At 47.4% G+C, this 138,005-nt stretch overlaps 2 protein-coding genes and 2 long non-coding RNA genes across 5 annotated transcripts; 1 reads left to right on the plus strand and 3 right to left on the minus strand.

The window, feature by feature from the left end:
* Nucleotides 1–26,211: 26,211 nt before the first annotated feature.
* LOC138923366 (uncharacterized) lies at nucleotides 26,212–34,411 on the minus strand. Its single transcript, XR_011436872.1, has 3 exons — nucleotides 34,034–34,411; nucleotides 31,285–31,558; nucleotides 26,212–28,262 (listed from the first exon to the last, which is right to left on the minus strand). It is a non-coding gene; the product is annotated as an uncharacterized lncRNA (long non-coding RNA).
* On the plus strand, nucleotides 33,446–79,080 carry SLC6A2 (solute carrier family 6 member 2). Of its 2 annotated transcripts, XM_023637010.2 has the most exons (15): nucleotides 33,446–33,710; nucleotides 34,231–34,555; nucleotides 45,053–45,184; nucleotides 47,059–47,296; nucleotides 56,966–57,104; nucleotides 65,115–65,249; nucleotides 66,944–67,047; nucleotides 68,167–68,291; nucleotides 69,128–69,240; nucleotides 70,472–70,600; nucleotides 71,099–71,198; nucleotides 72,182–72,282; nucleotides 72,813–72,980; nucleotides 74,560–74,631; nucleotides 75,278–79,080. In XM_023637010.2, the coding sequence occupies exons 1-15, from the start codon at nucleotides 33,468–33,470 to the stop codon at nucleotides 75,299–75,301; spliced, it is 2,148 nt and encodes a 715-aa protein (XP_023492778.1). In that variant the 5' UTR covers nucleotides 33,446–33,467; the 3' UTR covers nucleotides 75,302–79,080. The 2 variants fall into 2 exon arrangements, with proteins under 2 accessions (XP_023492778.1, XP_070117930.1); XM_070261829.1 differs by lacking the exons at nucleotides 33,446–33,710; nucleotides 65,115–65,249 and having other exon boundaries at nucleotides 34,142–34,555.
* LOC138923367 (uncharacterized) lies at nucleotides 78,298–81,498 on the minus strand. The gene is made up of 2 exons (XR_011436873.1): nucleotides 81,362–81,498; nucleotides 78,298–80,605 (listed from the first exon to the last, which is right to left on the minus strand). It is a non-coding gene; the product is annotated as an uncharacterized lncRNA (long non-coding RNA).
* A 9,945-nt stretch (nucleotides 81,499–91,443) lies between these two features.
* LOC100050685 (liver carboxylesterase) lies at nucleotides 91,444–113,760 on the minus strand. Its single transcript, XM_014738464.3, has 13 exons — nucleotides 113,580–113,760; nucleotides 110,956–111,160; nucleotides 107,345–107,489; nucleotides 105,159–105,292; nucleotides 102,681–102,834; nucleotides 101,033–101,137; nucleotides 100,845–100,949; nucleotides 96,609–96,749; nucleotides 94,896–94,976; nucleotides 94,496–94,643; nucleotides 93,119–93,250; nucleotides 92,087–92,159; nucleotides 91,444–91,821 (listed from the first exon to the last, which is right to left on the minus strand). The coding sequence occupies exons 1-13, from the start codon at nucleotides 113,632–113,634 to the stop codon at nucleotides 91,647–91,649; spliced, it is 1,653 nt and encodes a 550-aa protein (XP_014593950.1). The 5' UTR covers nucleotides 113,635–113,760; the 3' UTR covers nucleotides 91,444–91,646.
* Nucleotides 113,761–138,005: the final 24,245 nt, after the last annotated feature.

A 138,005-nucleotide genomic window follows, 5' to 3' on the forward strand; every position in this document is an offset into this window, starting at 1 on the left:
GTTAATTCAATATAGAAGGCATTTTAACATTTATAGGCTTAAGTCACACATAAAAATGAAGAGTATTGTGATAAGATGAGCAATAAAAGATTTTTAAGCATAAACTTGTAAAATAGAAATACAAAGAGAAAAAGAATATTATAAAATTTCTGACTATTAAGAAAAGTTTGGTCGTGCATATTTATTGTCATTTTTACATTTATTTCAAGTAAAATACATGCTCAATGAAATGCACAAATGTAAGTGGACACATTCATATAAAGCACACCCCCACCCCAAAGCTCCCTTAAGTTCCTGTACATTCAATAATCCCGTCACAACAGAGATGACTACTGTTTCAGTTTCTGTCTCCACAGATTAGCTTTGTCTGTTCTAGAAATCTATAGAAATGAAATGATATTGCATAATATACATGAGGTTTTGCATAATGTATCTGAGATTCATCTATGTTGATGAATACTATTAAAGAGTAGGATTCTATTGTAAGAATATACCTCAAATATCAATATTGTAAGAGTATATCTCAATTTATTTTTTTTATTGTTTTATTGAAGTCACTTTGGCTTATAACATTGTGTAAATTTCAGGTGTACATCATTATATTTCAGCTTCTGTATAGACTGCATCACGTTCACCACCAAAAGTCTGGTTCCCATCTGTCACCATACATATGTGCCCCTGTACCCTTTTCATTTTCCTCCACCCCCTTCCCTTATGGTTGTCACCAATCTGTTCTCTTCATCTATGTGTTTGCTTACTTTCCACATGTGAGTGAAATCATATGGTATTTGTCTTCCTCTGTCTGATTCATTTTACTTAGCGTAATACCCTCAAGGTCTATCCATGTTGCTGCAAATGGCACATTCATCTATTTTATGGCTGAGTAGTATTCCATTACGTATATATACCACATCTTTTTTATCAGTTCGTGTGTTGATGGACACTTGGGTTGTTTCCCAGTCTTGGCTATTGTGAATAATGCTGCAATGAACACAAGGGTGCATATATCTTTCTGAATTAGTGTTTTCATGTTCTTTGGCTAAGTACCCAGAAGTGGAATAGCTGGATCATATATATACCTCAATTTCTTTATCCATTCTCCTGTTGATAGACATTTGAGTTGTTTTGAGTTTTAAAATTTTTTTTGAGGAAGACTGGCTCTGAGCTAACATCTGCTGCCAATCCTTCTCTTTTTGCTGAGGAAGACTGACCCTGAGCTAACATCTGAACCGGCAAAGCCCGGGCCGCCGAAGTAGAACACGCAAACTTAACTGCTACGTCAGCAGGCCGGCCCCTGTTTTGAGTTTTTACTATTATGAATAAAGATGCTTTAAATATTCATTTACAAAGCTTCTTGTGGACACGTTTCACTTCTCTTGAACAAATACCTAGGAGGAGAATTGCTAAATCACTCATTTGAGTAGCTGTCAGTTTAGCTTTACAAGAAACTGCAGAACATTTTTCCCAGAATAGCTTCTGGGAAATCTACATTCCTATCAGCAGCGGGTAAGAGTCCTGATTGCCCTACATTCTCACTAGCATTTGATGCTATCAATACTTTTAATTCTGTAAGTTGTGGTTTTTCAAGGAAATCGTTATTTTCATCAAAGCCACTGACCTTATCACAATAAAATTGTGCATAATATCCCTTTGTTATCCTTTTGATGTCTGTACAATCTTAATGATATCCTCTCTTTTACTCCTAACATTGGTAAATTGTGTTGCCTCCTTCGTGATCAGTATTCCTAGGTTTTTTCCAAGAAAAAATGTATTATGAGAGTCAAAGATATTAATTTATCTTTATTAATAGATAAAATTTATGGGCTTATTCACTTTATTGTTTCAAAGAATCAACTTCTGACTTTGTTGATTCTAACTGTTGCTTATTTTCTTGTTGGTTGAGTTTTGCTCTCTTTGTGAGTTTCTAGCCCTAGTTTGTTTTCATTTGCTCATATTTTTCCCAGCTACTTAACACGTATTCTTTATTTTTAAATTTTAATAATATATTTTATTTAACCCAATATATCAAAAATATTATCATTTCAGCATGTAATCACTGTAAAAATTATTAATGGGATATTTTACATTATTTTTTCACACTAAGTCTTCAAGATTCAGTTTGTATTTTATTTTATTTTATTTTATTTTTTTTGTATTTACCTCCATTTCATTAGAGTTGTTACAGTTTTTAAATATATATATATTTTTTTAATTTTTATTTTTTTCGGATGTACATCATATTTTGAATTCTGTGTACATTACATCATGTTCACCACCCGAACACTAATTATAGTGCATCCCCTCACATGTGAGCCTAATCACCCCTTTTGCCCTCCCCCCTTCCCCAATGGCAACCACCAGTCCAATCTCCAATGCTATGTGTGTTTTTTTTTGTCGTTTTTATCTTCTACTTATGAGTGAGATCATATGGTATTTGACTTTCTCCCTCTGAATTATTTCACTCAGCATTATACCCTCAAGGTCCATCCATGTTGTCACAAATGGCCGGATTTCGTCATTTCTTATGGCTGAGTAGTATTCCATCGTGTATAAATACCACAGCTTCTTTATCCATTCGTCCCTTGATGGGCACCTAGGTTGCTTCCATGTCTTAGCTATTGTGTATAATGCTGCAATGAACATAGGGATGCAAGCATCTTTATGCCTTTGTGTTTTCCAGCACGTATTCTTAAATCATTGATTTTAAGTCTTTCTTCCTTTCCCTAAATAGGCAATTAAATCTTTAATTTTCTCTCTTAACACTGCTTTAACTGCTTCCCACAAAGTTTGTATTTGTATTATAATGCATTTCTAATTTTTTGAAAAATTCTCTTACAATTTCCTCTTTGTCTCATGGGTTATTTACAAATCTATTATTTAATTTTAAAATATTTGGAACTTTTCTGTATTTTTCTTTTTTTTGATGAGGAGGATTGCCCCTGAGCTAAGATCTGTATCATCTTCCTCTATTTTGTGTGTGGGTCACCACCACAGCATAGCTGACGAGTGGTGTAGGTCTGCGCAAGGGATCTGAACCCACGAACCTGGGCTGCTGAAGCAGAGCGTGCGAACTTCACCTCAACGCCATGGGGCCGGCCCCTATAGTTCTTATTTTTAATGCTTTCTAATTTAATTCTATGTGATCACAGAACATGCCGTATAAGATAGCAATCTTTAGAAATGTATATATATTTTTATGGTCCAGCAAATGGTCTATGTTGGTGAATTTTCCCATTTATACTTGAAAATAACATACATTCTCCAGTTATTTGGTATAGTCTTCTCTAAATGTCATCTAAATCAAGGTGGTTGATGGTGTCCAAACCTTCTGCACCTTTACTGACTTTTTTGTCTCAGAAATTGCTGAGAGAGGGTTATTAAAATCTTCAACTATGATAATGGATTTATCTATTTCTCCTTTTAATTTTGTCAATCTGTGCTTCACATACTTTGAGGTTCTTTTATGAGGTGAATATACACATAATTGTTAGGCCTTTCTGATGAATTAATGCTTTTATCATCGTACAGCCTGCTTTTTTGTCTCTAGTAATACTTTTCTTGAAGTCTGTCTTTTCTGAGACTAATATAGCCACTTCAGGTTTCTGATGCTTACTGGTTGCATAGTATATATTTTTCCATCATTTACATTCAACCTACTTGTATCTCTGTATTTCAAGTATGTCTCTTACAGATATCATATAACTGGGTCTCCCTTTCTTTTCCAGTCTGACATTCTCTGCCTTTTAGCTTGAGTGTTTAGTCCATTTACATTTATTATAATTATTGCTATGGGTGGATTTAGGTCTACCATTTTGCCAACTTTTTCTTTGTTATGTATTCTTCTTTTCTGTCTTCTTTTCAATTAAGTGAATATTTTTTAGGATTCCATTTTAATTCATCTATTGATTTATCTATTGATTGCATTATTTTTTGGTGGTTGCTGTGGGGCTTATATTATATAACTTATCACAGTCTACTTAGTATTGCAATACTGCATGTAAAATATAGGAAGGTTCAGCATTATAGCTCCATTTACATCCCCATTCTTTGTGCTATTATTGCCACAAATATTATATCTATATTATTGTAAACCCAGTGACTCTTCTTATAATTTTTGCTTTAAAGGGTCCTGTGCCTTCTAAATAAATTTACAGAAAAATATAAATACAGAGTTTTATACTGACTTACATAATTACTATTTCCTCTGCTCTTTATTTGTTCCTGTACATCTGAGTTACTGTCTGGTGTCATTTCTCTTCAGCCTGAAAATTTCATTTCATATTTCTTGTAATGCAGTTCTGCTTGTGAAAAATTCTCTGTATTTGTTGACCTGAAAATGTTTTTATTTAACCATCAGTTTTGAAACAGTTTCACTGAACGTAAAACTATGGATTGGGAGGTTTTTGTGCACTACTTTAAATTCATCATTCCCATTATCTCCTGGCCTCCATCGTTTCTCATGAGAAGTTAGCTGTCATTTGTATTATTGTTTCCCCTGTATGTGGTCTGTCTTTATACTCAGACTGCATTCAGTCCTGGGAGGGTGACCAGTCTAGACTATATTTCCCCTGCTCTCCTATGTCCTGTTGGGTTCAGCCAAGGTGTAGACTTGGCAGGAGATAAGAGGGAGGGAAGAGCATGAAATCAGAGTATCTATCACCCTAACTTCCTCCCCTCAGTGTTCTCCTCAGGCTGGCTACATCCCTTTGCTGAAGATCACAGCTCCTCTCTACGTGACTCTCCTACCTGGACTCTGATAACTGTTTTCTCCCCTTACTGCCTAGGGGTGCTGACAGCCTTCAGTGTTCCTCATGCCATGGTACTGCATTATCCCATGTGGTTTCTCTATATCTTGCACACACCTTTGTGAACCAGACCTTTATGAGGCCCTCCTCAAATTAGCTTAATTTGTTCCATCTGTTTTCCTCAGGGATCCTGACTGACCCACAGGTCATTTAGAATTCAAAGTAAGCTCTCAGTGCTCCAGGAACACAGAGTGATTTTACTAAATCTGGCCTCATGAGAGAGGCCTGGAATGTTTTCCTAAAAGAAGCAAAATCCAAGCTGAGTCCAGAAGCTTCATTAGCTGGGTAAAACCAAAGGAGAGCTCCAAGGGGGCTTGGAGTTCCAAGTGCTGAATACAGTTCGTCTGACTTGGAGCATAGGAGTCCAGGAGTAAGCGAGAGTCAGACATGAGAGCACGCTCGTGAAAGGCCTGTGAGCTGCGTTAAGCAGTTTTACTGAAAGCTGAGGAGAGTGAAATTTAATACTTGGTATCTAAAATAGATTGCAATTATTAACATCTCCAGGAAGCTTGGGAACTTGTATGATTTACAGGCAGAGAAATCCTATACATTCTATCATCTCAGAAAATCCTAAGAATTAATAAATGACTCTTTCTAACAAGGCAGTAGTAAGATATCCTAAAGCAATTAATGCCCTGGGATAAAGCACTACCCCTTGCATATTTGTACCCTGTTGTCAGGCCAAGGCTTATCAGGCATGGAGCCGTACTGCCCTTCTTTTGTGTGCAATGCCTTTGTGTGTGTGTGTGGTCTCCTTCTCCAGCTCTTCTATATGACTGATTCCCTAGTGTTTGGGCTGCCAGACTCTCTGTACCACCATGAGAAGGTAAGAATCTAAATGAGCACTTCAATTACCTTCTCTCTTTTCCTTCCATTTACTATAAAACCAATGCCCACATCCACTTGTTCCAGCAGCTGGAACAATCTCAAAGGCAGCCTCATGCCTAGTCCCAAGTGGCTCCAAGTGAGAGTGAGAGAAAGTGGTACCTCCTGCCTACGCCCATCCCACCCAGCAGCGTGGCTCAGCACAGTAGGAAAATGTAGTACAAAGAATATCACTTAATTAATGTGATTATCAAGTGAGTAAGGAGGGGGCACTGGCTAAACCCTCCAGGGAGAGGCCATCCCTTCCTTTCCTGTAGAGCCAAGAGTGGGAATGGGAATCAAGGAGAAGCCTTTCAGTTAATTAAGAAGATTGGACTAGAAAACATCTGGGCTGCCTTTTGATGTGGATTAAGGCTGCCCCAGCTAGAGAAGCCCAAGGTGACCTGGCCTACGTGCCAAACTATACGACCCAGTGGACTTTTTTTATGGTATGAATTAGGACCGCCCCAGGGAGAGAAGCCCAGGGCATCCTCACCTACATGCCGATCTATATGGCCAGATTCGTATCTAAAGTTATATGACCGCACAATAACCAGACCCCATCTGCACTGAAATCATTTAATGACTTTTTACATCATCTTTTCTTTTCTCCAGTAAAAATAAGTCACGTACCCATGCCTTATAAAATTAGCCCTAACCCTCAACTAGGGGCAGCAGCAGGAGCTCTGACTGCCTGTGGGTCTTGTCCCCACGCACCAGCTCTGCCTGCCCATGGGTCCTGTCCCCATGCCAGCGGGGGCAGCAGCAGCTGCTCTGCCTGCCCATGGGCCCTGTCCCCATGCCAGTGGGGGCAGCAGAAGCGGCGGCCGCAGAAGCTCTGACTGCCCATGGGTCCTGTCCCCATGCTATTCCACACTATTCTCTAAATAAAAGAGCACTACTGCCAGATCTTGCGAGTCAAAGAAATCTTTCTTTCGACTCCTCGGCTCACCGACCCCGCATCACCTTTTATCCCAGAGATTCTGTGTTTCTCAGACTGGTTTTCCCAGTAGGTGGCTTCATAAGTTGTTGCATGTGTTTTGCCATGTAGCAAGGTAAATCTTACGTATCTGATGGAGAAGCTTCAAGTGGATGAATTGAGTGATAATTTGGGGAGCTGGCAGAAACTTCCAACGCAGTTGCTTGCATTAGCATTGCTGAATCGTAATTCACTTCTATATAGTAGAAAAGCCTGAAGTTTCCCCTAAATTTATTTTACACACACACACACACGTTTTCTTCGGTGAAAAACATGCATAATATAAACTTGCAAGTTTTCCCAGATTTCTTGGATTCAGTCATCTGCTTGTCAGCGACTGCTTATCAGTTTTAAGCTAAAAGGCACTCCAAATTAAATTGAGATAATTGATGCAAAATCTCTGGGCTCGGCATAATCGTTAGGAAAAAGCAATTTCCTCTTAAAGGTAAACACAGGCCTTGTGAAGGCATGGGGGGGGGGGCGCCTGCTGAAATCACTTCTCACTCTATTCAGGGTAACTTTCAGATGCATAGGCTGGAGGAGAACAAAGCGTTCGTCAAAGCTCAAATAAAATGCACAGGGAAAAGTTTAGGAGGCTAAAAGGGATTTCTGATGCAGCTAATGTATTTGAACACAGGCATTTTCTCAGAAAATTGGTACAACCTCAATAAAGTGCAACAGTCGTTCCACAATCCCCCAACCCTAGCACGTTGTGTCAGCTTTGTCCTTACACATTACATCTTTTCATCCAAATTCTGCCACGTCTGTAGGCTTCATATTACCTCCTCAAGTCTGCCATGATATTTCTGGACAAATCAGTAACTGAATACTCTCAACCTCGGAGTTTCTTGGTGAAAAAACAAAACATAGAAATCCTGAAAGAGAAGTGCTGTCACTTTCCCCAGTGACAATTTGGCTCTTTGTTTATATTGTATGTAAACAGAAACCCAACCTGCTGGTAAGCTGCCTTTAAATCTGCCCAAAATGCCTCTATCCCCATCATTGCCCCGCAACGCCTGCGTCATGGACATTTCTAACAAGTTTGGCAAATGGAGAACAGTTGTGGGAACATTTAAACAGAATCCATAAATGGCTCAGAAGAGAAAGAACCAGATAATTGGTCCTGTGGTATGTTCCACGGCTCTCTGCTCCTCAGAAGACATTTTTGGAGGGTGATTTTGTTTTCTAGCTTAAGCTCCCTCGTAATACCCACAAATAGACCTCAGCTTTGTCTTCATTCATACGTTGATTCAGTAGGTTATTCAAATAATGGGGGCAGAAAGTTGTTTGGTGGTTTTTTGGGTTTTTTTTAGTAATTCTCAAAGTACTGTCAAAAAGAAGCTACCATTTTGGACCCTGGCAGTGTCTCAGAAGAAGCAATAGCCCTCTTTCACAAATGACGAAGCTGAGACTCTGTGCAGTGAAGTCACTGCTGGGCCCAGCTCTGGGGCAGAGGTCCCACGGTTCTGGGGGCAGCAGTGGCCTAGGATCCCAATCTCCTAGCTCATAGGTCAGCTCTGAATCCCACCTGCCACCACTAAGCCACTTCAATCTCTCTGAGCCTCAGTTTCATGGCTTTGTCTACGGCGCATGGCCTTGGCAGGGAGCTGATGAGACAAGAGATAGGTACTGGCTCCGGACCCTCACGAAGATACACAGAAGGATAGAAGTGGTAACATGACCTTGAATGGAAGCCCCTTGCTCTTATCCCTCACATGGCGCCCTCGAGCCACATCAAAGGCCTGTACTTCCTCAGCCATTGTCTGTGCGTTTATGGATGAGTTCCTGCGGAGGTCACCCGGCCCCAGGGCATTAACAGTAATGACGCATGGCTCCCGGGGTGGGGTCGGCCGGAGAGGGGAGACTGAGTGTTCTGGGGGTGGGAGGAAGAGCCTTGTTTATTCCCAGAGAGCTTGATTGCCAGGCTTGGGGCCAGGGCTTCTGTGCACATTGGAAGCAAGGGGAGGGCTTCTGCACAGTGCAGGCGAGTCCGCAGAGAGTGGAAGCACAGAAGGAACCCAGGAGGCGCCTGACCTAGAACTCAAGACTTCCCTATCCCACCCTCCATGTTTGCCTCAGCTTGCCTTCCTCTAAGTGGGCCTGTGATGCAGAGAAAAGCATGCCAGGGCCAGGATACTTAAGTTCTAGTCCCTGTGTTCATCCACTGACTACTGTCACATCCCTTACCCTCCCTGGGACTCAGTTTCTTCATCTGTAAAATGGGGATGTTACTTCATCTACACACCATTGCTGAGATTTTGTGAGTCAGTTCAGAGCACACTCCTGTGTGTGTGTTTGTGTGTGTGAGTGTGAGTGTGCACGTGAGAGAGAGACAGAGACTGAGAAAAACCAAGACAGAGAGACTGAGAAAAAACCCTGCGAAGGGCAACATCCTATGCAAATGCAACGTATGTTCTTGAAAGCTGACATTACTGCCTGAGCTTTGGAAAACATGGAGACTTGGATGGATATAATCTGATATTTTTCTCCCAAAGATCTCAGGGCTCAGCAGAGGTCTTGCCTAGTTTGTCCTTCTGATACCCTGGGCCCCCCATTTTACAGATGTATGGAGAGAGGAAGTGGTAGGACCAGGGAGGTTGGGAGAGATGGGGTGCTCATCCTCCCAGCCACCTCCAAACGGCAGCTAAGGAGCAGCAGAATGAAGGGGCACTCTTTGACTGGTCCCAGGTATAGTCAAACGACAGCTCCTAATGCCGTGCATGGGGATGGGCGGCAGGGCGTGGGCGTGTATTAACTGCTTACTGTATGCTGGGTTCTCAGCGTCTATTGGCGACTTCTGATGAGTATAACTTGCCTCCCTCAGAACAAGTGTGCCTTCGGTCTTATCAAATGGGATACTTCAGAGAAGTGAACCAGAACTCCAAACTGGAAAAATAAACCAACTCATTTCCCAAAGCTTGAATCAAACTGGTTATTTTTCTCCCCCTGAGTTACAAAGGAAAGTGGACTTGTGGCTTCTTGCTTATCCCAACATCCGCTAATAAATCCATTCCAACAGGAATCAACTTTTTCTTTTTTTTCTATAGCTAGTGTACCAGAAAAAAATTCAAATGTCAATATATCATCTAAACTGAATGGATTTGGTCCGCGGCTGAGGTTTTGTTGCGTAAGAAAAGAAGAGCACTCCCAATTAAGATGCCACCAGAGGTCCAGGGTCCTTAATCTGAGGTCAATCAGGAGAAGCCACCAGAAAGCTTCCAGCCTACTTCTAGAATGGCTCACAATGTTCACTCTTCTTTAGGGAGAAAAAGTAAATAACAGCTCTCAAGGTCCTGAGCTTTGGAACCCAACCACATACTGCCCTGGTAGGCTGGTGCATTATGTGGCACCAGGCACGCTCCGACATCCCGGCCAGAGCAGCACCACACAGATTAAGTGGCATTAGCAAATGCCACAGACAGCATCCACATTTGTCCCTTAGTGGACCTCTGGTGGACCAGAGTAGGTGCGGGGCCCTGTTAGTCTTGGGTCATTCATAGCAGCATCTCAATTAATTTAGTCATTGATACCATCCTTCAGCCATCAGCTTGGAGATAGCAACGGGTAGAAGTGAAAGAGATTTTTAACTTCTTATGGATTGAATTATGTCCTCCAAAAAAGATACGTTGAAGTCCAAACTCCAAGTTCTCAGAGCAAACCTTATTTGGAAACGGTGTTTATAGATGCAATTAGTGGATTTAAGACGACGTCTTTAGGATAGGCCTTAATCCACTCTGACTAGCATCCTTATAAGAAGAGAGAAATTTGAACACAGACACACCCAGGGAGAAGGCAGAGATTGGAGCCGCTCAGCTCCAAGCCAAGGAACTCCAAGGACTGCCTTCGAATACCAGAAGCAGGAAGAAGCAAGGAGAGATTCTTTCTGAGAGGCTTCAGAGGGAGCAAGGCCCTGCGAACACCTTTGTTTGAGATTTCTAGCCTCCAGAACTGTGAGAGAATCAATTTCTGTTGTTGAACACCACTGGTCTGTGGCACTTTGTTATAGCGGCCCTAAGAAATTAACACATGCTTTTTCGTAAACGTATTGTTTCCAAAGATGGCACTGAACGCAATTCAGCAACAGCCCCCCAGATTCTCAGGCCTCCCCTGGAGAAGCCTGTCACCACACTTTCTGAGGGCAAACGGGCAATGCAGGTTAGACTGGCAGTCCACAGGGTCCTTCCCCACTCCCTCCTGCCTGTCCAACAGATCACTTTGTCAGGCCCAAATGTCAAATCAGGCAGTCAACAAACCAGGTTGGTGCCAGCACTGTGTTAGCGGCTGGGGATGTATCATGAACAAGACCTGGTCTTGCCCCTCAAGAAGCTTATACTCTGGCAGGGAACATGGATGTTAATTAATGGCATGTGGGATTAGCCTGTGACTAGAAGGACTGTGTGCGACAATAAGGACCAAGACATCTGACCTGGTCTGTGGGGTCAGACGAGTTGGAACAGAGACCTGAGGAAGTGGGATTTTCCAAGCAAAAAGGAGAAAGAGCTTCCAGGCAGAGGGACCAGCCTGTGAACGGTGGAGGAGCAAGGAGGACCAGTGTGGTAGGAGTGGAGGCTGTGAGGAGAGGGGAGGGTGAGAGAAGTGCCTGGAAACACAGGCAGGCCCCCAACCTGAAGGAGCCTTGTGGGCCCAGTTGGGGATTCTAGACTTTATCCTAGGTGTTGAGTGACTTTGAGAACTGACGGCTCACGACCTCTGACTTCCAGCCAAGGTCTTGACCAAGCAGAACAAGGTGTCAATTTCTGCCCCATCTTTTCTCCTTGACCAAGGTTTCATTCTTCAGGCTTTTCTCCTTGTCCTCAGCAAAGAGAAACCCTTTGCCAATTGCCCCCCTGCATCCCCCACTCTATGTGTCTCAGGGTGAGGCCAGGTTCAGCACTGTGGAAGCTTCTCCAAGGCAGCCCAGGCCTCAGGGTGATGGAGTCCCCCCAGGAAGACCTCAGCCTTGCTCCTGGCCACAGGCTAAGCAGGCAGCTAGATGGGCTGTCACTCCTGCCCAGCTGGATGGCTCAGCCCAGCCCTAAGGGTGGGAGGGCACAGTTCTCACCACCCCTTCCAAGACCTTCTTGCTGGCTGTGGTCGGGGCTGGGCTAGGGCAGGGAATGTCCGCTGGCTCGTCACAGGCTGCCTCTCACTATGCCCAACTGTGGAGACACCTTTGAAGCTCGGCTTCACGGCCGCTCGACCTACCTCTGATTTAAGCCTCAGCCGCAGTGGAGTCCTCACCTTTTGCAGGCAGCGCACAACCTCAAGGGGGCGCAGCGCACCTTTCTGCTCTCTGCTCAGGGCCTCCTGGGATGCTGGGAGCCCTCTCGGCCTGTGGACACTCTGAAAGCGTGGGGGAGCTGATGCCCTTAGCCATAGCCTCCAATCAACAGGGGCTGAGGCCTGCTGGACAAATGTCCTGCCCTCATCCTTCAGGGGACAATGCTGGGAGCAGTCTGTACACAGAGCTTCTCAGAGGAACTGGCAGAATTCAGCCCCGCTGCTCAGCACAACCCTGGTAGCACCTCCTCATGTTGGCTTTTCTTCCCTCCCTGGGTCCCTTGTCCTGTTCTGTCACTCCTGCTTCCTGAGGTCACCTCCCAAATAAAACTGCCTGTGCGCGAATCCACATCACAGGCTGGCGAAGCAAACGATGATATCAGTTTAAGATTTTACTTTCTGAAACTATTAAAAACCCATGTCTCTTATGAGGCTTGGAGACACAATCTTTCTGATGAATCCCAAGATGGGCTCCTACATCCAACAAATCTAACCTGCTGGCCACCTGTCACCTCACCCTCTGGGCCACTGCCCCAGCTTCTTCATTCCTCAGGCTGCTGCCCTGTCTCCAGGCCTCTTTGCCCAAGCATGGAGACTACCGTTCCCTGGTTCCTCAAAGCATCGTTCACACAAGAGGCAGTGCTTAAGAAATTGTTCCTGAGGCCCTGAGGCCCCTAGGATGGAATGAGTTTGCAGAAAGCCAACACTCAAAACTGGCCCCAACCTCGCCACTCATGAGATCCTTCTGCCCTGAGGGACCACCTTTCTGGGCACAAGTGCCGGCAGCCACCGCACGGCTGTAGGGCAGCTTCTCTCCCTCAGAGAGGAGGCCCCACAACTCTCCCCTCTCCTCAGGAGCCCAGGGAGGGAGGAGGGGCATACCCCGCCCAGCTGAAAGCCACTTCCATTCCTCTCCTGGGTGGTGCATTGGAGCACCCATCTTCTTCAGGGGTGCATCCCCCGTTATCCTTCAGGGCCCAGGCGAGACAATCCCACGAGTCCCTACAGTCCCCTGAACCTGGCTCTCCCACCGTAGATGAGGCTGGGGAGCGATGCAGCAAGGCAAGTTCAGTTCCTTCGACAGCCCCGTCTTCAGCAGAGGGAGAGAGAGGGCGGGGCCTGCAGGCCCTGCTGTGTGCACCTCGGGGAGGGGGCTGCTGGGTGGGAAAGCCTTCTGCTCCTGTCCTCTGTTGTGAGCAAATACCTAAAAGCAAAAGCACCACCGCTTCTCTTCTTGCACATTTAGGAGAAAAGCAGTCAGTCTACAAGGCAAGGTCTTGTCAAGAGACACCCATTTGTGGTAATGTCTCTCAGCCTTGAACATCTGCGTTTGGGTTTCTTCACTGGTTCACCCAAGAACAATGGGTGGGACTTGCTTTCCGTCAGTCCGGAAGGCTGAGAATGGCCCAATTGTTCCCTCTGAGAGCAAAGCGTGGGTCTGGCCCCAGGAGAAATGCCAACTCCAGCCTCAGCTTGTAACCACCAAAGGGGGTCTTCTACTGGCCGCAAGACAAGCCAACAGCCCAGAGGCAAGGTGGGGGAGAGAAAGGGTCTTTTTCTTACAGCTTGCCAAAGGGGGAAGATGGCAGAGTAGTGTCCTGAAGAACTGTCTTAAAACTACAGAATTTTGAAGAAGTTATAGGGGCAAATGGGCTGAAGGGGGAGAGTGTGTCTTGGAATGTTGACCATCTGGTGTTGGAGTCCTTGAGACTCCAGATCATCCCTTTTTTTTTCTGTCACCAGTGACAGATACCAGCAGAGGGCTTTTTCCCAAAGGTTGTTACGCCCCTGGAAAAGCTGAAAGGACACAGTATTGCCTTATCGGAATAGGGAGGTCTGTGTGTAAGTCAAGGCTGCGAAGATGGCAAAGCACGTGTGGTGCTCACAAGTAGGTGCGTACTTATCTAGGCAGCGTGCAGACTGAAGCATTGCTGACAGGGAAAGGGGGTGTCTTGTGGACCGAGGTCATTTACAGTCCTAACATGTTTTTCTTCTATAAGGTGGCTTCCCTTAGGCTGACCTGTGCCAACCATGGGCTGGATTTATCTTAGCTGTTCAGGGAGCACTAACAAGCTTGGAGAAATTGCTGCTGTGGGCCCCCCAAATGGTGGAGGCCACACTTCCATGACACACATTTCTCCTCTGGCGGCATAAAGATGCTGCTGGCAGGTTTGAATTTGTCCAGTTTCCCGGCCCATGGCTCACTTGTAAAAGCTGCCTATTGCCAAGTACTCCCAAACTGTGGTCTGGGTACCCTGGGGAGGCTGTGTTTCCCAGGTCACCTGGGCTCCGAAGTGTAGAGGCCCTGGATGCTGGGCTGGGTCCCTGAGAGAGCTCACTGTGCCTGCTGGGCCTCTCCAGCCATGCTCTTCAGGAAGCAGGGTGTGCTGAGCTGGGTCAGCCCTGGTCTGGCTGCACAACCTCCAAATACCAGGCCCACCTGTGACATGCACAATGTCCCTCCCTGAGGAGGGTCACACCAGGATCTTGTTCTGGTTCGTCTAGCCTGTCTCACATTTTGTCATTTGCTTCTCTAGTTTATATTTAGGTGATATTAGAGGATACGATGGATGAATGTGCATTAAAAATCTCAAGTCCTTTAAGGGGTAACAATAGTGGTGATTTTTTTGTTGTTGTTGAGATTGGCCCTGAGCTAACATCTGTTGCCAATCTTTTTTTCTCCTTTTTCTTCTCCCCAAAGCCCCCCAGTACATAGTTCTATATTCTAGTTGTTGGTCCTTCTGGTTGTGCTATGTGGGACATCGTCTCACCATGGCCTGATGAGCTGTGCCATGTCCGCGCCCAGGATTCGAACCGGCAAAACCCTGGGCCGCCTGCAGTGGAGCGCACGAACTTAACCACTCGGCCATGGGGCTGGCCCCCCAGTGGTGTTTTATCAGAGCATAGTTTCTTCTCTTGATGTGTAGACCTGTGATCACTAAGGAGAGGTTAAGTTCTGCTGAGGACAGGGGCTGTGCTTTCTTTGCTTTGTATGTGGGAAAAATGCAAAAGGGAACCCACCTCTTGGACAACGCTCAGGGAGGCCAGCGGAGGGAAGGCCCGCAGGGCACCTTGCTTTCAGAGAAAGGGCGTCAGTCGGAGCTGATTACGCAGCGTGGGTCTTTGTTTAGCAGACAGTGGGGTGGCGGGGGAATTACGCAGCGTGGGTCTTTGTTTAGCAGACAGTGGGGTGGCGGGGGAATTACGCAGCGTGGGTCTTTGTTTAGCAGACAGTGGGGTGGCGGGGGAATTACGCAGCGTGGGTCTTTGTTTAGCAGACAGTGGGGTGGCGGGGGAATTACGCAGCGTGGGTCTTTGTTTAGCAGACAGTGGGGTGGCGGGGGAATTACGCAGCGTGGATCTTTGTTTAGCAGACAATAGGGTGGCGGGGGACAGTGGGGAGGCTGCCTTAGGCAGACGGTGCAGGAGGTGCAAAGACCAGGAGGGCCAAAGGCGCTTACCTGGTCAGGAAACACCTGGCAATGCTCACATAGGTAGGTGTTCAGATGGAGGGCCAGAGAAGGCTAGGGAGGTGGGTGCAGGTGGAAAGCCCCAGGAGGCAAAGTGATCACTCTTTTGGGAAAGATCACTCTCTGGGGGCAACGCCGGTGTCAAAGAGGTCGAGTGCCGAGGGCAGGGCTTGCCAACTGTCCGACATCACAGAGTCGGCAGAAAGGCAAGTGAGTAAGGCCGTCAAGAAGTTCCAAGGAGTCTGCGGTCAGCTGGAGAGCTTGTGCCCTCTCCAAAACTCAGGGTGGCCAGGCAGACCTCCCGATGCTTTGTGAGAAGCCAGAGACTCAGATTTTTATGTGAAGTTTCCCGATTTGTAAAGCAGAGGATGGGTCAAAGGAAGCACTGAGGCCTCGAGCTGGCCCACAAAGCGCCGATTGGTGCCTCCCCATAACAGAGGTAACTCCTTCCACTATCCACCCTGACAGCTGGCTGTGCAGTGCCACCACTGCTTTAGGGACCCCTGGGCACCTTCCTGAGTGGTCACAAATGGTTACGGCCTGTCCCTGGTGCGAGAGAACAGGCAGGCCTCTCTGGGGCCATGAAATGGTGCAAATGTTTGCATTTCACTGAGATGCGATCGATACAAACCAGATCAAGGGAACCTGAGAAAGTCAATGGCTGTGGAGGGGAAGAAATGTGTCCCCGTGGCCTCTTAAGCAATTAGCTCTGATGTCCCTAGCAGCTGCTAAATTCCAAAGGCTGTTACAGGAGCCATGATTTGGAATCAGTCTCTTAGGACACACGGACAGTCTTGGGGGCCAGAGGCTTGGCCCAGAGAAGAGAAAACCCAAGGTGTGTGGGGGTGGTGATGGGGGTGGGAGAAGGAGTTGCTATTCCTGGCCTCAACATCTGCAGGGTCATTATGTAGAAGGAGGGAATCTACTTCCTTTGTGTGGTTACAAGGGCTGGCCCTAGGGCCAGCAGGTAGAAGCTATTGGGAGACAACTAAACCCAAAGGACTCCCTAACAATCAGAGAGGTCTGAAGGTGGAGCCGGTTGCCTTTGGAAGAAGTAAGCACTCCATTCTGGGAGGCAATCAAGTGCTTGTCAAATGGCCACTGTTTGGGGATAATATGGTGGAGAGAAGGGCTGCTTTAGATCAACTCCGGAGTCTCCTCTGTCCTAGAAATTTTGTGATTTATCTTACTTGCTGCAGCTTGTCATGTTCAACTGACCTGCTTTATCTGGAGTCTTTTTTCTTCTTAGAAAATATGCAGAAACTTCAAAATTCTCTTTCCACTGTAGAAATGGGACTTGGAGCTCACAGCACAGGAAATATGACAAGTGGGAGGTAACCCAGAGCCACAGTACTTGAGAGATGAAGGTAACAGGGAGTCATTGGCAGCGGCTTAATTCGTGGCTGCCCAGGAAGAGTTAAAGTGCAAGGCAAGCTTCTGAGAAAGAGGGAGGAGAATGGGCAGATCGGCACAGGAGCCTGGAATTAATAAGAAGTCAAATGGCTGAGTCACTGAGCTAATCTCAAAGTCTGAAAGTAACAGGAAGAAATAAAAGCAAGAAAAAAGAAAATCAGACAAGTGGAAAGTAATGAAGGCTTTGCAGAGACCCCAGGTGACCAAAACAACAGGAGAAGTTGGGAAAATGTAATTCTAAACCGACATGTGAGTCCTCTGTGGCAGCCAGAACATCCTGCCCCTGGGCCTCCCCTTGCATTTGATTCCTGCCTGGTCAATGGCAGCCCCTCATCCCAGAACAAAATTAGACGGGCATGGGGCTCACCATTTGCTCACAGTGGTCTCCTTCACCCCCCATTAGAGTGCCGAAAAGTCCACCATTCATCGCGCCCTCCCAGGAAGGACATAGAACATCAGAACTGAGGTGAACATTGGGAATCATTTCACCCATTATACAGAATGGAAAGCTGAGGCCCACAGAGAGGATCCCGTGCTAAGCGCAACGGGGAAGACTGAGGTGTGTTAAGAGTCAATTCATTTTCTTTCCTGAATTAACAGAAAAAGAAGTTGATACTGCTAAAGTTAGAGATAGTGCCTCTGCTTTAGAAAACAACCTCTCTGGGAATTCATACAGGACTCTCTCCAACTCAATAACTGGCTTTTGAGGAATGGAGATTTCTCCTGTCCCACATGCTAAAAGTCAACTTCTTGTTGACAGAGTGTGGTTTGGGGATATACTGAAGAACCATCAAAATCTGTGTTCTGCCCTGTTCACAGACTCATCCAGGGGGCAGGCCCATTCCTGGGTGGTTCAGGGGCTGGCGGCCTTTGAAGCCGATCCAGTTTGTCTGACTTTGAAAGACAGAGAGAGGCCCCAAGGTGGTCTCCCAGCAGGACCAGGCAAGTTAGGCAGTTTTCTGAGCCAGGGCAGTCATATCTGTAAAGAGCTAGAGGGAGCACGTCTGATGACTCTTTAAGTATTTAATATTTTTTCAGGATCAGAAAGTGTTCCCAGAATGTTCTTTTGGGGTATGCTTTAGACTGGTCTTTACAACCACCCTTTGCTTTCCTGCCTGGGAGGAAAGCCTCAACCTTTCCTCAGCTCCCTCCTCTCTCCAGGTGACTCCAGAATCTCCTGACCAGGTGCCTGCTCCACCCTGCCCACTGTTCAACACACAGCAGCCTAAAAGCCCTCAAGGCCTTTCTTACTGTGTTAGGAGTAAGCACCATCCTCCTCAGAGTGGCAGAAAGGCACCTTAAAATCAGGCCGCAGCCCACCTCTTTTCATCCTCTCCCACCAGTCCCTCCCTCTACCTGAGTCTGTGCTCCCTGCTCTCTGCAGGGCGGTGTCCTTCTCATCTTCCGGTCCCTCGGCTTGGGAGGTCTTGGAGAGAGCTTCTCTGAGCGTCCGACTAAGGACCCTTCCCAGCCTTTCTAAGCTGACCCGCCACTCTGGTATTTTCTTCAAGCGCTTGTCAATATCTACTGCTACCTTATTTGTTTATTTGTTTCTAGACTTCTTCCCCTGCTTGAGTTTAAGTTCTCAACTGTCTTGTTTACCACGATAGTCCTGGCTCATAGAACTGTTCCTGACACATAATAGTTGCTCAGGAAATACTTGTGGGAAGGAAGAAAGGAAGGAAGGAGGGGAGAGAGGAGAAAAAGAGAAAGGATGGAGGGAGGGAGGAAGTCTCTTGCATTTAAGTATTCGAGTTGGTTTTTAGCCTGAAGAGGTAACACTTAAAAGGATTAGAAGCAGCAATATTTGGGGGCCCCTAAGTCTCACCTTCCAGGCAGCCACCGATGTCACTAGGGGTAGGGACAGACACAGCTAAGGGAGCTGCCAGTGGGGCGTGATGGAATAGTTGGAGGAGGTGAGAAGTCTCCGCCCTCACAGGTTTGCAGGACCTGCCCTGCCTGGGGGACTCTTAAGGGCAACATCTGCCATTTTACGAACAGCTCCAGGGCCTGCCTTGCCCCCAAATAACCAAGAATCGATGAAAGGGTTGGTGGAATGCAAATATTTAGGCCAGAGAGCTCCTTGGAGACAACACTCGGGTCTGCTGCTGTTCTGCAAATGCAGCCTTTCCACTCAAGAATTGGCCTCGGGTTGGCGCTTCGCACACAATTGTGCAATGATAAACGATGGCAAGGGGAGGGGGTGGAAGCTCGTCCCAGGGAGCTGGGATTGCACTGGGCCCCGGTGTTCCAGACGGCAGGACTCGTGTGGGTGGACACAAGCTACACAAAAGCAGCTGCCGGCCACCCGCACAGAAATCTCTGCTGAGGGCAGACACTGGATGGCCTGCTGGGGGCGCATGAGCTCCCCACACTGAGGGGCTGAGGAGAGCAAGAAAGGCTCAAGTAGTCCGTAGGGATGGTAAGGATGGTAGTTGGGGGTCCCTGCCAGACCTCAAATTCTGTGACGCCCAGACCAGGTCCATTTCCTGCTGATGCCCATGTGGACTCTCAGAGCCATCGGGAGGTGCTCAGCTCATCAGGGAAAAGTCAGTTCCCTCGGGCTTTGACTTATAACTCTGTTTGCAGATAGCGAGCCTTTTCCGTCCGGCTCCTCATCTCCATCCTTTCTGCCCGTAACAATCACATTATTTAATTTAGACGAGTGAAGTTACCTTAGATCAATTATACTTATTTTTCCTGTGTAATTTCCAAAGCTTAATATCTCCATTCAGGCCCAGCCTGGGGGAAAGGTTGTCTAGCAGAGTCCTAAACGATGTCAGCCCCTAATTCAATTGTACTTTTACCACAGCCCGGGCAGTGAGCGTAATTCTTTTATCCCTAAGACGTCTCATTAGCAATAATCTAATAGCACATATTAAAATATAGGTGAGCGAGGTGGGCTGCCAAGTGGAAGACTTGTCATAACTTTGAAGGCTGGACAGCTGTCCTGTCCCCCCCACACCACACCGCCCCCATCCCAGGCTTAATTCCAAAACCATCAACTCAACAAAAACAGTTTACTTTCTGCACTTCAAGGTTAAGAACTAATCCTGGCTGGGAAATAGAGTTGATATCTGTTGCCGTGGGGTGGGGCGGACATTTCTTGCCAACATGACATAGTGGAAAACATCTCTGGCCTCAGGCATTTGGGGCTCATCCCAGTTGCGCGTTGACCTTGCAGAGCGACCTTGGGGTACCCCTCTTACTCTCTCTGGCCTCAGTTTCCCCACCTGTGAAAGGAGGAAGTAGTGGCCTTAGAACCCACGTTTCCTAAATTCTGGCAGCCCGTTTCCAACTTGTCTTAGAAGCATGTGATGTTTTCCTTTCAATCAACTCACTCTTCTTAATTAAATACATTTGTTTTAAAAAGGAAGTGCGAATATCAACATGGAAAAATCTCAAGGACATTTGCAGAAAGATTCTTGCAGAATGATACCATTTGTATAAACTTTAAACCTGCACAAAGTGATTCTTTCTATTGTTTCCACAGGCAAAACTAATCTATGCTGTTAGAGGTCAAGCTAGTGGTTACCTTGGAGAGGAAAGAGGAGATGCTGATCGGGAGGGGTCCAAGGGGGACTTCTGGGTGCCGGTCATTTTTTTTTATGGCTTGGGTGGTGATTATATGGGTATATTCACTATGTAAAAAGTAAATTTTTACTACGCACTATGGAAAAAAGTAAATCACTATGTAAAAAGTGCACTTGGGATTAGTGGCTTTTCCGTGTGTGTTAAGCCTCCTAGACACACGTATACATACATGTATACACACACAGATATATACACACACAGACATATACACACAGACATATACACACACAGACATATACACACACAGACATATACACACACAGATATATACACACACAGATATATACACACACAGACAGATATATACACACACAGACATATACACACAGACATATACACACACAGATATATACACACAGACATATACACACACAGATATATACACACACAGACATATACACACACAGACATATACACACACAGATATATACACACACAGACATATACACACACAGATATATACACACACAGATATATACATATATATTATAATTTTAGGAATACACACATATGGTTTTAGGAATGTATGTATGTATGTATGCACATACCCATATATATTTCTGTATATATCCATATGTATCCCTATATATAGCTATATCTCTGTATCTATCTATGTATCTGTCTATCTATCTAGTGAAAGCAGAGATGCACACTTGGGAACAATCAGCACTATGTCAGGATGGTGACTGGCCAGGGGAGGTGGGATGGAGGGGAATACAGTGGGGAGGGGTACACAGAGACTTCAATCGTATTTCTAATGTTTTTGATTCTTAATCAAGCTAGTTTTTTTGTTATATGATTGTCAATATTTTTATGAGTCTGAGATATTTCATAATTTTAAAATCGTAGAGTTAAAAGTAATAAATAATGAACAAAACTTTATATCACTATCGTAAATGGAAAACTGTATCACACGCCATAAGTAGATGGTGAGTGCACAAATAAACGCAATGAGAAGAAAGTGCTGTCACTGAGTTGTGCTCTGACACTAGAAAACTCTGACCCCAAGCCTGGCTTCCCTCTGCCGAAAGGGGGATTGGCAAATGAGAGAGCGGCGCTTCAGATGTGTTAGCCCGGGCTAAGACTGGCTCCTGCAGTAGTCAGGGTGGAAGGGCCATGGAAATGGGGTCGAACTTCCTTCCCACATGACTCAAAGTCACTTAAAGCAGGGTCTGCATGGCCCTGAGCCATCGGCCCTCTCACAGACCCGCTATGCCTCTCAGGAAGGGCGGCAAAGTCCCTCTGAGCTCTGGTCATGCTGGCTTCTAGGTGGTCTGGGGAGTAGGGGGAGGTCTTGTTAGGAGTGGGGTGGGGGATGGGGAGAAAAAAGAGGAGATACTGTTATTATTACCAAAATGATTAGCAATGACTAGGAGAATCTGGAAAACCTTGAGGAAGATCCCCCTTCCCTCCCACGGCCCCTTCCCCAGCCTCACGTCCTGGGAAACCGCCAGTCAAACAGTCCACACAGCGTGATGTCTTCTCACGCTGAGGCTCAGCCTGGAAGCCTCAGGGAGCGGGGCACTCACTCCTCGGAGGGCGCCTGTTCCATCCCTGACACAGCCCTGTAAGCTCCTCCCCATGTTCCACTGGCTGGGGTCTGACTCCATCAAGCGTACATTTATGGGCTCTGGTCCCGCTCTTGGGCCACACGGACTATATCTGCGTCTTCCCCGCTCTGACTGCAGGTCCCCGCTTAAGGCCAGCTGGTCTGCCCCTCATTCTTCTCCTGAGGCCACAAGTCCCTTCACTATCACCCCTTCTCGTGCTCCTGAGCACAGATGCACGCAGAGACGTGTGTTATATGGTGATGGGGGCTGAGCATCTGGACTGACTTCAACTCAGCAGCCCCCATCTATCCCTGGGCAGTGTTAACTGCCTCCCCAGCCTCCTCACGAGGAAAGTGGTACATTGGAAGGTTAGCGTGTGTATTTCTGTGTCCCTTGGGAAAGGCAGGGATGGCTGAATGATGACCTCTTTTCGACTCTGTCATCACCCAGAATCCCACCTGACCTGGACCCTCCTCCAGCAGGGTCTTCCCAGCCTCCTCATCTCAGCTTACCTGTCCTGTGTCTCATTCCTTCAGGCTGTGTCCACGGAGAGGACATGGCACATGGGAAAAGCCCTGGACCACATGTCAGGAGCCAGGGTATGAGTTTTCGTTCTGCCACTAACCTGTGTGACTTTGAGAGCTGGGAGGGAGGCACAGAGGCAGCGAGTGGAGGGTTCTTCCAGCTACCTGGGAGGAAGGGAAAGAAGCATGATACAGCACTAAGGAAGGGAGGATGTCATTGGCTGAAGAAGACGTGGACGGGTGGGTAGGACGGAGGGAAGGGGAGAAGAAAAATAGAAGAGAATCAGGGTGGTATTTGGGGCAGGTGCCAGAAGTGGTGGGCAGGGCAGGTATAAGGGCTTGGGGTGGGAGGATATGAGACTTGGAGAGAGAAGGACTCCAGCTCCAAGGAGAAAGGGCCAGAGAAGGTGATGGCTACAATGGACAATGCTGGGATTCAGAAATGCATCAGCCACAGCCTCCAGGTTCCCAGCCAAAAAGGCTGAGGGGCCCTGCTGACAGTGGGGAGCTGGAGTGGGGAGGAGGGAAGTGAGAGGGTGAGGAGGATGAAGTGGGTGGGGACCAAAGAGGGAGCCACTGAGCAACCAGGAGAGAACAGCGGTTAAGAGCATGTGCCCTGGAGCCAGCCTAAATCTGGGGTCAAATCCCATGGTCTGTCCCTTCCTACATGCAGCCCTGGGCAAGACATGTAATCACTTTCAGCATTAATTCTTTAATCTATACAAATGGGATAATAGTAGTAAGTGTTATATGAATTAATACTTAGCATGGTACCTGGAACCAGTAAATGTCTGATGAACGAAAGGACTGCCAAATATATAGCACATATCTACTGTGTATTTAGTATGTGCCAAACCCTGCTGAAGACTTCACAATTCGTGATGTGCACAAGTCTTAATGCACTTAAGTCTTACCATTACCCTAGGAGATGGATACTATGATGAGCCCCGTTTTAGAGAAGAGAAAACTGGGTACACCTTAGCCCAAAGTCACATAGCTGGTAAGTGACAGAGCCAGGATTTGAAGCCCCAAGCAGCTAGTGTAAAAGCTGAGTGCCACTCTGCCTGCTCGTTATATTAAGGAGGCCAAGAGGTCCAGGGCCTCCTAAGAAACCAGGAGGGGAAGGTGGAATGTGTTTACCATAAAGAGGGGCTGAGCAGAAAATCGCCACCTGAGCCTGGCTCTCTAGTTCCCTGTCCTTGCCCTAAGACCACTCAGCTTTCATCTTGGGGGTCAAGGTTACAGGAGGAGGGGGCACCAGGCTTTGCAAGGACATGCCTCAGCAGGCGTTCTCTGTGTGGTCCGCAGTGTGGACTACTGCCTGCACTGCCATCCCCAGTAAGCTCAATCTAATTGAGCTTCCTGGGCACGGGGCAGAGGAGGACCAGCCCAGACTGGGGGCAGCATCCCCCAGCCCTTTGGCTTCATTGTGGAAAACTCTGTGTTGAGGCCTCATGGCGACCCATCTGACGAGGGTGCAGTTCCACCTGCCTCCTCTCTCCCATCCCACACGCCTGCTCTGGGGTTCCCTGGCTGCTCCTGCTACTTCCAGGACTGTCCTCTAAACAATGAGCACGAAGCAGCTTTTCTCCCTTCCGTGCCCTAGAGGGCACCCGTTTACATCTCCCAGGGAAAAAGGTAGCTCAGCCGGGAAGTGGCTGTGTGTTTTTTGCTAAGTGTGGCCAGAGCGAAGGGAGGAAGCACCAGTGCCAGGGAAAGAACGTGCTCAGGTCGGGCAGAGCAGGGTAAATCGCTCCAGGTAAAAAACCTGGGACCATGGTTGTGAAAAATGTATCCCTGACATGTACTGGAATTATCGTACTTAAACAGGAATTAAATATGCCTCAAACACGCAGACTCCTGGTTGCCACTGCAGATCCACTGATTTCAAGTTTCTGGGTTGGCGCCCAGGAGTCTGCAGTTGGAACAGTGTGCTAGACTGATGTGAGCTGGGAAAGTGGCAAAGAGGCGAAAGGCCACAAAGTGACCTTCTTGAATGAGACTGCAACTGGCATCATGGAGCCTCAATAAATGGTCCCCTCCGCTAGTATTACCAAGGTCCTTCCCGTTGGTTATCTTAGTTACAGGTGTTGTTATCTCCGTTTTACCGGTGGGAAAACTAAGGCTCAGAAGCCAAAGATCACCCATTAGGTAAATGGTGAAATCAGGCTTTCAACCCAACCCAGCTTTTTTTAATTTGAATGCCACACTCATAATTGTTATACTAGCCCATATTTGCTATTTCATCCCACTCTTGGAATTTGAAGTCAGATAAACCTAATTCATAATTCTGGAGAAGATCTCTCCCTCCCACAGACAGAGAAATTAAACTTTTTGAAACAACAACAAGAAGAAGGAACATGTCTGCTGTGCCAGGCACTGTTCCAAGTGCTTTACGTGTATTTATTCCTTTAATCTTCTCAACAATTCTAGGAGCTAAGTACCATTAGCATCACCATCTTACCCATTTCACAGATGAGGAAACTGAGACACAGAGAAGCAGGAAAGCTTGGCCAAGATTCTACGGAGCCTGGATTAAAAATCAGGCAATGTAGTTCCTAAGTCCATGCTTTTGGTCACTACGCCTTTCTGCCTCTCCAGGCTGCAGAAAAAGTTAACTTGGTAAGTTTCCAGGAATAGCTATCAGAGGGCCAGTGAGACAAGCGGGAAGGTGGAGTAGGTAGCTCTAGGTGGACTTGGGTCCATATGGACTACTGGGGAAGCCTTTGGAAGCGTTTCCTGAGGAAAGAGAAAAGAAAGCACAGAGACTAGCGGGTAGTGATTTTAAGAGATTCTGAGATAGATTTCGTGCAGGAATCTGCAGATGCCCTAAAACTCTATTTAAAATGCTGTGTACATTAAAGAGGACAAATACACAGACATCCGTACTGTGTCCTTGGATAGGGAGATCGAATACTGTAAAAACGTCAGTTCTCCCTAAATTGATCTATATATTCAATGTTGAAATTCCAAAGGGATATTTCATGGAACTCAGCAAGATTGTTCTGAAATTTGTAGAGAAGAGCATCACCAAGACGTTTCCAAAGAAAAAGAATCAGAGAGTCTTGCCTCACCATATAGAAAAACTTAGAAAGCAATGTTGTTTGTTTGCTTGTTTTCCCGGCTTTATTGAGGTATAATTGACAAATAAAATTATATATATTTAAAGTGCACAACATGCTGATTTGGTTTATGTATACATTATAATATGATTACCATAGCTAAGTTAATTAACATATGCATCACTTCGTAGTTACCTTTTTCTGTGTGTGTGGTGAGAACACTCAAGATCTACTCTCTCAGCCAATTTCAGGTATACGGTGCAGTATCGTTAACTATGGTCACCATGTTGTCCTTGATCCCCAGAATGTATTCATCTCGTAGCTGAAGGTTTGTACCTAGAAAGCAGTGTTGTTTAAGACAATGTGGTGTTGCTCAGGCACAGACGAACAGACCAGTAGAGCAGAATGAAGAGCCCAGAAACAGACCCAAATGTACAAGCAAACTTGGTTTGCGACAGAGCATTCTCTGCCAGTCAGAGCAGAAAAGATGTAGCTAGTTAATGAATGGGCCAGGACGATCTGTTATTTGTTATTCACATGAAAAATAATGAAGTGGAGTCCCTACCTCACACCCTACGCAGAATCAACTCCATGTGGATTGAAGATGTGAATATGAAGGACAACTCCCAAATTTTAAAATACATTTGGGAAAATCTCAGGAAGGGAAGGATTTCTTTTTTTTCTTTTAAAGATTTTATTTATTTATTTTTTTCCTTTTTCTCCCCAAAGCCCCCCGGTACATAGTTGTATATTCTTCGTTGTGGGTCCTTCTAGTTGTGGCATGTGGGACGCTGCCTCAGCGTGGCTTGATGAGCAGTGCCATGTCCGCGCTCAGGATTCGAACCAACAAAACACTGGGCCGCCTGCAGCGGAGCACGCGAACTTAACCACTCAGCCATGGGGTCAGCCCTGGGAAGGATTTCTTAAACTAAACATAAACACATAAACCATAAGAAAAGATTGCTACATTAAATTACATTAAACTAATAAGCTCTATTTGCCAAAATCACCACATAGAGAAAGAAGACTTACAGTACAACCAAGAAAAGATATTTGCAACACAACTGACAAAAATTCATACCCAGAATATATTAAGAATTACTGTGAATCAATAAGAAAAAGATAAACAAGCCAATAGAAAACTGCACAAATGACATGTCACCATTTCACAGAAGAAATAGAAACACCAGTGGCTTATACGCTCGTGAAAAGATGCTCAACATCACCAGCAGTCAGAGAAATGCACATTAAAAGCACACCTAAACGATTGGCAAAAATTAAAAGCCTAGATACTACTAAGGGTTGGGGGGATGTGAAGACGTCAGAAGTAAAGAAATAACACTGCTAGACAGAGTTTCAGTTGGTACAACCACTTTAGAAAATAATTTGCCATGATTTGATAAAGATGAATAAATACGTAGCCTACAAACCAACAATTCACTCCCAGGTGTAGAGGCTGGAGAAATCCGAGCACGTGTGTATAGGAGATATCGACGCAAAAGTTCATAGGCAGCACTGCTCAAAATATTAAAAAACTGGAAACAATCCAAATGTCCTTAAACAGTTCAACGAATAAATGAACTGTGAACATTCACACAATAGAATAAATGCATACAACAATGAAAATGAGTGGACTCAGCTACCTCCATCATCATGGATGAATCTCAAAAATGTTATATTCAGCCAAAGAAGTCACAGAACAACATCTGCAGTGTGATTCTTTTTACATAAAGTACATGGGGCCAGCCCTGTGGCATAGTGATTAAGTTCACGTGCTCTGCTTCAGTGGCCCAAGGTTTGCAGGTTCATATCCTGGTCGTGGACCTAGCACCATTTGTCAATCCATGCTGTGGTGGCATCCCACATACAAAATAGTGGAAGATTGGTACAGATGTTAGCTCAGTAACAATCTTCCTCAAGCGAAAAGAGGAAGATTGGCACAGATGTTAGCTCAGGGCCAATCTTCCTTACCAAAAAAAAAAAAAAAAGTGTTCAAAGAAGGACAAAAGTTAGTTTTGCTAGGAATAGATTCATAAGTAGACATACTGTAAAGAAAAACAAAGAAATGATTATTTGCTAAATTCAGGATAGTGGTTACATTGCAGTGGGGGAGAAGAGTGAGGGGATATGCTTAGGGAGGGGCACACGGGCTTATAGGGGATTGGAAATGCTCTATTTCTCGGGGGAGGTGGTTCTTGTATGTTCATATCACTACTATTGTTTAAACTGTAGACTGTTGACGCATGTTTGTGTATTTTTTCTTATGTTTGATAAATTTCACGCTAAAATGAAAAATGCTGCGTGGATGTGCATATTTGTGGTGAGTTCACGTTTCATCAGATGCCTGACCTTCTAACAGAGTGCACGTGGGCATGAAGATGTCTCAGGTCCCGTGCTGCTCTGAAATTCCCTGAATGGACAGAGTCTGGTTATGGCTCATCCCTGTCAGCTGACCACAACCCTCCTCTGCCCCGGAGAGGGACACGAACCAGCTGTGAGTCCGCTGTCACCACAACTCACGTGACCACCTGAAGGCCAAAGGATGTCATTGGGAGCTCACGCAGAGGAGGGAGGTCCTTCTTTCCTCCCAGGAGACCGAGTCCCTCTGTCTTGAACGCCTCCTTTTCTTTCTCCCTCCTCAGCTCCTCTCCTGATATGGCTTCTGTTTGTCTTTCTGCTTCTTATGGTCCATCCCCATCTTGCTGAGGGACTTGGCCATTACTGCAAAGGCCAAAAGCAGCAGGACAGGAGTCAGGGCCCAGGGCGCTGACCCCCAGCCCCGTGCTCTTTCTGCCACTTCACCTGCCATTTCTGTTCTTTTTGCCCGCAGCACCTCGGTCCCCGCCTGATCCACTATCCCATGGGGGCCACAAGGCTTGGCCGGGCTTGTGTTGGCAAGTCCAAAAAAATATGCTTTTACTCATTCATCCATATCACCCGTGGAAGGACTTTGGACGTTATTCTGAATGAGATGGGAGCCATTGGAGAGAGCGAGGGATAGGATCTGAATTTGTTTCCGAAAGGTCTTTCTGGCGGCTATGTAGAGCTTAAATTTCAGAGAGCAAGGAGAGAGATGAGGGGGGCCATTCAGTAATCCTGGTGAGAGATGGTGTGGCCTGGACCAGGGCAGTCACTGTGGGGGTGGGGAGATGTGCTATGATTTGGAGCCAACAGAGTTTGCAGTAGGACTGGATGTGGGAGTACATGAAAGAGGAGTCAAGGCCGACTCCAAGGTCTTTGGCCTGAGGAACTAGAAGGAAGAAGACACCAGCACCTAGAATGTGGGAGACATGGAGGAGTGAGTCTGTGGGAGGTCAGGAAGGAGAGGTCAAGAATTCTGCTTTGGATATGGCAAGTTCCAGGCCCCATTTATTACCCAGGCAGAGACGTCCAGGCTGTAGTTGGATCCAGACAGAGGATGTAAGCGTGGACGTCACTGATGGATAGATGCTCCTTAATGACAGTGCTGGATGTGGTCAGTTGGAAGGAGCTCGGTAGAGAAGAGTCAAAGGACTGAGCCACATCTGGGTAGGTTGGGAGCCTCAAGGACCCCCAGAGGCCTTCAGTGGGAGGCACCGTGAAGGACACTGATTCCAGCTTGTGGGGGTCTTTTATTGAGGGGACTTACATGCTAGTTGTAAATGCAGGATAGCTTATACCAATGACCAATGACCCAGGGCAGGTCAGCTGCAAGGACACATCGGCCTAATGCTCCCTGATCCAAAACAAATGAACAAACAAGAGAAAAAAGAAAGAAAGGAAGGAAGGAAGCAAGGAATCAGGGAAAGAAGGAAGAGAAGGGAAGGAAATAAATACACAGGCAAACCACCCCTCCCCTTAGTCCCCATCAGTGCAACGGAGGCACTGGTTCTGAGAACACCCTCAGGACATGCCGGGACCCAGCCCCTTGGATTCCAAATGTCCTCCAGCCCAGCCTTTGTGTGTCAGGGCTCGGTGTCTGCAGGGAGATGGCTAGAGTGGGACTGACAGCACCAGCTGTCGCCTTGTGCCCATGGCCTGTGTCACCAAGTGCCGTGGTAAGTGGAAGTGACGCCTCCCCAGAGAGCATGCTAGCTCTGATAATCCTGCAGCCGCTGCCCACCCACTTGCCCTCAGGCCACCTGGAGGGGTAGGATGCAGGGCACAGAGAGCAGCCACATGGCCCCACAGCTCTTGGAGCTGTGGGCAGGAAGTCTGGGCCAGAGATGGGAGCGACGCCTTCCCCTTCAGCCCAGCCACAGCCTGGTGTCCTCACTGCTGTGCCCCAGGAGTCTCTGAAACCACAAGGTGGAATGCTCAGGGCTTGATGATCGGCCCTCCGACAGTGTGCACGTGTGTGTGGGTATGGGGGTTGGGGGTGCCCAGTAGCAAACACTTCCCGTGCCCTGCCCACCCCACCCCACTCACTGTGTCTGCCAGCACAGACCTGGCCCATCAGATTCCTACTGCCAGTACCTGGGACTCTGCTGGAAGCATTTTTCCGGCTACAGGAGCATGCTCAGCCCACACACCAGGCAGGCAGCAAATGCTGGGAAGTTAGCACCCTGGGGCAGCCTTAATGGGGAAAGACTCCTGCCTCCTTGCCTGGGAGTGAGACAACAGAGGCACCTTCTATGCGGTCTCCCAGAGGCTCCCAGCAGGACTGAACACCAGCTGCCCATAGCTGTAACTGCTTCCTTTTTTTTTAATTTAAATTTTAATATGGTCCTCTTGATAAGCTCCAGGCATTTAAAGGTATGCTTTGCTTTTTTTTTTCTTTTTGGTGAGGAAGATTGGCCCTGAGTTGACATCTGTTGCTAATCTTCCTCTTTTTTTTCTTCCCCAAAGCCCCATTAATAGTTGTATATCCTAGTTGTACGTCCTTCGAGTTCTTCTGTGTGGGATGCTGCCCCAGCATGGCTTGATGAGCAGTGTGTAGGTCTGCGGCCGGGAGCCAAACCTGTGAACCCTGGGCTGCTGGGGTGAACTTAACCACTCGGCCACGGGGGGCTGGCCCTGTAACTGCTTCTTAATGTCCCCTCTATTGGTTTCCTTCCCTTTTTGTGTCTCACCTCCCTGCTCCTCTACTAGTGCTTCCAGGAATTGCCTCCTAAATAAACTACTTGAATTCAAATCTTTGTTTCAGGTTCTGCTTCCGGAGGAATCTGATATAAACAACCCCAACCAAAGACATCAAATGCAACCAGCGACTGAGATCTTTCCTACTTCTGTTTTATACACATTTCCAGAGCACAAGCTATGTAACAGGATGCATCAGGCACTGACCTGGTCCTTGGTGGGGAAGTCACACAGATAACTGTACTAAACATGGAGGTGGTTATTAGGGATGGCTGTAGAGTGGAGACGACATCTGAGGTTTTGAAGGATGAATAGGAGTTCTCCAGGTGGACAAGAGGAAGATGGAAACAGCACATTTAAAAATCCAGAGGTGTAAAAAGGCACAAGGGGTCCAGGGAACCACTAGTAGTTGAGGATCTCCCATGTTGCCAGAGAATAAAGCATATTTTAGAGGTGGTAAAGGGTTTGTAGGGAGATTGAAGACAGAAGTAGAATAGCAAGAGATGTGTTTAAATAGACAGGCAGAATCTTGTCTGGACTGCTGAAGGTGTTTAGATGTTATCTTGGAAAGATTGGAGGATTTGAAGAAATCATGGGTTATCTTTTTCTGATTGCATAAGTATCAAATGCTCATTGTAGAAAAGTTGGCAGATAAAGAGAAGGATAAAGAAGGAAATACAATTACCTCCAATCCAGGGTTAATTAAATCACGTGGATGTGTTGTCTTTCAGAGGAGTTTTAGGCCGAAGAGTGAGGTGATCAGACTTGAGTTTTAGAAAGCGCTCTGGCAGCTGGTGAATATCATGCGGCTGGAAAGATACTGGACATGGGGTGATCAGCTAGGAGGCCGTGGCAGGGAAAGGTGACAGAGGTCCTCCGTGGGGATGCTGCAGCAGCGGGAACACGGGCGCTCCGCAGGGTCTTTAGAGATGGGAGTCTCAGGACCAGTTGGATGGAGCCTGGGAAAGAGGGGAGGAGGGAACATGATTGCTGGGGAGGCTCTGAGTGCCTCCATCCATAAATTGGGGGAGGGGGTAGAGACGGGCAGTCAGGAGACCTTGCTTCTCATTTCACCTCGATCACTTCCAAGCTGTCAGACCTTAGACACGTGCCTTGAATCCTCAGAGCCACAGGTTCCTGACTTGAAAAATGGAAAGAGGACTTCATTCTTGCTCTCCTCACGGGCTTGTCAAGATAGTCCATGGGTCAGAGGGGATTAACGTCCTTGATGGATGGGAACCTGTGGTTCCAGCCTCTCCTCCTGAAGTCTTTGCTCAATCCTTTCCCTGACCTTCTGCCTCCAATCAGCAGCCCCCAGAGACCAGGGCAGACCCATCACCCCACTAGTTTTCCCTTCCTCTCTTCTCTGCTTCCTTCACAGAGGACACTTGTCATGCTGGTCTTTCTGGTGAAAATGCTTTAAACAACCCCATGCACCATTATTCATTCGTTCTCTTTACATACTAATTGATGCCCCAGTATGTTCCTGCTGGGAACACAGTGTTGTATAGACCATTCAAGGTCCCCAGCCTCATGGAGCTCCTCTGTCACCCAAGAGGAGACATATAACAAACAAATAAGTAAATTTGGATAGTGATGTAATGAAGGGAAGAAAAGAGTGATGTGATAGAGACTGAGGTGTCTTTTAGATCTGAGTGGTCAGGAAAGGACCACTAAACGAGATCTGAACAACTCAGGCAGAGGAAGCAGCAAGTGGAAAGGTCCTGGGGTGGGTTTGAGCTTGGAATGTTTAAAGAACAGAAAGCTCAGCTTGCTTGGGCTTATGGAAAATCCTACTCATCCTGCTTAAGTGTTGTCACCTCCCTGAAGCCTTCTTGGATCACCACCCCACTCCTTACTAGTTGATTCAGCTCCACCCAATTCCCACACTCCTGTGGTCACATCCTGACCACCTTGGGTTGTGATTGAGTCTTTACACACTGACTGTTAGCTCCTTGATGGCAGGAACTATCTCCATAGCTCCACTAGCTGGCACTATTCAGGCAAATAGCAGATGATCAGCATCTGTTTGATGAATGAATAAATTAGCCAATAGATAAATGAGTGAATGAATAAAGGAACACCAGGTCCAAATGGCTCACTCCTTTACTAGTTTAAATGTCACCTTCTCACATACCAGATAAGGTGTTTATTCATTATGTTTCTTGTTTTCCCCTGTCTTCCCCTGACAGAATGTAAGCTTCATCATGTCAGGGATTTTTGAGTGAGCCATCCACTCATGTACCCGCAAGAGCCTAGAACAGCGCCTGGCACATAGCAGGCAGGTGTAGAAACAAATGAATGAAGGAGTGAATCAATGAGCGAATGAATGAATGAATAGCGGTTCTCAGCCTCATAGAATAGAGGTCACAACTTCAAATGCCTTGCTGGCCTGCCCATAACAGAAAGGTGGGAGAACGCGCTAGGTAGTGACCTTTCAACCCAGAGCCAGCCAAACAGAACCAGCCCAAGGGCCCACCAGCATCAATTTGCCGTCCTCGATACGGAGCAGAACATCCCCACTTAGTAGACGGAGAAACTCTGGCAGGGTAGTTTAAGTGGCCTGCCGCGGACGACAGAGCTGGGATGAACCGAGTCATTCGCTCCCCGCAGTCTTTTCCGGGCCCCCTCTCGGACGCGACTCAGACCCTAGTTCTGGGCGTCTCGCTCTCTTCCCGTGGTCGGAGGTCAGAGCCTGGTGCCCCCGGGAAAGGGAATGGGCGCCCAGGTCCCGCGCGTTGCCAGGAGCGGGGCTCCCGCCGCCCCCTGAGCCCGCGCCGCGCCCCCGCCCCTGCCCATCCCCGGCCGCGCTGTCAGTCTCCATTAGTGCTAACAGGCTCCAGACGGAGCGGGCCCGGCGCTGGGTTAATGCAATCGGCGCGTTACCTGGGGCGCAGGCTACATTACCAGCCCGGCCCCCGCCCCGGCGCGGCCAGAACCAGCCAGCCCGCGCCCCGCCGGCCGCCCAGCGCCTCCAACACTCCTCGGGCCGCGCCCGAGCGCCACGCGGCGGAGCCCAGTTCCAGCCCGCGCCCCACAGCCTGCGGAGGCGAGGAGGGGTCGGGGGCAGGCAGGACGCGCGGCACCCAGGGTCCCGTCGCTGCCGGACACGTGAGTGCGCCCTGCGCGCGGGACTGGCCTAGGTGTGCCGGGGAGGCCCAAGCTGAGACGCACAGAGCTAGAGGGCCGGCGAGTTTGAAGTGCAGAGGTGTAAGTGCCCGGGGAGGCTCCTGGGGCTGTTGGAGGTGGCGCAGACCCGAGCCGGGGGTGGGGACAGCAAGCTGCACCGGGCCAGCTCACCGCCCTCAAACCTCAGCCTCGGCAGCTCGGCATGTCCAAACCCCGCCGTTTGGGGGCGAGAGGGAGCGGGCGAATGAGGGAAGCACTGTGGGGTCCCAAGCCAGATCCATAGGGCGGGCAGAGGCGGTCCCCACCTCTGAGTTCCGTCTCAGTCCGGCGCGCCGCTACCACTGTCTCCAAATTTTTCTAACAGGCGCGCGCCCTTTTCTGGGATCCCTGCGTCTGCTCAGCGCGCGTTGGCCACTGTGTCCCTGGCGCTCTCGGGAGGTCTTGGGAGGCGCAAGCAGGGCGGAATGGCCCAGTGACCACATCTTTTCCCTTATCCAAGCAGAGCCTCGGCGTGCTCCCGGGACCGCTGAAGTCCGTCTTGCCAGCCGCACCCATGCTTCTGGCGCGGATGAACTCGCAGGTGCAGCCCGAGAACAGCGGCGCGGACCCGGGGCCCGCGCAGCCTCTGCGGGCGCGCAAAGCTGCGGAGCTGTTGGTGGTGAAAGAGCGCAACGGAGTCCAGTGCCTCCTGGCGTCCCGCAGCGGCGACGAGCAGCCCCGGGAGACCTGGGGCAAGAAAATCGACTTCCTGCTGTCGGTGGTAGGCTTCGCGGTAGACCTGGCCAACGTGTGGCGCTTCCCCTACCTCTGCTACAAGAACGGCGGCGGTGAGCCCCCTAATGGGCTGGGGGTGTGGACAAGGGAGGCCACCTGTTGCAGCCGAGGCTGGGGAGAAGGCTGGGACGCAGGAGGGAGGAGAGCAGGAAGCACACGGGCATGTCTGCGGTGCAGGAAGGGACTGGACAGGGCTCTTGGAAAAGGATTGGGGTCCCCGGCAGAGGGAAATCAAGGCACGACCTTAGACATGATTGATGCATGGGTGGAAGGACAGAATCTGGGCACCAAGTTGGCTGAGGAACCCTGACCTTTCATAGGCCACAGGAAGGAAGGTGGCGATTTGGAGAGCTCTTGAAGGGGCGCCAGAAGTGCACAGGATATGACAACCAGGTGTGGCGACCCTAAATCCAGCACTCTGAGCCTGATAGAGGACTTGGGTTCCCTGAAGGCGTTGGGGAGGCCCTGCCCTCTTGGGGACAGAGACTTTGGAACAGAGACACACAAAGAAAAGCTAGCGTCAGAGAGAAGTCCACCTTAGGTTCGTGGCTGATTTGCTGGAGGGGCCAGAGTGCACAGACTGGGTGGGTTGTGTCAGTAGGGACCAAGAGCTGGCCTGTCCTTGAAGCAGGAGGCCTGGGTGACTGGGATGAAGACTCCATCTCCTGGAATCCTGGCCACATTGTGGGATGGAGTGGGAGTGGGGGCTGGAGAAGACTCTGGTGGAGTGGCCAGGCTCTCTCCCCTTCCCCCTGCTGGGTGACAGATACCTGCCCACCTAGGCTGAGAGCCTAGAAGTCAACTACAGCCCAGTCAGGGGGCAGAGCCCTGGGGAAGCAGCCCAGGGGGAAGGACACCGGGTCCTAAGGCTCCAGCTCCTTCCTGAGGGCCTTCTCTACTGGAGTGTCCAGACCACCCTCATTCTGCCTCCTTTGCTGGGAGGAGCTCAGGGATGCCCTGCAGAGAGCTGGGAAAACGACCCGGAGAAAGAAGTTAGAAAAGGGTGATGCAGCTCTGGAAACCTCTCTCACTGGGCCGTTCTGCCCAGCAGTGGCTCAGGACTCTGGGGGTCAGAGGGAGTCAGGATGAGGGTTTGGAGCTGGGTAGAGGGAAAGCTTGTGACCTCGTCCCATAGGGGCTGGAACCCCGCTGTTTGCCTCAGTGTGTACGGTGGACCTTTGCTTTGGGTGAGAAATGGGAAACAGATGATCCAGAGGTGAAACTTTTCCACATTTGGCTCCTGCAGCTTCTCGAAAGTTTCTGCTCAGGTTTAAGCATTCTGGCCCCTTGGACCCGGGGAGGGAGGACATGCAGATTCTCGGTATTTTTAGCAGGCTGGGAGATGATGAATGACAGACAGACTGAGAGACCCTAGGACGCGTCATCCAGCATGTCCTCAGTGACTGTCTGAGACTGTGTGCCCATAGACAGAGGAAGGCTCCATCATCCATCAGCAATTATTTATCGGTTCCTCTCAGTGGGAGGCACAGTGCTAGGCTCTGCGGGAGTCGCCTAGATGTATTGACCACCACGTCTGCTTGCCAGGAGCTTTCGTCACCTAAGAGCTTCATTGTCACGCTGCTACACATCATTTCCGTTGTTATAAGTGTTCGTTGAAACTAAAAGCACCCCAGATGGCCAGTTGGACGCATCAGCTAGATGGATATTCCGTGGCTTTCACTGACACTGTATTCTCACTTGGCGCCTGCTGTTTGCAAGGTGACATACAAGGGGTCTAGGGTACAAAACGGAGCACATTTGTCACATGTTCCAATTTTTAGACAAAGCTGGCCGGAAGCTCCCTCTCCTAGGCTTGCTTGCCCCTCACATCACCCGTCCCGAGTTGTCTGGTCTTTTGCCTCTTTGCAGGTCTGTTTCCATACCGGCCTGGGCACATTGACAGCAGAGACTGTGTTTTTTTTTATCCCTATATTTCTAATGCCCGAGATAAGGCTTAGATTCTAGAAATGTGGTAGAAGGTGCCCAACAAACTTCTCTTGAGTGAATAAATTAAAGAAATGGTCCAAGCCCTCAAAGACCTAAGGCCTATCCAGAAACAGTAGGAGCCCCTGCAGTAACTGACCAAGTGAGGCAGCGTGCGCTGGCGGGGGGTGGGGGGAGTGGGGGCGGCTGGCAGCCTAGAGATTAGGAGCCTTGACTGTGGCATTCTGGGTTCCGACTTCTAGCTGTGTGACTTTGAGCAACTCTGCAAGCCTCAGTTTCTTCATCTGTCAAATGGAATTACAGGCGTGCGCTGCATAACGACTTTTTGGTAAATGATGGACTGCATATATGACGTTGGTCCTGTAAGATCTAGTACCACGTGGCCTAGGTGTGTAGTAGGCTATCCCATCTAGGTTTGAATAAGTGCACTCTGTGATGTTTGTACGAAAGTGCCTAATGACACATTTCTCAGAACATATCCTGTTGTTAAGCGATGCGTGATTGTGATGGTGTTCAGCTCTGAGGGATATTGCAAGGACTAAAAGTGCTAATGCCTGGGGAGACCCTGGCATGGAGTATGGCCTTAGTGCAGGTAGCTGCTGCTTCTTAGTAACATCGTTATGATGACATGTGAAATAGATGGGAGAGGTGACCAGTGCTCTGAAGGCCTGAGGACTGCTGCTGAGGAAAGACTCAGAAGAGGTGGGCTGTGGTTGGAGCTCAGCTCCTCGGGACAGGAGAGGCGTGGACAAGCTTCGTGAAAGGAGGAGGTAGTCTAGCTGTGCAAGAATGCACGTGGATCATCTCAGAAACGAGGAGTGCAGCTTGGCTGAAGGGCAAGCTGGGAGAGATAAGGGTGGCGAGGCAAGTTTGGGCCGGGCTGTGGAGACCTTGAATGCCAGGCTACTGGGTGGGGATGTTCTACCGGTGAATTTCCATTTCTGGCTAGGATGTCCGTGGTTGGCATGATGGAGCATGGCAGCCCCCATCTCACGGTCCGAGGCGGCTCCTTTTCTAACTTACTCCTCATCTCTCTGAGGGCTGCTCAGCTGGCCTCTTCTGGGCTTTGTCTCTGCGGAGACTTCCTGGCCGTTCCTTGCAGATCAATTCTCATCCAGTAACTCTAAAGTCAGCCCCAGAGATGGGCAAGCGGGCTGGCAGTTACAAGGTATTCCGTAATTGTGGAAGCAGCCGAAAGAGCCGAGTTCGAATTCCAGCTCTGTGAGCCTCGGCATGTCACAGCCCCTCTGTGACCGCACATTCCCCGCGACAGCTGGAGGTAAGCTTAGATGACCCCTGAGATCCATCTGTATGCAGTGACCTGGCTCAGTACTGCACCCAAGCCAGGACTCACCCACCCTACTCTTGAACAGCCTGTACGCCTTTCTGGGGCCAGTATGAACATGGGAACCTCCAAGTCCGGCTGTTCACACTGGCTCAGGCTGGAGGATGTTATGAAATGATAAAGGTGTCAATCATTTAGGCCCCTGGCTAATATTTTCCGAATGAATTACTAAGAAAGATCAGCCTGTCTGAACATCTTCCCAGAGGCCAGCTGCTGGGATGCAGGAGGGCAGGAGGATTCGGGTGGGAAAAGCTACTCTCAGAAGTTCCAGGCCTTTGTCCACAACCTTCTCAAACAGGGAGGCAGTGCCTGGCGGTGGAGCTGTTTCCAGGCTTCTCGATTCTCCCTCTGCACCTGTGGTCTTGGGCCTGGCTTGTGCTGGTCCCCGGGGGGTATTGGGCAGATCAGCTGGGTCCCCACATCTGCCTTCCTGCCAGGCAAGGGGCCACTGTGAATTATCCTTTGCAAATGGCTACTTCTATTCGAGACATGTCCTGCTGACAACTCAGCTGTTAGAACCGTGGCCTTTAGCTTCAGACAGACCTGGGTTTGAATCCAAGCCTGAATCCAGGAAGTGTGGCCTTGGACAAGTCATTGATCTTCTCTGGGCCTCAGTTTCCTTGTGCGGAAGAGGAGAATAATGGTACCTTCCTGTGGGGTGATAGGACGTTAGAGGTCAGATGCGCATGGTACCCCACACAGTGCCTGGCACGTAGCAGGAGCTCATAAATAGAGTTTTTACTATTACTGTTGTTGTTCAATGATTTTTGACTACGGGCTAGACCCAGGAGCAGGGCGGGCTCCTGAGTTTCGAGGGAGCAAGATTGCTTCTAAGAGGACATTGATGAAGGGAAGTGAGACTAGAAATTGATCGTGCTTTGCGCCTGGGGCAGCAAGAATCCAGAGCTGGGCTTTGCCCCGTATTCTGACAGCCCAACCTCCTCTCACTGTAGTCTCCTCACCTGGAAAATGGGGATTAACATTCCCACATGCGGTCCCAGGAGAGATGTGGTTCCGGGTCACCAATGGGGTTCCCCCCTTCCCCAAGTAAACTCGTAGTCTCAGGTACTCACAGCCCTTTGGGAACCCTCTTGGCCAAAATATCTGGGGTTCTTGAGGCCAGGTGTGAGGTGATGGCTGGAACAGAGGGCAGGAGTTTGCAAACTCAGTGCCCTCTCATCTGGCCTGGCTGTAGGGGGCTGTCTACACCCAAGCTGGCAGAGCCCGACACTGATTGTTCAGCGCAGCTGCACATGAGCCAGCCAGCTGGTGTGGCCCCCGGCTGACAAGTATGCAGGAATGAGGCACTCGCTGGGGGCTGGAGCTGAGACCTTGATCTGGGGTCACCAGCATGATTTGGCCCCTTACTCTGAGCTGGCCAAAAGGATCCAGAGGGGCTGCTTCCAAAAAGATGGGGTTTCATGGGGCTAAATGTTACATCCTGCCCTGCGGTCCAAGCCCAGCTGCCTAAGTAAGGATTAGGCCACAGCAGGAGTGGAGAAAGGCCCTGGGGCTTTCATTAGCGGCATCCGCAGTGTGAGTCACTGCTGGGATCCATTTATTTAACCAAAAAGCATTTACTAAATGCCCATCATATGCCAGGAATATAGAGTTGAGCAAAAGGCAGTCCTTGCCTGTAAGAGACTCATAGTCTATTGTAGTTATCCTAAAAGTTAATGTCATTTTGGATTCTGTTATTGGAGGTATTATGTCTGAGATGAGGGAGGTGAGCTCCGTCTCTGTTCTTTGTGGATCCTATTTCCCTCTATAATGTAGTTCTGAGCATCCAAAACGTCTAATTTGTTCCTCTTAAAGAGACCAGGATGGAGGAGATGGGAAACCAGAACTTTCAAGGAGCTATATGGAAAGTGCAGATTTATTAGTAAAAGTCAAGTCCAGATCCTGCAAAGTTGAGAGCAGAGGGAGGATTGTCATGTGGGGAGGGGTCGCCCCGACACTAATTTCCCTGAATTCCACCCACATTGCCCTCCTTAGAGGGGTGGGGTTTAATCTTTTGGGGAGGGCGTGTTTCCTTGCTTGTGCTGTTCCCTGGTTTCAGAGATAAGGCCCAGATGTCAGCTGGCAGGACCCAAAGTGAAGGTGAGGGAGTGACTCTGGAGGGGCCAAGACAGCTGGCTCTCATCACTTTGTGCAGAATCCGCCCTCTCGGAGCAGCGGCACTTGCACAGGGGCTTGTCTGGCTGCTCTTTGTGGTCTCAGGGAAGCGCAGGGGAAGGGGCGAAGAGGTACAAGATCCCACGTGGGCTGAGGTCACAGGGACCCTGAGGCCACTGGGAAGGGGCCCACAGTGGTCATTGAGGGCCCCAAGGAGAAGATCAGTCTTGGGGAGGAAGACACAGAAGTTGGCACCACATGGCTCAGCTACCCTACCCCGGGACAGAGTCTCTGGGTTGACAAACTTGAGTGATCTGGGTTTGGTCTACTATAGGAACCAGAGTGTCTCCCTACAGAAATGGCCACGGAGCCAGCTGTTGAACAGGCAAAGACTTGGAGGCAGACCCTACGTCTGACACCCGGAGCTCAAAGAATTGCTTTGAGAAGATGCATTTGTTTTGCTCCCCATGGCTCTGAAGGACAGAGCGAAGGCAGCAGGTGAAGGCCGCAGCGGGCAGGATTTCGGGAAAAGGGGAGGCAGCACTGCTGGCCAGATGGAGAGGTGGGGCTGCCAGGTTCAGCAAAGCCTCAGCTGACCACAGGGACCTCTGGATCTGGGATGGCATTCTAGACTTGTCCTGAGTTGAAGTGAAGGGGCCGAGACTGCATGCCCCAGTGTCGATCAGTCATTGGATGCCCGCTGCCCTGAGAAGGGGGTGTGGCCTTGGGGTGTGGCCACCTGGCTTTCTTCAGCTAAGGCAATTTCCAAAGGCTGATGGCTGAGGCCAGAGCAGTCCCAGCTGCGGGGGGAGCAAGTCCTTCATTCCTGGAGGGGATCCGGGCAACACTGCGGAAGTCCTTTTTTGGTCATGGGGTTGGCAGTGGCCTGGAGAAGTCCTTGGCCTTGGACTTGCTTGTGGCCAGCAGTCTTGTTTGGCCACAAGAGGGAGTAGCCAGCCTCACTTGGGACAGGGACATGAGTTGCCCAAGGGACTGCCTCAAAGTCCTCCATGCTGGCGAGCCTCCAGCAGGCGTTGACGGCTGTGCTCTGTGAAGGACCCAGCCACCTGCAACCACACTGTCCATCCTCGGCTTGTCTGTATGCCCTTGGGATGTTTGGGGGGGGGAGGGACAAATCTGGCTGCTCTAAGCATTGACCAGGGTTTTCTTGGGACTCTGGTGAAAGCTGCAGGCAGTGACAACCTGTAGCCAAGCTGTGGGCACCCAGGGAACAGTTCTGAGGGTTTTCACTTCTTAATATATCAGAGTGTGGCCAGAATTCAGTTTGAGGAATCCTGCCCTCAACAGACTGGGAACCCGGTCCAGCTCGGTCTCAGGGGACCCTCCTCTCCTTCCTGCAGCCCCTCCGTGATCACACTGCCTCTGTTTCCCTCCGATTCTCCACCAGGCCTGGACCATACCACCTCTTGCGGTGCCCCCTCCCATAGGCACCCCCTCCCCTTTCCTGGGGTCCTCCTTACCTGCCCAGGGTCCGCTCTGGCACACCCCACTTGGAACTTAGTGACCACTGGGCTTCCCTTCCTGAGGACTTGGCATCTGCACAGAAGATTCCAGAACCCCTCTGTGACCAATAGGGTTCCTCTCTAATACTGGGGTATCTGGCAGTGTGCCTTGGGCCAAAGGTGATGGGATAGGTGCTTTTCTTCCTAAATTCATCCAAAAGCCACTGGTCAAAATCCCTTTCACAGTTGACAGTTCTTTTCCTCGTGTGTTTGTGTGAGTGTGTCGATGTGCAGAAGTACGTGTCTACCTTTGCATGAGAGTGTACAGGTGTGCATTTGTATACATGCACATGTGTTGGAGACTCCCAGGAGCTGAGACCCTGGGGAGGTCTGCCCTGCCTGCGTTTTTCTAGGTCAGACCAGAACCTACATGGCCAGAACATTCCAGAGCCAGGATTCCGGGCTTGTGGCCTCTGAGGTTCTCAGCTCTCAGGCCTTGCGTGAGGCTGGTTGCAGCTGGCACCGCCACACATGGAGACGTAGCAGGGCTGTGGGAATGTGGCAATTATGGGCCTTGCAGGGCGGTAACTTCTAGGAAGTTTGCAATCCAGCCTCGGTTTCCCAGGAGCTGCTTCAGGGCTGTTTGTAAGAGAGGCATCCTCGGTTGGCCTCAGTCACCCCTGAAGCCCCGTTCTGACTCTTCAGCTCTGCCCTGGCTTCCTCCAGATCTTTTTGCAAGGAGATGTGGGCCAGTTTGCTGGTTGATGTCCTCTTTGAGAAGAAGGCACTGGTCACTCGGCAGCTCTCTGGTTTCACTCATACTCAGCCATTTCATCATTCTTGCGTGTTCTTGGTCTGTTTCCACCCGAAGCTTTGGCTGGCCCGCATCAAACGCTCTCACAGAGAAGAGCCTCAGGCTTGTGCAGACCCATCGTCTCCCCTCCTTCTCTCCCACTGCTGGGACTCCCAGCCAGCACAAGCGGAGATGAATCTCAGACTGGGCAACTTACCTATCTGCTGGCTGTGCCACCCCGCGGGTTGGAGTTAAGGAAACTGGCCAGAGTGAGACACCTGGTTAATTGGCTGGTGTTGCTCTTTCTCTTTGTTGTAGAAGATAACATCGAGTCACCAGTGGCAAACCACAGTGCCAAGATCTGAGCTGTGACTCCGGGCTTCTCCCTTCCCCATAGAGCCTTGGGCCACTGACTTTAGTCTGTCAGACCTATTAAACAGTTTCATACATCTGTTTCCCCTACTCTCTGGCTCCAGGCCGCCAAGGGGAGTAGCAGGTGGTTACAAGGCAGACTGGGGCTCAGACTGATCCAGATTTGAAGCCAAGTTGCATCCTTACTAGTTTGGACAAGCAACTTGATCCTTTTCAAAAAGGCCTCAGTTTCCTCATCTGTTAAATGGGATTAGTGGTAATTATCTTTCAGTGATGGTTTTAAATTAATAATTATGTAAAAGCTTAATGTGGTTTGGCATATAGGAGATGCTCTACAGATGGTGCTTATTACTTTCACCAACCCCACCATCACCACTGCCACCTACCTCTGTCACCAGCATCACTACCATCATCACCACCACCTACCTCCATCAGCATCACCAGCATCAGCACCACCACCACCATTACTATAGCAGGCGTGGGGTGCCGTGCCAGACCAGGGTGTCAGAGAGAGACAAGGGGAGAGATTGAAAGCAAGAAATGAAGAGAGGAAGGGAGAGGTTGGCATGTGGCTGTTTCAAAGAAGTCCAGTGTGGAGCAGCGGCTGGAGCATTGAGTCAGCCTGTGACCAACAGATCAGGTGGCTCAGCTGGCCCCAGATCCCCAGTTTCAGAACGCCCCCTCTCTAAGATTCTATTCAGACTCACGACCTTCATCTAGGCTGGAATGTTCTGGAGTCTGCAGAATATGTGGAGAGTAGCTCTGAAGCTTTGGAGCCAGGCAGACCTGGACCCAAATTCCAGAGCCACCACTTAACAGTGGAGTGAACTTGGTCAAGTAGCTTCATTTCTCCAAGCCACAGATTCCTCCTCTGAAAAGTGGGAATAGCAGTTGCTGCCTTGGATGGTTTCTGGGCGGGGTGAATGGGGTCACAGATGTCCAGTGCCCAGTGCTCTGCTGGATCCACAGGAGGTGCTCACTTCCTAGTAGTTTCTTCCCTACCGCACCCTGCTGGTCCACCTCCTGCTACAAAAGGGACTGGGTCTCAGAACATTGGGGCCCACCCTTCCTGGTTTGTCCCTAAGAGCCCAGGGCTGCCTGAGGAGAAGCCCTGCGAAGAAAGTGGAGACTGACAGTTGGAGTAGCTGGGTGAGTTTGACCCTGGGTGTCATGTGACTGCCACAGTTCTCTGCTGGCTTGGAGTCTCAGTTTCCACATCTGTAAAATAGAGGTAGTAGCCATCTTTGCATTTTAGGATTTGTTGTGAGGACCGAATGAGACATTGCATGGAAATTGCTGGTGCACAGTAGGGGCTGTTATATTCCTAACGTTGCCATTGCTATAATATTTCCCGGTTTCTGCACTTTCCTGGTGTGGGCGGGTCGGAGAGTGTTTGGTTTCCAGGGTGACGGCATCTCTGCCAAAGGCCAATGGCGGGAGGAGTGTGGATTTGGCCTGGCCACCTCCAGCTGCGTCAGGAAAAGGAGCTGGCATTTCGCTCCGGTCACGCTTGCAGCCTTGCAGCCTGGGCTGACGTGGCTTGTATCCCAGTGAGTCACCTCGCAGCGTCAGAGCCCCCCAAGCTCACCCCAGGCTGCCAGGCAGCCTGAGAAGTGTCTCTGCAACTCAGACGCGTCTCATTCCACCAGGAAGTCTCCCGGGGATTAGTTTCTGCCCATTGCCAAAGGGTCCCTGTAGTCTCTGTGACGCTCGCGGTGCCATCTTCCCGGTCAGAGACTCAAGCCTCTGGCCTGTTTGGTCCCTCCAGCCGCCTGTAAAGAGTGAGTCCAATGAACACGAATGGGAGTCCTGCTTCTGTCACTCACCAGCAGCACAAACGGGGCCAACTGGATTCCCTTCTCTGCCTACAGTTTCCCCCGGAGGGACATTATGACCCTGTCTGACTATGTCTGCGAGCTGCTGTGAGACTAAGAAGAATCCAGTGGGATTGTGTTTGGGAAAGCCCCACGTGACCTTAAAATGATGGAGATATGAGCAAAATTAGAAACCCAATCGTATGTAACTTTGGGCACTTTCTCCCTCTCTCGTCTCAATTTTATTACCTATAAAAGGAAGGGTTTGTGGCAATTGGCCTTCCCCAGAGTGATGACTCATGAAAGAAAAGATTCTGAGTTTAAATAAATTTGGTAAAGACTGCACCTGCCATTCTGCTCATGGCACTTCACAGTGTGTGCTTGTGTATCGAAGACTAGGAGAATCCTGTAGGAAACAAGCCTGTTTAGCTTTGATTAACCCAGATTTTACTAATTTGACTGCAGAACCTCATGAGTATGATTATGGTTATCACTACCACCACAACTATTAACGCGATGATTTGTATTAATTGCTCAATGTACCTTTATTTACCTAGCACGAAACACCCCTTGGGAAATGGCCAGGTGAACAGATGAATGAGGACCCTCATGGCTCTGGCAGACATTGATCTGAGCCCTCTGAGGGGCAAGCCCAAGGCCGGTCAGGGGTCTTGGTGGTCACGCTCTGCCTCTGTGTCCTCCAGGTGCCTTCCTGATCCCATACACTCTGTTCCTCATCATTGCTGGGATGCCCTTGTTCTACATGGAGCTGGCTCTGGGCCAGTACAACCGGGAAGGGGCAGCCACGGTGTGGAAGATTTGTCCATTCTTCAAAGGTAAAGAATGGGTCTGGGGGAGTCAGAGGTTGCCCAAAAAGACTTCTGTGAGCCACTGGAGAATCTACTCCAAAGGTGGGATCTGAGGTGGAACAACTCTCCTGTCATTCACAGGTATTGCCAAGGTCAAGTGCGTTGACCATTCAAAGTTACATGGAGAACATTGGGTGTGTCAGGAGCAGCTTTAGCCTAGAAAAGTCTAGAAACCTGGATTCCAGTCCAGGCTCTGTAGCTGAGTGACCAGAGGGAGTCGGTTCCTTTAGGAGAAATATTCACGGAAGTGTCAGAAGTACCCAGCACACACACCACTACTCTTCCCTCTCGTTTCCATGGCAGACATGATAAATTGATCACGGACCTTTTTTGGGCTCAGCCGGAAAGCTGCCTCATAATCCTTAATACAACAGCCACAACTAATTGATCACAGCTGGGATATAAGAGGAAGTCTGTTGGCATTCAGGACTTAGAGCACATCTGGATAAAATGGCCATAGCAACTGCTATTTCTTGGCCCCGATACCACTGTGAGGATGTGGGGTAAGAATTAGTGTCTCCCAAGCACTAGAGAGCTGGGCCCAGATGGCACTGAGGGCCAGTGTGACTGCTGTGAGCCTCTTCTCAGCTGGCCCGTCTCTTGAGTACCTCCAACATACTCAGTCCTATAATAGATACAGGCTGGGAAAAGAGGCTTATGTGACATGTGTATTAGTTAGGAGTTTTTTTGCTTAATTTCCAGAAATCCCCTCAAAGTGGCTTCAATATAAAAGAAAATTTATGGGCTTATGGTACAGTAAAGTCTAGGAGTTTTTTCTAGCTTCAGGTACAGCTTGATCCAAGTACTTAAATAATGTTATTTGGAATCTCTCGATCTCTCTCCATCTCAAGTCTGTTTTCTTCAGTATTAGCATAGTTCTCAGGCATATTCTCTTCAGGTGCTAGCAAAGCTGGGCATCAGCAACAACAAGATTAAATTCTACCAAGTTTAACAATAACAAAACAAAACAGAAACACCTTGTATCATCATAGCTTCATTAAAGGTCCCAGAGAAGACTCTCGTTGGTTTGACTTGAGTCATGTGCTCTTCTATCAACCAATCACTGTGGCGATGGGGAAGCAGAACTCTGATTGGCCAGGCCTGAGTCACGTGACTACAGCTAGCTCAAGGAAGCAGGGGATTAGCCTCATGCGAACCTCATGTGCTAGGAATGCCTGAGGTAATGCCGGGGAGGCAAAAGCACATCTGCTATAGGAAAAGCCATAGAATTAGCCCTAAAGGGGCTTCTGATACATTCAGGAAGATGAGATTGGTACATGAAGCAGGTGGTTGAAAACAGAACCCAGAGAACACACAGGACTGAAGGTCTAAGCAAGACGTGCTTCCTTGGGGTTCCCCAGAAGCAGGTCCTGAGACAAGGATTCCTGTGTAAGGGTTCCAGTTGTTCTGGGAGGTGATCCCGGGAAGTGCCAGCAGGTGATAGGGGAGGGGAGGCAGCCAATAAGCCAGTTCCACCATGGGCAGGGGGCTCAGTCCCACTGGAAGAGAGTGTTACACGCCTCGGTATCATCCTGCTCGTGGGGCGAGGAGCTGGGACATTTATGCTCCAGTGGCTGACCGGGCTGATCTTGGGGGCATTAAGGTCCTGGCACATCTCACCCACCCGATGAGTGAGCGGAAGGGGCTCCAGTGGCAAGAGAGAGCCCTCAGGCAAAGGGGTGGTGGTGTATGGGGACACAGGCAGGGCTCTGACAATCTGCTACAGAAAAAGAGAGGCATAGGGGTTGGGGAGTGCAGTGGTTGGAGCCACCTCCCTGGGAGAGGTGGCTCCCGGGTGGGCCCGGGAAGCCCCTGCCTGACCCCCGCTGCCCCCCACCCAGGAGTTGGCTATGCCGTGATCCTCATCGCCCTCTATGTCGGCTTCTACTACAACGTCATCATCGCCTGGTCACTGTACTACCTCTTCTCCTCCTTCACCTTCAACCTGCCCTGGACCGACTGTGGCCACACCTGGAACAGCCCCAACTGCACTGACCCCAAGCTCCTCAACGGCTCCGTGCTGGGCAACCACACCAAGTACTCCAAGTACAAGTTCACGCCGGCAGCGGAGTTTTACGAGTAAGTTATTGACCCCTCGTCCTGTTCACCTGGGCGCACCGAGACCTGTGCTGGCAGGACCTGAGCCAAACGCTAAGGAAAACCGCAGAGAGCAGGGGAACACACCAGTCATCGTTGGTAATGTGTACCAAGCAGCTACCCCAGGCCCGACCCTGGGCTAGCAGCGGAGGACACAGCTGTGGACCAGGCAGCTGCAGGAGCTTGTGTTCTGGCACAGGGCATGGGGATGGGGAGACAGTACACTAGTAAACAGCTCAGGGAGCAGGAACGTTTGAGACGGTAGACGTGACCTCCAGTAAAAAAACCCCCACATTTTAGAGACTATAAGTGACCTTAAGAAACTAAAACCAGGTATGTGGGAGAAGGTGATTGTGGGGGGAAAGGAATTTAGTGCAGGTGGTCAGGGAGGGCTTCTCTGAGGAGGTGTCAGAAGAACAGATGCAGTCAGCTAGGGGACCATCTAGGGGCTCAGCCAGCATGTGATGGAGCTCAGCTTGCACCCAAGTCGATCTGATCCTGAAGCTGTCGTCTGGCGGAGCCTGTGCCGCTGTCCCTCTGGGGCTTCCGCGGGGCAGAGCAGCCAGGGCTTGTGAATGACACTCAAGAAACGGGAGGCAGGCCGGCTCCATGCAGCTCAGGGAAATTAGTTAGACCACGTGTGTGTGAGAGGCACTGACTGGTGGTGGAAGACAGAATGTCTTAAAAAAAAGACAAGTTTTAGGTTGAAGTCATTTTACTCTGAGAAAAGTTGCACAAGTGGTCCACAGAGCTCCTGTGTACCCTTCACCAGCTTCCTCTAATGTTGATGCCTCTTCTGACCAAAGAGCGACGATGGAAATCAGAAAATTAACACGCATATGCTACCGACTAACCTACTAAAGACCTTTATTAGATTCGCTAGTTTTCCCACTAATGTCCTTTTCTGGTCCAGGATCCAGCCTAGAGTCCCATTGTGGCACTTAGTTGTCATGTCTCCTTGGTCACCTCCAATCTGTAAGAGTTCTTTGGTCTTTTCTTGAGTGTCATGATCTTGACACTTTTGAAGAGTGCTGGTCAGTTGACCTGTAAAATAGCCCTTAGTGTGGGTTGGTTCGTTCTCTCTTGATTAGACCGAGTTTAGGCATTTTGGCAAGAATATCACAGAGGTGATATTGTACCCTTCTCAGTGCATCGTGTCGGGGGTGCAGGTGCTGGTCTGTCTTATTATGGGGGATGTTAATCTTGATCACGTCTCAGGTGGTACCTGCCAGCTTCTTCCTGTTCAGAGGATGCCTTATTTCCTTTGTAACTAATAAGCGTCGCCTGGGAGCTACTTTGAGGTTATGTAAATACCTTGTTTCTCATCGTACTTTTACCCACAATTCTTAGCATCCTTCAATGATTCTTGCAGGCAAGGATTATTATGGTAGTGTTTGTCTAATTGTGATTTTCTAATCCCCTCATTCCCTCTGGATTAATTGATTGGAATTCTATAAGGAAGAATTGTCTCTTTTCCTCTATTCAGTCATTCATTCATTTACTCACTCGTTCATTCGTTTATATCAGTACGGGCCCATGGATATTTATTTTATTTGTGGTTTTAATCTGTAACCATCATTTATATTGTTGTTCCCTTGAACTCTGTCAATCTCTACTCCATTCTTTTATGTCCTTGAGGTGGGTGATGGTCAACTTGTTTTCGGTCTGCTAATTTAAAATGTCTGCGTGGTGGTCTCTTCAGAATGGAGCATCTGTTATCTTTACTCCTCAGATGAGTCCCATTTTAGCAATGCCAACACAAGTGTTAGCGGATCAACAGAAATTCCGTGTTATAAGCTGTGGGGTGGGACAGGTAAACCCCTCTCAAATCCCACCCCCCAGGTACACCTGGTCTAGAGTAGGGATTGGCAGACTTTTCTGTAAAAGACCAGATAGGAAATATTTTGGGCTCTGCAGGCCGTCCACATCCCTTGCATATTCTTCTTTGTCTTATTTTACCATTTAAAAAGATAAAAACCATTCTTAGCTCACAGGAGGTAACTAAACAGGCCACAGCCCGGATTTGGCCTGGGGGCCGTGGTTGGCTGAGTCCTGGTCTAGAGCGGTGCTGCCGGGTCAAACTTCCTGCGGTGATAGAAACGTTCTGTATCTGCACAGTCCAATACAGTGGCCACTCACCACATGTGGTCATTGAGCAGTTGAAATGTGTGGCCATTGTGACTGAGGAGCTGAATTTTTAATTTTATTTAATTTTCATTAACTTACCTTTAAAAGCTACATGTAGCCAGTGGCTACCATGCTGGATAGTGCAGGCCTAGAGCATAAGAAAAGACAAATTCATAAGCAACAAAACTTCAAGGTCAGTATTCTTCAGTCCTATACATTCCCTAAGCCAAGGACCTGGGACTGAGTCCTGATTATCCTGAGATTGGGGTCACTTAGGACCACTGCCATCCCTGCCATCTCAGTGCAGTGGGGCAAAGGAGATTCAGTTTGGCTAAAAGTGGCCTCTGGAATGTCTGCTGTCTCTTGGGGCTAAGAGTTCGCTAAGGTCCTGGACCTGTGTTCCCTAAGGATTCCAGCAGGCACGTGCATGCAAAGTTGTGTGTTTGTAAATTTGTTGGGAGAGGGTCCACAGTTGTCACCAAATTCTAAATACGTTTACAGCCCCCAAAGGCTGGGAAACATGGCTGTTACTTAAAGCCAGCACCTGTTTAAGGAACAGCATCCTCCGCATCTTCCTATCACATGAACGGCTCATCGCTTACTACGAGTGGCAGGCTTTCTGCTAGCTTCTTTGTGTATATTCTGTTGATTGAAGCCTCCCACCAGCCCAATGAGCTTTCTTTGAACCCAGGCAGGCTGGCTCCGAAGCCCAAGCTCTTCACCCAGTGATTCTAAATCTTCTTGCACGTCAGAATCACCTGAAAAGCTTTAAAACCCACTGATGCTTGGAGCCTAGGCCCTGAGATTCTGATTTCATTGGTCCAAGCCAGGGCGTGAGGGATTTTTATTGACAGCTCCCCCAGCGATTCTAACATCCAGTCAAGGTTGAAAGCCCCTGTCTTAGGCACTGCTCTCTCCTGTCTCAGACAGAACAAGATTCTCACTGCGGTCAGGCTGACACCTCCACAGTGTCATGTCATGGAAAATCTAGGACCTTCTCTGCTCTCCTGAGGGCCAGGGCCTCAGAAAAATCCCAGAACCTTTGGAGAGCTTGTGGGGAAGATTTTAGACCTTCCTAGTTTATGACTGTGGTTTGGACCTGCAGGCGGGCAAGGAAAGTGGGGCAGAGGGCGCTGCTGATAAGTGTAATTGGTTTCATGCTTTTCCTTTATCGTCTTCTGGTGAAGGAAAAAGCATGATTTTTTTTTTTTTTTTTTTTTTGCTCTTGGCAACCCTTGTCCTTATAAATTAAACTGGAAAATGATAGCCTTGTCTCTAGTCTAGTTATTATTTGATTCCTCCTCTGACGTCTTAATGGCAATAGATCTGCCCCAGCAGAGACATCCGGCAGGAGGGAGGTGGGTGGGGTTTGGAGACTCCGGGTACTTTAATTACAGCCCGAAACTTCCTCCTGCTCAGCTGTGGGCAGAATGTGGCGGAAGAAGATGACATTCCTATGTGCAGGGCTGCAGGGGATGGGGGAGGTTGTGGAGAGCAGAATCCAGGGCTATTTCGGCAGCTTCCTGCCCTATGGAGACCCCATCTCACCTTTTAAGACCCCCCCAAGCTTCATAGCTACCATGAGCCGGGCACTAACTGTCTCTTTGTATCTAAGTCCCCTTTAGTCTCCACAGTTGATGTTGGTGGAAATTATTCCCATTTTACAGATGAGAACGTGGAGCCTCAGGTTTTAGATAAGTGGCAGAGCCAGGATCGGAACCCAGGTTCTGACTTGAGGCTCTCACCCCGTACATGGGCCTCTCTCCCGTCTTTCTCCTCCATCCTGTCTGAGTCTCCAATGGGGTGTATTTGGGACGGGAGTACAGGAGTCCCTGAGGGTAGATAGGAGCCTGTCTCTTTCTCACCGTGAGCTGTTTTTGTGAGCTTCTAAGTCGCTAAGCCATGAGCTGCCTCTGGCTTTTTTTTAGTGGCACATCTAAATGTTTCTGCTTTAAAATCGTCACCCTATCTCAGTCTGGGCATCCAGCAAGTAGGACCACCAGTGCCTACGCTGAGGAGGGTAGGTAGTTTTCTCTCTCTCCTCAGAGCCTGCTGGCCAATGCTGTTGCCATCTTGTACTCATTTAAGCTGATGGATTGAACATATCATTCGAGGGAACAAATCCTCTATTCTCCCCAGGCTCCAGGCCTGAAGCCAAACAGCCGGCGGCTAAACGAAACTCTGATGCTCTGTAACTGTGTCTGAAAAAGGGCCCCTTGGTGAACACGTGCCAGCGATAGAACGCTTCTACCCCCTGCCTGTTCCTGGTGGGGAAGAGAACTCCCCCGCACCCCACCTCTGACTCTCTGTGCTTAAATGTCGAGACAAACGGAGCCCATTTGGCCCGTAGACTTCGGAAAGTCTGGACCGTACACTTCACGATGATTCATTTTCATTAAAATGCTGGAAAATGGCAACAAACCCAAGTTACTTGTGCTAAACCCCGAGGCTTGGGCCTGCTCGGGAGAGGAGGCTGGATTCACATTCCTTTTCTTGGGAATCAGTTCGCGAGTCCAGCCTTTTCTCTGAGGAAATGTCTAGACAGCCACTGCGACCCTGCAAGTGGTCTCCACAGGCATATGGGGTCACCTGGGCCCATTATGGGGCATTTCAGCCATCTGATTGGACACTAGAGGCATTTTAGCAAATTTCAAGGAAAGCGCAGTTGGTTCAGTGCCTTCTTTTCATAATTTTAATAGTCACTTTGGGCAAAGGGTTGTTGACACCATTCAACACAGGGCCCATAAAGCAACGGGAAGAAGAGGAACTAAGTGTAAGATGGGTTCACCACCTGATTCTGGGTCTCTCTCTTTTTAGATATGCCCACTCTCTCTTCTCTTCTCTTCCCTTCTCTCCTCTCCTCTCCCTTAGGGCATAGGAGAAGGGTCCAGGTCAGTGCATTATCTCTGAGTTGAGACTAGCAGGTGAGAAGAAGTTTGCCAGGCAGACAAGCTGGGCTGGGAAGTGTGCTTCAGGCTGAGGAACAGAAGGTTCCAAGGCCCAGAGCAATGAGAGCTCCGTATGATGGGGGAATGACAAGGGGCTGGCCATTGCTTGGAGCCAAAGGCAGGGCATGCACTTGGCACGGGACGATGGTGAAAGGCCTCGGATGCTGAAAGGCTTATGTTTTTGTCCTCTAGGCCAGCATTTCACAACTTGGACTCTTTTGACGTTTTGGGCTGGATGATTCTCTGTTGGGGGAGGGGCCGTCCTGTGCATTTTGGATGTTTAGCTGCGTCCCTGGCCTCTGCCCACTGGATACTAGCAGCACCCCCTCCTCTCCAGATGTGAAGGGACCACACAGGAGACAACCAAAAATGTCTCTAGATGTTGCCAAATGTCTCTGGGGAGGCGGGGCAAAATTCTTCCCATGAGAACCACTATTTTAGGTTATAAGGAGCGTTTTGGGGGCAGGAGAGTGACAAAGTTAGAAGGGCACTTCAGATGGCTAGTTCTACAGCAGCACAGACGGTGGATTTAGGGGTACTGGAGGCAGAGAGACCAGAGTCAGGGGAAGATGGGGACTTTATTTATAATAGTCCCGGAGGAAGAGAATGTAGGTCTGGCCTGGGACAGGGCCTAGAGGGTGGGGGTTGGGGGAGCAGACTAAGAGACTGGATTTGGAGGGACCAGGCAGAGGGACTGATTGCAAAGGGAAGCTGGTGCAGGGTGAGTAGTTTAAAGCCACAGCATCCTTCCTGGGGGCTGTGGGGATGGGGACCATCTGGGGAGGGGGATGTGGGCCTTTGTGGGCCTTGATCGCCCACACAGCGCTGCTCATTCATTCACGCATGCTCACTTGCAGAAGCCCTATGCCTTTCCACATCCCCCCTCCCCATCTCTCCCTCTACCACACCTGTGCACCTTCTCTCAACTCACCTGTTCTTCTCCAGGTCGGGCAAAGGCACCAGCTACCTGCTTGGCAGAACCTGCCTGGCTGACTCCCACTGCCGAGTTTTCTGGGCGCTCCCTAGCTCCTTTGCTGATGCCTGCTGCTCCTGGAAGCCTATCAGTGATGACAGTAGTTACAGTTACCATTTGTTGAGCGTTTCCTGGGTTCTGGGCATTTTTCTCACATTCTATAATTTAATCCTCATGAGAGCCATTTTCCTGAAAAGGAAAAAGTCTCAAGATGGGGAATGTTTGCACCAGCTCTTGTCCCCTTGCCTGGGAACTCCATGTGTCCGGACCCATCACCTGCTTGTCCACAGCCATGTCACGAGCTCTCAGCACACTGCCTGGCTCACAGCAGATGTGCAGAAAGAGTTTGTGGCAACGGTGAAAGGATTCAGGCCACACATTAGCTGGTGGCAGGGCCAGGATGGGAGTTCAGGTCTGTCTGACCCCAGAGCCTGGATAATTTCTGTGCCACATTCTTCTGTTTTCCTTCACATTCTTGCAAATATTAGACATCACTTTTAAATGAATGAACAGATGAGTAAATGAATGAATGAAACTATGCAGTGTCAGTGGTGGCCTCCAGACTTTCACCTGTCCAGGGACAAATATAAATTTCTTCCCAAGGATAAGCTAACTAAGTTTCCAGACTTGGGGTTCGTGTTTTCCTCACAAGTCTAGCATCTTCCCCTGTCTTTTGCACTGCTCCCAGTGAGGGCAGCCGTCGGCCTCTGATTCTGCGGGCTCATCTAACGACTCAGGCTTCCAAAATATTTCAAGCCCACTTGTTATGAGCCTCTCTGGGATTTTTTTTTTTCCCTTAGGCACAGGGAGCCAGTTTTATTTTGCCAGGAAAGTAAAGAGTTTCTGGAAGGCTCAAGTTTGTTCTAAAAGAAACCTGTCCTTTGAGCCGGCCTCTAGTTGGGTGGGTCTTGGCTCTCCAGCTGCCCAGTAGAATCAGCTGGGGAATTGAAAAGACACTGGTGCCCAGGCCCCATGCGTCAAGGGTTCTAACTTAATTCATTGAGGGTGGGGCCCAGATACCAGCAATTTTTAAAAAGATCTCCAGGTGATTCTAATGTGCATGTTGAGAAGTTTCTTCTTATTGATAGGGCTCAAAATTATGTTCTTCCTACCTCATATTTCTCTTTGGGAAGGTGGGTAAGGAGAGAGAGGAGGAAAGGGTGGAGGGAGAGTGGGGAGACAGACAGAGAGACAGACAGACAATTGACTGTCCTCTAGCTTATGCATTGCAGGTGTGTAAAATTTTGCCATCAACATGTCCTTCTTTCGGATTAAAGTACTACTTCAAGGAAGGACAATATATTAAGCTCTTTTTGTCTTTCATACTAGTGTGAATTTATTAATCAGCGACTTTCTGAATGGACTCCTGGCTGAGAGCAAACCCCTGTAGAAGGAGATACAAGGAGGTTAAGTGTCTCCGTGGGGAAATGGATGATTCCCCTGGGCAGTGTGAAAGAACTGGACAGAAGGGCTAGGAATTTACCATAAGTCAGAGGAGGAGTTGCTAAGAGAAGCAGTGAGAGTGTGTGGGTGACTGACCCTCTTTCCTTCCCAGTTCCCCTTGGGGTGGTCCTGGGTCTGTCTCATTTTTTCTAGAAGATGGATTGTTGGGTTTAGCCAGCAAGAAAGGTTGTGAACACTTGTTCCTGATCCAACCATCTGCTGTGAGCTAACAGGCCTAACTGCCAGGCTGGGCTTAGCCATGGACCCAGGGGTGGTGACTCCACCTCCTCATCCTGAGAGCCTTGTACCCAGTCAGCCTAATGTTGCAGGAGCAGGCTCTGCTTGAGAAATGAGCCAAGAGCCACAGGAACTGAAAGGGTTGAAAGATTCCTATCAAGAGTGATCACACAGGCCTCCCAGAAGAGGTGACATTGGAGCTGGGCCTTGAATGGTGTCAGGAAGTTTGCAGCTGACTGTACCCTCTGAGCATGAGGCTCAGAGGGGGACCAGGCAGAGACCAGTTCTGGGGGTCCTTGCAGTTCTCTTGGCCTTCCCCACACTTGTCACGCTTTGTGGTGATTGTGCATTTAATAGAATGTAAGTTTCCCCAAGGCAGGGCACTGTGGGTGGGGAGTTCCCCGCTGTGTGTCCGGGGCCCAGGATGGGCCTCTCCCAGCTGGCACTCAGTGAGCAGCGAATGATATGGGTGCAGAGGAAACACCACCCCAAGCTCTTCCCTCTGCCATCAGAACAGTTCTGCTTTCTTTATCCTGCAAGGATGTAGAATTGTGGGGGGAACCTCCCTCCACTGGGACCCGGTCTACCATTTTATCGGCTGATCTTATTTCACCTTTGGTTAGATCCTGACTGACTTTGATTAGATTCTAATTAGCAAATGGTCATTTTGTTTGCATGCTGCTTACCATTCCTTCATTGCAGATCGTACGAGGGACCTCGATATTCTCAGACCTCACAAATGTTTGTTCTATTTGTTTTTATTGAAGGATAAAATATTATAGACAAGTGACTATCATTAAGTGACAGCTCAGTGGGTGTCACACATTGGACACAGCCATGTAACCAGCACCCAGATTAAGAAACAGAACATGGCTGGTCCCTAATGTGTCCCCTCCCAGTCAGTAACTCCACCCCTCACTCCCTAGAGTACATCTTTCCTGATGTCTAACTCCTTAGGTTAGTTGTACTTTATATCAATAGAATCAGACAGAAAGAACTCTTTTACAGAATTATGTGTGAGAGATTCATCCATATAGAGCAGTTGCTGTATAATGTTCTATTTCATAAATATATCATAATTTATCCGTTCTACTGTTGATGAATATTTGAGTGCTTTGCAATTAGGGATTGTTCTGAATAATACTGCTATGAATGTTCTAGAACATGTCTTTTGATGAACATGTGTACACATTGCTGTTGGGTAAATACCCAGGAGTGGAATTGCTAAAGCACAGGATATGCATACTTTTAGCTTTAGTAGATATTCCAGAATAGGAGAGAAATATTTACTTTTGTCTCCATCTCTAGACCAGGGATTCATAACCTCAGCAATATGGAAATTTTGGACTGGATAATTCTTTGTTGTTAGAGGCCATCCTGTGTATTATAGGATGTTAAGGCTATTCTGTGCATTCTAGGATGTTGCCAGTCTCTATTCTCCAGATGTCCGTAGCACAGCCCCCTCCCCAAGTTGTGACAATCAAGGACACCTCCAGACATTGCCACATGTTCCAATGTCCCCTGGGAGACAAAATTGCCCACCAATCCTGTTGAGAACCACCGCTCTAGGCTGTGAGCTCTATGAGGGCAGGGACCCTCGCTCCGTTATTTACCACCACCTCCCCAGGACCTGGAAGGCAGGTGGCACTCAACAGGTTTTGTTACCTTGAAAATTTTTGTTCCTGTTTAAAAAACAACCTTGAGTGGGGAGTCTCCCGAGCCAATTTGCTGGCCCAGGGTAGGGAAATCCTAGACATAGGCCGTGACTGCACAGAGTAGGCCAGAATGATGCAAGGCAGCGGCTAGGGCAGCCCACAGCTCGTCCCCATTGGTGTGCACTGTTGGGCACTGGCCTGTGGTCAAGGCCGTGGTCATCCTCCCTGACACTGTCTTCCCTGGTCCCTTCCCTTCTCCTCCGGTCAGGCGTGGCGTCCTGCACCTTCACGAGAGCAGTGGGATCCATGACATCGGCCTGCCCCAGTGGCAGCTCCTGCTCTGTCTGATTGTCGTCGTCGTCGTCCTGTTTTTTAGCCTCTGGAAAGGAGTGAAGACATCAGGAAAGGTAATATCTTTGTTTCACTTTCAGTTTGGAGATTGGCCTCAAAAAAACCCCATATATATATTTTTTTCTGGCTATAACCAGGTAGTTGGTGAAAAGAATAAGAGGCCGCGAAAGTAGAAAGCCTGAGTTTGCTCCCCAGCTCTGCCACTGGCATGCTGGGAGGCCTGGACAAATCCCCTCTCGTCCCTAAGCCCAAGGCTCCCAGCAGGAGGGTGAGGGTGTGTGGGTGGATTGGGCCCCTCAGAGTTTTCCACCAAAGCTCCAGTAATAGCAGAGACCCAGGAATGGGTCACCCCAAGGGCCTCAGGAATAAGCTTGAAACAATCTATGAATGTGCATTTGATAAATCTTGAATTCTGGCCTAAAACTTTGTGCAAATGTTGCTCCCTTCTCTGGAATAGAACCATTTGCTTCATTATAAAACCAGTCTTTCCCTCCTCTGAATTTTTGAGTAAAAGAGAATGCTCCGGAAGCTATCTAGATGTATCCCGGGCCTTTGTGCTTCCTCTGACACAGTGCTGAGTGTCCCAAGGGTCTTGGTGTCCTGGAGAAAGGAGCACAGGGTTAGATGACCTAGGGGGGTCTGCCAGGGTTGGCATTCTGACCTGGGTGACACTGCTCCCTGCAGTCAGCCCCTCAGGAGTGGAGTATGCTCAGATCATGGCTCATGTTGGCTCTAAGGCTGAGGAACGTCATGGGAGCAGCAACCCCATTTGGATCCTATGGGGTCCATGCGGAGCTTGACTGTGTTCAAGAGGCTGTAGTGGGAAATGTTATTTGCAGGGTTTTGGTTAGGCATTGCTGTGTTACAAACCACCCCAAGATGTAGTGATGGAAAGTCACAACCATTTTATCATCTCTCATGATTCTCTGCACCGACTGGGATCAGCCAGGTGGTTCTTCTGCTCCATCTGATATTGCCTGGGCTACATATCTGGGGGTCTAAGATGGTGCATACTCATGGATGGCAGTTGCACTGGCTGGGGGCTCAACTGGAGCTGTCAATCAGAGCGCTTTGGGTTGTTTCCACATAGCCTCTCCATGTGGCTTGGGCTTCTCACAGCGTCGTGGCTGAGTTCCAAGAGCATGTTCCAAGCAGACAAACCCCAATGCGCAAGTAGCTCTTCCAGTCTCTGTTGGCATCATGCTTGCTATTGTCCCAGTGGCCAAGATAAGTCTTGTGGTAAAGCCTAGAGTCAGTGTGGGAAGGACTACACACAGATGTGGTTTACTCGAGATCACAAGGCATGAATCAGCTAGGCATGAATTTGTGAGAAGCTTCATTAGGCAACTGATTTTGGAAAGTAGGGTGCATCAGGGTTCTTTCTGGCACTCCTAGACACCATGGTCATACCGTTGAGAGCAAAGCTAATGGCAGGGGCCCAGCAGCCAGAGGGGATGAAATTTGTCAAGAAGAACTTGAAGTGAAACTTCCTATCAGCATGTTGGGGACACAGTGTCTGCCCCAAAGAAGAACCCAAATTAAATGCAGACCAGGGCTGGGAGGAATTCTAGAATAGAGCGAAACCAGTCTAGGACCACTACGGTATTAGCAGGTGGCACATAGATCTTCAGTGAATATTGATTGAAGGGTCAATGAGGAATGGATGGAAGGTAGGAAGAAAGGAAGAAGGATGAGTGGGTAATTTGGCGAACTTCAATGAGTGTTCTTTTCAATTCAGTTCAAATTATTAAACATTTATGGACTCCTACCATGTGCCAGGCTTGATGCTAATGCTAGTGATGCAAGAATAAATAAGACAGATTCCTCCTTCAATTGCTTATAGTCTTATGTGTATTACACACAGGTTGTGGGTCAACCAATGTCACTAGTTTCTTGAGTCTCCATCCAGACATGTATGTGTATCCCCATTTAAATAAATGCCAATGGTCACAAACTATATACCCTATTATTTATCCTTTTTTTTTTTTTTTGAGGATGATTAACCCTGGGCTAACTACTGCAAGTCCTCCTCTTTTTGCTGAGGAAGACTGGCCCTGAGCTAACATCCATGCCCATCTTCCTTTACTTTATACATGGGATGCCTACCACAGCATGGCTTTTGCCAAGCGGTGCCATGTCCACACCTGGGATCTGAACCTGCGAACCCCCGGCCGCTGAGAAGCAGAACGTGCGAACTTAACCGCTGCGCCACTGGGCCGGCCCCCAATCTTTTTTTAAACTTAACTTTACCTTGGAGATTTCACATCAGGTAGTCAGGTTGAGCTTTCATAGAAAGACAAACTGTGAGTTTTTAAACTGCTATTAAATCAATTTAGTGCGTTGCCACAATTTTTAAAAATCAAATAGGCTGGATACTAACAGAGTGCATTGCCCTTAGTGATGTAAGAGCTGTCTTGTGGAATTCATGCTTCAGTTATAGCCATCCATATGTTTGTGTATTTTGTCTCAATATATAAGGTTTTTCTTACCATGAGTTGTCATACTCAAAAAGTGTGAGAGGCTGCATTAGTGGAGGAAGCAAGCTCTTTCAACTGGCGGGTCTGCAAAGACTGTGGGGATGGTGGCGTCTGGGCTAGGTCTCGAAGGACAGGCACAGGTAGAGATGGGGCAGAGGGAAGGGATTTTCAGTGGAAGGAACTGCCTGAGCCAAGCCATAGAGGTGCAGAACCCCAGGCTGGCCTTGCCCAGACTTTCTGTACCTTTCCTGGGTATCAAGCAAGAGCAGGGCTCCCCTGGCCTCTGCAGAAGGCAGACCTGCAGAATATATATGAGATTTACTACTGCTACTTGCCTGGGTGTGGGGCCACCACATGCTTCTAATGTTGTACCCCGAGATTAAGGTCCTCACAGGCATCACCAGAGGAGTAGAGCCTGTCCCAACCAGTTTAGCACTTGGCCAGAGAGTAGCACGAGTTGTCTGCAGGAGGGTTGATGCTAAAGAGAGAGGGACGAGTGGAGCTGAGCATGCTCTGTTCCTCCGTGCAAAGACAGCTTTGGAGGCGTCCTCTCCTCCCCTGGGGAGTGTGATGAGGAATGTTGCTCCAGAGAAGCCCCCCAGGTAGAAACATGTCAACTGAAGCCACAGCCCACATTTCGTACAAGTGCCCCAGCGTTCTGGCAGCTGAGCAGGCAGGGGCCCCCTGGCAGTCTGTGGAGAGGGGCTTTCTAGAATGGGGAGCTTCCCTCAGGACATTCCTGTGCCCTGTCTCTGTTTTTATAAACTGGCTCATGAGAAAACCGAGAGCATGGCTTATTTCTTCCAGACTGCGTCTGGAACAGGATGGGGAGCTTTTCTTAACAGGCTTCCCCAGCCACGGAGCCAGCCTGAAATGAACTGCAAATGTTCGTGCTCCACATCCAGGCAAGTGAAGGCTCTGTCCTTGGGAAGGTGACTGACTCCACAGCTGGGATGGTGGTGGGTGGGGTAAACCAGGGAAAGGGGTTATCCGAGACCACACACTCTGTGACCTTGGCCCATTGACCAACTCAGGGTGGAGCATGAAAGTTTGAGTCAGAAATTATCCCCCAGGAGCTAGGCAAGTATGTGCATACCATTGCTTGCCATTCTGGAGTCCCCCTTGCCTCCCCCATCTCAGGAGTCCTTGGCTGAACCGGCACTTAGCAATTACAGGCCCAGGAACTGAGCCTCTAACTGTTGAGCTAGAGGGTACTTAAGGGCCATCTACTGCAACCTGCTTGCACACATGGGGAAACTGAGGCCCAGAGAGGGACAGGGTTTCACAGCAGTCTTCAACATAGCTAGGAGTTAAACCTGAGTCTTAAATATACAGTAGAACGAGTGCTTAGGCACATGGCTTTGTGGTCAGACCACCTGGGTTGGAGTCCAGGCACCATCATTTCCTATGGAGTGACCTCAGGATTAATGATACCCCCAAACTTCAGTCTCCTCACCTGTAAAGTGACAACAATTAATGATGGTGCCAGCCTCCAGGGCTATTGGGTGGGAGGAGCGAGAGATCCTCAGTGCAGGGCTGGTAGATGGAAATTGCTCAATAAATGATCCTCGTCTGTCTTTGTCCCCTTCATCAGCACCCCTGCCAGTGCTCTGTCCCCACCTCAGTGGTTTTCAAACTCTGCCAACTCCCTTTGAGTCTTGGAGGAGGGATGGCCCAGGCTCCCACCTGCTCTGGTTTACATGTTGGACTAAACTTTCAGAGACCTTGGACTCCCCTATGCCTGGAGATGAATCCAAAGAAAAGAACTGGCCAGGGTCAGCTACGGTGGTCTGCCCACTTCACGGCCAGGCTCTGAGCTGTTTGGGGGATGGGAAAAGATTGACCACCTCTTGAATTCTGGCAAAGGTGGTGGGGTTGTGGAGGGAGAAAGCCGGACCAATTCAAAGAAAACCTGAGTTCTAGAATATTTAAATAGAAAGGTCGTTTTGTGACTTTTGAGTTCAAGTCGTAATTCTAGGCAAGTCTTCCCACTAATGTGTTGATACAGGCTGGTTTTGGCTTGCTTTAGTGACTTGATTGGATCCAGTTATAACGAGCAGCATCATTTGCATATGAGTAACAAATGTGCTACAATATTTACAGCTCAGTGTTTTCTTACGTAACGTCAGTGCGTGCCCCTCACCCCATAAATCTTAGTATGTCTTCATTATTGGTGCAAATGTCCCTAAAGCCCAGTTCAGAGGATCACAAATTCTAAATCATTAGAGGTTAAATTAATGGGGTTTTGTAGTGAGAAAGCATGGGAGTTTAACACCTCCGTGTGTGAGTAGACCTCAGAGGTGACCCCGAGCTGTGATTCTCAACCTTAAATGCATGTAGGAGGGGCTGGCCCCGTGGCCGAGTGGTTAAGTTCGCGCGCTCCGCTGCAGGCGGCCCAGTGTTTCGTCGGTTCGAATCCTGGGCGCGGACATGGCACTGCTCATCAGACCACGCTGAGGCAGCGTCCCACATGCCACAACTAGAAGAACCCACAACGAAGAATATACAACTATGTACCGGGGGGCTTTGGGGAGAAAAAGGAAAAAATAAAATCTGTAAAAAAAAAAAAAAAAAAAAAAAGAATAGGAAATGTTTAAAAAAAAAAAATGCATGTAGGAATCACATGGAGGGCTTGTTAAAACTCAGATTCCTGGGTCCCTCCTTGAGAGTCTGATTCCGTGGGGGTCGGAGGAGAATTTGCATTTCTGACAATCTCCTAGGTGATACTGATGCTGCTGGTCCATGGGCCTCACCTTGATCTACGTAATCCTTTGCCTAATGCCTGGATCCCGAGCAATAGTCACATACCTTCAATGACAGTGACCTCTCCACCTCTCTGGGTAGCTCATTTCTTCTTTAGAGAGCTCTGTTCAATAGAAAGTTTTTCCTTTTATGGAGCCAAGATCTTCCTCATTGTAATTATCGCCATTGGTTTGAGTTTGGCACTCTAGAACCACACAAATTCTAACCCTTATCCATAGAAATGCAAGGTGGATAAGAAGTTGGATTTGAGGTGATAGAAAGCAGTGACCTCCCTTGGTGACTGAGGACACTTGCCAAAACCAATGGGCTGCTCATTGTTGTCTTCATCTTGTGCTCAAAGATGGACTGAGTCTGGCTTCTCATGGTGAGAGATGCATTGCAAGTTGAAATTTATAAAGCAGGTAATCCTGGGGTGGAGATGACAGAACCCAAGTGTCCCTTCTCTTTGCCTAGTGTGCATACAGGGCACATATGACTATGAGCAAGCTGTTGGCCAAGGAACCAGGATCCTCCCTTTTCAGACAAGATCTTAGGCAGCTGAACTCATATCTGCCATCAATTCTGAGAACTTTCAACAAGACTCAGATGATTTCACTTTGAACACATGTTCATGAACAAAATAAGCTCCCCTTTCTTGATGACTGACTGTAGTCAGTTAGCTCAGCCGTAACCTGATGCAAGCATTGGGGAGATTGAATCCAAATTTAACTTGTGGCCAACACAGGGCTGCCTGCAGACCCTGTGGGAGATTCCTGGGGGTCAGACCTGAGACATTGTTGTTTGATGGGTGGAGTGTGGTGTCACTTAGTCTGCTGGTCTGGGCCATGGGCCTGCAGCTGTTGACAAGAGCTGTAGGGGAACACAGCAGTTAGGACTCAACATAAGCATATGTGAGAGTTCTTCCTTGTGCCTGTCACCAAGGAGTTAGACCCACTTGTCTCAGTTTGGGAGAATAAATCCAGGATTAATGTGAGGCCACACAGCTGCAAGGGCTTTACTTTCTAAGGCATGTTTTTCTCCTCATTTGTTTTTGGCAATTTGTCCTCCTTGTTCCTGCCCCCCTGAAAGAAAACAGAAGCCTACGGCCCACATCCACAAAGACCCCACTCTTCCCAATAGAATAAGGAGTGATGGAAGAACAGCTGGATAACGTGAAACAGAGGAGCCTGGTTCATCTTCTGATTCCCTCAGAAGACATGCCAAATCATTGATGCATTTAATTACTCCTTGACTCATTTGCTCATTCATTCACTCATTCTTTGACTAACTTAGTCATCCACTAACCCTCTGATTTATCACTGACCCATTCATCCTTCTATCCATCCATCCACCTAACCATTCACCTTCCTAACCATCCATCTATCCATTTAACCATCTACTCAACTATATATCCACCCATCCAATTATTCATTCATCCATACATCCATCCATACATCTCTCCATCCATCTATCCATCCAGCCAATCATTCCTCTATGTAACTGTCCAATCATTCATCCACCCATCCAACAAACATTTTTTAAAGCACCCATGTGTGCCATGTGCTGGGGAAACAAGATTGAAAAATGTGGGCATCTCGCTTCTAAGAAGCTCATGGTCTAGTGGGAAGGACAGACAAGGAGGACAAATCCCAGTCCATCAACATAGATATGGGAAACATGTGACTTTATTTTCTGCATCTCAATTTTTGTGTTGAGCCCCTATCTTTCTAGGCTAGCAAAGAACTTTCCCTCAGACATGTTTCAGGTCTTCTGTTTTCTCCCCAGGGATGTGTGAAGGTTTTTGGGGCTGCCAGGGCTTTGGGAGGAGAGGGGCCATCTGGTCCTAAGTTGTGTGTCCTCTGGTGTCTCAGCTGAGTCTTCCTTGGGATTGGCCACCCCAGCCCTGAGTGGATTTTCTGCTGCGGGCACAATCTTCTTTCTCCAAGGCTGCCATTGCTTCATCTGCCTATAGTAGGGATTTTTAACCTTGTCTACGTTTACATCAACTAGGGAGGCTTTTAAAACATATTGAAGTTCATGCCCCACCCCAGACCAATTATAGCAGAAACTCCAAGAATGGGATCTGACCTTTGACATTGTTGTCTCTAACTTGCCCCAGAGTATTCTAATGTGTAGTCAAGGGTGAGAAGGAGTAGGGAGGAAGCCCACGCAATCCTCCCCTCTCCTCACCTTTCTTCTCTGTTCCTCCACCTTAGGTGGGGAGAAGGGGTCTCCTTTTACTCTGGGATCATCTCTTCCCTTATGGGTTTCTGGACAAGACAGTTTATCTTTGTCCCAAATCTGTCCCCACTAAGATGAAGAATGACCAGAGATTCTGCTTTCTGCCTGGCCACATCTCTCCTTGGGCAACTAGCTTAGAAGGATGCTTGAATGAAGGTAAAGCAGAGGGAGAGAGAGAGAGAAGGAGGAGAGGGGAAGGGAGAGAAGAAGGGAGAGAGGAGGACGGCATAAAGGTGGGTGTGCTCAGTTCTACCTGGGGCAACTTGAAGGGGTCAGGAGAGGCGGCTTGTAAAGGAGGAGGTGTCGGGCTCTATGAGAACCTAGCCTTTGTCCTCGCGCCCTTAGCTCTCATGGCTGTGCTGTGCCCAGGGTGGCTGACTCTCCCACTCAGTTCCGAGCTCTAGGGTGCGGCCTGTGTCTGTTCCCTCTGTCTTGGAGCCTGGCCCGGGGCCTGGCCTAGAGTTGGAGCTCATGGCATGTGTACTGTGTGAAGGAGGGTGGGGGGAAGGAGTGACTGGCTCTCTGGGAGAGGACCTGTGCCCCTCCCAGCCCCCCACCAGGCCGGGGGCAGAGTGAGTCTCTCACGGTGAGCTTGTCCACTGCCAGGTCGTGTGGATCACGGCCACACTGCCTTACTTCGTGCTGTTTGTGCTCCTGGTTCACGGTGTCACGCTGCCCGGCGCCTCCAACGGCATCAACGCCTATCTGCACATCGACTTCTACCGCCTGAAAGAGGCCACGGTCAGTGCCTTGTGACCACCCACTGCTGGGCCAGGGTTGGGGAGGGCTCTCGGTGCATGCACTGATAGAAAATTTGGTCCCAGCTCTGCCACAAACTTGTGGCATAGCCTGGCACAGATTCTTCCCTCTCTGGGGTGCAGCTTCTCCATCTGGCTGAGGTCGATTTGATTTGCACCTGATGGCCTCTAAGAGCCCGTCCAGCTCTGAGGGTCTGGGATTCTGTTGTTCCACATAGTGGCCTTTGCAGACCCCTCTTTTCAAGTAGAGCAATACCCTGTTCTGAGTCCTTACACCTGCCCTGTGTCATGGCCTCCTGGCCCACCCCAGTCACTCAGCCCGATTTCTACTCTCTAGTCCCCATACCTGGGCTCTGCCACCATCCTTTGATGTTGGCAAGAGGAGAAGCATGAGCCTCAGGAGAGCTGGACCCTGCTGCCTCTCACCTGCAGCCTCCTCCAGCTCACTGTCCTGTCCGGAGACACAGGTTACCTTGAAGGTGGGGCGAATCGGAGTGGAGTCCAGTCCAGAGCGGTGGGGCAAGATTGGGAGCAGAGACAGTCTTGGAGGTACCCAGTGCCTTGAGAATCTTCAAATCATGGCTGACATTATTTCCAGCCTCCTCCCTGGGGCCTACCCCAGTGACAACACCTCAGTACTTTCCCTCACAATTCCCAAAGGCCTCTTCACACTCTATTTGAAGCCACAATAATCCTCGCAGTGTGGGATTAGGAGGGACACATCTCAGTACACACCTACCATAGTTATAATGTTCCAACACACCACAGCCCAGTAACCAAGAGAAAAGCTCATTTCCTTAGTAACAGTCAGAAAGGTAACAGGGCATAAGAACGCGAATCAGCCTTGTGAATTGTGAAACAAATCAGAGTTCTGTTTGTTCTGCAGCTGTTTAAATCTCGTAAGTCTTTCCGATATGTAGAAACTGAGCCTGAGTGCTGTCTTAAGGAGCAGACCTTTCTTCCTCCAACAGATTGCTTCTCTCATTACACCCTTTGCTTTCAAAGTAGGGGAGGCCTAGGATAATGTGACTGGGACATGACAGAAATCTCACAAATCCGAATTGTGGCTCCTAGTCTGGGTGGGCTAGGCGTAAGTATCTCCACTATACAGAGGAGGAAACTGAGGTAGAGAGAGATGAAATCGACTGGAGCTAGACCAAGAGGCAGAAGTTGGAGAGGGGCTCAGATCTCCTGCCATGTGCTTTCATCACCCAAAAGATGGAATAAATAAACCCCATTGGCCCCCAAGGACTCACCACTGTCTGTGGGCTGGTAGAAGCTTCTAAGAATCATTACACCTTTCTGAAGATGTCATCTCCGTAACTCGTGAGATGGTCATAACCACTTATCCTCACTCCATCCACGTTCTAGCCTAGAGCTGTTAGTTTATTAACTTTCTTTGAAGATCAGGACATCAAATTGAGCCAGTGAGTTCCTCCAGGGTGAGCTCACTCATGACCACCCAAAGCTGGAAGATGCTGGAGAGACCCTGGCCTCTCCCCACAGCGATTTTGTACAGTCCTCTGGGGTGGAGGAGTTGCATGGCTGCCCTCCTTGGGTTCAGACCTATTTCCTCAGGTCGCAGAGCATCTCGAGGCTTCCCAGCCCTTCTAGAGCATTGAGGCGGTCCTCTTCTCTAGGAAACAGAGGGTGATGGCTTCTGTCTGCCCATTTCAGGTATGGATTGATGCCGCAACTCAGATATTTTTTTCCTTGGGGGCTGGATTTGGAGTCTTGATTGCATTTGCCAGTTACAACAAGTTCGACAACAACTGCTACAGGTAAGACCCTTTTCAGGGCTCTTGAAAGCTCTAAATCCTGGGGATCAACCCTTGCAAAGATGGGAGAGAGGGCTCTGGTCTGGGACAAGACAACTTTCTTCTCGAGTTTCTTCCTCTGTGAAATGAGGCACAGTGGACCATCCTGGGTGTTCTATGAACTGTGACATGGCCTATGGGGGCCCTGATGAACAAATTTCAATTCAGGACAGATGCAAGGTGAGGGCCTGGGAAAGTTGGGGTCACTAGTGCTGAGAGATCTTGGGGATGGGTAGCTGGCACAGAGGGCCACTGTGTGGCTTTCAGAGCAGACAGCACTGCTGGTCTGCCCCATCTGATGCCCAGGCAGGCAAGGATGGAATATCTAGGCTGGTAGTAGGAGAAGTGAGGGCCTGGCAGGTTCAGAGGTAAGATCTCAGAGCATGCTCCAGCCCAGTTCAGTAAGCATTGACTGCTGCCTCCTGGGGGCCCAGTGCTGTGAGGTCTTCAGACATGGGCACAAACTGGATCTGCCTCCATCACTCTCTATTAAAGGCTTGAGACAGAATCACAACCCTTCTGGTACAAGACAGAGGAGGATGAGTGCATACCAGCGGGGCAGGCTCTAGGGAGGCTAAGAAAATGGAATGATCAGCCCTCTGATGGGGGACCAGCAAAAGCATGGAAGTGAATCTGAGGTGAGCCTTGGAGGATGGTTAGGATTGTGACAGGCAGACACGGAGGGCAGCATGCATGGTGGGGAACAACATGAACAAATCCAGGGAGGTGGTGTGTTTGTTGGCCAGCAATTTGACTGGTTTGGTTCGTTCAAAGAGTACATGTTGGGAAGTCATGGAAAATAAACCTGGAAGGAAGGCTGGATCATCTTAGCAAAGCTCTTGAATGCCTGGGTGAGAAGTTGAGAGGTCCTAGGAAGCCATGGAAAGTTTGTTGAAGAAGAAGGCTGGTGACTCGATTCCCCAGCACGAGTTTGATACCAGGGCACTAGGGTCATTGTGGCAGCAGGGAAACTGAAGAGAGGGATGGCATTTGAAGCTGCGGATCCCATAGATGGTCCAGCGGTCAATGAGCAGGACTGGAGAGAGTCAGGAGACTTGAACCAACAGTGCCTCTCTCCCCCAGGGACGCCCTGCTCACCAGCACCATCAACTGTGTCACCAGCTTCATCTCTGGATTTGCCATCTTCTCCATCCTCGGCTACATGGCCCATGAACACAAGGTCAACATCGAGGATGTTGCCACTGAAGGTGGGTGGGCAGCCAGCCCACTGAGGAGGGGAGGGCTGAGATATGCACCTCTTTCTTGGTTGTGCAGCTCACCCTTGGCTGTGGGACTGAGAGGGCTTGATATCGAGTTTTCCAAACTGCCCATTGGATGGACTTTCTTTGAAGCTGTCATTGGGAATTCCAGGCAGTCCTGGGCCCTGAGAATATAACGGAACCTTCCTCTGAGTCATGCCAGCAGAACAGATTTTGGAGCATCTAGTCTGTACCAGCTCCTGTGCCGAGCGCTTGACATACCTTCATTTAGTTTCCATAGTGCTGTAAGGCAAGTGTTAATAGACCCACTGGCAAGATGAGAAAGCTGAGACCTAGGCTATATGAGTTGTCCAGGGTCGCCCAGCTAGTGAGCAATGGTGTCAGCCCTCAAGCCCTGATCAGTTCGACTCTGGATCCTGTGGCCTTCCCCACTGCTTCCCATATTCTTATGGTCACAAAGAAGCTGAGACCTGGGGAGGGGCTGCCTCTAATGGGATCTGATGACCACAGGCTTTTGAAAGTAAGAAGATCCCACACGGTGTGCAGGAGGTGGGGTTTGTGGCATGTAGCCTACAGCTGTCCAGGCGAGGCTCTGCTCTCTGGCCTGGCTGTTGGAGGTCACCCTCCTTGGTGCATGGGTGAACTGCAAGGTGGAGCTGGCTTCATCTGTCGTCTTCAGACCCTTGGTTTGCTCTGTCCACGCATGGCTGACCAAATATATTGGGGCTGTGCTGGGGCTGATCGGTTTTCAAAATGCTCCCCCACCATCTGCAGCTCAGATCAACATTCCCAGTCATTCATGAGGTCCTTGATGTTTCTTACAGGAGCTGGCCTGGTCTTCATCCTGTACCCAGAAGCCATTTCCACCCTGTCGGGATCCACATTCTGGGCCATCGTGTTCTTCATCATGCTCCTGGCTCTGGGAATTGACAGCTCCGTGAGTGACCCAGCTCAGAATACTCACCCCCTCGGGCACACACGCCATTGGGCCTGGCCTCCTCCACCACGACATAGACACACACTACTTAACCTAAAGTTCCCACTCCTGACTCAAACTCCTGATTAGTAGGTGTTTCCAGAAGGCCTCATTTAAATGCAAACAAGGAAGTGAATCTTCACTCAAAAAGGCAAGACTTAGACCAAAGCCAAGAACCAAGAGAAACCCCATTGACATCACGGAAATCTACCTCAGAAGGGACCTCAGATAAGCCAGCCTAAGGCTTATTCACATGGGGAAACTGGATTCAGAGAGAGCATGGATAGAATGCTTATTCTCTAACCAAGCACTCTTCCCATTATCTTTCATCATCAACAGCCAACAAAAGTGCTTAAAACCTCATTATTTTTTTAGAAACTAATTTTTTTAACCCATATGGTCCACCTTTAGTACATCATGCCTGGAAGTTTGCAAGAAGTCTTAGGGTAGGGCTGGCAAGTAGGTTTCCTCTCACTGCCTTTTCTGTTCAATTGTTAGATCTTCCAGGAGCAGTGTGTTGAGAAGGATTCTGAGGCTGCTTCCAGGCTCCTAGGAAGGGTAGAGGAGACATACATGAGGTGGAGAGCAGTGGCATGTGTGCTTCTTGTCTGCCATCCCAGGCTTGGGGTATCGCTTAAGTAAATGCATGATTCTTACTCATATGAGGCCATAGTACTGGCCTCATAAAGAACGCATTTGCCCATAACTGTGGGATATGAGAACCTTCCAGACTCTGAGGGTGCATTTTGAGGTGACCACTTGCTTGACAGTTAGAAAGGCCCCCAAAATCCTTGTCAGAAACTGCTTCCTGGAGTTCCCACCGCTAGAAGTTCTTCTTGGCAGTTGTTTCTAGAAGGCCCTCATTTACGTGCAGATATATTATGCAGGTGTTTTGGCGTCTTTGCCCCTTTCACTCTCCTGTTGGCTCCTCAGCACCTGCTCAGGCTGAGTGAGCGGGATGGGAGACAGGTGCTGATGATTAGGGAGAGACAGGCATTAGTCCTACACCCGCCCACATAGCTTCTGAGATCTGAGAGTGGTCGAGAACAGGGAAGAAGTGGGGTTAGGATGGAGAGGAAGGCAGGACGGGCTGCTTTCTCAAGAGACAGCCAGGGAGCATGAATCCTAGGCTGCGGGGGGTCTGAGGTGGTCTGGGCCCTCATCCCTGCACCCACCTGCCTGGTTCCCCCAGATGGGAGGCATGGAGGCGGTCATCACGGGCCTGGCTGACGACTTCCAGGTCCTGAAGCGACACCGGAAACTCTTCACATTTGGTGTCTCCTTTGGAACCTTCCTTCTGGCTCTGTTTTGCATAACCAAGGTGAGGAGGTCTGGGCTCCGGGTCACCTGGAATTTGTGGGGCTGCATTTCAATCCAGTCAGACATAGCCAGCCTCAGAGCCGGGTGGGTAGGGCTGAGGGTGGCTGAGGTCCGGGGAGCCATTGCAGGACCCTGCGTCCTCAGCCCTGTGGCCTGATCTGCTAGGGTTACACACGTTGTCTTCTCCCACCTCTGAGCCTGAGGATTTCCAGGCAAACCTTTTAACTGATTATTGGTTTGATAGGCAGCAAAGGTCTCTTTGAAACCCATTTCATTTTTGCACTGGCTGAAAACCCACGCATAGACCCAGTGACTCTCAAAGGCCTCTGGTAGAAGGCAGGTGTGTAACAGCAATGCAGTAGCACGACTTCCCTGTTACTCATGTTCTCAAACTGGGTTCTCAGTGAGTGGGACAGGGGACAGGTAAGTGTTGATGGATGTAACAGTCGGTGGCCATTTCTAGCCAAGATGGGCTCAACCTTCTCTGTCCTCGCCCCAGGGTGGAATATACGTGCTGACCCTGCTGGACACGTTTGCGGCGGGGACCTCCATTCTGTTTGCTGTTCTCATGGAAGCCATCGGAGTCTCCTGGTTTTATGGTAGGTGCTGGGATCTGTGTGTGTGGAAAAGCCTTGGTCTCCAAAGCTCCTGGAGCCTTTTCACCTGGAGATGCTGAGGGGCTTTCCATCTCCAGGGCAGCCACTGGCTGACTCCAGAATTGAGCAAGTTCCTTATCAGGGAACAGCTCTCGCAGCCCTCTTTCATCTTTGCATGAACTCCCTTTAATGGGAGGCCACAAAGGATCCCAAACGCATCCAGTGCCAGCTTTCAAAGGGGATCTCGTAGGAAGCTGCTGTTCCCTAAGCCATGTAATTCATTCTAGAGTAGGGTTGCCAGATACAGCAAATAGAATACAACATGCTCAATTAAACTCGAATTTCAGATAAACAATGAATAATTGTTTTAGGTCAAGTATTTTCCCCAATATTGCATGGGATGTACTGAAACTAAAATTTTTTTTGTTGTCTATCTGAAATTCACTTGTAGCTGGGTGTCCTGTATTTTATCTGGCAACCTTAGTCCAGAGCTGAACTGGGAGAACATGTGCAAAGTGTCAAATGTGATGTCCAGTAATTGTTCTTTTTTTTCCCCACGTGTCACATCAAAGTGTTAGTCCTGTTCTCACTCTTTTCTACTAATCAGAAAGAGACTTCAATGTGAGTCTGAGCTCTCCTAGCAGATTAGAGGCAGGGAAAGCACTGAATACAAAGTTGTTCTTGGTTTAAGAGAGAGTGAGCAAGAGGAAAAAGTAGAGCTTTGGAGTTTGGGGGACCTGGCTGTGTAACCTGGCGCAAGTCCCCTCCCCTCTCTGAACAATGAATTGGGGGGCACATAAAATGTGATACTCTCCCGAGTGTGTCCTCTCTTTTTGATTTGCACCAGCAAAGTGCCTATCCCCAGCTCTCCTAAGTGCCAGGGTGTCACCGTCTGGCCTCACTGCCCTGCTGTCTGCCGGGGGCCAGACCCTCCTGGGAGGGCAGCAGGGGGTAGCCTGTGACAAGCCTGCCTTGTATGCGCACAGGTGTCGACAGGTTCAGCAATGACATCCAGCAGATGATGGGGTTCAAGCCAGGCCTGTACTGGAGACTGTGCTGGAAGTTTGTCAGCCCTGCCTTCCTCTTGGTGTGTAGTGTGTGGTTGGGCATCCTGGGGGAGGGGGCGTGTCTGGGTGGGGGTGGGGTGGGCATATTTGCTTCTTATGGGGGGAGGTTCTGTAGGCAGAGCCCTGGTCATGCAGACAGGACGCGCGGGATGCTCAACCCTGTTGACACCATGGTGGGTTTTCACCTTAATGGGTTCTCCAGTCTGGGGCCAGGTCCCCCGGGGCTGTGTATGTCACCACTCAGCCCTGCCCCAAGGTCACCTTTCTATTCTTCTTTTCCTTTTCTTGCTTCCATTGTCTATCTCCTTTGTTATCTCTTGCTTCTTCTCCACCTCATCCCTCTTTCCTTTGTTCCCTGTTAATCCGTCTTGCTCACTGCGTCTTCCACTCAATGCTCCTCATTTCTCTCTGATCTTTCTCTGCTTCTCTCCCTTCCTCCCCCTCATTCCCTCTTTCCTGTCTTCCTGTCTCCTCCCTCTTCTTGTCTCTCTTCTCTCTGTTCCTTCCTATGCGTTCCCTCCACCCCTCTCCCGCTCTTCTCCCCTCCCAGTTTGTGGTGGTGGTGAGCATCATCAACTTCAAGCCGCTCACCTATGATGACTACGTCTTCCCCCTCTGGGCCAACTGGGTTGGGTGGGGCATCGCGCTCTCATCCATGGCCCTGGTACCTGCCTACATCATCTACAAGTTCATCAGGACGCGGGGCTCCCTTCAGGAGGTGAGCTCTGGCCAGCTGGGCTGTGGGAGAGCAGGGGCGGGAGGGGGCATCCTGAGTCATTCTTGTTGGGATGAGAGAGGGGAGACAGGAGAACATGGACATTAGAGCAAGACACCTATCACACTGGGCAAGTTATTTACCCCCTAAGCCTCAGTTTCCACATCTGTAACCTGGGGATAATAATATGGGCCTTGAAAGGGAAAAGGGACGGCTTAGCACAGTGCCTGGTACATATGAGATGTTCAACACGTGTTACCTCCTGTTATACGTCCTATGCAATAAATGCTCCTACTGCTATTCCTACTGTCATTTATGTGGGAAGGTGATGCTCAGTCCTCAAGTCCTCTAAGGATGAGCTAGACAGACTGTCTTCATTGGGCCCACTCCTGTGGTCATTCTAAGGTTTGTCATGACCCCAAATGTCCCAACTGTCCCCATCCAAGCTCACGGTCACCCGGTATCTTGGTTTTTACCTGCCTCTTTCCTAAACCTGGCACCTGATTAGCCTAAACCAGAGATTTCCAGAATATATTTTCTTCCTTTACCTGTATGTGTTGCAAGAACATATATAAATGGATAAGTATTTGGGAAACAGTGATCTTTACTCTGAAATTATTCTTTCCTATTCTTCAATTATTACAATGCCCTTTCTTTTATAAATAATAATGATAGTCTTTTCCTCTTGTCCTTACTTGGCAAGATAGAGATTTCATTCCTTCATTCCTTTATCCACTCACTTCACAGATATTTACCGAGAATCTATACGGGCCACACAGTCTTCTCAGCACTAGGCAACACTTCCTGGAGCTCATGTTCTGATGAAGGGGGAGATAGAAGAGTGAGGATGGGGAGGGAGCCAAACAAGAACTGAGGGAAGAGGGACCCAGGGAGGGCTGTGCCTACCTCCTCCCCTAGTGCCTTCTGATATATTTCCTGTTCATGAAATCTCAAAGTCTGATAGCCTCTTGGTCACTGGGATGATCCATGTTCTGTGAGCTCATCCTGGACGTGGGAAGCAGAACCTGCTTTGAGCATTTTATTGTCCACACTTCGGGAGCATGGAGGGCTTCCACCATCTAGTGATGACTCGTTGATTCCAATTATGTTCTCTGAGTCCTGCCCTGTGTCTCCACCCCAGGGAGGCCAGCCCGCTCCCCAGGCAGGGCCTGTCCCATCTCCTGTGCTCTCGCTGCACCCTGAGCCCGTTCTCTGCAGCATTTACTCCCATTGTGGATTGAAAATTGCCTGTGTGTTTATTCGTTCAATGGCAGTCCCTTCCATGAGCTGTAAGCTCCCCCAGAGGAGAGACCATGTGAGTCTCCTTCAAATCTCACTAGGGCCTGGCTCAGTGACCACAGTAGTTGGCTCAACAAACATTCACTGGATGAATGACTCAAAGTGAACTGGTCAGCTTTACCAACAAGGGTGAGGAGTCTCGTACAGACCTCATACTTTGTCCATGTGGAACTTCAGGGCCAAATAGCAGGTGACCCTTATCTAGGGGTGGCTGCTGGACCACTAGGGGGTGTCCTTGGATCTAGCTGAGGCCTCCTCTACTTCTCCATCCTCTCTTTCACAGAGACTGGCCTATGGCATCACGCCAGAGAATGAGCATCACCTGGTGGCCCAGAGGGATGTGAGGCAGTTCCAGGTAGGAGCAGCCTGGATCATTCTGGGTGGGGGCCAGGGGTGAACCCTCACTGCTGCCTGCTGTGCACTGGCTGCCCAGGGCAAGACCACACACCACACACCAGAAAAACCGGGCAGCTGTGGGCTGTAGCTCATGGGCATGTGGTCTCAGGATTGGAGGAGATGGGTCTGTCTTCTGCCTTCTACCCGCTTCCACCTGCTTCTCTGCTCCTTGGTCACGGGATGCCAAATGCCCAGACTGTCCTAAACTCTATTCTCCCTCTATGAGTTGTCACCATAGAGTCACTAGTCACCAAACAAGGCTGAGGATTTCTTATTTTGGAGGAAGACCAGCAGTTTCATCACTAACACATTCACCTGGGTCCTATTTTCTGCCCCATAAAACCATCAGGGTTGGGGGATGGGGGGATGTCCTGGTGAGCCCCCTGCCTCAGACTTGCTGTGTGACTTTGGGATGCTCCTCTGCCCTTTCTGGGCCTCAGTGAAAATTAGGAAATCAGCCTGCATCTTCTCCGGGTCTTTGAAGGGAGGGAGTATGTTTTCTGCCCGCTCTGTGCTTTTTGCTACCCTTCTCAGCTGGCCCTTCATCCCCTTCGTCCTTGCCCACCCCAGTCCTGGCATAACAGCCTCACCGTCTTTCTCTGCAGTTGCAACACTGGCTGGCCATCTGAACCTGGCCCCGAGGAGGAACCCCGCCACGCCAACGTCCAGGTCGAGGGCCCCGGATGCTCTTGGGATTCCTCTCCTGGAAGACGTTCTTTCCGACCCCTCTTCCTCCTTTCCCAGTTACAAATGATTCAGTAATCTGGTTTTCATTTACCTTCTGTTCATCTGGCCTAGGTGTGCGCTTGGACTGTTAGGCCTCAAGGGAGAAGAGGAGGGGAGGAAACAGGAAAAACGATTTCTGTTGAACCTCTTTTGTTTTGGGGAAGTCTCACCCAATCTGGGAGCTGTCAAAGCCGAACTTTATGGCTCCTGCAGAATTCCCCACCATGTTTGCTTATATTTTGGGCCAAAGAAGAAATCCTCTGCCTACCAAATCAGAAAGAGGATGTTAGTTTTGGTCAAAAACACAAAGAAAATTCCTGGCTGAGTTTGGGGGGCTACATAGATCTTCCCTTTTTTGTCCATTCCAGTAAGCGCTCCGCTGTCTGAACCTCAGTCCAGGAGCTTGGGTTTGTCTCTAAAATGAAGTCTGTGGATAAGTGGTTTGGGGGATCGTGAGCAGATAACTTCATAGTTTTCACTCTGGCTAACCTGAGTGTGATTTGTGTTCTGGAACCTTCTTCCAGTTTCTGGTGGTCAGATGGTCCAGAGCCATGGGTGTCACAGAGAAGAATATAGATGAGTCGCAGTGAGTGGGTTCTACAGAAGTACCAGACAAGCCTGTAGAGACCACATGTGGGTCACCCTTTCAGGCTCATGGAGCCCAGAAACCCATCTGTGGCTCCTGGAGCCTTCCTGGGAGACAGGGGGCAGGAACCCAGCAAGGCGAGATGTATGTCTTCACTGTGGGTGTCTCTGCTGTCTTCAGGGGGCCAGATGGTGCCCACGGGCAGTCTGAGAGGCTGTCATGTTTATTTATTGCTCACGGACACCTGCAAAGCCTTTCCCTGGAAACCCCACCCAGCGCGGACCAGGGGTCCTGAGTGATGGGGAGTTGGCCCTGAAAATGCCCTTTATCTTTCTTCATGGGCTCGACGTGGCATCTTGGAGGACAGGGTGGAACCAAGCACACAGCAACCCGGTCACTCATGTTAAGGGGGAAATATTCTTAGTTGGTGGAACAGGTTGGTGGTTGCAGACAATTTCCAGGTTGACCTCTGACACCAGCTCCTGAGTGGTGCCCTCTGGTGGTGTTAGTTAGTTTCAGCTTATTCAGAGAAACAATTCATAGTTTGGTAAACCGGCGGCATCTAATTGAGGATTCAGTTTATGGTTTGAGTCACTTACATCCTCCTTGGAAATCTAGACTCATGGGTTCCTATCCTGACTCTGGGAGCCCCTCTTGCAGAATCTTGGGACAACAAAAATAAGAGGCCACTCCACTTCACACTGGGAGTGTAAGGAGACACACGTCCAGAAGGTGCTTGTATAATACTAGAGTCACTGAGCCCAGTCGATCAACCATGCAGTCTGTGGAAGAGGGTTAGTCGGGGCCAGCTGAGGGCCAGGAGGTAGTTTTCTCTCTTAAGGCTCTGAGTGGGTCATGGTCCTGCTGAATCAGGGTCCTGGGGTCATTCTTTAGAGAAAAGAGGGAAAATCAGGAGACTTTTGATCTTTCCATATAAAAAGGCAAGCTCAAAGTCTGGACAGCCCAAGTGGCAGGTGGGGCCTGGGAGCATCCAAGAGAATGGTGGGGTCTGGGAGATGAGGGCAGGGCGACCGCCCCTGATGGAATCTGTCCCTCTAAGTGACTTCAAATCTCCCGTGAAGTTTCATTCCTCCCCAGGGGTTAGAATTGCTTTTAGAAGCACGTCCGCCCCCGTCTCCTCCCATCCGCCCAGCGGGGACTGCAGGGCTGGCTTCTGTTTCCCCATTTCCCAGTAAGAAAAGCAAGGCCCAGCATTTCGGTCACTGATGCTCAAGGTTTCTCGGCTTCTAAGGGGTCGAGTTGGACCCTCGAGTCAGATCCCCTGCCTCTCAGCCCAGAGCACTTGTAACTTCCCTACACGATATGGTTCACCTCACCCAAGGCTTTCATTAAAATAAACCTAAATCCAGTCAAATGCCAAGGAGTATTTCTTAGCAAAAGAACAACGTGTTGGAAGAAGGGGAGAGGCTGTCATTTATTCTCCCCTAGCTGCTTCCCAGAGAGGAAATTATTTAGCTGCTCTCTTTTGATGAAAAGAATCACTCTGAGGAACAGTGGGATGTGAAATGCGGGGTCTACTTGACTGAAATGGGAGCACGTGGCCAGGAAAGCCTGTGTGTATCGGGGAGGCGCCCTGTGCGGAGAGAGCCTGCACTTTCTCTTTGCCATCTGCACATGGCCCTGCTGCCCCCGGACTTTTGTCCCAAGGGTGAACCAGAGACGTGGTGCTAGCTGAACCAACACCAGACCAACGCAATGGTGCTGCCTTGCGGAAGTTGGCTCCTGAGCCTGGGGTGGGGGACTGGCTCCAAGCCCCGGGCCCCTGGGGGGAGGGGGACCCAGGAAGCTCTTGGAAGTTCTCGTGCTGGCTGACCTTCAGGTTTCACCTTCCACCCACACTTAATGCAGTGTGTGCTTTATCATAAAGGATGTTTGACTTCTTTTTTGTGGCTTTTCTTTGATCGTAGAGGTTACCTGGGAAAAGCGTGCTCCTGTGTACTATATATGACACTTTTACTATTTTACCAGATTTTTAAAGAGCTATTATTTTCCACGGAATGTAAAATACCTGTTTAAGACCACCATGTTAACATCTACTCAATGTCTGGTTACTTATCGTCCACCTGTTAGTTGTTTTTCATTCTAGATGCAAATGAGACAAAAGAGAAGGGAAACGGACAACTCTTGCCAACTGTCCTGCTGATCAGAAGTTCCCAAAGCTGCCTTCTTAGAGGGGCTTCCTGCCCACATGGGAGCCAGTCTCTTCCCGTGTGGTCGATTTGCAGCCCTGGTAACATGAGACTGAAGCATTCTTACCAAAGAAGTCATTTCTTAGTAAGGAAGCCCGCCAAGCTTATTCCATTTGTTTATTTCCTTTGAAAGCCATGGAAGGGAGAAGAACAGAGAGGGAGTGTGGTGCAGTGGAAACAGCACAGCATTTGGAGTTGCACAGACCTGGGTCTGCTGCTGACTAGCTGGGTATCCTGAGGAGAGTGGCTTCACCTCCATGGACTTCAGAATTCTTTGTAAAAGCAAGGGTTGGATCAACTAATCAAAGGTCCCCTCCAGTTAAAAAATCTCGTCTCCATTACAACGTTCTTGTGCTAAATTTACAGTGAAGGAAGCACATCTCTTACTGTAGGACTTTCCAGAATGACCTGGTGACCAATAACCTATTGAGCAGAGAAATGTCATATTTTTGGCTTCCAGAAATTTCATTTTTGTGGACTTTCCGTAATTACTCTTTCTCCAGTATTTCTTCAACTGATGCCAGAAACACTTGGGATTTAAAAAAAAAAATCCAACCTTCTGTTCCAAGATTTTGAGGGTAACACGTCACTCCCTGTAAGCCCCAGGTTGCTCAGCTCTGTGGACATCCAGCACAGCCATGGCTGCAGTCGCAGGCGTCTCTGAAACACTGGAGAATGGGAAGTTGCTTCCGGGGTGCGCGCCCTCATCCCTCGGTCTCTCCACCTCAGTGTAAATAAGTGCTGTTTCAGTGGTGCCCTCTCTGTGTCATGGACTGTTCCAATGTCATGCAGATTTCCATGTCTGGTATGGATTTATTTAAAAAGCTGTTCTCTTCATGGAAAAACAAGTGTACAGAATAATAAAGAACATTTCCTGTGCTGTGTATCTGGCAGCGGATTCTTTTTGCCATGAAGGTAAAATGCTACAAATTATGTGAGGCAAAAGTGTTTGTCTATGATCAGCCCCCAGCTAGTAAAGAAGAGCTTCTGGTCAAAGTGGCCCCCCTTTCACCCAAATAACTTTTTATAAGCTAACAGGTAACTGGAGGAGGGGAATGTGAAATCTGTAATCCTAGGTCTGCGATTGACGTATATTTTTATTTACACTGAAAGTGGATACCAAGTGAGACCACGCTAGTTATCCAGTTTTGCTTTTTCATTTCTAAGGCTTAATTTCAAGGGGATAGGAACCTCCAGTTGGATTGCATTCAATGCACAATTTAGTACATGTGGGCATTTTTCCAGGGAGGGAGATACATTAGCACTTAGATCTTAGTGCTAGGTACTGTTATTGTTTGGGGAAGGTGTGAACTTATATTATTAGTTTGAATGCAAGTCAGCAAGTAGACAGTGACAATAATATAAATGAGGTATTGACAAATAACATTTCACTCTGTGTCTTCAAACATTCAAAGGCAGTCATGGAGTGGGTGGTGGGCCCAAGGGCTGAATTAGGGCCAATGATAGGAAGTCCAGGAACAGCTTGCAAGAAGATAACACCAGAATAAAGAATGGGGTGTTGATGTAAGTAGTGAATTCCCCAGCAATGGGGATATGCAAGCAGACGTCAGGCAGAACCTCTTAGGGAGTTTGCAGAGGGGACTCAGTGTCAGGTAGTTGTGGGGAAGGGAAGTTGCGTAGCCTCTAAGGTCCCTTCCCTTTGGAGCTTCTGGGATTCTTTCTGGATAGCCATGGGCTGAGTCTCGTGCAGCAGCACTGGGGCACACAAATACGCTTACGCCAAAGATCCTGGGGTGGGAGTGGTTTGGCCTGTGGGACTGAGTTGGGCAGACATCCCACAGGGGTTGTTATTGTTCTGATCATTTGCTTTAACTCCAGAATTGGAGTTAGGGTTTATTTTAATGAATCAAACAAAAGGCCACCACCGTTTCCAGCCTTCCCTCAGGCCTGCTGACATTTAATGGGTAAGTGGCCCCGAGGAGATCGAGGAGGGAGGTTGGGCCAGACGGGGAAAGGGCAGCTCTCCTGGGAGCGAGGGGGGATCTGGCCGCTGCCCTGTCCTCTGGGCTGACACATGTGGTCGGAGAAGCCCCATGGGTGAGCCCCACTTTAGGCAACTGGTGGACATTTGAATTTCCTACCTTTGGAGAAACATAGCTTCATTTCTGTCTCCTTCCAAAAGGCACTGATGTGTGCAGTCTCTCTCTAGACCTCAATTTGTTCATCTGTACAATGGGTCAGGAGTTATTAAAACTAGTGTTCATGAAAAAAGTTTCAGAGTCTTCTGAAACTAAATGCAAATATTTTGGGGGATCAATTCATATCTACTTTTCTGGGAGAGAAAAGCCATACGATCATCAGATCTCAAATGTTTAAGACTCACAGGTACGTATTACCTTCAAAAGCCTCTCTCTTCTGATGACACATGGTGTCGGTCTCTGTTCTCCACCCTAAATAAATTAAGATGTTAACAGAGCTTATTTCTAAATCTCCATCACTTCATATTCCATTTTTCATTTGTTTACCTGAGAATGCTCCTCTGAGATAGGCAGCAATAAGAACAATGTGCCCTCCCGGCAGATGAGGACATTGAGGACTGCGCTCGAGAAGTGATCCACCCAAGGTCACACAGCCACTGAAGGACCAAGTCCATGCTCCCCTCGTTGTGTGTGGTGCCCTCGGGAAGTGAGGAGGGGGTGGGATCATACAAGTCCCAACAGGTGCCCAGAGCTGTGGGAAAGGACAGCAGAGCCACGAGGACTTCACTTCAAGTTGAGGCTGGTTGCAGAGGACTGGGAAGATCACTTTGTCACATGACCTTGAACAAGACAGTTGAGGTGGGTCCATACCATTAGGAGTCAAGGCCAGGGAAATGTTTTGGATTCCAAGAGTCCGCTTGAGACCAGCTACTCTGAGGTTATGACTGAGTCACACTGGAAAGTCATCACTAAACCTTGGTTTCCCCGTCAGAAAATGAGAGGGCCGGATTAGGTGATTCCTTAAAGTGGCTTCTGTTTTTGACTCTGTGAGAACTCTCAGGGAGCTGTCACAGAGCTGGTGGACTAGTTCATACTCAGATGAGAATGACTACCTTATAGGCAGACACTGAGAGGCAGAGGTGGGAGGTGCTGCCTTTCATTCATCCTGCAGGTTTAGTGCAGGGTCAGCAAACATACTCTGTAAAGGTCTCTGTCACAACTACTCACCTCTGCTGTTGCATCATGAAAGCAGCTGTATTTACAAACAGGTGTGGGCTGCATTTGGCCTGAAGTCTGTGGTTTGCTCTGGTTTAGTGGAAAAACAAAGGGCTTGGAGTCAGACCAGACCTGAGTTTGAATCCCAGCTCTTCCACCCACTGCTGCGGCATCTCAGACAAGTCAGGAAAAACCTCTGAGGCTTCCTGTTTCTGAAGGGTGGGAATAAGGCTGCTGAGGCTCATCAGGAGAATCAGGCAAGATGATGTGCACACAGAGCAACTCTCTGGAGCCGCAGTGCCTGGACCCTAACCCTGGTTCCATCACTCAGCAGTGTGAAAGCTTGGGCAAGGTACTGAGCCTCCCTTACCTCAGTGTGTCATCTGCACAAGGGAATGACAATAGTGACCACTGACGGGGTCACAGGGAGGAGTAACTGTTAACAGTCCATTCAGAACAGTGCAGGGTGTTATGACAGTTAGTACATATCAGCTACGTAATGAATGTTTCTTTCCTCTCCCTCTCTCCTACCTCGGCCCATTTCAAAGGCAGCTACTGCTCTGTTCTCATGTAGCCAAAACAATGTCTCTGTGCCCTTGTCCCCTCCTCAGGTTGGCATCCCTGAGGTTTGAATTTGTGTCTGGGCAAATCTGAGTCTCTCTGGGCCCGAGCACATGTGACCAACTGCACAGGAAATTCCAGCTTTGGGAAATAGCAGCCTCCATGGGGCTTGTCAGGCAGCAGCCAACTTCCTGCAGGCCCGGGCTGCCCCACAAGCCCTCTGCTGTCAACCCCTATCAGGCTGATGGCAAGAAAGATGCTCTTCTAGCTGGCTATGTCTCAGGCAGGCCCTGACCACAGCCGTGACCCAGAGGAGGAGGAGGTAGAAGTGTGGTGACCAGGGACTCTGGAAAGAGCTGGCAAGTAACTGGCTTCTGGTGTCCTGCTAGTCAGTTGCTGGCTCTGTTGTCCTAAGGCCTGGGCTGAGTTGGGACAGACTAGCAGGGCATGAAGGTAAGGGGTTGGGCTTCAGGAAATCAGGGAAGACCATCTCTGTTCCCAGAGAAGGCCCCAGCAAGGGCCATGGCCTGGACATATCCAGGAGCCAGAGATCCACTGTTTCTGAACAGAGAATGGCTATTATACAGGGCATGAGTCCCCACACATCCTGCAGCTTCAGGCACCAGTCTAGAGTCCCAACCTGGGACGGGATGATTCAGAGTCAGAAGAGGAGAGGAGGCATCTGAAGTGAGCCCAGCCTCTGGCCCCAGTGGGCCTGTTACAGACTTGAAGGCCATGTTCAGCCCAATAACAAGGCACCTGTCTGCTGCCCACCCTGAGCCCATTTCCAGGTCCTTGTGAAATTTCATTCCTACACTACAAGCCTGCAAATTCACCTGGTAGTTGCCATTGAACCCTGAGCCCAATCTCCAGTCACTTACTAGTAACAGTACTCCACCAATGGAGAGGAGTGAGAGAGCAGGACCAATATTTGAGATAAGAAAGGACTTTGCAACTCTGATGTTTAAAATGAGATGCAGAGTCAGATTAGGGAGCAGCAGAATCAAGATTAAAATTCGTAGCTAGACAATTAAATTTTTAGAGGCCCTCACCAGAGTTTTGGAACTGGAGGGGAAACATGGCACAAGGAGTACCTGGCTTTGTTAAAAGAGAGAATGGGGCCAGCACAGTCTCACAAGCCACGGATTCCTAGGATGACTGGGACCTTAGGAGCATCAGCACCTTGGACAAGGCCAATGCCCTGAGCTGACATTTAATAAGCAAAGAGGTTGGCTTATCCTGTGCCAGTTACTGTTCCTAGTGCTTTATAAACTGCAGCTCATTGAATCCTCCTAATGAGTCCATGAGGTAGTATTATTAATCCCATTTACAAGTGCGGAGAACTGAGACATAAAGAAATGAAATAAGTTACTAGATGGTGAGACTGGCTCCAGTCTGTGCTCTTAAACACTGTGATATGCCATCTCCCTGGTCCCCAGCCATACAGGCATAACGTGGTCCAGATGGTAGGGACATGGGTCCTCAACTAGTTCCAACACCCTCTTCATTACAAATGTGTAATACATATAAAAATGAATACATTAATTTATATATACATATATGTAATTGTACATATATCTATAGTTATATGTATATACATACTTAAGTATATATAATTTATATATAAATGTATATGTATATATGTAAGTGCCTATAGTGTACTAGGAAGAAATGACATGTCCTATGTCACGTAGTAAGAGAGAGTTAATCTTGAACAGAGTTTTCCTGTCTCCCAGGGGAAATACCTTTACTGGCTTCCTCCAAGCACACCCCAATCCCATGCTTTCTTGTTCCTTGTGCCAGAAATAGGGTCCATACGGGCTCACTATCAAGAACCAAAAAGATTACACACACAGCACATATGTGTACGGATGACAAGTGGCTGCATGTAACACATCTAACTATGGTCTCAACGAATGGGGTTTTCTCATTTTGTGTAACACGCAGGCAATGTATCAGGGAGAGAGGTGTTCTTCAGCAGGAAGAAGAGAGAGAGGTGCCCTTGGTTCTGGAGAAGGACTTTAGTGAGGGTCTCTGCCTGGACATGCACAGAAACCTGGGAACGCTCTGGAGATGCTTAAGAAAGTTGTGAAAAATTTGGAATCCTTCTAGCTTCTTGTTCCACCATCCATAGCATGTGGTTCTCATGCTCATGGAGAGAAAATGGCTAATCCACTTGCAGACATCTTGCCCACCTTTCAGGCAGGAGGAAGGGAAAAAAAGAGAGAGGGAAAAAGGCAGAAGCCAGGTGAGTCTGTGCCTCTTTACTCTGGAGAAGACTAGATTTTTCTAGAACACCCGCATGTTTGCCTACATCTCACTGGCCTGATCTTTGTAACATGGCAACTTCTAGCTGTAAGGGACTCTGGGGGGCGGGGTAAGAATTTGTAACTTGAGTACATTGCTTCTCTGACAGAATCAGGGTTCTCTTAGGAGGAGGACAAGAAGGATATGGGGAAGATGCTGGTCAATGCCTCCCTTCCCATAGCTTCCTCACCCTGGATTCCATCATCTGCTGAGAAAGGTGGGGAGGGATGTTGTGGAAACCATGGAATGAGACCCATAGAGAAGGGGTTCTCTGTCCCATGGGCTATCATTATTCTCTTGGGCTCAAGTTATGGGGATTTAGGACTCAGTTCCTGCAGAGTGAGGACATACAGACCCGGGGGTGGAATTCATAGAGCACCTCTAAGCTGGCTGAGCAGGTGGGTATGTCTGCTGAGCAGAGCATTTCTCCCCATTCCAGGTTCCCTCTCCCCTTCTCTGAGCTGACAGTGTATCTTAGCAACAAAGGAAGCTGATTACAATAGAATATGGGCACTGTGGCCGCCAGGTGGCACCAACACAGGGTCCTGCTGCCAAGCAGAGGCTGAGGGAAGCCAGGAGGACTGGAGGTCTTCGTCTCTGGACGAGTCTCAGAGACTGTTTGAACTTTCCACTGGGGAGTGAAAAGTGGTTCCTGTCTGGATAAAAAGATTCATTTGGTTTCATATTGTTATAATTTGAGAGGATTCATTCATTCATTCATTCATTCACTCATTCATTAATTGATCGGAGTCATACCCAGTCCTACTATGTACCTGAAGGAACTAGAGAACACAAAGGTCAAATAACCCTGTCCTCAAGAACTCTCGGTCTGATGGAGGAGACAGCTGGTGTGCTGATCAGGAAACACATATTGAGCACCTCCTGCATGCTTGTTTGAAGTCCTCTAGCGGCTTCCCGTTGCCTTCACGTAAATCCAAGTTCCTCAGCCTCTCCCTCCTCATCTCACCCCGCCTCTCTGCCCCAATCGCCCTAGACTAATGCAGGTGTGTCACCCAGCACGCTGTGGGCCCTGGGCCTCATCCCTGGGCCTTTCTCCATCTCTCTGAAACTGGCTAAGTCCTATGTGTCCCTCAAGATTTCACCCCTAGAAGAGCCTTCCCTGACCTACGCCTGTCAGTGCACTTACCACAGTTTGTTGACATGAACTTTCAGGGGCCGGCAACTTTTCAGACAGGAGGCACAACCACTTACTTCTCTGTATGTCTCCAGAGTCTAGATGAGTGTCTGGCACATGGTCGGCCCTCAGGGGATGGTTGGGTTAAAGAGACAAGTGAGACAAGGCCACCTCACAGCCTGGCAGAGAAATCATGCACAGAACCCCACCCAGGGACATCAAAGAGGGCTCCCCATAACAGGTGGCACTTGAGCTCAGTTTTGAGGGTAATTCTAGGTCATGAGACAGCAAAAGTTACAGCACAGAGGCGTGAAGCAGTACAGGCAGTACATAGGTGTGCAGAAATTTGCAAGGTCTGTGTGGACAGGCTGCAGAGGAAAGTAAACCAGATGAGGGCCCTCCTGTGCTGGGATGAGGAGATGGAACTTTTTCAAGGGGCCCTGGGGAGCCAGTTGGAAGTTTTAGATTGGTGCAATGATATGATCACACTTGGGTGTTATATAGTGTATCAGAGAGAATGCTGGGTAACAAACCATCCCATATCTTAAAACAACAACAATATATGTAGCTCATGAGTCTATGGACCACCTGCCTTCCACAGTTCTGCTCATCTGGACCAGGCTCAGCTGATCTTGATTGGGTTCATCCACGCATCTGCAGCTGTGGGTCAGCTGGAGGCTGGCTGTTCTGAGACAGCCTCTCCCGAGATGGCTCCCCTCCATGTGGTGTCTCATTCTCCAGAAGGCTAGCCTGGCTTGTTCACTTGGCAGTCATGTGGACTCAAGAGAGCAAGTAGACACACGCAAAGCCTCTTGAGTCCCGAGCTGACAACTGGCACACCATCACTTCCCCCACATTTTACTGTCAAAGCAAGTCAAAGAGGCCAGCCCAGACTGAATGAGTGGACCTGCAGAATCGCATCACAAAGGGTGCGTGTACAGAGAGGTGATGACAGTTGTGGCCGTTCAGATGCATCACTCTGGCCCTGTAGGGTGGAGAACAGAGGCAGGAGACTTGATAGGAGTCTTAGACCCGCCCAGGTGAGAGGCAGAGGACAGACGCTTTGCAGAGAAATGCTATGTGAGTGGAGCTTCCTGAGCACTTCCCAGGTGCGGGAACTGGATTAGTTCTGTCTTAGAGGCTGGGAGACCACTTGGGCCTGAAGGAGTTTAGTCTCAGTTTGAAGGAGGAATAAGATTTGGGAAGCTCCCACCCAAGCAGCCCCTGCATGGCTAGGACTCCAGAGGCTGCAAGAGCCGAGAGATTACTCTGAATGCCGTCCCTGGATGTGTCAGCTCAGGCATGGTCACACTGTTTGGGGACGTGGTGGGGAGTCTCGGCCTGGGGTGCAGACCTGGCCCCATCCCCGAAGCAGGTGTGGCTGCATGGACTCTGCCCACAAGAGGGCAGCAGAGAATCATCAAATCGGTGCCTTTGGCCAGAATCAAGGGATGAAGATACAGATGAGGAGGGGCCCAGAGGTGGATAGTAAACTGTGTCCTGCGCAGGAAGGAAGGGTTGCTTTGCACTTAAGGACTCAGGCTCTGGAGCCAGACTGCGAGGTTCATATCCCAGCTCTGTCACCAGGGCCGGCTTCATGGACGTGAGACCTGTGCAGTCACACAGACCCGGCTCTCTGAAGGCCTCCGGAGGCCTTAAATGCTTCTCTGTAACCAACATGAAATTCTTAATAACTTTTAAAATGAGGATTATTTGTACTGTGCACAACTAAAATCTGCAAATTACATATTTGTCTTTGCATAGTCAATTAGGTAATTGGTCCTGTCTGTCACTTACCAGTTGAATTTTCGTATGCCTTGTGTTAACCTCAGAGAGTTGTTGTGAAGATTATTTGAAATAACATGAAATGTACTTTATTATGAAGGCATATAATAAATATTCAATAACTTTTAGTTACTATTATTTGTTGAGAGTTCAAGGTCATAATCAACAGGTCACTGAAGGCTTATGACCACTTCCACCTTATAAAAATCCAACTGGCTGGCCATCTATCCATTTGTGCATCTAGTCCCATTCCCAAGCGCTTGCTAGGGGACTATGAAAATGAATCTGACCTTGGTCCTGACCCAGAGGAGCCCCAAGTCTAACAGGAACCACTCTGGTCATCAGCCTCCTTGCCTTCACATTTATTCCTGGTGCCAGTGCACAGAGGAACACCAATGAGCTGATGGCACAGGGACTGATGGACAGGATACATTTGCTGATCCTGGGCTCACTGTCCATCCCTCATCCAGGCGCTCACCTCCTGGACTGACCAGGGAAGCTCCGGGCAGGGCCTGCAGTTACGAAGGACCAGCGTCAGAAAGCTGCCACTCCCCAGTGCCCTTGTGAGGTTGAGATGTGGGCTGCTCTGCTCCCCATCGTGTGGGCACAGCTGCACAGTCCAGAGAAGGCACCCAGGCAAGAAGGACTAGTGGGCACAAAGCCACACCCTGGATAGGATGGTCTCTATGGGAGGGTGACTGAGACAATCAATCAGACTTTCTCAGGAAGATTGAAGTGAAGTGTGCAGAGAAAGCTGGAGCTCAGGCACAGAGTGCAACACGAGGTCACATGAGCAGAAACCTGCATCATCATACCCAGAGACATCAGCAGGAGCCATAGAAGCAGAGGCTCAGAGGGGCTGAGTGACCATGAAAGAGGACCTCCAGGTTTGGGGAGGTGGTGCTACTGCAGGGGAATTGACACAATGACCCTGTTGTCATGGCTTCCTCGGGTTCATCTCCCAGATGACATTCCTGTCCCCACAAGGCCTCGTCAATGAACCGCTTTCCTTCTTCTTCCTGCATTCTGACCACAAGCCCCGGTCACTGAAGAAATCCTGGGTGGGCTCACATGTTTGCAATCCCCAGGCACCTGGCAAACAACTCCTTTGCCTGCCTGCTCCTGCGTTCAGCCGTGCATGCCTGCCTGCACTCAACACACGCTCTGTGCAGGGCCCTGGAGATGCAGAGACCTATAGAAAGTGTTCCCCACAGTAACAAACTGAGCAGGTGAGGAGTTTTCAACCCTGGCTGAACACCATCTTCCCAAGAGGAGCTTTTAAAAACTCCTGATGCCCAGGCATCTCCTCAGAGGAAAGGAATCAGAGTCAGGATGGGGCCCGGGCAATGACGTGTTCTAGAAGCTGCTCAGCTGAATTCAATGGCAGCCAGGATGGCGAACGTATCATTTAGTGGATTTCTTTCAGCCTCTGCAGGTTTTTGCTTCTTTAATCCTGTATTTTCTTATCTCCATCTTTCTTTTTCAGGTTTTTTCTCCTTTCTTTTTCTGCTTGCTCTTCCTCTATTTTATGTCATGACTTGTTGTAGATCAGGCACCAGCTTATGCCACCATTTTCCCCAAAGATTAGTTAGTCATAATTATTTAAGGGAAATGTCCAAAGCTGTAAATTTCACAGCCTTCGCCTCTCACAGCTGCCTGGAATGTGGAGGCAAAGAGTGTTTGATAGGGTCGGTTTCACACCCTGGAGCTGGTCAGGGAGGGGGAGCAGCTGTAGGCAGATGCAGAGGGGAGAGGAGTGGAGTGTGGTCAAGAGGGAAAGAGGGTGAAGGGGGTACATGTGGGGGTGGCCAGGCAATGCAGTAGAGAGACCCCAGCTTAGGGGCAAGGAGGCCTCAGTTTGGCTCCAGTAGTTTCACCCATGTCTTCTGGGTGATTTGAGCCAGTTCCTTCCCCTCTCTGGGCCTCCTTTGTCCACATATATGGGTGGTCAAGTGCCGTCCCTGGTGCCCTTCTACGTCATGTCGTGTCCTTTTCCTCTGGTTGCCTTCGATGTTGTCTCATTGTGTGTCTAGATGTGTGTGTTGTCCTGTAATCCTGCTCGGAGCTGACTGATCTTCCTGGATCTAGGCTTTGGTGTCTTTCATCATTTTTGAAAAAATTCTCAGCCATTAGCTTTTTAAATATATTTTTTTGCCTGTTCCTTCCATCTTGTACTTCTGGGAATCCAGTTACACATACGTTGGACCATTCCATATTGTCCCACCTCTTAGATCCTCTGTACTGTTTTGTTCCCACACCTTTTCTAATGTAAGTTCAGTAGTTTATATGGACCTCTCTTCAACTTCACTCATTCTTTCCTCAGCTGTGTCAAATGTACTGATTAACTCATTGAAGGTATTGTTCATCTCTGTTAGTATTTTTAAAAAATTTCCAACATTTCCATTTTCTTCTACCTTCTAGTTTTTCTCTCTGCTGAAATTACCCATCTGTTCAGAGAAGTTTTCCATATAGTTGTTTTAGATCCCTAGTCTGTTAGTACTAACACCTGGGCTGTGTCTGAATCTGGTTCTCTTGACTGCTTTGTCTCCTGTTAGTGGGAATGATTTTCTTGTTTTTTGTGTTTGTAATTTTGGATGAGAGATGTAGAGTCTCCCTCAGCAGCATGAGTAAGAGAGCAGAAATTAAGTAAATAGTATTTATGACTGGAAATGGCCATGCCTCTCCTTCTGTTAGACTGATACTCTGTGTGTGCGTGCGTGCATGTGCATGTTTGTGCGTTTAGAGAATTGAGTGCATTTATCAGGAGTGGAGCAGGGCTTGAGTTTCGTTGTTGCTGTGGTTTTCTTCAGTCACCACCCGATTCACATTCTTGTAGTGCTACCTTGTGCTTAGGGTGAGAGCTGCTCAAAAGTTTTCCCCAATATTCCTGTTCCATGCTCAGCTGTAGCCCTGCCCTGTGCACCTGCCCCTCAGAGAGGGTCTCTCTCCACACTGTCTCCCCCCTCCAGTGGTACATTTCTGCTGCTCAGTCCCTGGTGTGTGCTAACTCAGTGCTGGCATCCAGGAGTGGTCTCTCTTGTCCTGGTCAGACCTCAGCCTTAGGGAGACCCTCTGTCCCTTGGTCGTGGAGAGTGGGCTTTCTCATTGGTTCTGCCCCTCCCCAGCAGTAAAGGACCTTTAATGAAAAAGACCCAGGATGGTCTCCTGAACCACGCCCAGGGGCAGATAATTTTTAAATTTTCCTTTTCCACGGCCTGAATAGCTCTCCCGCAGGGCCCTGAGGGAGGTGGGTTTGCTGCCCTTGCCCCTGTGGTTTAGGGAGTTTGTTCCTTAAGAGAGAAGTGTCTAAGCAGGCCTCACGCCTGCATCCCTGAGGCAGGCTTTCTCTGGTCTTACTACCTGCTCCCCATCTTTCTCAGGAGCCTCTGATGGAGGTCCATGGAGAAGAGTCTGTGTAAACTGCCCTGTGGGTCTGTGGCTCCCGAGGACTTTATACACTCGTACCAGCTCTCATGGAGCCTTTGTACTTGATTAGAAGTTTTAGAGTAATTCTGCTCACACCCACGGTGACCCCATCTTCCACCTGTAGGGGACGGTGAGTCAGCATCCATACCCCATCTGTGCTCCAAAGTGCCTGTCTTCCTGAGACCTCAGGGTAACTATTCACCTGCAATCTCAGCTCTTTGAATGGCTCAGGAAAAGTCATGATTTTGAGGATACTCCAGTGTTTTCTTGCTGTTATGGTGGGAGTGTCACTCCCTAGAGTTTTCTACATCACAGTAGAAGCCAGAAGTCACACAAGGGATTCTGCAAGAGGCAGTTTTAGGGTGACACTTGAGGGATCACTCCAAGGTGGTCACTGCTTGGCCCTGAAGTGGTCCAGGCTGCAGAGGGGGCTCAGACGAGTTGTTGGAAGTTATGGCCTTAGGGAGGGGCCTGAGAGGATACTGTGCATGTTGAAGAAAGACTTGTAGGCCTGTGGAAGGGTCAGTAAGGGGCACGCAACCTGCCACAGGGTCACTAAGGCACCACCCTCCCCCATTGACTCCAGGTACATCCTCAATCTGTGCCACCTCCGCCTCTACAGGTACTTCCACAGGGAGGACAGGGACACTGCACTCTGCACTCCACATGCTATTGTTGGAAGTTGCTGTGGGCCCATAGACGTGGTATAGATGTGGATTCCCCCTCAACAATGGCCTGGGCCCCGTCTGCTGGACTCTGCTTGTGCAGAAGCCAAGCCAGACCCACCAGAGTCACCTTCCTGCCAATGATGCCCTCTCTCTCCATCCTTCTCTCTCTAAGGAGGATGGTTTTATATCCAGCCCAAGACACAGATACTAACTTGGTCTCCAAAAAAACACATTTATTCCCCAAATTGAGGCCACAGATACAGAAATTCTCCCTCCTCACCCTCTCTCTACTCCCACCAGCAATTTCCAAGCATCCACAATAATATGTCTCTTTGGCCCATAAACACCCTCTGTAGAATACCTCTGTGTGGGTTCTCCCCGGACTCCAAATCCAGCCGGGCTTCCTGTTCACAGCTCAGTGTTCTGTCTGGGGTGGCTCTTCCACTGCCTTCTGGGCCAGGAGCTCGGTCCAGAAAGCCACTTCCTTGTCTTTCAGCTTCTGGGCTGCCTGGGTGGGGATGCCAATCTTCAGGTACCCTTCATTCTGGTCGAATGCTGGCCAGTGGGGCAGCCCCTCACCACTGGGGTCCCTGGGAACAGAATCAAACAGAAACCCCCCAAAGCTGTTGTGTGGTACCAACAACCATCTGAGATTTCAGGGACCCCCTAACTTCATCTCAGAAGAAGATCAGAGGCCTCCAGAGATAGGGAGCTCACCATCTTCTGGGCAGCTTGTCCATTTTTAGAGAGCTCTCATATCAGAACTCACAGGGCCAGAAGTTTGATCATCAAATATTAGAAGCTACCCCTTCCCAATATCTATCTATCTAAATCCATCTTTTCCACGAGGCTCACCCAGTCCGAGCAAAGTTGCCCGCGAAGCCCATCGTTATCTTGCTGAGATTGATCTCCTCTTCTGAGGCACCCTCTGTGGGGAAGGAGATGACAAGATTGTGCTACTCAAAGTGTGGTTCATGGTCCTTCAGCAGCAGCATCACCTGAGAGCTTGTTAGAAATTCAGAATCTGAGCCCTTTCTCCGGACCTACTGAGTGAAAAGTGGCACTTCAATAAGATTCTGGGACATCTGTGTGCATTTTAAGCTTGAGAGTTACTGATCTAAGGCACAGAGAGGGGCTGCAGTCAATACTTGAGTGGTCTGCCTTTGTCTTCTGTGCCCACCAGCCCTCGACCCTCTCCCTTCAGGGTGGCAATGCCACACCCCAGGGTTTCCACTAAAGCAAGCCCACCTCCCAGGATTGCTCTCTTTTGAGTCTTTCCACAACCTTCTTCACCCACCCACATATGCACAGAATCTGAAAAAAATAACAGAGCTGCAATGGCCCTAAGGCGTCGCCCCACCGGGGAATGCCTTGAGGTGGGTCACACACAAGTTATCTGTTATTGCATACAGTTAAGGCATTGAAGACATTTGTGATTCTTTTTAAATTATCATATTCATAAATTTAATAAGATATGAGTTTTAGATAGATAGGTGATCTATAGACAGACACACATTAGTCCTGATTCAAAGACAATACATATTCTAACCTTACCCTCACTCATATTCTCATGTGCTCTTGCCAGTGGGAAGTGAGTGGTGGCATTCTAGCCCTTCAGCAGGGCCCTGCAGGTGACCCACCACCTGTCATATTGATGCCCAGGTCTGGATTCTTAGAGTGATCATGAATGAGGGCACATGGGTACACCTTCTCCATCATATATGTTAAAATAAGAGAAATGTTGGGAACCTTCACAGTTCAACCGTATTATGGAGAATTCCAGAGATTAAGGCCTAGAAAGAAGAAGGAACTTGTCCAAAGCCACCAAACTGAGACCTGTACCCAGATCTTCTAATCCTAAGTTTGTAGTCACCAAACTGCCATCACCTTTTAAAAATGGGGCCCCGAAGAGTGAGAAGAGCTCATCCCCGTGGTCCCACATCACCGTCTTGGGTCTCATAACTGATGAGAAGCTTGGGCGGTGCTGAAACTCATACACGTAGGTGGAGGCTCCGGCATCTGAGAAGACATAGATTCATGCACAGTTCATTTTACCTGATGCACACCTGGATGGTATCAAGGTCTCTGGGGGCCCCGAGCACTCGGGGAATTGGTGGCACACCTGGAACCTGAGTACACAACAACGACAATATTAACAACAGCTGCCATTGTGAGTGTGTGTGTGTGCTGGACACATGTGGCGCTGCAGGAAACCCCTGTTTATCAGCATAACATACTGTTTCAGAAAAGTTCTGTGACTTGCTTAAGGGCAGATAGCTGGAACTGGATTTGAGCCAGGTGTTTGTTGAATGAATGAATGTTGTTGAAACCTTGGGTAAGTCTTTTCATAATAACTACCATTTTGGGGACACCAGATCAATTCACATGAACCCGTTTGCCTACTGATGCATCCACACTCAAGAACATCTACATACATACAGTTTACACTACTGGATTTCATTGATAACAGGCTAGTCTTCATTCCTTTTGTCTCTCTTGCTCCCTGATAACCCATCTGATCCTATGCTCGGCTTCACTGTACCCCTAGCTCCACTAGGTAACAAATCAGTTTGAAGCTAGCTCTGACCTTGGAAACCTTCCAAGACACATCTTCTAATATGTGCTCTTTGGCCCCACGGACCACAAAAACTTCAGGTGAGGAGTCCTTGTAGCAGATGGTGTTGGTGCCTCACCACATCCCCTACTTCTGGAAATGCCAGACTGACTTCCACCTCTGGCATCTGTCGCTCTTTGCCTGAGGTCTTTGGCCACCAGAGACCCATGTGTGCAGCAAGTCAAAGCACCAGAGAATTAACAACCCCTTGGGAATAGGCTTCAACCAGTGAGTCCTGGCAGTTGGAGGATAAATACCTGAGCTCCCATGCTGTTCACCCCGGATAACCCTGAGAATGTCTTCTGCGGGTTTCCCAGAGCTCCCCAGCTCGAGTGTCTACATGGATACTTGCTTGACAGGGCAGCATGGGTTGACTTCCTTCTCCTTCCCATGTCACTTCTCCACCCTTCTAAAGGTGTTTTCTGGGATCATCTCCCAAATAAACTACTTGTATTCAGATCTTTTTCCCAGAGTTGGCTTCTGGCAGAAACTAAAATAAGACGGTGCCCCAGCCCAGGCCATGTGGAATCAGCCTTGTAGGCCTGACTCTCAGCAATTTCCACATATCTGTGCATGCTGAGGAGTGGGCAAGGCAGACAGCAAAGCTAGTGGGGTCAGTGGCCCTTTGCTGTCCGACTTCAGGGACTTACCTCTGTGGAGCCGGGCCAAAGTTATAATTGGGACACCAAACATCAAATCCCCCATCAAGTCCAGGAACAGGTCTTTCTTTTTGACAGGGTTGTCTGTCCCTCCTAAATACTTCTCAACGGCCACTGGAGTCAGTTCCTCAGGGATGTGCTGAAATGGATCAAGAGTGAAAGTGACCCCACTCCCTCGTGAGTGACACAGCTTCTCTTCTTGCATTAATGGTGAACCTCTTGATTCCTGTGAAACCACTCCTTAAGCCTTGTGAGAGGAATAAAGCAGAAAAAAGGTGGTAGAACCCTCTGGCCCCAGTCTTCATTCTGTCATTTAACTGGTCTGTGATTTGGGGCAAGCACCTCCCTTCTTCGGGTCTTGGCCAGTTCGTGTGATTCCCTAGACTCTTACCAGGATGGGGTTGGCTTTCTGCAAGAGTGACGTGGCCGTCTTCTGGTCCAGCTTGCCTTCAGAGAGTGGGAAGCCCATCACCTGTTAAAACAATGGCTAATCAGTTGTGAATCATTGGGAATCAGCAGGAAGAATCAAACTGACCAGCCAACCAAACCAATGGAGTGTGAAGGTCACCTTACCACGTCTTTATGTGCAAGGGTCTCTGATAAGCTGGGCAAAATCAGTGAATCAAATGGACTTGCTTTATCCAGAAATTCAATGAAAAGAGGTTAAAGCGAATGTTAAGAAGAGCTGTCCCAGCTCTTTGCAGTATGTATGTGTATATATGTGTCAGACTAGAGTCCCCACAATGGCCATCAAGGCAGAGAGGGAAGGTTCAAGCCAAGTTAGTGTGGAATTGGAGGGCTCTGGGCAGAGGACACAGAGCTCATAAATACCCTCCCTGTCTCAGCTGACTGAGGAAGCCCCAAATCCTGCCATTCTGGCTTTGGTCCTTCAGTACAACCTCTTAAAATGTTCCAAAGTAAGAATTGAAGAACTCTGCACATAAGAACTCTAAGTAAATCTCTATAGTAACAGACTTGTCAAAACTCTATGCAGACTTCTAGCAGTTAAGGCCCTGTCTTTAGGATGACCCCAGCTTCCCTTAAAATGCCTGCCTGAGAAAGCTCCCTGCTGCCAGGGGAATTTACTGTTTGTTCCAGCCCAAACCTGCCGATCAGTTGACAGTTCCCTGAACACTCTCTTAAAGCAGCTACTTTAGAAATCTTTCAATTATAAATCCTTTCTCTGTCTTTGAGACGTAAGTCTACCATCCAACCTGTTTCCTCAAGGACCCGAGAGCCACCTCTTTGAAATGCAGACTTCAGGGGATGACCCTTGCTCTCTCTCAGTCTCTGTGGGAGGAGAAAGACTAAACCTCTTTGGGCACCTTGCTCCAACCTATTCCACTGCCTCCTGTCATAAAGACTAGAGGGTTTGTTGCTCCTCTGGGTAGGTGCCAATTAACTAATCCTGGTGGCCTAGACACATGAACAAACCTCCACTCCCACCCCACAGCCTTTCTTGAGTGCATCGAGCCTTTAAATAGACTCCAGCCTTTAGTTTCAGGGACTTAACCTCAGTTCACGCTGGACTCTTTTCCCCACTGCAGTGGTATAAATAATAAAACCTGTCCGCACCACTTACACTCCTGTTGGCTTTATCTTTGGCAGAAGGGACAGCCCTTCCTAGCTTGCAGCAGTCATTTTAACTCAAGAGGAAGTGAGCTCCTCTGAATCTTTGCAGTTGGATGACTAGGAGCATGTGTGAGGTTTATGGAGAAATCATGAAGGCACCAAGCCCAAGGGGAGAGGCTGCCAGGCCCCAGCCTCACACTCCTTCACCCCTGAGCTCCTTCCCTTTCCAGGCCTCGGTTTTCTCATCTGCCCTGTGATTGTCTCTACAGGCCCCCAGCATTGACATTTCAGGATTCTCGGATTGGGGAACAATCAGAGAGGGTTTGGGGACAGGTGTCCCCAGGGCCACACACCCACGTGACAGCTGGGAAATCTCAGAGAAGGTTTCCATGGATATGTCAACTTGTGTGAAGGGGATGGCTGCCCTGGACCCTTAGGGGGGTCTGGAGGAGGAGGAGCTCCTGTGGCCTGAGACGGGAGAGGTGATGTGAAGGGCAGGGGAGGGGAGTCTGAGAGACCAGCACATTCTCACCGTTGGAAGAATCCAGCCAAACTCGTGCTTGTTGAGTCCGACGACGTAGGGAACAGTGTTGAACGTCTTTTCAGCCAGAATCTCCTTAGGCATCTTTGGCAGCAGCACTCCATCAACCACAGTGGCCAGGAAGGGATAGCTCTGGGGAAGAGGCAGCATAGTGTTGTGCTTTCCCCACCTCAAGGAAACACCCACCTCCCCCCTCCGCCTATCTGAGTGTGAGGCCAACACCACAGATCTGCGTGGATTTCATCTGTTTAGCCTGTTTCGCTCCTATATCCCCAGCTCCTGAGTCAGGTCCTGACACTCATTAAGCGCTAATTAAATCTTTGCTGAATGACGGAATGAATCTCATTTAATCCGTACAACGCCTTTTAAAGTAGTGCTACTATTTCCTGGGAGAGAGCAAAGAGAACAGGATTGTATGGTATTGCACAGGTAATGTCATCGGAACCTGGCAACACCTTAGAAGGTAGGAGGGGAGGATGAAGGAAATGGGGAGGATGCTGTTGGAGTTTCCTGCGTGTCTGGGCGTTCTGGTGGAGTCCTCAGGACTGAGACGCTTGGCTTCCTTCCTGATGGCCCTGCAGACAGTGCAGCTTGCACAGCCAGTCAACCCTGCAGCCTCCCATGAGAATATCTGGGCTCCTCAGTGAAGGCTGCTGAAGAAACCCCTTATCTAGTTATCTCCATCTCCCCAAGGGGGAAGCTGTTAGTCCAGCCTTCTCCTTTGGGGGCAATTTTAGGAGCAAGAAACGTAATGAAGAAAGGGGGTAGTCTGGGCCCAGGGGACACAGAGTTGATGACTGAGAGCCCTGGACTGGGAGTCAGGGGAACAGGTTTCAGTCCTACGTCTGGTCCTCCTGGCTGTGTTATCCAGGCAAGTCACTACCCCTCTCTGGGCCTCAGCAATATGAACACAAGGAATTTCTATGACTCTACAGGGAGGATTCTTTCATTCATATTCAATTTTAGCTTAAACATATCAAGACTTAAAACTGTAATCAAGAAACCAAAGGTCATTGCCTCTCTGGAATCCCCAGTAAAATCAAGCATGAGAAATTTCTGTGAAGACAAAGGCAGACGATGTGGGTGAGAAGCTTCCTGGAGAAAAGCCGGACCCTGGCTGCCCTGGGCATGAGCACAGGGTGTAGGTGTAGGACAGGGGAGGGGGCTCTGGAGAGGACGTCTGTGGTGGTGCCTGCCCCGCCCTCCATCCATTTCCCTTTCTTGTTCCCTCAGGCAACAACACCCCCTTTTTCCTTTGAGGGGCCTCCTTCTTCCCCACTCTCAGTCCATGAATCCAGGCCTCTATGTGTGACCTGGGGTGCCCCATCTCCCTGACCACAGAGATTAGGTCAGGGATGGGCACAAGCCATGTAAGTCCAATAGAATTTACCCCAAAACTTTAGCTGGATTATTGGGAAAGAGGGTTTCCAAGCAGATAGAATATACTTCTAGAGTGCTCTTCTTGTCTTTAACCTCTCCAGGGGACACACCTGCCTGAGAGTGAAGCCAACACTGAGAGATAAAAAGCTGAGAGACAGAGACATTTAGATTCTTAATAATATCATATGTGCATCTGGATTCAGCCATGCCTGAAGCCATCTACTCCTGAACTGTAGTTTAGTTTTCAGTTAGTTACCTGAAGAGTCTCTTACAACACATTGCTTTTTCTTCTCTATGCACTTTGAGATGAGTTTTCTCATCCTCCATTAGAAAGTCCTGATTCATGTAAGCTCACAGAAATTCACCCCACCCTACACTTCTGTTTGTTGTGTGTTCACCAAGATTCCATTGATTGTAATGTTATGCTATAGCTAACAGTTCTGATCAGTATACAGCAAGCGACCAGTAGAGTCCCTCTATTATGTTTTGCAGCTCTACCAGCCAGGGGTGTGTGCGTGTGTTGTGTATTGAGGAGAGTGGGTAATCAGGGAAACATTTCCACATGATCTCAGAAAATCTCAGAAGGATAACATGGGCTCTTAGATTCTTTGAGTTTTCTCAAAGTCACCACTCTCCCCTTATAAGATGAGTCCTCTTGAGCCATACGGAGAATTGCTGAAGTAAATTTGCTTTGTTCCAGGCATCAGAAAACAGTTATGTTTTTATTCTTTGAACACTTTGGTCACCTCATTTGAGCCAGAAAAACCTGGATCCATGCCCTAGGGCCATGGTGGAGTTAACCCATGGAAACAGAGCAGAGGCCAGTTTCTGGGGGCCCAGGAGTATCCTCAGGATCCCATTGTCCACATGGAGAGTGCAGGGGCTCAGGCTACTCCTGAGTTCACATCCACACCCTCCCCAAACCCTACAAAGGTAATAATTTCTGGTGGTCCTAATGCTGTATTCTCCGGGTGTCTGGTCCTGTGATGACCCACTGCCATAGCCATCCATCAACGCTCAATTTCACCTTCTCTGTGAAGCATCCCTGCTGACTATGTGGAATGTTTCCTGTCTCTATACTACTATCACACTTAACCCCCAAAGTATATAACCCACAAAGTATGGTATGTTTCTCCTGAATAATTTCTTGTGAGCAGGGACTATATTCAATTCAAGTTTGCATCATCATCCCTTTTACCACCCCCTCCCCATATACCTAGCATGGATGGATGAATGAATGGATGGATGGAGTTGGTCAATACATGGAGTATGTGTGAATTGGATAGATAAGTGGCTAGGTGGATGATAACTACAGATAGGTGATGGATGGATCATTGATTTTAGAAGGAAGAATGATGGAGTGAAGATAATATGGTGGCTGATGATGCATGGATGATTGATAACAGATGAATGAAAGTCACAGATGGATTGATGCTAGATTGATAAAAGGATATCGATGAATTGGATAGAGTTTTGGATGGATAGATGGATAATAAGATAATGAGTGGATAGATGGATGGATGAATTGATGGATGGTTAGTTGGATAGATTAATGAGTGGATGTATGGATATTTGAGAATCACAATCAAGGAAGAGTCTCTGAAAATCTAGAAAATTGGGCAACTATTGGGTTAATTTAGGATTCTAAATTAACTGACATAAATTGTGATGACCTTTCTGAAAATCTTTGTTCTTAATGTCCCCGCCCCCCAACATTCACGATGGTAGGTACCTCCGGGAATATGTAGTGTTAAACTTCTTAAAAATACATTTGATGTTCAACATCACTAATTATTACGGAAGTGAAAATCAAAACCACAATGAGATATCACCTTATGCCTGTCAGAATGGCTATTATTAAAAAGATAAGAAATACCAAGTGTTGGAGAGATTGTGGAGAAAAGGGAACCCTCGTACAGTGCTGGTAGGAATGTAAATTGGTGCAGCCTCTGTGGAAAACAGTATAGAGACTCCTCAAAAAATTAAAAATTGAACTACCATATGATCCAGCTACTCCACTTCTGGGTATTTAGCCAAAGAATGTGAAAATATGAATTTGAAAAGATATATTCCACCCCTATGTTCATTGCAGTATTATTTATAACAGCCAATACTTGGAAACAACCTAAGTGCCCACCAACAGATGAATGGATTAAGAAGATGTGCTATATATATATATATATACATATACACACAATGGAATACTACTCAGCCATAATAAAGATGAAACCTTGCAATTTACAACATCATGGATTGACCTTGAGAGTATTATGCTAAGTGAAATAAGTCAAATGGAGAAAGATAAATATCATATGATTTTGTTCACATGTGGAAGATTTTAAAAAATACCAAACACATAGATACAGAGAACAGATTGATGGTTACAACATAGGAAGGGGTGTGTGGGGAGGGGAAAAGGGGTAAAAGGGGATAAGTGTACAGTAACAGACGGAAACTAGACTTTTGGAGGTAAACACGATATAGTCTATACAGAAGTTAAAATATGATGATGTACACCTGAAAGTTATGTAATGTTGCAAACCAACGCTACCTCAATTAAAGTGTATATACACATCTGAAAACAAGAATAGTTTTAATACAGCTGGGGGATTATCACACATTTGTCCACTGTGTTATTTTTTGACTTTGCTAATGTTTGAGATACTTCATAACAAAAAAGAAAAAAAGAAAATTGTTATTTCAGATCCAGAGGCTGACACTGCTCCTGAGAGAGGAGACAATGTTCCAGGTAGTTTTTCCAGGGCAAAGGGACAACTGAAATGTTGAAGCCTGAGGCCAAGTTTACAGGGTGGGGGCTTGTGTGGCCACAAGAATGGATGCACCTACCATCTTCAGTGATGCCTCCAGGAGCTCCTTCTCTGACTTCTGGCGCAGGCAGTCAACAATGACAGCTGAGGTGGTGGTGTTACACCCAGAAAAGTTGGCAAATTGCTGCAGAGATCACAGGCGACAGCAGGATTCAGGAGCCACGTCCCTTCCATCGATCAATAAAGAGGCGTTCCATCCCACCCTACCTGAACTGCAGCCCTCATGTAGTCATCAGCCACAACAGCAGTGAGGGCCACGCCACTCTCCGAGATGGCCCGATGGAAGAGGTCCTTGGCCAGTGGAGATAACACCTGGGAGGGGAGTGGGAAGGAAGAGAGTTTATGCTCACAGGAGGGGTCTGCAAGAGCTACTCCCATCCCAGCTCTGCCCTGGCCCCTCCCCTGGAGACCCTGGGGCTCAGTGGACATGACTGGTCCTCGCCTGGCCTGGCCTGCACCCCAGGCTGATCCTGGGACTCAGATTATCCAAGGAAACCTCCCTCAGCTGGAGGCAGCCAGGAACACAGAGTGAAGGATAGAACAGGAAGTGTGTGGCATGCATGCTGATTATAGCAATCAAGAGTATCTGAAAGAATCTTAGAAAGTCCTAGCAACACTTTAAAGACACGGTTCTGATTCTGCATTTCCATTACTCAGAATATATCCTTAGAAAAATGACTATGGAGGCGTACAACGATTTCTAAGAATGCTCATTCTGTTCAAATAGTTAAAATTGTAAATAACTCAAGGTTCCAATATTATGAGATTGGCTGAATAAGCTATTTTTCATTTTTACCATGGGGTACTATGTGACCTTAAAAAATAATATTATGGAAGAGCACTTAATGGCTAGGGAAATATTTTATTATAATGCTAAGGAAGGATTTTCTTTGAAAAAAATCATAGGTAGATGATAGATAGATGGATAGAGTGGGTCATGGAAAAAAGTCTAGAAAAATATGTCTCAAGATGTCCATGGTAAGTATCTCTGGAATGAGATTGTGGATGACAATTTTCTTCTCTGGGGTTATCTGTACTTTTCCTTTTTCTCAACTGTATAAAATATAGAAACATTTCCCTTTGAGTATCAACTATGAAACCAATACATGTTTTAAAAGTATGGTAATAGGGCCGACCCTCTGCTCAACTGTGAGGCAGCTGGAGGGGTCTTCACAGCTTCCAGCACCTTCTAATCTGGTTTTCTATCTTTGCTTCTCTCAGTGTCTCCCTCAGCCCCATCCCCCTCACCAGGTTCCCAGGTCATGTCTGTGTCCCATATCCCCTGTCCCATCCCTCCCCATCCCACCTTCTAACCCCTCCTTCCTCTTACCTGCTTCCCTCAGCCCAGCTCGATCACTCAGTCCAGAGACTGCTGCCCTCCCTCTTGGGCATGGACTAGACATCAGACCACCTGAGAGGAGGCCCCTGAGCTGTTCTTAGTGCTCGTGTCCCCTTGACACATAGATCTGGCTTCAAGCAAAACCACGACACTCTGCCCAACTCTCATGGTTGCCTCCTCTCATTCAGAATTTATACCTATACCTAATTCCCAAGAGAAGGAGGTGAGTCCTAATGTCAAAATGATTAGAAAGGAGAGAGAAGCTCAACCAAGTGAGAAGAGAGGAATGCCTTTGTAGCAGCAGCTGCTGGAGATTCTTATGGACCCAGGATGCTAAGCTGAGCTCTGAGCTTCCTGGGGGCCAAGGAGAGTTTTGCCATTAGCTCTGCACCATCTGAGGCTGTGCAAGGTGGGGTCAGCCTTAAATCCAGGTCTTGTAAGTACAGGTGCCCCAGGCTAGATTGGCTGATCTGTAAAGATCCCATCAGGAGCCACATCAGAACCAGGAACACTTACAAGAACAGAGACACTTGCACCTCCCGCTGACTGTCCGAAGATGGTCACGGAGCCGGGGTCCCCTCCAAAGTTGGCGATGTTCTCCTGGACCCAGCGCAATGCAGCCAGCTGGTCCAAGTGACCCCAGTTTCCCCGGCTGTGTTCATCCCCTGTGCTGTGAGTAAGAGAACAGGGTGGGTGGAAGCAGAGATGTTGCGGCAGGGCTCTCAGGACCACAGATGGGGCTGGGGGATCTAGGTGAGCCTTCTGGAATAAGACGGGGCCTTCACAGCCCTGACACAGGGCTCTCCACCTGCCTTCCTCTCCTGTAGCATTGTTCTGTTGTTGGTTCTACATTCCTTCATCCAGCATCTATTCATCGAGCATCTACCATGTGCCAACGCTGTTCTAGTAGCCAGGAGCTCTTCTGAGAACAAAACAGGTAAATCTCTGACTGCACAGAGCTCACACTATGGATCATAAACAAATAAAGAGAAAAGTATAGAGTATATATCAGGTAGTGAAAATGCTTTCAGGAGAAATAAAACCTGGTAAAGGAACAGGCAGAGGTGGGGCAGTGGGATCCTATTTGAGATCACATGACCAAGGAAGGCCTCTTTGAGGCTGTGGCATTTGAGTAGAGACCTGAATAAATGAGAGTATGAGCCTCGCAACTATCCAAAGAAGGGAATTCCAGGAAGAATAAACAGCAAGTGCCAAGGGCCCGTGGTCCAGTGAACAAAGTGTGAGTGTAGGACATGTAGCTAGAGAGGGCCCTGTGGCCCTTGGTAAGGACTGGATGTCATTGTAAGTAATGTGGCAAGTCACTGCAGAAGGACATGATTCTCTTTATGTCTTAAATGATCACTGTGCAGATCACACAGAGTATAAAATTAGCAAGATTATAAAAGTAGCCGTTATTACAATAATCCAGGTGAGAGACACAGAGGGCTTAGCTTAGGGTGTGTGCAAGGGAGGAGGTGAGAACTGACTGAATTCTAAATGAATGTTAAACGTGGAAGCAGAGGATTTGCTGACCAACCGGATGTGGGGTATGAGAAAAAGGGAAGAGTCAAGGCTGACCACAGGACCTTTATTCTGAGCAAGCAGAAGGATGGAGCTGCAGGAGCTGAGCAGGAGGCGCTGTGGGAAAGTGGGAGTGTTTTGGGGGAGGGGCAGTGGGAGTCAAGAGTTGAGTCTGTTCATGTAAAGTGTGAGGTGCCCTGTAACGTCCAGTGGAGACAGCAGGATGTAGAACGAGATAGTTCATATGCGCATCTGGGTTTCAAAAGGGAAGTTGGAGCTCAAAATAGAGACAGCGAATGTGCCCTCTGAGGTTGCTCAGGGCAGTAGTGGGGATGGTGAGGGACACGAACACAGAGGCCCGAGGTCAGGGAGGACCAGGATGCAGTGAACGAGCAGTCCATGAGGTAGGAGGTGGCCAGGAGCTGAGAGAGGAAGCATTTCAAAATGGTGTGAGTGATCATGTGTGGATGCTGCCAAGACTGTGTGTGGTTGTTTGCCAAGGTTGGGCCAAGATCTGGCGGGTCATTGGTGACCTTGGCCAGAACTGTCTGGTGGTGTAGTTGGGGTGAATACCTAACTGGCATAGGTAGAGGGGAGGCTGGGAGGAGAGGACGTGGGGAGAGCCAATGTAACAGTTTTACTGTAAAAGGGAGCAGAGAAAAGGGCCATGGGTGAAAGGGATTAGTAGTCTTAATGAAGCTGATACATCTCTGGACTCACCTGGGATAACTTTCTCCAGCTCCATAGGTCTTTCCAGAGAGTAGTCCCCGCCCGCCCCCCAGCCCACCCATCAGCCATCTCAGGGTCAGAGATGCTGGGGCCAGTGCACTCAGAAAAGGCTCATGGTAACTGTGTCCTGCAGGAAACCTGGTTCTGTTTCCATGGAGACTTGACGGAGAAGACTCTAGGCTTGACTCATGTGTGTGCCAAATGCAGAAGGAAATAGGATGAGAGGATCTGATATTCCCTGGGAGGGCTGTGCATTGAGATCATATGCTCTGACAACCTCTCAGATCTAGCCAACCATTCCTCACCCACAAGCATTCCCTGAGCTCCCATCATGAGTCTGCTCCTGCCTTCCTTTCCCATGAGGTAAGATGTGTAAGCCTCTAACTGCTGTGCTGCATGCTAACTGTCACTTTAGAGGTTGCAACGTGCTGGGGCAGCACAGGTGAAAAGGAGATGAGTATTTCTGAGGAGGTAACATTTGAGTAGGACCTTTCAGAATGCATAAGAGTTTGTCAGGTAGAAAAGGCATTCTAGGCAGAGGAAAAATCACATGCAAAACCTCAGAAGCAGGGGACCAGTGTGCCTGGGGAATGAGGAGGTGGGTGGAGCGCAATTATGAAAGGACTTGCAGGCCTTACTAGGGAATTTAGCAAAGATCCCCTTGAGCACTGACATGACAAGAGCCGAGTCCTAGCACCCTCACTTTGGGGGCCAATGTGGAGTGGGCGGAGTCCCATATCTTACCTGAGGAATCCCCAGATGCCCAGGCGGTACTGAATGGTCACCACCACCACGTTTTCATGGGCAGAGAGGACCCGCCCATCATAGGTTGATGCTCCACCTAGAACCAGCCCACCTCCGTGGATCCACACCATCACCTGGACAGGGAGGAAGCAAGAACACTGGTTATAAGCAGCAGAGTTGAGAAGGACCTCAACAGGCCGTCTGCTTTGGTCGCCTACCTCTTAGCAATGACTCAAGGAGCCCTGAAGTCCAGCAGTCCCCAGCCACGTTGGAGCAGGCAGTTGCTCTCCTCCCCCACTCTCCCAGCTGGGGCCCAGGCCACCACCCCACTCAATGCATCCTCGTTGCCCCTGCCTGTCTCCCCAGCCTCAGTGCCTCCTTCTTCCAGGGCTCTTCCTGCTGAGAACACCATCATGGGAACAGCCAAGGCTCAGAGGGACATCTTCTCCCCAGCACTCCCATCATCCTCATGCCTGGACCCCTCACCCAGCTCAATATACTCTGCGTGTGGCAGCCCTTGTACTTCAGCTTCATCTTAGTTATCTCCTTTGCAGTGAGTTAAACTTCTCTCATGTGTGAATGATTATCTCAAGAGACACACATGCCCGCAGTGGTGTATCTTCCAGATAGGATTTCCCTCTGCCTCCTCCCGATTCCTCTGCATCCCCAAATCCCACCGATACTCCAAAGCCCAGCCTAAAAGCCACCTCCTCCAAGAAGTCCTCAATCATTTGACTAACATGATCTGAGAACCTACTATGTGCCAGGGATGTGATGAGGATTGAGAGTGGTCACAATAATATGTAACATGTGGCTCTTGCGTTTAAAAAGCTCACATAGCAGTAAACTGAGAATGGCTAACATAATAGCATTGCAATAATTTTGTTAATAAAAACAGTCAGAACACGAGGTATGTGCCAAGTATTGTTTGAGCATTTGAAATTAAACCACCCATGAAGTAGGGACTGCTATTGCCCCATTTAACAGACAGGGAAACTGAGGCACTTAACCTGCCCTAGGTCGCACAGCTAATAAGAGGTGGAAGCGGGACTTGAACCCAGGCGGTCTGGCTCCAGATCCACATGATGGGCCACCCAGCGCACTGCAGCCAATGTCCAGGGTGCAGTAGGTCGGCTGTTAGGGAAGGAGGAAGATCTTCCCTTCAGCTCTAAGTGACGTGTCAGGAGCACTGTCCTGGCTTCCAGGCACTGAGAGAAAGCCTGATCATCGTCATTGAATCCTCATATGTGATTATTCTCCTTTTGAGGACAGAGAGCCAGGTGTCTCAGCTAGTAAAAGGCAGAACCAGGATTTAAACCCAGGTCCTGAAGTTCCAGCAACTGTGTCCATAGCTAGAGGTCTCCTGCCTGCAGGTTCCAGAGCCCCTGTTCCTCCCACACGTCTGATCTCCACCTGCCTCCAGGTGGAGCGGCTGAGTCTCAGTCATCTCTGAGTGAAGGCTGAGCCGAGGTCGGGGCAGCAGAGATTTGCTGAAGTTAGTGTTCGTCTGTGCAGCCCAGATGGCAAGACCCTCAAAGGCAGGGGCTGCTTGGTAATGCTTTGATATTCCTCCTTTCTCCTAACCCCCAAGTCTAGCTCTGTGTATTGGGCACTGAGTACAAAACAGAAGAATGAATGAATGAATGGATGAATCTTTGTTCCGACCTCTTTGGGCCAAGCATGTGCAGTGACGCTTCTAGCCGTGAGTTCACGGACACCCCCTCCACTCCTGGGCGTCATGCCGGCTGTGTCCCAGGAGGTGGCTGGGTGCTCGGAAGGGTAGAGCTGTTGGCTTGTCTCTAACATTCCTTCCAATTCCAAGTTTATTGGAAATTCTAATCTAACCGCTCTGGGTATCAGATTCCTAATCCAGCAACTAAGGGCAATCATTCTTGTCCCTCGATTAGTTTGAGAGAACTGGAAAAACTAAAATGTACACTACAGATTACAGCAAACTCCCCAGAGGTCCTATGTCTGTCATCAGCGGAAATTGAGGTGGGAAATCTTGTTTTTTCCTGTGGTCACGTGGTCTGGCTGTGGTGGGAAAAGGAAGCCCTGTGGCTCCTGAAACAGTCATGTTGCCTAATGCCCCCACCCCAAGCTACCTTCATCCTCTTCCAGTCTATACCAGAAGATCCTGGAGGGCTGGAACTCACCAGCCTTGACCAGTGGTATCCACTGCTTACCGGCAGCCTGCTCTCCTTCGTCAAGTCAGCGGGAGTGTAAATGTTTAGGTAAAGACAGTCTTCGGAAAACTGGACAGAAATGTTCTCCTTTCTGTTGGTAAAGAGGTCTGAGAGCATCTGCCCCACCACTGTGTCCTGGGAGCACCTGGGAGGGGAGGGGAGAAGGAAGAACTCCTGAGGTTCAGTCAGAGCTGAGCAAGATGTCTCCTGCGGTCAGGCCTGGCCTTGGACTGGGTGGGTTAGACCTGTAACAGAGTTGCTCTTACCACATTCAAGACACTTGAATGGGCAGGAAGTTATCTCGGGATCTGGGAGGGGGGCCACGGGACTCACTAAAGTATTCCAGGACTGTGTACAGTGAGTCCTGGCACCTGTCCCCTTCCCAGAGCCTTTGGGCTGCCCTGGGTCAAGGAGAGGAGGCTGCCCCTACACCTGGGAGAGGACCATTTCCTGCATGCCTCGGACACAGCCTGGCTCTCCACCGGGCTCTGTGTGGTGGACTGCAGGGTGACCATGTTCCTCCACCAGGTAAACCAGGTGTTCTAGTCCACGAGGGACTTCTATAAACCACAAGAAGTCACTCAAATGGCAGACATTTAGTGTATACAACAGATCAGGGATGAAATATTTGTGAGGCAACATCAGGAGAACTGCATTCTAGTCCTGCCTCAGCCACCAATTTGCTGGGTGACCTTGGGTGAGTACCTTGCCTGGCTGGCCTGAATCTGGGAGGTCTAAGCGAGGGGAGTGATTTCCGTAAGGGTCTTTCAGCCCTGACATGCTAAGATTCTATCATCAGCGCATCCCAGGCAAGGGCTCTTGGTTGCCCTAATAACAGATCTTAAACATCCCCCATAGATTATAACCGGTGGCATTCACTGAGTTGTCCCAGCATGCCAAACTTGTTTTAAGTTCTCCTGTGTACTAACTCATTTAATCCTCAGATCAGCCCCGTAACATAGGTTCTGTTGTTATCCTCATTGTATACTTGAGAAAACTGAGGGACAGGGAGATTAGAGAAACTGCTCAAGGTCACTAAGCCTGGTCACACAGACCTCTACTCTGGAGTGCTTATATTTCCAAGGACATTATAAGCAACGGTTCCTGATCTCAGTGCACCCAGAAGGCAGGCATCACTGCCCTGGTGTGTAGATGAGGTGGCTGAGGCGCTAAGGTGCTTGGACGTCCCAGCTGTCAAGTGGCAGAGTCAGAGGCTGCAAAGATGACTTCCTGATCTCCATCCTGGGCAAATTTCACTGGATCACTGAGAGCAAGGGGCGTAATATTCATAAAAGAAGAAATTCCAATGTCAAAAAGGGAGAAAAGAGCTCAATACAATTAGTATTCAAATAAATAGCAAAATTATACATATAATTATGATGACAATAATAATTATTATTTTGCCTGTCCATTAACCAAAAACATTTTTTAATGGCCCCAGCATTGCCAAAGTTCTGATGAATGGAAGTTTTCATAAATTAATGGAAGAAGTGTAGTTGCAGCATTAGTGGAGGGAAATTTAAGAAAAGGTGCATGCTCTTTGACTCAGAAATTATATTTCTTGCAACTTCTCCAAAAATATTCATAAAAATGTATGAACATTTAGCTACAGGATGTTCATTAGAGTGCTATTTGTGTTACCAAAACATTAAGAACAACTTAATGACCTCAAATAAGAGATCGGGTAAATCGATTATAATTCAATTCTCAATGTAAGGCAGCTATTAAATGTCAGGCTGTGATATTTGATGGCACAGAATGATGGTCATTATATACTTATAACCGAGCAAAGCAGGCATCCAAACTATATGTATAGTGTGATGGGATATTGTGATTTATGATAAGAAGTATATATTTGGTTTTCATCCAGTTTCTGGCACAGAGCTTCTAAAATCCTTGGCATTTCCTAAGTGATGAGAACAATAAAGGTGTCTTTTGTTATATTAATGAGGTGACTTCTGGACTACACCTGAGGATGGATACTGGTTGCCAGGAGAACCAACCAGTGATTAGAGGTTTGGGCTTTTCGGTCCACCCACTGACCTCTTGGGAAAGGAGAGGGGCTGGAGGTTAAACCAATGATCAATGGCCGATGATTTAATTGATCATTCATATGTAAGGAAGCATCCATAGGAAACCAAAGGACAGGGGTTCAGAGAGCTTCCAGGTGGGTGAACCAGAACAGGTCCATGTGCCAGTGTGCCAGGCCCAAAACTCTGCAGGAATGGAGGCTGCTTTGTTCAGGACCTCACTCTATGTAACTCTTCATGTGGCTGTTGATTCCTATCCTTTAATATACTCTGTAATAAATTGGTCATCTAGAGAGTAAACTAATTTCCCGAGTTCTGTGAGCTGCTCTAACAAATGAGTGGAACCCAAGGAGGGTCTCGTGGCACCCTCTGGTTTATAGCCGGTCAGCCAGAAGCACAGGTAACAACCTCGACTTGTATTGGCATCTGAAGCAGAGGACAGTCTTGTAGGATTGAGCCTTTAAACTGTGGCATCTGATGCTACCTCCTGGTAAACAGTGTCTGAATTTAATTGAATTGTAGGACACTCAGCTGGTATCTGAGAATTGCTTGTCGGCGTGGGAAAAAAAAACACACACACTGGAACTGGGTGCACAATCTTCTACGATTCTGTTTCTAAGGAAGAAAATATGCAACAGATAAAAGACTGCAAAAATAGAATAAAAAATATGAGCAGCAGTTCTCTCCAGGGGATGAAATTGTATATGAATTTCATTTTCTTACCTTTACTTATCCGTACTTCCTCACTTTTCTGTAATCAGCATGTATTACACTTGTAACCAGAACTACAAATAGTGAATATTATTTTAAAAAGGAAGAAAGGATGGAGAGAAGGAAGGAAGAGGATAAGAGTAGAGAAGAGAAAAAAAGAAAAGAGAAAAGAAAAGCAGGCAGCAAGAGGTAGACCCTGGAAATTCCCAGAAATGCCTTACTGAGATGAGTAAGGTCTGAATGGATGCAGGTAGGCATCCCGGTGTCTTGGGGTGTGGTTGAGGGGCTTCTTTGCCAAAATTGACCAGAGTGAATGGGACACACCAAGCATTGCTCTGCTCCTGACTAGGTGGCTAGACACACCTGGGAGTTGAGAACTTGCCTGGTCACCACCCCAAAGCACTCTCTACTCACACACTGCCTGGCTTGCCCTACCTGCCAACTATGGCAAAATTCAAAAGAGAAGAAGTAATAGAATCATTACCTCTGATCCTCCTCACTGCTCAACGCTTTATTTTCATCAAAGCACTTACCATATTCTAACATATTACTAATTCATTTGTTAATTTTCATGTTGTTCATTACCTATATCTCCTCCTAGAATGCAAGTTCCATGAAGACAGGATCTTTGTTCTGTTCACTGATGGATCCCAGGACCTAGAACATGCCTGGCACACAGTAGGTGCTCTATAACTATGTGTTGAATAGAGGGCTCCAGAATGCTGTGAGAGTTCTGGAATGTCTCTAAGGATCTACAGTGTCTTGAGGATTCTAGAACAAAGTATGAGCCACTCGGAGGATGGCCTTGGCTCCTTCCTGCGTCACTTTGAGGCACACACCCACTGAAAGATGCCAAAGCCCCCGGCTTACATGGGAGGGTAGGAGGTGGCGTTCTTCACGAAGGGCCATGGATCTGCAGGCTGCGGCGGAGCAAACCTCAGGGATCCCAGGGGGGGCTTGGCAAAAGGGATGCCCAGGAAAACGGCCACGGGCTGTGCAAATCCTTCCAGGCTGACGTGCTTCCCCAGGACCTTGCCCTGCGCGGTGTCCACCACAGGCGGCGAGGATGGGTGCCCTGCGGGACAGCGAGAGGAAATGAGGACACATCAGCAGTGAAAGGCTTGACCTGGATTCTGGGAGTCTTGCTGCTTTCAGCATGTGACCTTGAATGAGCCACCTCAACTCTCTAGGCCTCAGTTTCTTCTTATGTAAAAGGGAGAGGAGGTCAACTGTCCTTCCTAACTCCCAGGGCTGTCTTAAGGAGCAAAGTGGACATGGAGGTAAAACGGCATCAAGTGAGAAGGAAATGCAAGGAGGCGAGCTGCTGGGAGTGAAGCAGACATTGGGTTGCGCTCTCAGGAGCCCTGGAGACAGTTATCCACGAGGATCCTGGCGCTGAGCTGCGTGCTGGATGGGAGGATGGACAAGAGGCGGCCCCTCTTCTCAGAAGCTCTGAGCCTTGTGGGGAGAATGAGCCACATACATGCTCGACCCTACTGCTGGGGAGACAGTGGTCAGTGTCCTGAGAGAGGGACCAGTGGGGTCCTCCAGGAGTTAGAAGAGGGAGCGAGGGCTTCTGATTGTTGGCATCATGGAGGCGGTGACCTTGGAGCTGGGACTTGCAGTAGGTGAGACTGAGCAGGGGGAGATGGGCGAGGGGGTATAAAGGTATAGAGCAGAGAAGAGAATGTGCCGAGGTGAGGCTCTGAGACAGCAAAAGGCAAGGCCTGCCCGAGGAAGAGTGATGGCCCATGTGAGGCAGAGGGAGTCTATGGGGGAGTGGAAAATAATCTTGGGGTGAGAGAGGTTCACGTCTGGGAGGGCCTCGAATGCCAGGCTAAGGATTTGAGCTTTATTGTGGGTAAATGAGCATCAGTGAACAGCTCTGGAGTATGGAAGCGTAAGACCATCAGCTTGAGGAGGATTCTTCTGGCGGCTCTGAGCAGGGTCGTCCAGAGGGGCTGAGACTGAGGTCAGATCCCCGTCTGTTCCGTTCTTGTGGAGCAGACAGCTCTTCCTCACTGAGCTGAAGTTCCTCCCCTGCAGCTTCCACATCAGCCCTGCTTCTACCTGCTGTGGCCCGTCCTGAGCTCCCATGTGGCAGCGGCCTTGCAGACCCCTGAGCCTGCCCATCCCTCAGGCCTCCTCTTGTCCGTCCTCAGATGGTTCCAGCGTTCCTCGTAGGAAATGATGTGTAGCCTCTCGTCCTCCCAACTGCTGTACTTTAGATGTAGACAAAAGGGCAGCATCTCCCTCAAAGTGTGTGGCCAGAGCAGAAAGAATAACCCAGATTTGTTCTTAAAGAAGAAAACCCAATGCTAACCTTCAGGAGAGATGAAGTGGACAGGAGCCAGATGCCAAGGGTGACAAAGTGGGCGATGGGGTGAGAGGCATCAGCCATAGTGGTAAGAGCAACAGTTACCACGTGTGTTACAGGTAATGTTTGTATACTGAGTACTTCCTATGTACTGGATGTGTATTCCAGGACCATTAAATTAATCTTCACAAAAGCCTTCCTAGGTAGGTGTTCATATGCCTGTTTTATGGATGAGGAAGCTGAGGAAATGCAGGCAACCAGTATGGACTTTCTGAAGATGGAAAAGGGACGGCCTTGCCAGGAGGTGAGCAGTGGTCATAACTTCAAACAGCCCTGAGGCCCCTGAGCCCACTGAAGTTCTTTAGTTTTCTCATCTGAAACCTGCTTATCCTGCCTCGCCCCTTCCTTCCCACAGCAACCAGGATGAAGACTCTTGCCCCCAATTCCTCCTCTTTCCTCTGCCTCCTGACCCCCCGGCTGCCTCACCTCATGGCCCAGCATAGTGGTGGCATGCCCCTCCCCTTTGGAACTGAGAGTAGCAAACTATCTTTTAAGTGGCAGTCGGCTCCTGCTCTAATGGCCATACCAGGCTTCAAATTTCTATTAATACTGTATAGTGAAACAATCCTTTTATTTATGAATCCTTTTGTTGCACTCTCTTCATATCAGCAAATATGCTTTTTAGAAACAACAACGCATTTCCTCCTCACGACAGCCCAACGAGGTACGAACTGTCCTCATCTCCATTTTAAAAAAGGGGCACTGAGGCACAGAAAAGTGAAGTAACATCCCTAAGGACACACAGCTAGTAAGTGCTGAGCTGGGACTTGAACCCACAAACTCAGCTCCCAAAGTCGATATTTATATTCTGCTAAGCCATTCTCCATGATTTGTCCATATCCAGATTAATAATCAAGGGGAAAATAAACTGAGCTGTCAAAGTTCGCATCTGCGAGACACGAGGATAGCTGTCTTTTCTCCTGTGCTTGGGGAAGGAAGCTGGGGTTGGGTGTCTATCTTCCCACGGCTGAGGCTGGTGGCTGGGCGCTCCATGTCTGGAGGGCAGCTGCTGCAATTCAGGACCTGTCATGCCTTGGTCCTGTAAGTATCTTCTTTGGCTATTCCCCAGAGAAGGATTTCCAATGTGCCCCACCATTTGTATTTCGGGAGGACTCACCCCAAACTGTGGAAATGGCCAGGGAGAACAGGACCAGAGCGAAGAGCCACATCATGGAAGGATCTCAGCTCCTCTCTCGGCCTGCAGGTTTTTGCGCCAGGTAGAGGGGCTGTGCAGTCAGCCCCACAGCCCTGCCCCTCAGCTCCCGCCCACCTCCAGCTCCCGCCCACCTCCAGCTCCCGCCCCATCTCTCACCCAATAGTCTAATCAGAAAACAGCAAAAAGACTCTCTCCGGGGGCTGGCCCCGTGGCCGAGTGGTTAAGTTCGCGCGCTCCGCTGCAGGCGGCCCAGTGTTTCGTTAGTTCGAATCCTGGGCGCGGACATGGCACTGCTCACCAGACCACGCTGAGGCAGCGTCCCACATGCCACAACTAGAAGAACCCACAATGAAGAATACACAACTATGTACCGGGGGGGCTTTGGGGAGAAAAAGGAAAAAAATAAAATCTTTAAAAAAAAAAAAAAAAAAAAGACTCTCTCCGTTCCAAAGATCACTCTGGGTGTCTGTTGGGACCTCTATGCGACACCTGCAAAAAGTTTACCCTCTTTTGTCTAAACAGCCTGAAATAAACTCTCCGATTACTGATAGCTACAGACTGGAGAAACAACTTGTTACGTAAGGGTTGCTCCCTTCCTGGACTCTAACCTCAGTGCACTGCAAACTTCTCAAAGGCAGGCACAAACAGACAGATGCCTTTAGAGAAGGGGACACTTGGGTCTGGGGTCCTCGGAATAAGCTTGAAAACTTTTAGAGCAGCTCCTAGCCCTACCGCTGCTCAGCTGGGGAACTGAGGACAAATCTCTTCTTTCCCTGGGCTTCTATTTCATAGGGTTCTATGCTGTCAGGTTTGGAAGCACCTTAAATTGCATCCAGTCTCCTTTCTGATGCCTAAAAAAACCTTTACAATATTCCTGCCAAGTGACTCAGCCTCCTTTCACACACCTCCAGGGTGAGGGAACCCATTACCTCTAGAGGCAAGGATCTTTGAGCAGAATTTTCTTACATAAACAGACTCCATCCCTCCATAGTCCTTGGCTCTCATTATCCACCCATCCTTCCATTTGTTCAAAACTCCATTTATTCATTCATTCTTCAAACATTTGCCAAATGTTGGGCAGTATGCTAAGTGTTATAAATACAAAGATGAATTCAAAACATGTGCCGTCTCCTCAAGGAGCTCACTGTGTAGTAGATGAGACAGATGGGCTGTGTGTGGGGGTGTGTGAATTGCAATGCATTGTGAAAGCATCAAAATAGAGGGATACGAAGTGCCTGAAAAAGACAACTAAGAAAGTCTCATTTACCTGCTGGAGACACAAGGAAGATACTCAAAGCCTATTTCATAGATTCACTAAATTTCCAACAATGAGGAATTCATTAAATACACTCTGGTACAGTTGGCTAAGGACATATGATGCATTTGCTCAAACTAGTGATGAACATTTATATTTATTGACAAGGAAAGGCAGTCATGGTTTATTGTGAAGGGAAGAGAACAGATTACAAAATAGTTAGGACTGCTCTTTGGGATACAATTCGGCAGTTCCTCAAAAATTAAACATGCAGTTACCATATTTCCCAGAAATTCCACTCCTACAATGTACCCGAGATAACTGAAGGCATATCCATACAAAAACTTGTATACAAATAACATTATTCGTAATAGTCAAAAGTAGAAACAACACAAATGTCCATCAACTGATGAATGGGCAAATAAAATGTGATCTATCCACACAATGGAATATTATTCACTATAAAAAGAATGAAGTATAGGGGCTGGCCCCGTGGCGGAGTGGTTAAGTTCGCGCGCTCCGCTGCAGGCGGCCCAGTGTTTCGTTGGTTCGAATCCTGGGCGCGGACATGGCACTGCTCGTCAGACCACGCTGAGGCAGCGTCCCACATGCCACAACTAGAAGGACCCACAACGAAGAATACACAACTATGTACCGGGGGGCTTTGGGGAGAAAAAGGAAAAAATAAAATCTGTAAAAAAAAAAAAAAAAAAAAGAATGAAGTATGAATACTTGTCACAGCATGGATGACTACTGAAAACTATGCTAATGAATGAATCCATACACAGAAGGCCACATATTGCGTGATTCTCTTTATAAGAAATGTTCAGAATAAGCAAATCCATAGAGACAGAAAGTGTATTAGATGTTGCTAAGGGCTAGAGGAGAAGAGAATGTGGATGACTGGTAATGGGTGTGAGGTTTTTCTTGGAGTGATGGAAATGTCTTGGGATTAGATAGAGGTATTGCTTTCACAACTTTGGAATGTACTAAAACCACTGAATTGTACTTTAAAAAGGTGAATTTTATGGTATGTGAGTCATATTTAATAAAATAAAGAAATACTTTCTAAAACTCCAGTCATATATAATATCCCATTTTATTAAAAATACATATCTTTATTTGCACAGGAAAAATTTCAGAAGGTTACACATCTAATTAGTATTACAATAGCCATTTCTTGCCTGTAGTATTGTGAGAGTTTATACTTATTAGTATTTTCCACTTTTCTTTGTTCAGACGTTCATTTGACAAATATTTATTGAGAGCTCACTGTGTGGCAAACACTGTGCTGTGTTTTGTTTGCAGGATCTCACTTAGACCTCAAATAACCCTGTGAGTTGAGACTATTCTCTCCTGGGGCTCAGCCTGGTCGGGAACTGGCCCACAGTCACACAGCGAGTACGAGGAAGAGCTGAGGGTTGAACAAAAGCTGCACAACATTACAACCCATGCTCTCAACCACACTGCTGTGGTGTCAAAACTTTTTGAGAAGCTGACTTTCTCATGGCCTCAGCACATGCTTGGTTCCCCTGTGGGTGAGCTCAGGTGGCCTCTCTCTTCTAGAATCTCCTCCACGTCTGCCCCTTCAAAGGGCTGTACCTTCCTGCTGACACCTCCTGGGTCCTCAGGCTGCCTGGAAGGCTGGTTGGAAACAGGAGTGCTGGGGTTCCTGGGAGAGGTAGTGACCAGGTGGTGGAGGGCTTGCTGTGATGGCTCACACTTGAAGGTCCCCTCTCCCAGTGTGGACTTATCACTGAGACAATGCTGCCCATCTGGGAACGCATGCCCCAGGCCCCCCACATTAACTGGAGTCATGAGATCCGTTCCTGCCAATGGAGAGTGGGCAGATGTGAAGCAGCGCTGTCTCCATGCCAGCGCAGTAAAGAGGCAGCTGTCCCTTCTCCATGCCCACGCTGCTTTCCCAATGTCATTGGCAAGCCTACCCTTGTCCAGGCTGGACCAATATTGACATCAGGGAGAATTGGGTAACCAGCAGCCGTAAAACACATGACAATCCCAGAAAACCTCATGGGTTCTTGGCCGAGGCCATAGGTTATAGCTAAACGAAGCTTCTGGAGAACCAAAATTCAAAAAGAGATGCTCATTTGCACTAATTCTAGACACTGCGGCAGACTGGTGAGGGGGAGCCCTGTGGTTGGATGAGGACTTTGTGACGGCATTAGAGTCAGTCCCCAGATCATTGATTCTGGAAAGATTGATCTGTTCTGTGTTCCTCTATTTTATCCAGGAAGGAAACACGAGTCATAAAGAACACCCTAGTGAAGAGCACCCCTATCTCTCTGCATATGGGGTAAGCTGGGTGGTCCTCATAGCAGATATCAAGGCTGTTTATAATCACTTAGCATACCACACCCCCTCCCCCCACACACACTCTCTCTCTCTCTCTCACACACACACACACACACACACACACTCACAGACTCATAAACCTGTTAAGGAATAACAATCACACCTTACCCAGCTCCGGTGGGCTTTGCAACCTGGGAACATAGCCCTGGCTCCTAGTCTATGAAGATTGTAGGGTGCTGACAGCACATATAAAAGGCAGGGATGAATTATTTTCCCAACCCCCCTGTTCAATCACATGCCCACTTTTGATACCAACCAATTCTGCAAAGAGAGGAAGCCACCCCCAGATCTTGCTGTGTCTGGCTGCAGCCTGGAAGCTTTCCTGGCTCATGAAGACTCTGCAGAAGTGATGGGTGAGGCTGGAGTCTATGTAACCTCAGGCCAGACTTCAATTTTATTTAATATGTATAATCTCCCTAGGTCACGTTAGATATAAGTGATACAGCTTTTCTTGTTCCAGTGACAGTCAATTGGGATTATTGCTTTTCACTTGGGGAACTCCCTACGTTTTCCCATGTGGAAGTTAATGGTCTGAAGAATAAAATCCTAGAAATTGGCCCTAACTCCTCAGTAGTTGGGAAGGTCTTAGGAGAGAAGGCAGGTCTGGTTGCTCCACATTAGGTCCCCTAAACTTCTCCATCTCCATCAATTTCCTCAACAGATATATGAAGAGCACATCTAGAACAAGCACTGAACTAGCATGAGCCCCCGTCCTACTGGGCCCTTCACTTGACTTTGTCTATTGATCATGGGATTAATCAGGCAGAGCCTTCATGGTGGAGAACACTGCACTGGAAGCCCAGAGGTGAGGGAGCCTCACTGGGTGACATTCGGGGATCCTTTCTGGGAATGAGGTGGTTAGAGGCAGGAATGGCTATGGGTGAGGTGACCTCTCATGCACTGTTCACCCTGGATGAATATTCTGTGAATCTAGAATTCTAGTGATACCGACCCTGGTATCAGTTTCCCCACATGAAACCCAGCATATATGGGGTTAAAACCAAAACACTCATTCCCTGCTTACTCTCTGGCTTCCTGGCTCCAGAATCCGCTATCCTCCATGGAGACAGACACCGTCAAGGACAAGCACCTGGACCATCTCCTCCCCACAAAGAGATACGGGCTGGTGGGAAAGCTGCTGACCAGCAAGGTCACGGGCTCCCTCCTCTCTGCAAGTAGTCTCAAGGTCAAAGACAGGCTGGTGGGAAATCTCCGACCAGCAAGGCCATATGCTCCCCCTCCCCTACCCAAAGCCCCAAATAAAAACCCTTCCTTTTAGCTTTTCGGGGAGTTTGGGATTTCAGCATTAGCTGCCCTCTCTCCTTGCTCAGTGCTGTGCAAAAATAAAGTTCCTACTTTCTTCCACCACCCCCAGTGTCAGAGATTGGCTTGCTGCGCCACGGGTGAGCGAACTCACTTCAGGTTCGGTAACACTAGGACATTTTCCAAAGCAGCCTAGACATAAGCAGTGTTTCTGGAGCCTCAGTTATTCTCATAATAACATGCCTTTTTTGCCATTATAGCATATCATCTCTACTATTATGAGCAGTTTTCTTAAGTGGATTAATTCTTTTTACTTTCACATGCTCTTTCTGAAAGGAACTTTTACACCATTTCCATAAATGGAAGACCTGAGTAACTTACTGTGAATGATAGGTGTCAAACAAAATTAAACTGAATCAATTTTAAAGAGCTTATTGGCTTTACTCAATGATTCATGAATTGGGGAGCATCCCACGTAGAAGTCAGAAGGGAGCTCTGAAGAGCTGTACAAAATGAAAGACTTCTATAGGTGGAAGAGGTGGGACAAGGAAGCTACTAGCAAAGAGTGGATTGTCTGTGGCAAGCTCAATTTTCTTTCGGTGATGGCAGGGGTCTATCAGGCAGATTACCTCACTAATATGACCAGGTAATTCCAGATTGACTGGTTTAAGATTCTGCTCCTGGGAGAGATTGAAACTGCACTTATGTTAGGTATTAAGCCTCAGTTTGGTGATGTGAGCTTAATACAAGTGGTTCAATTTGGAGTTTCTTGTCTCTCTCTCTCTCTCTCTTTTTTTTTTTTTTTTTTTAACAATTTTCCCTTTTGATCAGACTCTCAGCTTAACTGAGAGATGTGATCAAAATCTAAGGCATTAGCGCCACTCCCAGCTACCATCTGAAGTTCTTACAGTTTTTGCTGATCCTCTGTGTGGTATTCAGAGGTCATAACTTCAAGTTCACATATTTTTAGTCTGTCATTCTCTTTGTTCCTTTTCTGATGTTCCAGTCTTAGGGATCATTTGCTTGGTGGTTAGCTGCTGCAAACGCGTATTTAAAGCTTTTGAGAGAATGCGGTGCACCAGGGAGATTACTGTGATTATTGTAACCAGGATAATTCTCAATGTCTAGAGTACACCTGGGAGCCATGATCCCAAAGACCCAAACCATCAAAATCAAATAAGTCAAAGAAAGACCCTGTTGAAGGAGTCCCTTTCTTAAGCCAAGTGCCTTGTTCAGTGATTTTATGTAGCTGAGTTTCAACTTCCCTGGAAATGTTAATTCAGGGACAGCATGTGGTGTTGGCCACAGGACAGATACCTTCTTGTTCAGCTAAAAGTTAATCAAGGCCTATCTTATTATCAAGAACAACCTTGACCAGAGTCTAGGGATTGTTTTTGTGTGTGCAGCTGTTGATTTAGCAGCAGATTCTGCAATACTTTCAAGAATTAAGGAGAAGTTCCTGATCATAACCTCACTTGTACTCACTCCTAACCTAGGAAGTAGGGACCTGCCAAAGGAAGTGAATCATGAACACCTCCTGGTCGATCCTTTCTAACTTGATGTCAATTCTGTGGAGTTTACCAATGAGGTGTTTAGGTTGATTGTGGACATTTGGGGCACAGTTAGATAAACTAAGAGGCATTTCCCAGTTATGTGCCAGCCATCTAGGCATTCATAGACCTAAGGAGAGTGATAACCACGACAGACAAAGATAAAACCAGTTGAGGCACAAGTCTTTCTCACTAAGATGGCACTGTTAGTGGATTCATTTGCAGGCATTGTTGTATTTGCCTGTTCAAACCAGGAGTCAGTTAGGTTTTCAGCCCATTCAGGAAGTAAAGCTCCTTGCTTGAGATAAAAGGTTGTTCTAAATTCTTTGAAAAGATGGTTACTGCTGTGATCTTTTGTGATTGTGGGCAGATCTGATGTAGATAATCACAGAAGGTCAGGGTGCAAATGTGCTATGATTTGCATGGGTATTTGTGTCTAATTGGGAAGGTATTGTTATAATTGGAGAAACACAAAAACAAGGCCCTGGGTGTTCTAGCCATAAAAGTCGGACTCTGTGACTCCCAAGGGGAGTCAATTATAGTTATGGTGACAATGGGAATAGAAGCAGCATTGGCCACAGGGAGGACCAGGGATTTTCCTTCGTCATGGACAGATTGAAGTTGTTAGCGACAAATCCAGCAGTCCGAAAGGTTACTCCCCTTTAGCCATGGCCTGGGAGATACAGATGATGGCATTACGTATCCAGATCAATGCCAGAGTAAAGGAAAGAAAGAGAAGAAATGGTTTCATGTTTAGTTAAAGTATGAATTCTTGATCTGGCATCTGGGTGGAAGCAGTCTACCGCAACATCAGCTACTTCTCTGCCTAGTCAATGTGATTTGGAGGTCTCCTGCATTTGTACAGGACCAGGTGCAGGGGGAGCCTTCTTCAGCTGTGAGATGTGTACCCAAGGTTCAAGGCCTTCTAGTTTTGCAGCAGTGTCCATGGTCAGGAGCACTTGGTAAGGTACTTCCAGTGAGTCTCACTTTTGCAAAAACATCAGAGTAAAAAAATAACTGTCTTTGAACGACAAAAGATTTAAAAATGCCTATTGTTAAAGATCTGATGATAGTTCATTTGATAAGGAAAGGTAGTTATTTCTGTGATATCCAATACTTTAAGATAATAACTGGAATTATGACTAATGACATTATACCAGGATATATCAGATCAGATACCAGGAATTTCATACAGTTTCTGGAACACATATAGCATATACTTATGCAAATACAGCATAAAGAAGGCTTAGTACTACTTCTTATTTGACAATGCTTCCCATGTAATTTAACACGTCAAATCAGCCTAATTAGTTTAATATCTCTCTTTCTATAAGGAGAGAGAATAATTCTTTTGAGATGTTCCAGGGGCCCTTTGGAAAACCCCGAAGTTAGTTCTAGGTCAAAAAGCTTTATGTGGAATTTGAGTTTTGGGAAATTTGTCAAAAATATCAAAAGGTTGTAAAACACTTGGTCAAATAGGATCATAGGTGACTGTGGAGCAATACTTAGTTATCCATTTAACCATAGTGATGACACAACACAGGCAAATACAGAATGTTAAGTAGTTAAAAAAAAACCTTAGCTCTTTTAATAAAGAAGACTCCATTTTCTTAAGTAATCAAAAACTTGACTAAAAACAGCATCAAACACAGAAAATTATTTTGATAAAACACAAAATCTTTGTTTGTTAGGCAGATTACTTTAAAAAGCAAAGAAAGACCTTTCACAATCTCTCATCAGGAGCAGACCAACAGTCCAAGAAAACTTTGTCCTTTTGGCATATAAAAGGAAATTAAGTTCCAGTTTTCTAAAAAACAAAATTCAACTGATTAAATTTTAAAGATCTTATTGTCTTTATTCAATGATTCGTGAACTGGGCAGCATTCCATTTGAAGATAAAAAGAAACTCCTAGGAGTTGTACAAAATGAAACACTCAGTTGGGCAGAAAGTAGCAGGACAAGGAAGTTACTAGCAAAGAGTGGATTGTTTCAGGCAGAGTTATCTTCCTTTGGAGGATGGCAAAGAGCTATCAGGCAGATCACCTCACTAGTCTGACCAGATAATTCCAGATTGACTGGTTTAAGGTTCCATCCTGGAAAAGGTTGAAATGGTAACTAACTTAAGTATTAAATCTGAGTTTGGTGATGTGGGCTTAATACAAGTGACTCGATTTGGGATTTGTTGTCTATTTTTTAACAATTTTCCCCTTTTGATCAGACTCCCAGCTTAACTGAGAGATGCGATCAAAATTGAAGGCATTAGTGTCACCCCCAGCTACTGCTCTGAAGTTCTCACAGTTTTTGCTGTTCCTCTGTGTGGTATTCACAGGTCATGACTTCAGGTTTCTATTTTTTAAGTTGGTCATTATCATCTTTCCTTTTCTGATGTTCAAGTCTTAGGGAGATCATTTGCTTGTCTGTGAACATCCCTTGAAAGCTTTTGAGAGAATACAGCACACCTGGGAGAGGATTACAATAATTATAAATGGAACAATTCCTAGTGTCTGAAGTGCCCTTTGGATCTGTGGTCTCCAAGACCTAAACCAATCAAAATCAAATAAATCAAAGAAAGGTTCATTGAATAAGTCAATTTCTTAAGCTAAGTGGCTTGTTCAGTAATCTTATGTAGCTGAGTCTCAACTTCCCTAGAAGTGTTAATACAGATGCAACAAGAGGAGTTGACAAAATCACAGATACCTCCTTGTTCAGTTAAAAGGTAATCAAGGAATATCCTATTATCAAGAACAACCTTGGCTAGAGAGTCTAAGGGTTTGTGTGTGTGTGTCTGTGTGTGTGTGTGTGTGTGTGTGTGCAGCCATTGCTTTAAAAGCGGATTCTGCAATATCTTCAAGAGTTAAGGAGAAGTTCCTGATCATAGCCTCATTTGCACTTGCTCCTAGCCAGGGGAGCAGTAATCTAACAAAGGAAGCTAATTCTGAATCAATCATGAATGTCTCCAGGTAATTTCCATTTGACTCTGTGGCTCATGACTGAAAAAAGTGATGTCTGTGGAAGCCAGTAAAATTTAAGGGTCTATAGACCACACAGGTGGTTTTATTCTGGTTAGCCTTGACTTGTGTCCCTTTTCTTGTGCAGAGCATGCACATAAATTGGTTCCTCAGTTTGGGATTGTTAACCAGAGACAGGCAAATGGACCCCCCAGGGTTAGGGAGTCTGGCACAATAGAGAGGGAGTTGTTTGTTCCTGAGAAACTGAGGCATTGGAAATTAGGGAGAAGTTTGTGGTGGGCAGAACTATAGAAACATCAGCATTGTGGCAAGTCCAACCGTTCTTTGGAAGTTGGATTACCCCCTTTGCAATGGCCTGAGAGGTACAAACAATAGCATTACCTCTCCAGGCCAGAGCAAGGCAAAAGGTTGACAAAAGAATCATAAAAGACCTCCACAGTGTAAGAATTAGGAACAGGACAGTCAGAGACGGAAGAAGGAATGGAAAGAAACTTTCTTGATCTGAAGACTTGGGAGGAAGCAGTCTACCTCAGTGTTGGCTACTTTCCCTCCTAGTCAATTTGATCTTTAGGTCTCCAGCTGGCGTGCAGTTCCTAGAATCTGAAGGAGCTCTTTTTAATTGGGAGATGTGGTTTCAAGGTTCAAGTCCCTGAAGTCTTGCTTCCATCTGCGTAGTGAGGAAGACCTGGTATTGTCCCTTCCTAGGAGATCTTAGGGCAGTCTTTGTTCTTAGTGATGCCAAATCAGAAGAGTAGGAGAAAATTGAAAATGTTAAGTTGGAGATTCATAGCCAGGTATTTGAGGCAACTAGAAGAATTCAGGATTCAGTTCAATTTACAGGTATATAACAAAAACTCAAAGATAATTAACAGGATTAGAATATATTATCCAGAAAGGTACGAACAAAATTTTTCACTCTTCAGTACCCCTGTTTTTCTCTCTCTTTTTTTTTTTTACCAAAGACAATCACAGAAAAAGTAATTTGTTTGCAATAAACTCAGCCTGATTATTTGCATAAGTGTCACAAGAACGATGGTAGACCATATAAGCTCTTTTCAAGACTGCTTGCTGAAACTTTTCATAAGGAATCTCAGTTTGGGCTCTTAAAAGAACTCTGAGATCAGAAAGCCAAGCCAAGATTTTGCCTGCCATACCTGTGGTTTGGGTAAGTTCCTCTTCTCAACGTACACAAAAATATCCTGAGGTTCCTGGGGCTGCCAGGAAGTGACCTTCATTACTCATCTGGTAAGGATACCAGGAACCCTGTAAGCAAGGTACTGGTCAAATTTTTCAAGGGGCTTTATTAGTTCCATTAAGTCAATCTCCATTCCTTAACACTCTCTGGTCATATCTGAGTCTATGTACATCTCTCTCAAATGTGACATTCCAGTCAAAGCCTTGTTAATTTAACAAATGTTTCCAATTGTGTTCTGTTGCAAGGAAAACAGATTCTTATTGAACTTATGTAAATAAGTAATTGTATTGCCATGAAAAGAATGTTCAAGATTTTCCAAATTCTGGAGGGGCCAGGTGGGGAGAAAAAGTAAATGTTTTATCTTTGTTTACAAAGCTATACTCTTCCTAATTGCTGTAAGTCATAGATAGCTTAAGAGAAAAGTTCCCTTAATTCTGGAAAAACAAAACATTAAGAACCAGCAATCTTTCAAAACAGGATAATAAAAAAAATATAATTATCCTCCTTAATTAATTTAATCCCATGTCATTAATACTTGTTCTGTTTGAATCAAGTTTTTCCATTAGTACTGGAAATTCTTCCCCAGTTCAGTTGTATGATCTTCAAGCTATCAGAAACTTGTAATTGTCAAAGTCCTTTCCATGAAACAGCTTGAGGATGAGCACTTTGCAGGATCACCTTTGCAAATGCACCAGAGTAAAACAATAATTGTATGTGACAAAAGACTTAAAAATGGTCATGGTTAATTGTCTGATGAGAGTGCATTATAATGAAATCGACAAAGAAATATGGTTATATCTATGACATACAACATTTTAAGATAATAGCTAGAATTATGACTGATGTCATTATAGCAGGATGTACTAGAATTTTTGGAGTTTCATACAATTTGTGAAAGACTTACATTAATAAAGATCTATATAAAAATAAGATAAAGAAAGTTTACCGTTACTCCTAATAAATTAAGGTTATCTACTCAGATGGTTAAAGCTTTTTAGTATATTTGTGGAGAAGACACTTAAGATTTTTCATTTGTGTAAGTTCCAAATAACATTTTCCCTTTTGTTTTCCTTCTCATAAGAATTATCTCCCTCAAGTTTGTATTTCAAAGAGATGACCTAAATAAGTGTACCTGGAAAAGACCAGGGAGGATATCTACATCTTAAAGGCAAAGGGAAAGAATTCAGGTTCCTCCAAGAAGGTCTTTTGTTTCCTAAAGCCAGAATTTCTCCAATACTTATAAGCCTCTTGAAACAAATAGAGGAGGTTCTGGGATTGGTAAAAAGGGTAGGTGGACTTTGAATTGTGTCTAGAGTTGCATTTCTGTTTTTTAAACATGTGAAGATAAGAACAGTTGACTTAATGTCTCAAAGAATTGGTTTGCAGCCTAAATAATAACAAAGGGCTGATCTCCCCATCCAATCATATTATCTTCAATTTTCTTTCTTTCTTTTTTTTCATCAGGGAAAAGATTTTCTACTAAGATGGAAATCAAAAATGTTCTATATTCTGGGTTTAGAGCTGTTTGTCCTTAAAACATTTTAGTAAATCCTTTGACTAATGCTTTGGAAGGTTTTTCTTTTCCTCTGGGTACATAGTATTATTATAACTCAGGGTGAAAGGCCTAAAAAAAGTTCCTATCATGCTCTGAATATCAGCTTCAAATTTGGCCACCTCCTCACCACAGAGCTACTTAAGTCTTTTCAAACATCTGGTCTGCTTCTAGCCAGGACAAACACTAAATATTTCTGGCAGGTATTGAACAGCCCCATGGACCCAAGAGACATCCCCAAAGAGGGTGAAAAGATATTTTTCCCTCTCTCAACCAGGCACTACAGACAGAGATTTTGGAGAATTTACTCTAGTAAAACTCTCATGCTGTGCTGGCTTCTGCCAGATTTACCAGGGTCCTATCCACAGGCTTCAGTATCTACCAAAATTTGGCAAGGTTTTCCACTAATTTTAACCTTAGTTTCCCTTGGATGTTCAAGGGAATAACATAGAAGTTTACCAGAAAATTCCTCAGAGCCCCATCAACCCTACAAGGGGCCCACATGGGGGCCCTCCTTCCTGAGCAGATATGGGGGTGTCTGTAAGGCCACCAACCTGATGCACCTTTATTTACAGCCATGCAGGCTCATCAGATTGGGAAGATAATTCAGACAGAGGATTCCTAGAATGAGTACTCAAATAAAGGAGGATAGAAGGGAGCCATAGATTTATGTGTTATAGACAGTAAGACTGTCTATAAGAGCCAGTCTTATAGTCTTTTGTTTTAGTACCTTTTATGTCTTTAATTTTTTATTAGCCTTTGCAATGAAGCTATTTCGGAATTTTGAAGCTTTTTGGAGACTTTTGTATACCACTTGAAGTAGGTATCCTATTCAGTCTGATTTGGGATCCCCTGCTTTCAAGTGCACTTCTTAGATGATCTTATCTAATTGGAATGTTCCTCATGATGGCCATTTTAATTCTGGTTTGTAATTACTTTCAGGCTGGAAGCAGTTTGGAAGGACTCTAGCTAAAAATGGAGTTTAACCCACTTTCCTGTCCAGATACATCTAGTTGCAAATGGTGTGCAACCCACATTTCCTTCTGGCCATATTTTGGGGCCCCATCTTGACAGTTACCAAACCGAGTTCTTACAAACTTTAGTAAGATTTTGCCATTTTGTAGATATCTGCATCTGTCAGGACCACAGTTCTTCCCATCAAATAAGCAGGTGTACCAGAATGTGGTACACTCAGCACTTTGGAACTTAAGGGTCCCATTTCTTTAACTAAATCTTGGATCTCTCAGACCAAATTAATACCTAAGAGGGAAACATGCTGAGTTGAGGACTCTGAGTTGTGGTGTTTTATAGTGTGCCTCATTGCACAGAAATTTTCTGGAGGTTGGCAGGCAATGTAGTGTCAATATAGTCTGTTCCATGACCAACTTATCCTAAAAAAGGAAGCTTCGAGTTAGGGGGTGAGTGCTCTAACAGCTTTCAAGTGCTCCACTCATGCCCACCGATTTTGTGGCTTTTGGCTTCTGAGGTTCCCATTAGCAATAGCCTTTGTCTCATGTGCACATTAACAGAAACCAACAGTAAACAAAGAAACAGGGCTGTGGACACCAACAATAACCAAAGAGATGGCACTACGGATATGCCACACACAAAAAAATAGACTTTCTTCCTCTTGAGGCTCAGATCACTGGGGAGAAATCTCATTGTAGTCACCCTCCTCAAGGCCCTAGATGCTTTCTTGTAATCAGGTGGTCAGACTCCCTAGGGTCGATCTGGTCCTAGGACTGAGTGAGGGAGAGCACCTGCGGGAAATTTTGAGCTGGGGGTGAGTCATGGAGGGGAGCACTGCCCCAGGGGCGTAAGTGGTCATCCTGCATGGCACTAACCACTGGCAATCAGGTCATCTGCATAAGGCGATCGCGCGGGGATGCCTAGTTTAGCTCCTGCTGCGTAAGAATGTACTGTGAGAGTGGAGTAAACTGTGGGAGCAAATGGGCCCAGAATTTCAGAGGTTTATTTCCTGCTTATGTAAAGTATTGGAGAGCTCTTTAGGTCTCAAAGTGGCTGTCCTCCACACGGTCATTCAGGGATCTAACCAAGAGGTCAGCAAACTTACTCTGTAAAGGGCCAGATGGTAAATATTTTAGGGTTTGTGGGTCATATATACTCTGTGGCAACTTCTCAACTCTACTGTTGTAGCAAAAACAGCATAGACAATTCCCAGGCAAATGACAATGGCTATATTTCAATAAACTTGATTTTAAAAGCAGATGGCAGGCCAGATTTATCTTATGGACCATAGTTTTCTGACCACTAATCTAGATCATAGCAGCTTTGCCATCTTTAACTCATGATTTCTAATGTTGTTACGGGTGTTGAGTCCAGCCAGCTGAGGAGGGGAGGAGCATAAAGAAATGAACATGGTGCACTGGGGTGCATTGTGGGGTCAGATGTGGATGTGGCCCTCCTCACTTCCTCTCACATTCCACTGGAAAGAGCTTAGCCACATGGTCAATCTAATTGCAAGGAAGGCTGGGAAATGTGGTCTGGTTGTGCGTCACAGAAGGTAAGACAGTGTTTAACGGACAGCTAGCAATTCCTGCCACAAATAATACCCATTGAATTATAGATTTGATATTAGGGATGTTTTTGCTAATACGTAGCAAAATAAATATGTAACCACTATAAAATGCTTTGAAGTTTGTTTGCACGTCATCTAAAACAATCTTGCATAAGTCTGGGAGTAAGTGTGGTACACTTTAGTAAACACTGAGCTTTTTTAGGGGAGTTGTTGGGGGAGTAGTGGAAGGACTGGTACCTGCAGCCAGGGCCAGAGGCTGAGAGGGAAGAGAATTGGGCTTCAGGTTGGTGAGAAATGCCCAGAGTCCAAGGGCACCTGGAGGGAAGAGGAGAAGGGGCAGGGAGCCATGGGGGAAGGGGCTCCTTCCTGCCCATCTGAGGTGGGGTCCTATGGGCTTGATGGGATAGAAACAAAATCAGCAAAGAAAAAAGTGCTGGCCCCAACTTCTGTTCTGCCTGTGAGTTAATCATTTCAGTCAGATTCCTTAGGTAATGGATTGTATTTTTCCCCTTTCCAAATGTTACAGGGAAAAGGGACAACAATTAATGGTATTGGTTTGTAATTTAAGTATTTTGTTTGGTTCTCTTTTCCTTCCAAGTCTTACAGTATCACATCACCAGCGCCCCCTGCCCCCCCACCCCGGCGTTCCCCGCCCACCCCTGGGCGCCCCCTGCACCACCCCCCCAACCCCACGACCCCTGCCCCGGAATCTCAGATGGAGGGAAACTTTCTGTTTCCCCTTTTCTAACGCTTCCCTCTGTTGGACACGAGGAGACTCACAGGCCAATCGGATTTGTGTTGTCTCCAAAGTTTTCTTCTGGTTTGATTTAGTGATTCAGGTTCAAGATTATTGGGGAAAAACAAAGATTTTCTGTAAAAAAGAAAATTGTCTAATTTACAATAAAAAAGTCATTAAATATTTTATGTTTTACAATGATGGAAAAGCAGAGGTGACTGTGAAAGACATGTACCTGTGATGCTGAGGAGGATGAAGTGATGTGACCCTTTAGGGAAGTGAAGATGTGGAACACAAGGAGACAGTTTAAAAAGGGCATGAACTTTGACCCAGTCAGTCTCCTCCTGCAAATCCAGATGCAAAAAATAATTTTTAAAAGTAAAAGTACTCATTCCCAAAGTTGCTCATCAAAGTATGCCCATAAATGTCCAGGAGCAGCAGGTGGCTAAAGAGATTGCGATGGATCCATAACATAAGATATGAAACTGGATTTTTTTAGACGATCCTCTAGCAACGTTGAAATATATATGCCATGCTGTTAATACTCAGCAGTTCTTAATCAGGGATGTGCATCAGATACCTACAAACTAGAAATACACATTTCCAGCTCCCTTCCAAGAAGATTCTGTTTGGTCGGACTGGGGAGTGGCCTGGGCCTTGGAATTTAGGAAAAGCCTTCCAAGAGAGTCTTCTATCTCCACCCCAGAGAAAATCCTGAATTTAATGAAAAAAAGAAGAATGTCAAGTGGCATTTATATTTCAACTTTAACTCGATGAATCATCTCATTGCATGTGGATGCGAACAAGGAGGGAAGACAGCCACGTATCTGGATGACTTAGAAATATGCTCCCTCTTGCAAGACACCTATTAAAATTAGACCCCTATTTGAGGAAGTGGGACTGGGAGTAGTATGTAAACAATACATGTAATATCTTTTAATATGCTGGTAATTTAGAAAATGAGTGTGGCATTTTATACATGTTAGTTTTGCCAAATATCACTGTAGACCTTAGCCTTCTGCAGCTGCAGAGGAAACTGAATTCCCAGCTTGCCTGCACTTGGTCTGCTCTCTCATCCTAGAGCCTTACAGTGCCCCAAGCATCCCCGATCCTCCCCTCCCGCAGCCACCTAAGCCAGAGACGATCAACAGCTTTGGACCATCTGCTGAGGGAGGCAGGCAGCGCGGCAGGAAGAGTCCTGCTCTGGAGAAACAAGAGACTCAAGGTCTGGTCTGGACTTGCTGCTAACTCAGTGAGTGATGCTGGGTGACTCCCTTCACCATTCCCCAGATTACTGTAGAATGAGAGGTCAGGGGTCCAAACTTAAATATCTTCAGAGATCTGGGAATATCAGGGAGTGCAATAGGCCGGGCAGAAGACAATGGGGATTAGTGAGGACTGCGGAAAGTTGAGACCACATGCTTTTGTAAAGGGGGCAGATCCTGCAGATCAGATGTCTCTGAGGGTCACTGAGAATAGTTGTACAAGTTGTGCACTGTACAAGGGCACTACTTCTGAGGTGTCATTCATACCATAGATGTAGCTATTTATCAATGACAGTTTCCTAGAAGAAGTCTGTAGAGGCATTTGAGGCACAAATGTGCTGTATGGACTGTCAGAAACCCTGGTTGCCATGTGGGAATGCAGCTTTAATGTTGCCAGATTTTTTTTTTCTGGAGAAGCTGAAAATATGACAAATTCCTCTACTTTAAAGTTAGCTGGAACCTAATTCCAAAATATTTTGGATATCATATGGGCTAAATAAAACACTCCATGGGGCCAGATTCAGGTGTGATTGGCGATTTCTGACCCGGATGACTCTGAAGTTACTGACATCCCAGAAACCCTCCTCCTCTGTGCTCCTCATGTGTAATCTTGTAGCAATTACAAAGAAGAACTAATCAACGTGGTAAAGTACATGGCCTTGACATGGATTACATGAACATGATAGGGGTGATGTGGACGTAAGAAATACAAGTGCATCCTTTGAATGAAGATACGTACAGCTTTCTGATTGCATATCATTTAGTTAACTTTAATTCATTTTTCTTAACATAAATGTTATTTCTCCAGAGAAAACCTCCCAAGACTTCAATCGAAGTTAGGTTCCCCTGTTACACTTTCTCAAAACACCTTACCTTTCCTGAGTGAACTTACCAATTTTACGTCATAAGATGTTCGCTTGTGTGAATGTTTCCCTTCTGTCTGTTTGCTCACCATTGGGTGGAGGGCGGTTCTTCACTCACCATTGCACCCCCAGTGAGGACATGTCTGGAGCACATCAGACGCCCATTGTAGATTTATTGAATGACAGATTAACGTCGACCCCATCTGGGAAATTTCTTTTCTCCTCAGTGTTTCTGAACTGACCTTGCTGCCTGGCATTCGACTTCTGGGTTCCTGACCTTGGAGACATCTGATTTCTATGGCTGAGCAGGAGGCTCTCCAGCATGCCTCCCTCCCCCATATAACTCCTGAGCCAGAGAAGAGCCCAGCTCAAGCCAGTGATGTTCAGGACATCCGTGCTTGGCTTGTGGCTGAAACCCACCTGGATTGGGGCTGGAGGACTCATATTTCACTAACACACACAGACAGCTTCTCTGATAGAAAATCCAATTCATCATGGATTCTGTGGATGGGGAGAGTTTTCAGGCCAAAATAAATTTTATTCCGTGTGCATATTTTACAGTCTGATTTTATTTCCTATGAGTAACAAGATCATGATTATGCCCACTAATAGCCCAGCCCTCCTGCTTTACTGTAGAAATCTGGTAGCCTTCCAGGCAAACTGCATTTTTTGATGTTGAAAAGAATTCCCTAAGAATCATCCCCAAGTCCATAAAAGATCAGCAAAAGCAGCCGATTCCACAAAGTAGCTAAACTTAGAATGAAGCTAATGATTGCAGGAGAAATTGCAGAAGGAGAAGGAAAACCGAAATCGCACAGAGGTAACTTCTCAAGGAGCAAAAGAGAAAAAGGCAGGCAGGAGCAGAGACAGCAAGACTAAGGAGGAGAGAGGACTGAGGAGCGCTCTGGAAGTGGACATTATCAGGGGGAGGGTTTCCGTCCAAAACTCCACCTCCAGCTCCTTCAGACTCTGTCCCAGGCTCGGGGTCAAGTCCATCAGCAGGTACCACTTGGTTTTCCCCGTGGTTACCAGCCTCAGAGGTAACCATGGTTACCAGCTTCTTGAGCGCCCTCTGAAGGCAGGCTAGACAGGTACAAAGATTTAAGCAGACTTTTTACATACTCAGTATAATACGGACACACATTTTTCATCTTCCCTTTTTTACTAAAATTGTATATGGGAGATAGTTCTATATTGTCTCCTATAAACTATTTATTGTCATTTATTTTTCTATAAATATATAATATATAAATGTATTTATATGCAATTACATATAAATGTGTAATTCATGTATCAGTACTCTACTGATGGATCTTTACATTGTCTCCAATTGTTTGATGGTAAAAGCAATGCCTTAGTGTACATGTATATTATTGCCCATGTGGAAGTATAATGGCTCAAAAGAATCCCAGAGGTTGAATTGCTAAAGACCGTGCATTTTACATTTTGAAAGCATTTTCTATAAGGTTATATAAGGTTGTCTGATTCCTCACACCTGCTTGAATGCATTAAGTAAAATGTATTGTTCTTCTCAGCCTTGATCCATGAAAAATGATTCCTCAGTCAGGGTTAGTTTGCAATTCTCTTGTTATGAGAGATTGAGTGGATTTTCATGTTTAAAAGCCAATCATGTTTCTTTTCCATAAACTATCTATTTATATCTGTTACCCAATATTCAAGTGTTTTTTTTTTCTCATTGATCTTTGGAGCTTTTTAGATATCACGGAATTTAACCCTTTGATATACCCATTGTTCCTTTTTTTCCAGTTGGACAGTCCATGTGTCCATCACTGAGTACAGGCTCAGTGATGGTTGCTGAATAATAACAAGAGTAACATTTACTAAGCATTATTTAATGCTTATGACCACCTAGGAAGTAGTTGTGTTATAATCTGTATTATAAGATGAGAATGAATAAATGTAATAAAGAACAAACCACAGTGCACAAACATACTCTATGGGAGAAGCTCTGTCCTCAAGTTAAGAGGCCAGGATGAACTCTTTAAGAACCTGTTTTGTGTAACTTTTTAACTAGATATTTTAGTGATATCTCCTGTGTGCAGTTCCTATAATTTTTCTATTGATAACCTTATCTGATTAGCTTACTATTGTAGGCACAGAACAGCCCATAAATTCAGGAATAAATGAACTAACCTCACTAGTGACAGTTGGCAAGCATTTACGTTAGATCACCTGGGTCCAGCTTGGTTTTTTTGAGATTTTTCTTGATTGTTGAGGTAGGCCTGTATTGCTATAAATTTCATGCTTAGTACTGCTTTTGCTGTATCCCATAAGAGTTGTATGTTGTGTTTTCATTTTCGTCTGTCTCTAGGTATTTTTTTATCTCTCCTTTGATTTTTTATTGATCCAATAGTTGTTCAGTAGCATGTTGTCTAGTTTCCACATATTTCTGACTTTCCCAGCTTTATTCTTGTAGTTGATTTCTAGTTTCATAGCATTGCGGTCAGAAAAGATGCTTAGTATGATTTGAGCCTTCTTAAATTTATTGAGGCTTGCTTTGTTTCCCAGAATATGTTTTCACTTTGAGAATGTTCCATGTGCACCTGAGAAGAATGTGTATTCTGCTGTTTTTGGATGGAGTGTTCTATATATATCTACTAAGTCCATTTGGTTTAGTGTTTCATTTAAGGTCATTGTTCCCTTATTGACTTTCTGTGTGGATGATCTACCCATTGATGTAAATGGGGTGTTGAAATCCCCTACTGTTACTGTGTTGCTGTAAATTTATCTCTTTAGGTTTGTTAATAGTTGCTTTATATACTTTGGTGTTCCTGTGTTAGATGTATATGTATTAATAAACATTATGTCTTCCTTATGGAATGCCCCTTTTATCATTATATAATGCTCATCTTTGTCACTTAATTTCTTTTTTTATTTTGAAGTCTGCTTTTCCAATGTTAGTGTGGCTACACCCACTTTGTTTTGCCTGCCATTTGCTTGGAGTATCATCTTCCATCCCTTTACTCCGAGCCTGTTTTCCTCTGGAGTTGACATGTGTTTCCTGGAGACAGCATATTGGTGAGTCTTGTAATCCATTTACATTTAGAGGGATATTGGTATATGAGGGCTTAATACTGCCATTTTATGTCTTATTTTCTGCTTATTCTATATTTCCATTGTTTCTTTTTCCTTGTATTTCTAACTATCATTTCTGCTTGGTTGTTTTTGTGGTAGTTTTCTCTTTATTTATGCTTTGTGACTCTGCTCTGATTTTTTTGTTTTGTGGTGACCATGAGGTTTGTATAAAAGACCTCATAGATGAGATACTCCGTTTTCTGATAGCCTCTTATCTCCATTAACCTGAGTAGTTTCCATCCCTTTCCTCATCTGCTTCTGAATTATTGTTGTCACAAACTATGCTGTTTTGTGTTGTGAGTTTATGACTAAGTTGAACTGTTTATAGTTATTTTTGATACTTTCCTTCCTTTTATTTTTTATGTATAATTAAGTGTTTGCTAACCTATTCTGATAGAGAGTTGCAATTTTCTAATTTTGTCTATTTATCTCCTTGCTCAAAGCTTTGTAAACCTTTGCCTTTTTGTTTCAGGTAGGAGGATTGCTTCATCACTTCTTGTAATAGAGATCTAGTGGCTTTGAACTCCTCATTTCTTTTCTTTTCTTTTCTGTTTTGGAGAGGAAGATTGGCCCTGACTTAACATCTGTTGCCAATCTTCCTCTTTTTGCTTGAGGAAGAATGTTGCTGAGCTAACATCTGTCCAAATCTTCCTCTAATTTGTATGTGGGAGGCTGCCACAACATGGCCTGATGAGCAGTGCGTGGGTCCAAGCCTGGGATCTGAGCCCATAAACCCCAGGCTGCCACAGTGGACAGCACAAACCAGCCACCCTGCCACCAGGCTGGCCCAGCATCAGTTTACTTTTGATATTAAAACTCATTCATTCCAATCTTAGCCAGTCTTGACTGCACATAAAATTCCTTTCCCAAGATTCCTTTCCACAAACCTTTCAGAACTTGCATTTACATTGAGACTTTGTCCTATGTTTTCCTCTTTCCCAACACAAAATAACCAGCATTTCTTTAGGACAAAATAGCTTTCTTTTCCCTCAAGAAAATGCATTTCCATTCCTCATACCTTCTTTTACTTAAGCACACACCCTACTTTCCTTGCACATGAAGATGTTTCCCTTTTTGTTTCTAGCAGCTTTTGTTCACATTTTATTTATTTATTTATTTATTTTGAGGAAGATTAGCCTTGAGCTAACTGCCGCCAATCCTACTCCTTTTGCTGAGGAAGACTGTCACTGAGGTAATATCCATGCCCATCTTCCTCTACTTTATATGTGGGATGCCTACCACAGCATGGTGTGCCAAGTATTGCCATGTCTGCACCAGGGATCCAAACCAGCGAACCCGGGCCGCCGACGTGAAACATGCGCACTTAACTGCTGCACCACTGGGCTGGCCCCTTGTTCATATTTTAGAATTCTTAACCCTTAGAATCCTTAATTCCTAGTGAAAACTAAGAAGCAAGCAATTGTGGACTGGCAAATTTATAAAAATATTTCATAACTTGTAGTATATATGCCCTTTTAAATAGAGCAATCTTTCAATGTGGCACAAGACATGGCTACTAACAGACCCAAATTTATCTTCAGTTTCTTTGCAATAAGAAGTGAGAAGTAGGGGCTGGCCTGGTGGCACAGCAGTTAAGTGTGCATGTTTCACTTTGGTGGCCCAGGGTTCCACTGGTTCAGATCCTGGATGCAGACATGGCACTGCTTGGCAAGCCATGCTGTTGTAGGCGTCCCACATATAAAGTAGAGGAAGATGGGCATGGATGTTAGCTCAAAGCAAGTCTTCCTCAGCAAAAAGAGGGAGACTGGCAGCAGTTAGCTCAGGGCTAATCTTCCTCAAAAATAAAGTGAGAAGTAGAAAACCCTGTGTTCAGTAATTGACTGTTTAGTATTTAATCTTGTTTGGAAATGATCCAGATATTCAAAGAAATTCCATCATTTAATTTAACTCAGCAAAGCTATAAAGTTTTAAGTTACCAAAAGGATTTTGGATGCTATTTTTTAAGCACACATACCGTACAACATAATTATTGCATTCAAATCTCTTAGCCCACTTTTATCCATCTAAATCATTTGTTCCAAGAATTATGTTTGCATTACTCACAAAAGCTTCCTGTGGCATTAAAGCAGATAACCTCCATCTTAAATTATTGTTTCTCACTGCCAAATTTTGTAACAGAGTCACATCATCTTAATAAACCCAGGTAGAATAAAAGTTGTATGTTTGCATTATATTCAGTGTTGATAACTCTAAAGATATACTTTTTTCAACTAAAGCAACAATCTAAAGATTTATTTACAAAAGACTAATTCTAGATCCTGTAAACTTGAAAAACATTCTGATTAGTTTCTATTTTATTTCTGAGATTTAGGAATACTTAGTTTATAAATGCTTAATTTCAAATCAATTAAATAGAGCTTTTTTACAAATTAATTTTGGTGATAATATCTGGAGGTAGAAAATACAACACACACAGACACACATAAACATACAGATTGATGCAAACAAAGACCTCATGGCTTTCATTTTAAAACTTCAGGCGCAATAATACAAAACTCAAAAGAATAGTTGGATCCAAACTCTATTTCTGGCAGACAGATTAAGTTAAGGTTATTTGGTCAGATGCCCAAAGGTTTTCTACTAAACAAATTTTTTGCATGCTATAAGATTCTTTTTGGAGCCATTTTGTCTTCTAGAAACTTCTGCATACCAATCAAAGAATGTATTCCACTGTCTCCTGGAAGGTTTGGAATCCTCTCTTCTAAGAGTGACACTTAAGGTGGATTTATTTAAAACAATTTCCTCAGAATGGCCATTACATTTCCAAAGTATCCAAAAGCTTACTCATTTTTCCAGAAAGGCATAAGATCCTGGCCCACAAGCCAGGTGGAACCTTTCTTGTCTTTGGATTCCCTAAAACTTCTTAACTATGAGGGACTTTGTTTTCCAACAGTTGTTCTAAAAATCTTGAGAATATCATGTTTTTATTCCTTACCAAGAATTTCAACAAACAGACAGAAACACATGTAAGTTTTCTCCTAGGAGTTTCAGAGTATATTTGTCTATTATCCAAAGCCTAGGGTAATTGCTATTTAAATTTTTCCTCCTAGTTGTCTATTTGCTCCAGTTAACTTAGCAATAGTTATTAGGAGTTTAGCTTTTGAATCCTCAGAGGGTCTGATTTTAAAGGGACAGATTTTCACAGAGGGGAAGAGAGGAAGATGGTGCAGGAGGTGAAGCCTGAGACAAAGGAACCAGAAGAACAAACAAGATGGCGCCTGAGACGTAGAAACTTTGGGAGGGGAGCACAAGGCTTCAGAAGCCGTTTTGACTCCTTCTATTGTTTCTTTGCCTCAGATAATTTATAACTGGTATTTTACAAATAGGTGATTTTGGAGTCTTGGGTATGTTTAGAAGATTCCAGGAACCAATTAAAACAGGTGTATCATTTAGTTTGTTTTATTTTAGAGCTGGAGCTTTCTGGTTTAGTTCTGAGGAAAGAAAGGTTGAGGAGATCAAAAATTCTCTATAATGGTCATTGATGTTGTAAATTATTTTTAGTTAAATCAGTTCATTTAGTTAAAAATGCAGATGAGGAGGGAGCATAGTTTTTGAACATAAAACTGGTAAAGGGCCCTGAAGAAGGGCTGTCCTTAGAGCATTTAGGTGACTGGGATCCCATCTCAAATTTTTCAAGGAACAGAAGAATATTCCTGGCTAGCCTGATTGCAAAAAAAATCTTACCCTTTCTGAAAGGAAAATAATCGAGT

This window comes from Equus caballus, chromosome 3, assembly GCF_041296265.1.
Source record: "Equus caballus isolate H_3958 breed thoroughbred chromosome 3, TB-T2T, whole genome shotgun sequence".
Taxonomy (NCBI): domain Eukaryota; kingdom Metazoa; phylum Chordata; class Mammalia; order Perissodactyla; family Equidae; genus Equus; species Equus caballus.

What these genes read in the sequence shown, in the direction of transcription:
- SLC6A2 (XM_023637010.2), top strand. Translation starts at nt 33,468, where the DNA reads ATGCAATCGGCGCGTTACCTGGGGCGCAGGCTACATTACCAGCCCGGC. An exon ending in GTCCCGTCGCTGCCGGACAC is followed by an intron (nt 33,711 to 34,230) that starts GTGAGTGCGCCC and finishes TTATCCAAGCAG; the next exon opens with AGCCTCGGCGTGCTCCCGGG. An exon ending in CGAGGATGTTGCCACTGAAG is followed by an intron (nt 68,292 to 69,127) that starts GTGGGTGGGCAG and finishes TGTTTCTTACAG; the next exon opens with GAGCTGGCCTGGTCTTCATC.
- LOC100050685 (XM_014738464.3), bottom strand. Translation starts at nt 113,634, where the DNA reads ATGATGTGGCTCTTCGCTCTGGTCCTGTTCTCCCTGGCCATTTCCACA. An exon ending in GCCACCTCCTACCCTCCCAT is followed by an intron (nt 107,490 to 110,955) that starts GTAAGCCGGGGG and finishes CTCCCCTCCCAG; the next exon opens with GTGCTCCCAGGACACAGTGG. An exon ending in CGGGGCCCCATTTTTAAAAG is followed by an intron (nt 92,160 to 93,118) that starts GTGATGGCAGTT and finishes CCTTCCCCACAG; the next exon opens with AGGGTGCCTCAGAAGAGGAG.